The following is a 106651-nucleotide window of genomic DNA, read 5'->3' as shown; positions in this document are numbered from 1 at the left end:
ACAGGACAGAAACCATAACGACAGTGTATCACATTACATTGCACGTAACACTCTACCCTCCTTAACCTCGGCGATCGGCTGCAGCCAATATATGAGAGTTTACAGCTGTAAACGTCTTTAGGAACATTTAAAGGTTTTCTGCTGCTCTAAGCAAGGTGGCAAGTTGTGCTGCTTTACACGTGATATTCTGCCCTGATAGCTGTTTTTAAAATGGGATTTAACAACGTAATCAGTCCTCCTCTTTCCCCCTTCCTACATTGCAGCCGTATCTTTTCTGAGGGGGTCGATGACTCCCGTCATCTGCCCTCGGTTGACTTCAAACGTCTCACCCCATAAAAAAGACGCCTTCTCTCAAGCTGAATGTCGAGATTTTGGGTTACATTTATTATATCAATTAGATTCGAAAAAGCCTTCAAATAATGCAGCTTGAATATGCATACTGCATTAACAGACCATTGGAAAATGGAAAGGCTGTCAGGCACATGTTAAAATGTCCCTATTTCATCAGGACTGTAGGCACCAGCAGAATTTAAATAGGATGTGCTTCTTGAGCTAAATTGATTTTCTTTTGATTAGTAACATTTATACTGATCTGCAAATAGCTCTTCAATGAGACTGAAAGCACGTTAAAAGATATATAAGTTAACATCGAATTCACTGCAGTTCATCACAATGCTAACGTCCTTGATATATATATATATATATATATATATATATATATATAGAGAGAGAGAGAGAGAGAGAGAGAGAGAGAGAAATACCATGCTACAAAATAAGAAACAAATAACGCGAAAGTGCTTTAAATTAGATATATTAGGGGTGTTCTTTTTTTCTTTCAAAGTGGGAGTTAATTTGTTTAGAGCAAATGAGCCTAAATTAATGCATGCACATTGACATCAGGGCTCGCATTTGGAAACATTAACACATTACAGCAACACGTTATACAGAAGTGATTAGTGTCAAGTGACGGAAAGGAATGTCACCTACAGCTTAGCAGGTCATGATCTCGCTCACATTACGTAAATGCAACGTTCAAGTGTGTAGAAGCTCACGCATTTGCCCATTGGTAAACACACAGAGCCTTATTGACGGGAAGCGCATGCTGGTCGGCAAAGGCAATTCTCTTTACCTTTCAGCTTCAACCGCGAGGCGAGACAAACCCTAAAGAACCTTTTCAGCGTGTACACGTGAACTTGTGTAATATGACTCTTCAAACAAATAGTCTGCTTGCTGCATTACTAAACACACTGTACAAGTTAGTGGCTGATACTGTTACCCTGTGAAGACGTATGAGGGGAAAAAAAAACACGAACGAGACAGATTTGTTGAAGTGGGCTGTGAGTGGGCGTTTGGAACTTGTTAGTTTATTTACGTTTCTCAAGGAGTGCAGTTAAGATTAATTAAACTCTATGAGCTGGTGCTCTGTCCACTGCATGTGGTGCTGAAGATCAAGTCCCTGGAAAATCTGGAAAAAAAGTCATATTGCCTGTCAAAGGAACTGCAGAAAGGTTAAGCACCTAGAAGACTTAAAACAAACCTGAAACTTTCAGTCAAGCGGCTCGATACGATGTCTAGATGAGAGTCTATATAAAAGAAGCCGACCATCTCCGAAGCAAAGGTTGCAGCGTGAGGCTGTGGATCTTTGTTCAACCCAGAGGCTGTTGTCAGCAGACATGCACAGCAACCTTACCGTTACCTCTAACTACACAGAACAGCTACCGGACAGTCATTACATCTTCCCCGCTCTGGTCTTCGGTATATTGCTAATAGTTGTTATAATTTGTGGTAACCTGCTGGTGTGCCTTAGTGTGTGGACAGAAAAAGCTTTAAAAACTACAACCAACTACTTCATAGTCAGTCTGGCAGTGGCAGACCTGCTCCTAGCTGTACTGGTTTTGCCACTTTTCGTTTACTCGGAGGTGAGTAAGTGCATAGCTCCACTCCTCCTAGGTTTTGTGGTAAAAATGAAATACCAAATCATGTTGGCCGACCTGTAAATTAGAGGTTCGTTAAAATAATGCCTGCTTTATCATGTTGGTTCTATGTAACACGTTTTAAAAGCTAACTCACCAATAGTAGTACACTGCGAGTTATCTAATGCTATGTATAGATTGTTTTCATAGATTGACCTACTTTTTGGTTCTTTTCCTAAATTGCTTTTTTTCTAATATAATATATATTTTTATTTATGTATTAACTTTTTAAGAACCTTTTTAAGTATGCACATCTACATGGTACTGTCGCGCAATGGCAATTTTTAAAAACAATGCTTTTGTTTATTACCCAGTTATATATCTCCGTTATATTTCAGTGGTAAAATAACAATGTGGATTATAAAGCCGTTCAGCTCACAATTTACATTTCGTTTTTAAAACCTGTTTAAAAAATAAAATGACCATAGTATATTGTAACGAAGATACATTGTACCAAAAATGTTTGACAAAAAAATATATGATGAGATTAACGCTTTCTTTAAAACACGCAATACAAATCTCTTTCTGGCACTGGGCAACTTGCCATTTTGGGATCTTGCTAACATTCTGTTATAAATATCACAATCTTCCCCAAAGGGGAGATCAGTGTTTGAATCTATCTCATGTAAAATTAGTTTGCTAGTCTTAACTTAGCCCCCAGTGGACAGCACACAACATTCAGCTGCCCCTGCCTGACAGAGGCTCTGGACTAAAGGGGTATTCAGGTAAACATTCAGGTGTGCTCTAACAAACCATGTTGACCTTGTGGTTCATCTTGTAAATTTGCACAGTAGGTTTTCAGTTTACTATGCTTATTCTATGCAACTGTTGTTAATCATGTTTGTTCTTTTACCATGCTTAATAATATTTCCAGTATGGGTTTACTATGCTTTAGCAGACTTTGCTATGCTTTTGCCATGTATACCCCAGTAACCTGAGGGTTTACCCAGCTTAAGTGTCCTTCACTTTCATTTTTAAAAAGACTGTGACAATGTGGGTAAGTGTGTGCAGGTGGATATAATGCAGCAGTGCAGAATAAAACAGACTGACAATAATATTTAGGTGCAAGGGGGTTTATTGATGAACACTGTCCAGAGCTTTATGGCAAACACCTGTAAATAATAATTGTTGTAAAGTGATACAGCAGTGTGTCTCACTTTATTTGTAATCCCTGGGTTTGACTCGCAACCAAAAAGTCCCGTTCTTTATACACCCACATGAAACACAAAACACAGTTAACAGTGAGTGGTTATTAGTGCTTGTGGTGCAAAGACAGTTCTCTGTGAACAAAGGGAACTTACTGGTGTCTGGGTTTGATGCTGGCTGAGTAGTGACAGCTCCGGATCAAGCTAGCAGTCTAAAATAACAAACAGACAGTTTTTACTTTGACAAACAAAACACAACACTCACGTTCTTTTTGATTTTACAGGCTTTTGATTCATTCTAGGTTTTTGCTCTAACCATTTACAAAGGAACAGATCACTTTCACTACGTCCTCTATTTATACCCTCCCTCACGACCCCTTGGTTAACGAGCGCATCCGCTCCTCCAATCCGCAGATGCCACGCCGTTTCCCGTCCGGGTCATTGAGTTTGGGTATCGTAGTTTAGCCCCTTTTCTAGATGGTCGACTTCCACCTAACCCTGGGAATAAACTGTCACGCCATTTAGCCCAGGGTACTCTGTTCCCTTTACACAGCGCCCTCGCAGGTCGGGAGGGAGATCTAACACCAAGAATCATTCGATCTCTGTCACAAAGACACAATGTGCAATTTATTGAGAAGACATCTCTTTAACCAGAGTATCCTAGTATATATTATGACAATGACAGGGGAATTAGAGCAGGGAGGGAAGCAATGGTGATATCAGGGACACCAGGCACAGCAAGGACCACTGGGATGAAATCAGCTCACCTCGGTGGCAGGTTGAATCCAGGTATTAATGGTTCACACCACAAGCTTTGATGGCATGTTTAAACATGTTTAAAACTCCTTGTCTGCCCTTTTGGAACAATCTTCTTTAGGCTGGTCTTGTCAGGGAACAATATTATCCTATTAGCTAATCCACTGTCAGACATGCTACTAAAGGTTATTTTAGGTGTCTGCTTAGAGACCCAGAGACTCACTTACCTGACAAAAAGTAAAACAAAAACAAAACAGAGAAAAATCACAGGCAAAACTAGATGAAGCATGCTATTGAATGATGTTTGTTATGTGTGTGTGTGTGTTTATGTGTCTTATCTTCTTCTAAGGTCTTCAAAGAGCTTACATTAATTAAGACTTCTACAGTAGAAAGTAACAGTGCTCCATTTGAATGTCACTTTTTGTGTTGCACTAGTATCCTTTTTTTCAAAGAGAGAGATAGTTGTGTAATTGTGAAAAGTTAATCTATTCATTGATGTTTTTGCTGATGCAAATATCTACTGTAAAGATTTGTGTTGAAAAATGTGTCAGGATGTTGTACCAGAGCAAGAGCCTATCTGTGAATGGGAGTCTGCACAATATAGGGAGTCCGAACGAAAACACATTCAATTTACTTGAAGTGCACCAAGAAACAAAATAAGAGAAGAGACTGTCTGCAACACAAAACTAGCACATCTCAAAAATGACCAATACCTTTCTTTGCTGAGCAGTTATCATTAACCGATACAGAGATTTAGACAATCATGGACTTCTTTTGTTAGCTTTAGCCAGTTAACACGTCAGGGAATCTTTTCTAACACCAGTATTAATGTGTCCATGACAAACCCATCACAATTTCTCCATACCTCCTGATTTAAAATTACATTACATTTCACAGCAAGTTCCCAGATCTCAATCTCACCAGATAGGGGTCATATGCTTCACAAAGATGGGAGTATTGGTTACCCTCTGAGAAAAATGGATTCATCATGGATCCTACAGCTGTGCAGAAAGCCGCTAAGATAGAGAGCCCTGTGACTTTTTTTTATCCCAGGGGAAATCAGTGCATTACAGTTTACAAAGGTAAGTATTGCCTCTTCATTCTCTGATTGGGTGATTATCCATCATGAGGGGCTATACATTCTTCTGGAGAGGTTGCATGCCGGTCACTTACGAGAAAATAAAAATCAGGAGCTTGTTAATTGATAAATCAAAATGTGCATTATCAAAGCTGTTATCATTTGCATAGATGGATGTTTTCTGAAGGGAATCTTAATGTTTCTCTTAAAAAGAAATCCAAAGACTCTGCAAATCTACATACAGTACATTATAAAGCCACTCCATAGCCTTAAATAAGATAACATATAATTATCTGATCAAATTGGTTATTTAGTTTGGTATTTGTTTTTTACAGGTCTTCAACTCCAGGCAGTTGTTGTTCAAATAAACAAATGCCCTGCCTGGTTCAGTTGAAAATAAAAAGCCTATTTGAGAAACAATACCATTTTCCCTGAAATCAGAAGAGATTTTCTTTGTGTGTGTGTTAGCTTTTTGGGGTTTAATAGTTGGATCTCTCAGCCTTGTCTTGGTTCCCATCAGTGACACCTTCATGAACTCCTAGTTGACTCAGGAAGGCTCAGTAATTCTATTTTGCCCCAAGGAACAAACATGTTGTTGCTTTAAAGTTCAACAGCAGCAATTACTGCTGAAACAGCCTGATGTTTTTTTTCCCCTTAATCGCTGCAGAAAGAATGGAGAAGAGGTTGACCTTTTCACCACAGGAACAGAAGAACTTCATAAGAAAGGATAATAATGCCTTAGGTCACAATAATATTATATGATCTTGACCTCATCCATACCTTAGTTCAAGGTTGGTGTTAAGGCAAGGTTTAGAATAATATAGTAATAGGGGTTCAAAATAATATCTGATACCAGTATATTGAAACATCTAACTTGACTCCAACTTGAACCTCCAATAACCACTATGTTAAAGAACTAAGAACAGCAATCACACCATTTTCTAAAAGTGGAGAATATACCAGATCTTATAGTTCTTATAACTGGGCCATTTCAATACTGCTATGATACTATTTCTAAGTGTGTGATTATGCCTTACTCTGTATTAAGCATTAACATCTGATGCATTACCTGCTAGATAACTGATCACAGTGACTGATCTCAGTTAGCTGTCCTTAGGCAAAGGCATTGGCATATAACGAAAGACAAAGTCAGTTATATAAAGGTAATGAGCACTACCAAGGATATTGATGCTATTGCAGTATAAAGCAAACTAATACTTCTGTGTATGAAGACACTTTTTTATTGGGCTGCATAGCATTGGCTGCTGTTCAAAGCGAGTTTCCAAATTTGGAAGTCCTGTTAGCTTTTATAAAGCATTTATAAACTTTGTATGGGACTCCTTTGTTCCGGTGTAGCAGAATTTCGACAGTCTAAACATCCCTACGGCAATAATCTGTTCAACCCCAGCCCTTAACCTGAAGCCGTGACAAACAGGTTTTAGAGGATCTGCTAGTCTGGATTCAACAGATTTAGCAAACAGAAAAAAGACTAGATTTTCTTTTCATATTCCTTTTACCCACAGGAATCTGAAAGCGAAATGTTGCATCTACAGCTTCACAATTATATTTGAGACAATACTGCCACTATTTAGACCCTTTAAATATCTTTAGTGTTGAAAATCAAACCTCTAAATGGATATGTGAGTCTCTTTAGTGTATTGTTCAGTAAAAATATGTAAAATAGCAGGTAGGATCATATTGTAATGCTTTAAATGACAACAGTTTTTATATTTGCCTGCATTTAAGATTTAAGATGTCAGAGGAAAAATAGCTCTTGCCCTCAACAAAAAAAGCAATGTGCATTTGGGTTTCAAGCCATCTAATGGAGCAGATTTATTCATTTGATTAGAAAAGGGTTGTCCATTATGGCATGTATAATATAAAAATCCAATGGCTTTCAGCCATTAAGGTAAATAGAGAATGTTAATAAACTCTTAGATTGTGAAGCAGCCAATGGTGACTCTAGCAGTCATTAGTCAGATAACTATTGCACTCTGATGCCACTCAGCTGTAAATAGTCAACAAACTATTGCCCTCTGACGTTGCAGGTTTAAATAAACAGGTACTAATGGCATATGTCAAAGCAGACAGGACTGGGTTTTTTTCTGCAGTGACTGGATGACCTTATTATCACTTTGTACTTGCCTGAGAAACATTAAAACCTGTTCTTTCTTTTCATAGTTCCACGGAGGAGTTTGGACCTTAAACACAGTGTTTTGCGATGCGCTGATGACAATGGATGTGATGCTGTGCACTGCCTCAATTTTCAACCTCTGCGCAATAAGTGTCGACCGGTTTGTACTCTTGTTATTTCTCCTGCCTGTATTTTGTTTGCCTTACACTGTATATGTACATCATCGTATATGCCAGTTATGTCACAGTGTAGCTGTGTGTAGTGGATAGGTATCTTGTTCTCATGTGTGGATGATTTTGAATGCATGCTATCTTTTATCAGGCTCCCTGTGCCGACAGAGACCTTATTTTAGGTCCTTGTTGAGCAGCTACAATTTGGAAACCTGTTTTTGCAAAACTGTCTTTTGTGACGCCAGGCATATGTTGATGCCTTCTTTCACCACAGCTGCATTTTGATAATTTACGCACAGGGCAGGCTGCCAAATTATGTTAATGTTGTAAAACGTTAAGTAGCAATACACATAATGCAAGTACAAACTATGCAGTGGAGTTTTTAAAAAAAATAAACTAACTAAATTGAACCAATTGTTTTCGTTTTATCACAAGGGACCTACTATTTATGAGCTCTTCTGTATCAGCATTGTGTGATGATGTCATGTGCAGAAATGACAGTGGGCAAGCCTCTGTTTTTGATGTTTCAATGAAGCAAACTTTTGATCAAACTATCTGAGACGGTGCTTTAGGGTGTCCTATAGGATGTGACGTGCTCCATCACTGTTCACTGAAAACTTTATAAGTGCCTGAATGTCAGGCTGGCGTTTGATTCTTTACGATTCTTTGAAGTCTTTAACTGGCAGGGCAGGGCCGGAAGACTGCTCAGTCTGAAATGTTTAGTAGATCTCCATGCTTTACATGTAAAGGTGACCTCCTTTTTCCATTTTAATTACTGAAATGGAAAATAAACAAACCAGTCAAACTATTGAATCCACCAAATCCAAAGACAACCAATTTTACTGCAGGTGCTGCTTACTTGTCAAACTTTATTACTGGGGAAGGTCCTCATCTCATCATGTAGCCACAAAGGGAAATGTGCATTGATACACCTGTGGAGGTCTGAATCTAATGCTTGGTACAGTGCTTCATCAAATCCAGTAAGTCTAGGGGGTTGCATTTTCAAATATGTTTAACTCAACATATTTGTCTTCCATAATGTCAAGTAGCTGTTATACTGTACCAAGGATACTTTCTTAATCAACCTGCTTAACCCTGTTTCCTATATATATATCTATATATAGATATATATATATATATAATTTTTTTTATCTGAAAATTATTTTTAAAAAAAAAGAAAACTTATAATATTTAAGAGGTACCTAATTAAAGTAGTTTGTCTTCCTACTTTAAAATGAATAGAAAAATATGTCTTGATAGTGATTTACAGATAAAATGAGTACATCTACAATCTCCCAATCTAAATTAATTATGACTCAGCTGTACATGGTCTTTGGGGATTTTGGAACATGAGTAAAATTCATTTCAATGACACTTTAGCACAGAACAGATTTTAATATAAGGCATACCTTTAAAACAAGAGAAGTAGCCTGTTCTTAGCCTTATAATTTCAACTCTAGAGTATAGTGAGGACATTGGAATATAATGCTTTATCTTTGATTTTGTCAGGTAAATCTTTTTTGGTTTTAGAAATGTCTTTTATTTATTGAATAACTGGCTTACTCATTTAAACACTTTGTAGATTTGCCACTAGCCACCAAGTTTGTAATTTGCTTAAGAGGTGTTGATTCCCTTTTCCTAATCCAGGCAGAGTTCTTTCTTGGAGACTGCTTGGTTTATCTTCAATGGCAGTGCTGTGGTTCTGTATTGATGGCACTGGTAGTGCAAAAGTAGCTGATTACTGTTTCCAAGGGTATTTTATAGCAATGTGTGAACGAATACACACAGGTAACCCATTGCAGTACCTACCACTGTACCATTACACATTATGTGCACAGATAGATAGTATATTATTATAAAACAGAAGTTTTAACAAATGCACTGAGCAGAGCTAACATCCAGTAGATTCCTTACGGAGTGGATTCCTTACGGAGTGGATTCCTTACAGAGAGCATCTAGAATCACCTGCTTCTGTAGTTGATCCGGTTTCGAGAAGCAGCTACACTGCTATGTTGGGTAACCCCTTGTGTCCACACAGACACCTTTATGCTGTAAGTCTTCCACAGCACCTATATTGGAGTAAAAAGAAGAATGCAAACGGGGCTATTGTATCAAGGCCACTACATTACAAGCTTCTACAAGTCAGTTAAATGTTTGACAAAACACTGTACATTGTCCAACGACATCACACCCTACAGAAGTACTAGTAGTGAGCAGCTTTAAGGAATAAATCCACACCTACATTTTCTGCTTGCATGACTTTCTAAAACATCTCTCTTTTGCAGGTTCATTGCCGTGTCCATTCCTCTAAACTATAACAGAAAGCACATCGACCAGAGACAAATAATTCTGCTCTCCACCACCTGGATTTTTGCATTAGCCGTGGCTTCCCCTGTGATCTTTGGGATAAACCATGTTCCTGACAGGGACCCGACCTTGTGTAAGCTGGAGGACAATAATTACATCATTTATTCCTCGGTTTGTTCCTTCTTCATTCCCTGCCCCATCATGCTGCTCCTGTACTGCCTGATGTTCCGGGGTTTAAAGAAGTGGGAGGAGGCACGCAAAACCAAGCTGAAGAACAGCATGCACGCCTCCATGAAGTTTCAAAGCGGACACTCCCTGCCTCAGTGCCCCCCTCCAGCTATCGAGAGGGATCCGGCTGATGTCAAACTGAAGGAACTCAATCGCTATTCTCATCCAGACTGCACATTTCCTAAGGAGTATAAGGATGGCCACACACAGACGATAGCATTACCAAAGCTGAAGTGTGTCCAGGCACCCTCTAAGAAGAAGCGAGCCAAAATCAACGGGCGGGAGAGGAAGGCAATGAAGGTGCTCCCGGTAGTTGTTGGTGAGTGTCCTGAGCTTTATCAGGAGTGCTCTTACTTACTCTTACTGTTTGTTTGGTTGCTTTCATGTATGCTTGAAAAGTTGTCGGACTGCTTGGTTAAGCGGCATGTTCCTGTGTTTTGAAAAGGGAATTCAGGCAGGAAATGATGTCAGAGTGCCATTACTCGTTATCATACTCGTATTAATCATACCATACCATACCATACCATACATATTTAATTTATATAGCATCCTTCATATGGAAGCATCTCAGGTCATTTTACAAAAATAAACAACAAGACAAAAGAGCTACAAACTGCTCGCTCGTGAAAGGCCGAATCCAAGAAATATGTTTTGAGCTTAATTTAAAAATAGTGACATTCTCAGCATTCAGGATACAATCTGAAAGTGTTCCAAAGTGAAGGAGCTCGAACACTATCATAAGGTTATTGGACCGACACTAGTAGAAGTGAATGGGCAGAAGATGGAATCTAACCCAGACACATTTAATATATCAGTCACAAAGTCCAGCTATAATTTTTCTCATCAAAATAATCCTTTGTTAACGCCATTGGGATAGTCATTGAAAAGAGGAAAATAGTGGATGACGAGAATAGTGGCTGTGATGTGGCACATTGTGATGTCACCATTTAGAATTGACTTTGCAGTTAAAGGGAATTCCAAGAGGTGCCTCAGGTCTGATTTATTGAAAGCAGGTGGCATCAGCCATACCGATTTTGAGAATGGCTGAAAGATCATCAGCAGTTGATGAAACAGTATTGGGTGGAAATATTAACAACAAATTTTAAAAATAATTATATATTATTTATAGCAGACTGCAGTACCTCATGTGGCCAAATACATATTTTAACAGTGTTGATATTTAAACTTAGCACATCCTGAATGGGACAAGGTAAAAGCACATCTAAATTTGAGCACCTTTAAAGCAGACAGGCAGACAGACATACATACAGAGCAAATGATACACAGGGACACAATATAAACCTGTTTCTGATCCTTAGTTTAATTCTCATTCTGGTAAAAATTCAAGGGATCATCTTTTGAAGATTCAAGGTATGAAAGAACCTAACAAGGAAATGACAAGACTCTGAAATTTAAAAAAAAAAAAATCAATGCTTAAGATTTATATAAATGATGTGCAAGGCATGCAACCTTATCCTCCTATGATCCCTGTATCATCTCCTGCATTAAAAACATTTTTGTTGCTTGATCCAGGTTTGAGTCTGAGATTAATTCCACCGAGCAGCGCCAGAGAAATTACATTGCAGCAGCACATTTTATTTTAAAAGCCCATCTCACGAAGCCTGGAAGCCTGACAGAATTAGTTTTACTTTAGTTTACAGTAGTTTCCATTCCTGTGCTTATTATACCTTGTTATGCTTTTACATTCATGCAGCACTTTTATAAGGATAAGAATAGACTAACAGCACCCAGACATATACTGTACTTATCAAATCAGGCTGCAATGTCTAACACTGAAGTAGATGCGGCTCCAGAAAAGCATTAAAACAAGTTGTCTGCAGGATTACGAATATCACAGCATCTAATAATCAACAGCTCCTGATATTAATGGCTGTGAGTTACTCATTGAAATCCTACTGATCTGCTTCTTCTGGACCTTAAACATTAGAAATGTTGTTCTCAGCTTGTAAGCTTAATCATTAACCCTTACTTGTATGGAACAGTACTGTCATAAAATAGCCTGCCCATTGACTTATTGCTCAGTATGATATTGAATATCTGTGTACATTTTAACATACAATATACTCCCCTAGAGAAGAGCTGTCAAACACAAGGCCCAGGGGCTCAGTCAAATTCAGACCCCGAAGGAGTTTGAGGCCTCTGGGTTAATAGGTTTTAAATTTTTCTTACTTAAAATGTATGATGCAGCAGGTGTACTACATACAGGGACCTGACAAATGTATTGACTTTTTCCAGCTTGCTTGCATCGTTGGTATTGCATCATTTAAAATCTAATTACAAGTCCCTTCCACCCTTTGAAAATATATTTCAGTTAGGCAGATGGATTTCAGTTTAATATTTTACATGATAGCTATATTTTATGGGTTTTTTTGTTCTTATTTAATCATCCAACAACAATTAACATTCCTCTAAAACATTCCAAATTAATAAAAGCAAGTCACTTTTTTTTTCTAGATGGGAATCAAATGTCAAATTACAATGCGGTCGTTGATACATTTTTAGATAACCCTCTTTCGAGAGTTTGAAAACGCTTGATCTCTGAGCTTGTCTTGTCTCCACAGTCACAGAAATCGAAACATATGCACAGTGTGATTTTTCTCTCTGTGGTGTACCGTGGCAAAGCATGGTGAAAGGTAAAACATAAAAGAAACCTGATTGGGGATAGCCCCAGGGGAAGGAGTCCCTCTGCAGACAGTTCATATTTAACATAACAAATATAACAGCACACTTTGCATTTAATTGCTTACAGAAATGTTTGGACAGTGAAGAGTTAGACTGCACATAACAATGTATACGCTATGTTAAAATTATAGCTGTGGAATACCAGATAAAGTGCTTTTAGAGTTCCAGTACATTAGTTAGCCCATTTGGAGATGGATGTCTGTTTCTGTTGTGTTGCTGTGATTCATTTGCAGTATATTACGTAAACTTAGTACAGCCAATTATTGCATAACAGACATGGGTTACCCATAACGCCACTGTGTGTTGCTCACGCTTTGCTTTGCTTTTACTGTGGCATACCTCTCCATTATACATCTGTTGTAGCTACACCTTGGCTTAACTTATTTAACTACACTAAACTTCCAGAAGGATAATATTAGCTACACAATGAAGTGTAGTCCCTTTACTTTGCTTATTATGTGGTGCATTTTAAACTTTTCTTATTAAAATAAAAAAATCACTTTCAAAACTGTCAGAAAGTTTCGAATTTAGGGCAGCCTTCACCTCTGTTATTCAATCACTGTAGAATAATCCCCCTTTTAGTCTTCTGAGATCAAATCCTTTAAGCACAGAAATCTTCAAGGAATGCATGAGCATTGGCTGGTTATACTTAGGTCTTTTAGTTAAGCCGGTTATGTCAATTGCAATTGGCCAGGATTGGGAAGAAACTAATTATCAAGCAAACCGTGCATCTTTGCAATCCCAGCAGAAAGAGGTTCATAAGTGGAGAAATATTTTTCGGCTGCGATGCAGTGCCAATTAGTTTGAAGAAGAAACTCTTACATACAGTTTATCTGCAAAAAAAATACACCAAACAGACAGTTACCTCCAGTCAGACCCCAGGAGTTAACCATCACAATATCTCAATTTATTGTAAGTCATATTTGCCATGAATGAACTGTTAAAGGAGTTTATAATAGTTGGACTGATTTTAATACATGCCATTTTACACCACAACTCAGATGCAAAGCAAGAATCTAAATCAGTAAATTAACTGCAAACATGCTCTGCCACACTTTTCAGCAATTTTCAACAACAAAAAAAGAATATTAGTGTTAAAAAGTGACAAAGAACAAAACTATTGACGAGACCTCCAAAGTCTCCTAATGCCACTTAAAATGTCAGTTCTTTCTATAAAACACGAGGCAGAGGAGCTGTCTATGCAGCTAATCCATAGCTCTTCTTTCTGAGATCATCTATAAATAGAAATAGATTACACCAGTGTAAGACTTCCAATTCGATTGCTTAGTCAAAACCCACTACTGGTTCAAGTGAAACTTTTCCATTCCACTTTTTAATACTTGATCCTTCTTGCTGCAGATCGTTCATACATACAGCAGTTTAGTCATTTTAATTTAAGTTTCAGAACAAATATTAGTTCAAGAAATTAGATTAGGTAAAACATATAAGAAATGTTGACTGGTGTCTTCATCAGTACATTTGATACATTTCAAAATACAGGTACTTTAAGTGTGGTATCCATTTGTTAATATTATGTCTGTGCAGGCTAGTACATTTAAAAACATTGTATATATTGGGCTTAAAACCTGCTAGATGCAGTAAGTTCCTCTTCAACGCAGACCACAATGAAGTATTTGAAATATAATTCAGCACATGTCATAAAAATGTTCAAGTGAATGGTAAAACTCTTTGCTGGTCATGTAAACCTAGTTCAGAAATATGCTTTATGCCATTTTAAATGACTTGCAGCAGTCTTGTGTTTTATAAGTTATAGCTTGTTTATAACTGAACCAATACTAATTCTGATCCAGTCTAACAAAGAGATGTATCCAGAGAGCCGCTCATTAAGATCAGCAGTTCAGCATCTCAATCCTGGAGCCGAGATTGCATGGTCATGGTCATTTTGAAAGATCAGATTGAAAGAATGTTGATACCCATTACTTTGGACCGATGTGTATGTTTAAAACAAAAGCTGTCAAAGCCTCCTAGGTCCGTTTGGCAGTGAAAAGTGGTTTTACTGTAAGACCTAAGCGTTGTCCTTACTGCAGGGGCTCCTGGCGGTTTGAGCCATCAACCCTGTCTGCTGTTCTGTACAGCTCAGTTATCACAGCCCCAGGCACTCCCCCACTGCACACTCAGTACCGTATCCGGATATCCAGACTGCTTGCACTGTTACTACTTTAAGCATCTAATTAACAATTCTTAAAGGCAAACAAAAAAAAAAGGTAAAAACCCACTGCAGAGGTATTAACTTTTTGGCTAGCCAGAAGTTCGGAGACCATACATGTAACAATAAGTAACAGATTTTTAATTTGAAATATGTTGGAAATATGGAATACATGGATTCAGAGTTTCCTGTTTTCTTGTGTATTTCAGGTGTGTTTCTTCTCTGCTGGACTCCGTTTTTTGTGGTGCACATCACAAGAGCACTGTGCGAGTCCTGTGACATCTCCCCAGAGCTCATGAGCATCGTAACCTGGCTGGGGTACGTGAACAGTGCGTTGAACCCCATCATCTACACCGTCTTCAACACCGAATTTAGGAACTTTTTCGGCAAATTTTTGCGCAGTTGCTGTTAACAAGCAATCTGATATGTACTGTAAGAAAGAGCGTAATGAAACTGCATTGTATAGTATATTAAAATATATTTCTTGTCACAATAACTTTGTTTTGTACTCTTATTTTGTCGAGTTGTTTACGGTGCTGTAATATTTTTATATAGCTTGCATAGAAAAAGCAGGAGTTGGTTTGTTTGTTCCAGTGCAATGTGAAAGCTTACAGCTCAGTAAAGAAATCTGCATGTGAACTTTTTTTTTTTTTTTTTTGCACTGGAGTGTGATTTGAATTAAAAAATAACTGACTCCATATGGGAAAATGCCCTAAGAGTCATAACTGCTGTGGAAAAAAACCCAAAGAAACTTGCCAGAGGGAACCATATGATGTACAACAAAACCAATGTCATCCGCATGGACACTCTGAACTGTATGAATGATTGAGATACAGAGTAACTGAGACCAAGAATTCCACAGCCACCATACCACTTACTGATAATATAGATCAAAAGTTCTTAGGAATCTAAGTTGTGCTGTTTTTGCTTACATTAAATACAAGCTGTATTTTAGAATGGGGTGTATTTTTTTTATACTAAACATAACAGTAACAGTAGATTGTAAAAAGTATTTTATAGTTAAGCAGGTATGGATTCCAATGAAAACAATCATTTTAAAGGTCTGGTGTCACAGGGGCTTAATCGCATACAGAATTAGCACATACAGAATGTCTAATGGGAAGGAAAATCTTGATCTATTAATATATGCACATTCAGAATTCTTTAGGAGCTTTTAACCAAAGATGGTTATGTCATTAGTTACAATCAAACTCATCAATCTGGTCACCTGCCAACTGAAGAACTTTTTTAAAAAAAAGATCCAGACTCCAGCCTTACATTCATGATGCATAATTCATGATGTGTATTGAAATGAACAATCTTGGAGTTATCATATCTTAGTTGGGCCTTGTCAGGACTTGATGGGGGACCTTAGTAGGGGCACAGCACTGTGCTGTAGAAGGTGCCATACCTTTGCTTAAACCAAGGTCCTGTCTAGTGTAGGGGCCTGTCCTGTGCACTAGAGCGGCCATTTTTAAAATAACTTTGAAACAGACTTTAAAGTCATAAGTGTAAAAAGTTGTCAGGATGTTAGCAATGAAAAGAGAAATTCCAGGTACATTATTTAAACAGTTGTAGCAACACTTGGGGACATATAATGCTATATTTGTCGGAACCCTGCTACCTCCTATTTAATGCCCACTGTATGTACTAGTACTGGTACGAGTTTTGTACCAGTGGTCCCCGTATGCTATTTTATCACTCTGTGTAACTTCATTTCCAGCAGTAGCAAACTGAAATTAGAAAGCTTTTTAATCCTCAATGTTTTTTAGTAGGGGTCCCCCAGTAGAGTGTGGGTGAGTCAAGCATTCTGAAACTTGCTGGTTCAAACCCTGTTCACACCCGATTGCAGATCTTGACTTCTTTGCAGATACATTAGGAATAGAGATTGGATGTTTAAATTAAGTCCTCCTGAATCAATATAAGGGTTGTAGGGTGGCTTTCAAATTGGGTGCTTGAATTTATATGGGTGAAATAGGCTTACCTGACTGGACACTTTACATTTGATTTCCATTACATGAGAGAAGGTGTTAAAACTTCATGCTGATATTGGACTCAGCTCTCGCCATGATAAGCACCAACTAAGACATAGCTTATTTTTCTGTAAACTAATGTGATCCATCTGTGTTCCCTTTCATCTGATGATGTAGATCTCCTTCTGTCTGGTGTTGATGGCTGAAGTGTAATGCTGGCTCCAGGGATCAGCCTGTTTTGCCTCCCTGGCGCATCAGCACACACAACGGCTGCAATGCTGGCTCCAGGGATCAACCACAGTGTGGCCTCCTTAGCACTAGCCCACGACACCTTACAAGGGCTCGACAGTGATTCTGGGGTCCCAGCATCACCCCGCTCCATCCCCCACTCAGCTAAGTCCCGCTTACTTACCTTCCTGTCCATCAACGTTGCTTTCTTTCTACTGTGCTTGAGGTCTCCAACCAGAATCTTTTCGTCTCAACCAGAGCCAGTTGCTGCTCCTCTCTGCTGCTTCAGATAAGTTCTTCACTATGCGTCGCAACTCTTGACCATTGAATCTGATGTCTCTGAGAAACCGGGTTGTGGAGTGTGCCACAAATCCTCGACAACCCACCTCCACTGGGTTTTGCATTTTATAGGAATCACGTATATACCGATAATTGTAAATGTAACAGCTTTGTATAATCAAGTTTTAAAACTATATGGGACACTAAACCTTGAAACAGATTGAGGATGCCTTGTCTAAAGATATCAGCCAAGTTTCTACTGTAGTCAAATTGGGTTGATTAGGCAGGGCAAGGTCACATGGCAGTCATACATTAATAATAGGAGCTCCTGTTCTCTTACACTGATCCATTAAATCAAGTGTACTATTGTGTGCTGCTTAATTTCATTTATATATTTATTTATACAGCACAGCTCTGCTTTATTTCTCAGTTATTATTATATATGATACACTGTAGGTTGGTTATCTGAATATGACTTTTGCCTAGAACCAAAGCTGGGTTAATATCCTTAGGATAATTAAATCCACAAAGTAGAAACAGCATTTTGACACACAGCAGAACAACAAAGAAACTACTGACAGACAAAATGTAGCATTTCAAATTAAAACATTATTTAAAAATAAATAAATAAAATGGATTTTTTTTTTTAACTCAATAAAACCAATCACAACAACCACTAGTCTTTTTTTTTCTTTTAATAGACAAAAAAATGAAATCAGACTCCAATCCCTTCTGTGATCTGATTAGACTGGTTGTTTGATTAGAGTTTCTGACTCAGCAGCACAATAGCTGCTTTATATCAAGCCTGCTTTGAGGGCATGCTTATGACAGATCATAGGGATTAGCATCAAGGTTAGACATTTGTTGAGTAGTGTACTCAGCTTATCTGTGGGATGGGGGTTACAGAAAAAGTCACGCAAATTCATTAGGGAAGGAAATGAATACAACCAACAACAGCAAGAGACAGGAAACCGCACATGCTGGCCCAGTTCTGAGGAAAAGAAAAAATACAGGAAGGTGTAACAGTGAAATTGTACCCATATGAACATCCCTTATGCAGTAAGACTACTTTTAACATCTTTACATTTTCTACTGAAGATATATATATTTTAAAGGATAAATTAAATACAGTCAATTCACATATCTGGGACAACTACTTCCCAAAGGGAAGCCCAGGAAACCCTTATAAAAGTTTACCACAGCAAATTCACATGGTAATTTAACCCATGGTTATACTATGCATTGATCATAGTTTACCTTTCTGGGCTTTACAATGCTTACCTATGTTATTTTACTAGTGGTAAGAGGTGGTGGAGAACACGCAGGGTTACATGTACAAGCTATTTGGGTTGAGCTCTTAAAAGGTTAACTAGAATCCATACAAGGAGGTTGTTTGCCTGTGGAACTAATTTGCATATTGTTAATAAAATGTGTTGGAAAAGATGAAACACCCTTCTGGCACTTCTGGCAGATGGAAAAAAATCCTAACACTGAAGCATACATTTTCTCTATTATGGAATGCATCAACATATGTCATGAATGTATCGAGTTTTAACAATTTGTGCCCTGCACTTTTTTTTTAAGACCAAAATTGTTTCCCTTAGAAGATTCTCAAGAGACATCGCTCCAGGCATGGCATTATATAGATGGAATTATCAATTTTGTAGACATACACTTAGCATGCTTTTTTCATCCAAAAATCTAAATAATTTATTATTAGGAGAGGAGTAATTTGATTTATAGCGCTATGAATTATTTAGATACACACGTGAATCCTTTATCTGATTCTCATTTAGTAAACCCTGAATATTAATGCAAAGGACTGGCTGGATGTCTGACAAGCAAGGGGGAGCCATGATGTCTTTCTGTTCAGTGCTCAACCTGCTCACAATTTCAATTTGCCTGTGGTCACCACTGAAAAACTGTACATAGATTTCTTAAAGGAATTCTTAATGACATTGTTTAAAGTGGTTTACCCCCCCCACCCCTCTGTAGGACCCCCATCATGAGTGTTATATTCAATATTCAATATTCAAATATTATTACTATTTACCTTTTTACAACAATTGCAATAATTATGAGTGGTTCAGGGTTATGTTGCTCCAGCACTTTACTTTGAGCTTTCCAGGAGTGTGTTTGATCAGTCTTTCTCAATTTTCCAGATTTAAAGTTACTCCTGTGAATAAAGCACACAATTTCCACGTATCCTATCTTGCCGGGGGGGGGGGTTAGCTTCATTTAAAGAGTGATTTCCAGAAGGTGGACGTGAAAATTTGATAATGTATTTGAAACCTTTGAGGATGGAATCCTGTCATTGACAAAATGATGAATGAACCATTGATCTTAATAACCTTTAAAACCTAGAGTTAATTCCCGTGTTCCAAAACACATTGTAACCTTTAAACAGGATCGAAGATTCGTGTCCTGGCTGTGGGGAGTTGCAGATCTTCGATGGGGATTCCACATTGACTCTGGCGTTGCTGCGGGTTAGGGAAATCAAATCCTCAGGAACTGTTTCTCATCACTGCGCTGTAGCGTACTCGAACGGCCAGGTGTCTGGTGAGCTCAAAGTGTAAGAAACTCAACCCAAAGTTCAATCTACCAGGAAAAAAAAAAAAAACACAACTCTCACTACCACAGACCCAATACAAATTCCACAGCCTTCCAATAATACCCAGAGGATATTAATAATCCTATTACTGGTTAAATAAGGTCAAGTACACATCACACAGGATTTTCATTGCTGCTTATTCTGCTTATTTCACAGATCATGTTGTGTAGAACTTGGAGGGCCAAATGACAAAATAAAAATAAAAATGATATTCTTACAAATTTGTAACCATTTGAAGTTACTACAAAACATTCCCCTAGTCCTCTCCAACTCTCATTGATGCAATGTATAAAACTGTACAAATTCAGCGGCTATAATCTTGTTAGATAATAGCTTGTTACGTTCAGTGCTCACATTGCCTCGTTTATTAATACATTAACTGCTCGGTAAAGCACCACACTTGTGCACACAGGGTAGTGTTCATGTTAAGATAAGCCAGTAGGACTGCCTCTACAGAACTTAGTAAGTAATATTGTTGTGGGAAAGGGGAAGAGTCCATCTACCGTAAAATCTCACATGAGCAGAAAATGAAGTTTGGCTTCATATTTATGCATCTGTCAGACTACGATTGAAGATGAGTGCAAACGGATTTGTAACAGATTCTCCTTATAAAGTGTAATTTTCCCTACAGTTAACCTACAGTTATTTTTGACCAAAAAGTAAAAAAAAACACAAATGAACACCAGTTGCAAACTTATCTTAAACACTTTATGCTTTTTAAAGATTTCAACAGGTTCAATTATTTTTTAAATGTTGTCAAAATTAAACACAAAATACATACAATGCTCCAAATAATATTAAAACAAAAAAAAAAGAAAATACAAAAGTTTAAAAAAAAACTAATAAATAAATTTAAAAAAGCACATAAAACATAATGTGCAATAAATCCAGAGAGAGAAAAAGCCTCCGATGCATGCTGAGCAGTGGAGCAGGGAGCTCCACAATGTTTGAAATCAGGCAGTCCCCATTTCTTTTGTTCAAGGGCTCAACAAGTTGCCTTTTAGACTTTGACTTTCTCAATGTCCATTTCTGCTAAGTGAACCTCTTCTCCCTGGACAGCCACTGTTGTTGTTGCTGTTGTTGTATGCTGGCAGCAAATATGCTGGTGATCCTTCCAGTCCTATTGGCAACGAAAAGGAGACATCATTTCAGAAAGGAGACGTCTACAAGTAATTGAATGCACTATTTATTAGATGCTGCCATACTGTCACGTGGCATGGATACATTACTGCATTATGACCCAGTGAATAAGCACAGTTGCTGCCTCTCATAAATTATTTTACACGCCAATCACAGCATTTCTATGCAACAGAAACATTGTATAGAGGTGCTGCATCACGATATTGTAGACTCTGAATAAATGTCACTGCAGCAGAGTAAAAGTACTGTGAAACAGCATCTGAATTATACTAGACTAGTCAGAAGGCTATTGTGTGTGAAAACTGTATTACATCTGGCAATACACAGAACAGAGACAGCACTGTAAAACCCACTAGAATTACAGACACTGATAAATAAAGGAATGAACAAAGGTTGAAAATGTAAAAAGAAGTTTGGATTTTGAGGGTACTTATATAAAAAAAAAAACCTAGATTAGTAGAATCTCAGAAAAGAACAACCTTGTTTATTACGTTTATTTATTTAAAAAAAAAAGTTTAAAGGTTATGTGTACTGAAACTGCTTGGTGTTGCCAACGACCCAAGAGTCAGATAATGAGACTATTGTGCTGGAATTTCATATGTAAGAAAACACAGATACTACATCAAACTCACTGAAGCAATGTTTAAGATATGGAGTATTCAAAGCAATTCATTTTGGGTGTGTATGTACAGAACAGTATTGTGCAGATTGGGCTGTAGTTAATATTGCTTTACAAATGTGGTATTTAGGTGTTCACATAATTATTAGAATAATTGAATTTATTACAATATATAGACCTTTTATTATTATTATTATTATTATTATTATTCATTTCTTAGCAGACGCCCTTATCCAGGGTGACTTACAATTGTTACAAGATATCACATTATTTCACATTATACAGTTATCACATTATTTTTACATACAATTGCCCCTTTATACAGTTGGGTTTTTACTGGAGCAATCTAGGTAAAGTACCTTGCTCAAGGGTACAACAGCAGTGTCCCCCACTGGGGATTGAACCCACAACCCTCCGGTCAAGAGTCCAGTGCCCTAACCACTACTCCACACTTTTCTCGACATTGCTCTCTGAAAACAACACCAGATTTATATTACATAATTTCTTTAGCTACTTGTTTTGAGGTCACAGATCATGTTTGTTATGCAGAGTGAATGATTTACCAGGAATTCATTTAACATACAATCACACTATACTTCCAGGAATAATATGAAACAAATACACAGCCAACATTACACTAGAATAATATTACGATAGAACAAAGGCATTCGGTAAATATTTATCTAATTTATTCTTTAATTTAGATGATGAGATGAAAATATTCCTAAATATGCAGTTTTCTTTCTCGTATTATTTATGGAAAAGTCTTTGCATGTTCTGTTAATTAGTTGTTTTGAGTTTCTTTTCCTTTGATCATCAGGCATGAAGTACCAGTTGCTGATCTTCAGCGTCTGTTCTAGTGGAGGTGTTGGCATGAGATAGCGATCAACAGACTATGCATCTCTCTCTCAGCATGAGGGCTCTTATTTATTTATTTTTCTATTAGTTAAAATATATAGAGGTGTACAAATACAAGTATTTTTGCTAAATAAAGCTGTATGATGTACAAGGCTGTCTTTGAGAAGCAATTAAGAATCAAAAGCCAATACCCACATGTGGCAGGATCGGGGGATGTGCATGTGTTTATTTTTGTAAATGGTTTGAGAGCCAGGCGAAAGGTAGTTAAAGACATCATCCACACAGTCTGTATGCAATGATTGCATACTGAAACCTCACAAAGGCTGCAATTTATTCACCCATTATGTGGACTAACACAGGCCAAAATCACCCATGATTGTTTCCCCAGCTACATATCCTGGCTTTTCCCTGTAATTAACCAATATCAGCGAATCTGCATTCGGAATGTAAAACTTGCCACTTTTAGAAAAAAATCATTTAAATTCATATGGTCACCTTAAAGATATATATTTTTTATTATATATAAACGAGAGGAAACCTGATTGAGGTTTACAAATGCATGAAATAAGAACAGGTAATTTCAGTCGAAAGCGAAATACGATAAGTACCACTTATCCGTATCAAACAAAAAATATATAACAAAAGTGAAACATCATTTTGGAAAGAAAATCTGTTCCCTAGTTTCAGACAGCACAGGGTAAAAAATACCTTTCAATAGAAAATCAAAACCCAGGCTCCTTTTTTCTGTTGAAATTGAGGTTATTCATGGTGACCCCATCATAACACAAATCCTACTGCATGATACCAAACAGAGTTCAACCTTGTTCTTCCGAACAGTGCTACAGTACAGGGCCAACTTGGGCACAACGTTCCATTTCAGTACAGCAACAGAACCAAGCTGCACTACAATGTGTCACTCTACACACAGTACAAGTGTGTCATCCGGAATAGAAATACTTTATACACTCGTCACGCTTCAGAGTTCAACTAAATCCTTTAATTTAAATAAAACATAATTTGTGGATATTCTGTTGCCTTGTGTATGGCGATCACAAGCCCCAAAAAACGAGGCGAGTTAACAAGCAGAAGTAGAATCTGTAATTACCTTGCGCTGGCAAAAAGTTGAGCAGTAATTGACCTTGTGGCAGCCGGTACACTCGTTCATTGCTTCTCGACCACAGTTAACACACATTTGCTGCAGGAACAATTAGCAGAAAGAACACCATTTGTTAAAAACAGCAGCGGGGAGACCACAGGTTAGAGCTATACTTCCTGTATTAGTCTCGGAGGACCTGGAGTTTAACTGCAATTACAGTTACACTTCATTATTTCATGATTCAATAATTCATTTAATCCTGTTAATTTAAGGTTTGGCTGTGTTGACAGTAAATTGTACCTGGACTATCCTTTACTGCGTAAGAACCCTTCACTAATTCACTGCCCTTAATATTTCACTTTTTTTAGGTGCAAGGAAATATGGTACTTTTCTAGATAGCATCTACCTTGCAAAAGGTTTATTAACCCACCTACAGTAGCTGGATGAACGACCATGCACCTATACTGGATTGCCACCCTCCTAACAGTATCCAAGCTATACAAGTATACAAGCTATCCAACACCCATTAGGTTACTATCGGAAAATCGTGCAATTAGGCAGATGGGTTTATACGTCGTGTGACAGGATGGCTGGGCGGTGACGTCAGACACAGAAGCAGGAACTAAAAACACTGACGATTTCAAACAAAAAGACGCGGCGCGCTGTTTTATTTTTAAATAACAAAAATAAATAAAAGGTTTAAACAAAAAGAAACTCCTGCTCACAGAGCGAAATAAAAAGGTTAAACAAAACAAAATCACGAACACAAAAACAACACAGGTCAGGCTGGGCTGTAGCCTTCACTGATCCTCTATTTAATTTTTCCTTTCAGTTTCGTTTTCTCTCTCCGCTCCTCTCATACACCCAGCGCGAGGCCAGAGAGCTGCAGGCTTTATGCAGGTGACCATCTCCCGATTAGCAACAAAATTAATCACTTAATTCGGGAGATGGCCACCTTCTGCACGGGTTTATTAATTACTGTATGGATGGGGCTTCCCATCCACGGTACTTAATACAAACAAATGCGGCTACGCCGTCATTTAAACAAAACAATAACAAAACATACGGCGCTCGCCGTCATTTACACAACAATATACAAATAAATAATACACCAAAAGACACGGCTTTCGCTGTCATTTAAATACAATAAAATAAATCATAACAAATACAACAAAACAAATACAAAATACTGAAGGACGGCACCTCGCTCGTCCTCTATAATAAAACAAACAAATACAAAGTAACACAGGGGCGGAGGGGGAGACCCCGTTCTAAAAATTAATACATACATAATTAATACAGGGCTTTCTTCCGCCCTGCTACACGTGGGTATACATTGTTATCTGTGGAAATGTATACAGCCATGCTCTTATCTCAGCACAGTAAGTTGTGAGAGTGAAACTGATAAAATACCATATTAAAGCCGGGTGGGTGTATTTCTAATATAGTCTCATTTTTTTTCTTTCTCTTCAACACGTTTCAAAAACAGTTCCGAACACAAGAGACTGCAGATCGCAAATCATTTCATTAAGAAACCAAAATGAAATCAACATGTACGCATTGTTCCTTTGATTTAATATTATGTGCCAAAACAAGACATTTACCACCCCCACCCCAGGTGTCTTGCTCAAGAGAATCTGTTCTCATACACAAACCCTGGAACAAACAACCTGCTAAGAAACTAGCCAGACACTGCACATGACCCTCACGTGCAGCACATTAGGAGCAATTCTCCTGTCAATTAGGAACAAATGAATGACAGCAGTGTGGGAGTTCACTGTTTTGAAGCCAGACAATATTTGTTAAAGATGCAGTGCCCCTCACTCTTGTATTGTATTCAATAGTGTTTGAGACACTTGTGCTGCGACCTTGAACAGTAGCAATGACAAGACATTGATAAAGACACTGAAACACTTGTTAAAGATTTTTTTCTAATCAGTACTCCTAGCTACAAACCTGGATAGTCAGTTAAATGTGATCTATTTGGATTATTTCTAGTGTTGTACTCAGCATTCATACCACCTAAAATGCTGGCAAGGTTAAACCCCCTTTAAACGCTGTGTTGATGAACCCAGAATTCTATAGTACAATTGTTTATGTCTATGAACAGTATTTGACTTGTGTGCAATTGCCATTGACATACATCCCCCATCACAAATACAAAATAAGAGATATCAGTAAGATGAACAAATGAAATAGACCACCACCTACATCCACTGTATGTAGTTGCAACAATGCAAGTTTGACATACAGGCACCTCCATATACCCCCAAATGCTGATGCACTCAATCATGTGCTACAGAATGCCCTTACCAAGTTTCATCCCAATTGCACAAGCATGTATGGCTGCCTGCTCTATACCCCCTGTCTCAGGAATATGCATCTCTGGTGGGGGATCATGTGTTTTTATGCACTTACATGCTCACTGCAATGCAGAAGTTCAATGCTGAGGAGATGACAGCGCTTCTAGTTACATCAGCCCTGTATCTTCATTTCCTGTACTCTATCTTCACATCTCCTTGAGCAGACACTGCTATCATGGATGGCAATTTAATGTATTCTTGCTACAGTCAAAGATAACAGCTACTATTTTTCCTGCATCACCCGACAATAAAGAAAAAGCAATCCCACAGCTAACTATTCTCTTAACACAGTATCTATTAGGGACAACATTTATCCACCATTAATGCCTCATGAGCAAATCACAGTTAGAATGACTCCTTATGGAGAATTTCTACAACCAAGAAGGTATACCTCCATAACTTCAAGAACACTGACTTACTTAAGGCATGACTTACTCAATTGAAGCAAGTTAAAAAAAAATAAATGAAACTATAAATCACATTTTCTGCAATTACACCTGAATTACATTTTCCTTTTACTGCTTCATTTATTTCCATAGAGCATGAATTAAAAAGAACAGGCATTTTCAACACAAGTTAATAAGGGAAAGTGGAAAATCCAAGCCATTATTACCATAAAGTTGTGTAAGGTTTTGCAACTGGTCAGTTTTTTTGCTATGTGACCTTCCCACATTTCATTCTAGTACTGCTGTATTAAGTACGGCATTCTTTGTGCACCGAATATCATATACAGCTATTGCCAAAAGTTTGGCATCACCCAGAATTTTACAATTGAGATATAATTAAATTAATAAATAAATAAATAAATAAATAAACATAATTTACATATTTTATTTAACATCATGTAATCAAACAAACTACAAAATGATATCGCAAAAGTCTACTGGAAGCCATAATAGTAGCACAATATTTCATGTTAGATTTTGAAATGTCACATTTTTAAGTTAAGTATATGGAAAAATACAAAGCGGTACGTAATTTAACATGTTAACCTAACATTATTCAGCAGGTTTCATTCGACTTCATGAAGCAAAATGAGTTAATTCTATAGGGGGATGGAAAACCTTTGGCCACAGCTGTAGATTGAACACATAGAGAGACCTTTGTCTTCACATATTTTTTTATAAGAGCTTGCTGCCTACTTGCCTTAATAATGATTTCCGTTTTCCCATCTGCATCTTCTGTGTGTTGAAATGAGATTTGATTCTGGTAGGGCTGCAATGAGAAGAGCCAGGTAAAGGAAGGAGTTAATGGACAAATCCACACATCTTAAGCACTTATAGAAATCAAAACAGTAGAAACCAATTAGATGGCAATGGCTATTTTTAAAAAAGTAGTAAAGTGGGTTTATCTGCTATTTGAACCAATTTTAAAATGAAATCCAATTTAGAGCTTACAGCTCACTCAGATCCAGGCTTAAACATCTGGTGTCAAGCCCTGCTTTTCCTGTAAACCTGCATCATTAAAAGGAGCACTGAATCATGCAGTGTAATCCTTCTGAATGGGATAAGCTAACTCTCAATGAAAGCAGCTAGGCTATATTTTCTTTCCATTTCCCTATTAGCTATCTGGTAAAAAGCCATCTTGATTTTAGTAATCAATAACAACAACTAAAACTTCAGTTTGTATTGGGCCTTGTATACCATGGAACTCCACAGCAGAACTTTACAAAACAATTCAAAACGCAATAATCATGAAAATAACATTATTCAAAAGTAAGCAAATCATTGTCAGCATTTTAAAAAAAGGCGATCACCGGGTTTCTAACAGACTGGTCCCATCAGGTTGACAAAAAATAGCAACACATTCCATCTGTAGCACACATTTCTCTTGAAATGGAATCCCTTTACATGCAATATATAAAAGCTGTATCTCCCTGTTGCCAGTGTCCCTACACTATCGACAATTATACGGAGGGTGTTTCTATGATGAAGGCACCATTCAAATAGTTGGTCTACATGTAGGTTTTACCAAAGAATGTGATTGAGTGTTTATGAAGTCTTGTATTGCTATATATATGTAAGAATAGCCTGACCAGAGGTCAAGTGCTGAACTCTTGAAATACCTCCTTCTATCCTCACAAAGGGAATGGTAAAGCCAAGCTCAGCTACAGCAAAGTGAATGGCCCTTCTCACTAAATCCTGATCTTGCAATTTAAGATTAAAGCCGGAACTGCAACATGAAAGTAACAAAAAAAGAGGAGTGTCTAAAATCATAAACACTTCCAAAGTATGAAGTTCCAGTAAATTTCATAAAAAATAATCCTGCTGCTTAAATCACCTTCACAAACAGCCACCTTAAAATAAAACATAATTAATAGATATTTAATAGGGCTTGACCACATTGTTTGCTGCTCCATTATCAAAACAAATGAATAGAAATACAGGGTTGCACCATTGGGGTGCATAGCTGTCAGTTGATGGCCTCTGAGACAATTTAAAGTGGCCAGACACAGTAGAAGGCTCTATTATAATCTGCCCTCACTTTCCAAAACCAGCACAGGACAGCTTGCCAGAATGACATGCCTACAGGTGGGTTCCTATTAAGCACAGAAAAAGGCCTCTCCTGTGTAATAGGAGATAGGGGCACTTAGCACCAAATAGCACAGATGCTTGATAAGCCCAATTGCCACCTTTGGAACCAGTATTTAAAGGGAAAAAAATCTCTAGGACACAACTTTTTAAAATGTGTTTGATTCGCGGAATATTGCACTCTGCCCAATTAATCATTGAGAAACCTCCCATTCATCACTGCACAAGTGGTCTCCAGATGTCCTTAATCAAAGAAGCCATCTCAATACAGATCCCAGCTAAAAATATATGAAATCCCAAGAGTTGTTCCCCCCAATTCCTTTTTACCAACTATATTAAACAGAAAATCACCACATTGTTCTAGTTTCCTCTCCTAACTGTGACTTAGTTAATGTGTGGCTTTTAGAAAATGTGATTAATGTGAAGTAAAAGCATTAATTTATATTTTATATTGTATATAGCAATTTTCCAAAGGACTAAAACAGGGTAATGATTTAAACCAGATACAGTAGACTAACATTTTGCAGTGCAAAATAAATACGGAAGACTGCATAACGCATGTTTTTTTGTCATGGATCAGGCAATACAATTTAATGGAAATGGAGAATTCTAAATATTAAGGAAAGGGATCCATTATTGTATCATCCATTAATGCATCTTACATGAACAGTATTGTAAATTTGGAGAGCTATCAAAGTCACATCTGAATCTTTCCACTCCGCTTATGCAGAGGTATGGAATAACTGATGAGGGCATCAGCCTAAACATTCATCTTCATAACTTATTATAGTTTTATAGCGGAGTACCAAATGCACCCCAAGAGCACTTCATAAATTGGTCTTCATAAGTACAATGAAGCAGGACCATTTTTTTTTTTAAATCTTCTGTTTAAACATCTTTGCAACAGCATCAGGTTAGTAGTAAACCTGATGGTACCAGACTAAAAAGGATTACACGCTCTCTAATATCCCATATCCCAAGTGACACTGCAGCCAGTGACTGCACTCTTACACCAACAGAGCGGAACAGAATCATTAGATTGTATGAATATGCAGATGGCTTGCAGTGCTAAATTCAACATGCTTCATCCAATAGCTAATTTCCCTTTATTATTATTATTTTTTAAGCAGTATGATATTTGTAATGTGTATATAACATCTTTGACGTTAAGTCATAATGCTACTATTCAAAAAAACATATTTAATTACATTAATGCTAACATTGTATATTGTATTTGTTTTCTTTCATAACTTGAAATACTCAATCTTAAATTTGTATAATCTTGTATTGTGGTAAAATATGTTTAATTTACTGGCTAGTTATGTTTAGTTCTGTAACTATATTAAATATTCCCGCAGCAGCCATGCTTTTAAAAAATATATATATTTTTTAAATTTCATCTACTGAATCACAGATTTGCCTTGAAGTGAAAGAGGGAAGAACAAATGATCATACTTCATTGTATTATAATCTAGTGTACTTTTAACACAGCCTTTATTGTATATATAAAAAATAAAAAAGCAAGACAGACAACAGCTGCTTCAGTAAAGAGCACTGTTATTAAGTACTGCAGACATTTCAGGTACCTACAGTCTTCACATAGACTGACATTGAGTGAGCAAGTACATCTCCCTTGTACTTCTATTGAGATCAGCACTGAAGCATGCTGCTTTGTGGGGAAGCCCTGCCATATGCCTCATTGAGCTCGGTCTGCTCTTTTGGGGGTAGGAAATGTGTTTCATCCTTAGGGTTTCCCATCTTTCCTTAAGCAAACTTGTGTTTGATGGAATCAGACATGCAAAATGAACAGAGTTATAAAAACAGTAAGCGTCAGCACAGAGCAGAGCGAACACCAGGTCACAGTTCAGGAAGTACGGTACAGAGTTGCCATTTTATATTGCTGCACTTAAGTGTTAGGTAATGGAAGATTTTTTTTTTTTTTTTTTTTTTGCTTTCTCAGTTAAAATGACCATCGCTGTCAGTAAAACTGCTTCTTAAGTGGCTGGCAATCTAGGGCTGACTGCAGTGCTGTCAGCTTACACAAGCGCAGCATTGATCACTAACAACAAACTAATGGACTAAAAATACCATACATTATTTATACCATCAGTAATGGACAGTTATCCCAAACTGATCCACCATCAATTGTGGTATTCAAACCCTGGGTTCTAAAAGATTAATTCTCTAAAATATTGTAAAAGGGTGCATATCCATTACCTGTTTTTTTTAAACCTTGAACCACTAACTGTGTAATATTCAAGAGGGGCATTCAAATGTTGTTGGTTACCATTTTTAAAATATGCATCAAGTAAAAAAAAAAAAAAAAAAGAAAAAAACATAATATCAATTTTGGGCATAAATTTGTATAAATGCTTAATCTCGGAGGATACATTAGTTATGCTGTCCTCTGGTCTGCCTCGGTTTAATGAATGGGAGGTATAAGGACTGCATTCTCCTGGAAGCAAGATTTGTATTTGCATGCCTCCCTAATTCATTTTCTTACATCTTTCCTTTCTGAATCGCACTTGGCCTGCATGAGAGCAGCCTCCCGGGACGCCAGGCTGGATTGCTTGGCTTGTTCAATGAGAGTCTTGAGCTGCTGGGCCGTGTTGATCAGGGTGTTGGCCATCTCTTCCAGATACAGCCAGTTTCTCTGCTCAGTCACTTCCAGCCCATTCACTAAGCTGGGTGACACTACCTTGGTTGGAATAGAAGGATTCACTGCCAGAGCCGGAAGAGATGTCAGCACTGAAATAAAACAAAATAACACAGTAAGATCTCATTAAAGAAACAATTTTCCAAAACCTTATTTAAAAAAAAAAATAAAATAAAATACTTTAAGTTTTACCAAAGATGCCCATTTTTTTTTTTAAATAAATCATTGAATTTACATAAAATGTCTGTCTTTAAAAAAAAAATGGTTTAATCTTTATATAATATAAAAACTAAAAATAAACATGCTGTCCCCCTTTATCAGTGTCCTTAATTGTTAAAAACAGCACCTTAAAACATTTGATACTGTCGCAGGACAGCGACCCCCTCCCTCCTTCGTCTTCAAGGTCACCTGTCCCCCTGCTCTTTTGGAGCGTGTCTCAGAAATATGCTGACCTCTGGGACAATTCTGCCCACTTTCTCCGCTCTCAGACAGCTGTGCCCTGTCACAGCACTTCATGTCTCATTAAATATGTAAACAAATACCAGCACTTCAATTCGATGGGAGGGACCTGAAGCAGCTCAAATGCGATACACCTGGAGCACGACTGGAAAGCAATTAGAGGAATTGCAAAAAATCAACACCTGGTAACTCAGCTGCAGTGATATTACTGGCTTCCATACTTGCTTATTTTCAAAACCTGCTTTTATTTTATAATGTTTCGCCAGGAAAGCCATTTTGAGATGGAACTTCATGGTTTTAAGAAGTTCCAGGAGGAGGAATAGAAGGTAATGTAGAGGCACACAGTCAATCATATCATAAAATGTTACCTTCAACTGGTAAGGAATAAATTATCCCAACCCCAACATGGGGTCTGTTTGCAGAACTATAGAACTGAATATATTATATTAAGCCCTGAGCAATGCTTAAGTATTGTTGCCACAAATATACGCCAAACTAATCTGCCTTCTTTTGTCTCTGTGCTGAAATACCAGGGACTCACGATTCACGTGGCTTGCTGTTCCTTCAAAGGTATTTTACACAAATAACCTACATGGTATATGTCATTAATCTTGGAATCAGGCAGGATCAGGTAATGCAGTATAGTGTGCTCATGTCAGTTCTCTTCAATTGACACTGATAAAACTGCAGTGGGCAGATTAACATTTAAACAGTGCAGCAGTAAAGAGAGGCTCATAATGCAAGCTAGTCTGCCTCCCTACTTTTGTTTATTCGCTTTAAAATGGACTGTGGGAGATGACAATCTGTCGCTGGGGATATTAATCTCCAGGGGTGGACAAAAAGGGACCAGCAAAATGTTAAAAGGTTTCGCCCAGCACAAAGGCCACTGCAGCAATGAAAACCACTCTGTAACCTCTGCTAATGCTCTCTGTGAATGGATATCATTACAATTATACATCAATAAAAATACTGAACTTGCTCGTTGTGTCGTGTGATGTTGTCTCTTACAACCATTTTTAGACAATAAGTTTTCTGGCCATTGACACCGACTAATTATAGTAAAATGTTGATCTGTTTATTTCCCATATCTACATACTGCACTATTTTTGAAGAGGGGCAATAAACTATTCAGAAAACTAAAAAAATAGGCAAAACGGGCAACAAATGTCCCATCCCACAACAATTTACCTTCTAGTTTATATTAGAACTTTCAAGATTGCTACCTTCCAGAGCAGACTTCAAAGCCCTAAAAACATTTCTACATCATGGTATTTAAAAATAAAACTCTGCAATATAATATCTTATGCATTGAAAGAGTGCCATTAATAGCAAGCAACACAAAGAGTAAATAGCACTATTAAACACTATCAGTGCTCTTCTTCGAATCTTGTTCAATAATTCTAATATTATCGGCTACTATTTTGTCCTTCTCATGCCCTCTAAAAAGTTATATGCCAAGTTTTATATAGATAGATAGACAAATCTATCTATAGATCTATCTATCTAAAGTGTTAGAACTTAATTACAAACCTGCAAACAAAATTCGCAGATAGAAATTGCTGAGAAAACCATGTGGATTGAGCCCTGCTGACTCTGTGACTCAATTAAAAAGGTGTTCATTTCTCATTTAAAATGTGAAAAATGAAGTGGCAAAATTAAGCATTGAGACAGATTACTTCAAAAGGTATATTGTGATAAGAATAATTAAGTTCCAGAGCTATCTGAGGACTGCTGCTGTGAAAATGAGAAGTTTGTGAAAGTCTTTCTTCCTTTAGAACAGAAGCAATCAGTTTGTGGAGCAATAGCTTTAAAATAATAATAATAATAATAATAATAAAATAATAATAATGTTTTAAAATAATGTTTTAAAAAGCAAAAGAGGAATACACTGGGGAAGAAAAATCAATAATGTATTACATTTAAAATGGGATGACAATCTTCTTGACAGACTACATTATTAAAATGTGTGTGAGTGTGTTATGGCATATTACACTTGGTTAAAATACAAAAACAGAAAGTATGCATCTGATCCTAAAAAGAATCCCATGGTGGCTAATTCATTTTTGGCATTCTCTTTTAATTAATACTCAGAGTTCTTTACCAGTATCTGAATTCCCAACACTCCCCAACATTCTGTTCCACCAAGATATAGATAGCTATTTTTTGCCAGACAGAATCAGGGGTTATGAGGTAATGCCGTTGTGATTTCAATTTAATTCAGTGACACAATACATACATTGACAGACTATTACTGGCTGACCACTTTGTTGTTGTCCTTGTTATGGCAGTCTTGAAATGGATTGGTGCGCCAGTGCCTGTCAATGCCAAGTTCAGGGTTTGACTTTGCTTCATTTATCAGTCACAAGTATTGAATGAAAAAAGCATGACAGGAAATCAACAGCAGCTTAATTGACCCTTCTTTCTCTGGCTTACGCATATGAATTCTGGAGAGGGTTACATCAGTCGAAGTTTTCACAAAGTTTATAAAACAGTTGTAAGGACTGCAGGTCTATGTTCATAACGTTCCTGAATGTGTTGCTTTTTCAGGAATTATTTAGCAGAAGGGGAAAGGGGGCAGTCACAACTAATTTATTTAAAAATCACTATGTGTGCTGGGTACTGCAACCAAACATCTACTGTAACATCTCCATAAACACACATATTGATAGGCATTATATAGATAGGCACATATTGATAGGCATTATATAGATAGACAAACACATTCATGAACATAGAACCAACTCACTGTTATTGATTAAAGAACTACAGCTACAGTACTGAATCTCTAGTCCCCAGAAGGGACCATTATACTGTATCACCTGATATATGAAATGCATTATTCCCACAAAGGACAAAAGTGTCTATATTTGGAAGCCAGGAGCTGAATTTAAGTGATTGATCCCAGTGTTCTTTTCTTGCAATAAATAACTTGATTTGGGGCTGGAGACTGATAGAATCTACACTGGTCTTGTATAATGAACTGGTAAATAATTCAGAATCCTTGCACAGTAAGTAAACAACCGGGATTATATTACATCCATGCAGTCAACTTTTTAAACAAGCTATTTTGGCAAGGAGGAATAATATAAATGCTATGATTGTTTTTGGACTATTCATAAACCCGTAACGCTGTTACAAGAAAATGGGCTTTACGGCTAGGAAATATGCAACACCATGAAAATGTGTGCAATTTCTATACTGTATATCAAATTGTTTTTTATTCACACATTTTAATTATTGTTGGAACTCAACATACCCACTTTTCACTTCTAATTTGCCTTTAAAACATTTTTGAAGCAGAAAGTGTAAAGGTAACGGCACATTTTCTGAGACGAATCATGCAAAGTGATATAAACCCAGCAAGACAACTTGATTGCATGAAATTATTTTACTGAGTTTTATACCATGCTATTGCACTCTGAAAATATGCTTTTGCCTTTGACTGAAAATAGAACCCAATAAGATAAAAGTCAATGCTAGAGATATTACCGATGAATGTCAGGGGATACTAATCATAAACAGCTGCATTTATTTCTGCCTAAGCCCAACTAAGGCAAAAAAGGAGGAATAATATTATATTCAGTTCTCTTTGTTTTTTGGCTTATTTCAAAATCCACGCTTACCCAACCTGTATATGAATATATTATTCTGTTTGCGATAGCCTCTGTTCCCATAATCCCTTTCACACCTTCTGTGTATTTCTGCACAAACCACACAATGAGTAAATTAAGATGACGTGCAATACTGAGCATGAAGTGAGTTTTTTACTCAAGGAAACTAGCAGTTCTCTGAAATCCAGAAATCCAGTCCCCACATACAATTACAATATACTCAATAACTTGAGTTACTGAACGTCTTTGGCAAGTTTCATCAGGACTGGGTTTCTTTAGATAGGTGTAAATAATGTCAGACAGGTAGCCCCTGAAAGGAAGTGCATGACAGGTATGATGTTTACAAATCCCATTCATTCCTGAAGGTAACACCTGACAACTGTTTAAGCACTTGACCAATAAAATCATTCTTGTTTGCTTTACTATATTTCACAAGGATTTGGCTATGGTTTTTCAAGCGCAGGTTTACAGGGACCTCTAGTGGCTGATACTCAAAAGTTACTGAGCACAAACTACACCAGTAACATTGCTATCAGTCATCTGGGCTTTTACAGTAGTAGGTTCAATAAGAATTGTTTTTGCATTTGCTTTATAAAATAATTAGTTATTTGTGAAGAGGGCCCAGAATTATTTGTTTTCAGGGTTGAGGTAAATTCCTGGTTTTCAATTCCAATTCCCTTTTAAATCAATTCCAACACATCATTGACCATAATTGCAATTAGCAGTATTCTTTTAAAATCAACAAAATACTCAAATACTAATTTTAAAAAACAAAACGAAATCTCTCTCAGCTTACCAGTTGTTCCAGTGAAAACACCCGTCTGTGCTGGACTCTCAGAAAGGATGGTAGTGGTTTCACCCGTCGACGAACGATTGAAGGTCAAGGTGCCGGAGGTAGTGATTTGCCCAGATGGTGATACTGTAACTAAGAAAAAAAAAAAAAAAACAGAAATCATTACCTGCACTGTAATTGTGCTCTGCAAAATGTTATTACAGCTTATACATCCATCACACTATTGCTAGGGTTTGTCCCCGGAATATCAATCTACAGTAAATAGAGACTCTGTTATCCAGCCCAAGGTAATTTACACTGTAATTGTATACAAAGTATGTGAGTCTAAATGTATTTTTTATAATGAATGTACAATAACCACCAGCACACCCTTAAAGATGAAGTTTCCACACTCATTCACACTTGATTACAATTCCACCATGTAAGGTTAGGCTAGTGTGGTCCGCTAATAACTAAACTAAAGTATATCAAACAAGGGAAAGAAAATCTAAATCTAAATAACCTGCTACTGTGCCACCTGGAGGTGGTTAAGAACTTCCAGACTAAATTGGAGGTTGCCCTATTTATAGTGATGCAGCTACATAGCTCTCTGGGTACAGTAGTTCCTGTTGGTCTAACAGGGCTTGTCTTTGAATAACTAATATGAAGATAGGCGAGCATTGCCAACTGGACTCCGAACAAGGCATTGCGCATTTTTGTTTTGTCAACACAGATCTGCCAACTCAAGGAACTTTCCAGAATGCCATCGATTAAGGAAATGAAAGTGCGGAATGTCGTGTAAACATTTAATCTGTAATCGAAATAGAACTGAAATCGACTTGTTAAGCGAGTCGTGGATGAACAGGAAAACCAGGACCGTTAGCGGTCCAAGACGACTGGGTTTGAGAATCCAAGCTCTCAAGCACCACCAAGGACATGGTTACACAGGTTGTGTTTTCGTTTGTCTCGGAAGGCCTTAGACTTTGATTCAAAGCAGACACTGTAATCAGAGGCATAATTCATCATAACGGAAAGCCAGCAGACCTTTTCCCTTAACTGTTCACTTCAATGTACCGTGATAACACTGGTATGTCAAAACACAAGTATGAAAATATTATACTGCCTGGCCTTCAAGCACTAAGTTCAAATTGTTGTCACGTCATGCTGTCTTCGTATCTATAGGATAAAGCGGGGTCTATTCAATTGATCCAGCCACTCTGCTGGATTCCTCCTTCTCCTTCACTCCTTCGACTTCTGTCTCTCTCCGTCCCCTCCTACCCACAAAGCTGGCCGTCAACTGGACCTCACCTTCTCCAGGGCCTGCTGCCCCTCCAACCTCTCTGTCACCCCCCTGGACCTCTCTGATCACTATTTCATCTCTTTTTCTCTGTCTCTCCCCCCTCTCCCTGCTCCTCCTACCCCCACTGTCACCTCTCGCCGTAACCTCCGCTCTCTCTCCCCCTCTGTCCTTGCCTCCACTGCTCTCTCTCACCTCCCTCCTATCGACTCCTTTTCACAACTCTCCGTAGACTCTGCTACCTCCACCCTCTTCTCCTCACTCACCTCCTCCCTCGACTCCCTCTGTCCCCTCACCTCCCGACCCGCTCGCCCCTCCCCTCCCCATCCCTGGCTCTCCTCTGTGCTCCGCTCGGCAAGAATCACACTGCGATCTGCTGAAAAGAAATGGAAGAGAACCAAACTCCCTGCTGCCCTAGACCTTTACCGCACTCTTCTCTCCTCCTTCTCCTCTACTCTCTCCTCTGCTAAATGTGCTTATTTCCAATCTGTAATCCAAGCCTCCACTAACAACCCACGTAAACTATTCTCTACCTTCTCCTCCCTCCTAAACCCTCCCCCCCCTCCTCCTCCCTCCTCTATCTCCCCTGACGACTTTGCCTCCTTCTTCTCTTCTAAAATCTCAGATATCCGCAAACTCTTTAACACCTCTCCCTCCCCCGCACCCCCTCCTGCTCCAACCCCTACACCCACTACATCCCCTACTAACTCGCCCTCCCTCTCCACCTTCTTGCCCCTCTCAGACTCTGACCTCTCCTCCCTGCTCCAGGGTCACAAACCCACCACGTGTGCCTTGGACCCCCTCCCCACTCACCTCTTTCAAACTGCTGCTCCTGCTCTACTCCCCTTCATCTCCTCCCTCCTCAACACCTCTCTACTTTCTGGCATCTTCCCCTCTGCCTTCAAAAAAGCCTCTATCACTCCCCTCCTCAAAAAACCTACCCTCGACCCCACCTCCCTCCAGAGCTACCGTCCTGTCTCCCTCCTACCCTTCCTCTCCAAAACCCTCGAGCGGACTGTACACCGCCAGCTCTCTGCTTTCCTGTCCAACCACTCTCTGCTTGACCCTCTCCAATCTGGCTTCCGCTCTGCTCACTCCACTGAAACCGCCCTTCTCTCTGTCACCAACTCACTTAAGTGTGCCCGAGCTGCCTCTCTCTCCTCTGTCCTAATTCTCCTCGACCTCTCTGCTGCCTTTGACACTGTTGATCACTCTATTCTACTATCATCTCTTGCTGACCTGGGGATCTCTGGCACTGCTCTGGCCTGGTTCTCCTCCTACCTCTCCAACCGCACTTACCAGGTAACCTGGCGTGGAGCAACCTCCACACCTCACCCTCTCTTGACTGGAGTCCCCCAAGGGTCAGTCTTGGGTCCTCTCCTGTTCTCTCTCTACACCCGCTCCCTGGGCCCCCTCATCGCATCCTATGGTTTCTCATACCATTTCTATGCTGATGATGCTCAGATTTTCCTCTCCTTCCCCACCTCTGACTCCACCATCTCCTCCCGTATCTCTACCTGTCTGTCTGCTATTTCCTCCTGGATGCACTCGCATCACCTCAAACTCAACCTCTCTAAATCTGACCTCCTTTTCTTTCCCTCCTCCTCCCCCTCCTCTGATCTCTCTATCTCTGTTCCTCTGGAATCTACCACACTCTCTCCCTCTTCCTCAGCTAAAAACCTTGGAGTCACCCTGGACCCCTGCCTCTCTTATTCCCAGCACATCTCCACTCTGGCACGCACTTGCAGATTCTTCCTGAGCAACATCCGAAGAATCCGACCCTTCCTCACCAACTATGCTACCCAGCTCCTGGTCCAGGCCCTGGTACTCTCCCGCCTAGACTACTGCAACTCCCTCCTGGCTGGCCTCCCTGCGTCCGCCACCCGTCCGCTCCAGCTCATCCAGAACTCTGCTGCTCGCCTGGTGTTCTCTCTACCTCGCTTCGCCCACGCTACTCCACTACTCCGCTCGCTCCACTGGCTCCCGATCACCGCTCGCATCCAGTTCAAGACTCTTGTACTAGCCTACAGATGCCTTGATCAGACTGCACCCAGCTACCTCCAGACCCTCATCTCTCCCTACACCCCCACTCGACCTCTCCGCTCCGCCTGCACTAGAAGACTGGCTCTACCTCCGCTACGCTCCCCTGCCTCCCGAGCCCGCTCCTTCTCCACCCTTGCTCCGCAGTGGTGGAACGACCTTCCTACAGATGTCAGGACTGCCCAGTCCCTGACCACATTCCGGCGCCTCCTTAAGACTCACCTCTTCAAACAGCACCTGTAGAACTCCTCTGTTGTATCCTGGGACACTATCACCCTTCATTTAAATATGCTTTATTTTGCTCTTATCTGCCCCCTATTTTACTGCATTTAATCCTGTACCTCAGAATATTGTAATCTCCCAAGTGTTTAATCTGTAGTATTTTGTACTTAATCATATCCTGATGTAACTATCACTACTTAATCATATCCTGATGTAACTTTCACTATTATCTGCTGTATTATTGAATTGTGGTTTGTCACACTTGAGAATTATTGTATTTCTTGTTCTTATTGTATGACTTATATTGTAACACTTGAATGTATTTGTATTTGCTTGCGATTGTAAGTCGCCCTGGATAAGGGCGTCTGCTAAGAAATAAATAATAATAATAATAATAATAATAATAACCACCATCCATTAAATCTTTAATCGTAATCATATAAATAATATTTTTATATATCATATTAAATATTTCCAAAGAGGAAGCAGGTTCTTAAAATTACAAACACAATTTCAATCTGAGCGGTATTTCATTCAATAAATCAGTGCAAAGCACCAGGCACATCTGTTAAGAGCTGAAGGGTGCCAAGCACTATTTCAAACTCCCTTGCTGTCTCCTGTGCCTTTGCCAGTGTCAGCTAACCAGTCATCTTGAGAGCAGATCACTTGCTATTATGAGCTGTCTAAGGACAGGAAATTAGGCACAAACAACCTGTGAGATACTGATGGAAATGTTGATACCGCCTGGGACAAATCTGTCCCTAAAAGTCAAATTTGTAGTGAGGTACTATAATTGAGGGCTGAAAAAATATCACATACAGTACTGTCTTTGTAAAACAAAAGTATAAGTAATAGCTACAACACTATGTACGGAGAGTAGGGTGTGTTTTTAGGGGTAATGTCATAAGTGGGTAATCTGTAGAGAAGCAACAATTAATTGTTTCATCGATTATTGATCGCCATGGCATATTCCCTGAGTCTCAATTAAACATGCATTGATTGATTGCCCTGGTGTCCTATTTAGAGCCTAATGTATATATTATATATTGATCACATGCATGTTTTCAGTTGTATTAAGGCTTTCATGAGGAGTCTATATTAATCTGCTTGTTACTTTTTAAAAACAAAGTTCTCTCAATGTATATAATATATGTAATGCTATATATAATATGCAAATGCATGTTGCTATATTTGAAGACTTTTAGGAATAATTTACACATTTGTTTTGAATAATAAAATGTTTTCAATGCATTATTGTCAATTGCTAGCTGTATAATACTTGATTAGGAAATTGGTTGCTTATGGGCACCATATGAAAATGTGATAAGTCATTTAGTAGAAATGATCCCACAAGGCTGAAATGAAACATCATGCTAGACCAGAGATCATGTCAACGTACTTACAGGTTGTCCCGCCTGTGGCAGGTAGCAGTGTGATGTTTTTGGGTGACTGAGAGCCCTTCTTCTCTGGCGTAGTGGGCTGTTCGTTATCCTTCTTGCGTCTTTTATAGGGCACGAAAAGCCTTACCGGGCCAGTCTAAGGTAAAAATATATATAGACTGGGTAAGTATGCCATTGTACTCTCTCCCTCAGAGCAATACATTGGAGCACATCCGCAGCTTCATCATGTATCAATTCATGTGACACTAAACAGTTATTTTAGTTAAATATCTGTATAGCTCTTAAAGTAAGCCTTGTAGAAGGGTCTAGATCAACCCCAATATAGATATACATTAATCCTATAGACTAAAGATGCTTTCAAAAGATTGCACTGTGTACAGCTGTGTGGGAATTTACATGCAACCTGTTGCAAGAGTCTTATCTTCAAGTGTGGGAGGGTTAAGTCATTTTGCCCCTATAAATGTTATTTTTCTTTTGTATGTTTGTCTTTTTCTTTGAAAAGCACATATAATCCAATTACCAGATGTATGTTCTCCCCTCTGACAGATGCCCCGTCCCCATTTTTGTGGCACTGAAAAAATATTAAACAAGGCAAATAAGGGGAAAAAGTGACTTGCAAATTTAAATCCACACATTAGTTTCTAAAATATGAAAATCTAAACCTCACTTAGTTGTATAAAGATGTCAGAAACCAAAAAGGATCCCTAAAACAAGCAAGCCTATTGTATACATACCTAAGCTGTTTAGTTACTAAATGTTTTCTACAAACCATGCTGGAACTCGCTTCTATACACCAGTATGATGTCGTATCAATCAATCAATCAGTCTTTATTTTATATAGCGCCTTTCATAGTGGACCACTCATAGAACGACGTTGGGAGCACAATATACGATGAAGTAGCGTTTCTATATAACATTGCTCACACAACCTGGTCGTTTTACCTGTCTATTCCACCAACACCAATTTACCTGCCATATAATTACAACAAGAGGACCACAGTCATTTCCCTCACTGAACTTTGAGAAACATGCCTGCTCTAATTTATGCTGTGCATTTAAGACACAGGCTGAGACAATTACAGCGACAGAGGGCTTCGGAAGATGTGTGCGCAGCATCTTTGACATGGCTTCTGATCAAGAAATTATAGTGAACCTGGGTGAGGAGGAGTGGGGGAGGGGTGTGATTCTGGTAGGGTCAAGCTGCTATAATCTGTCCACTTTTTTTTTTAACTTGATCCCGTGTTATGGCCCGCTAGCAGCATTTACACTATAATGTTTTCTTTTTGTTGCTGTTTCGGTAGATGCCATTACTGATTTTCCTGTCCGGTTTGTCTCCTAAAATAACCCACAACTTCCTTTAATAATTAGACTCACTAGATTTTGTTTTTTTAAATGTATTGCATGTATTCTAAAATATTTAGTTAAATATTAAATTATACTTATTGAATAACTCTTTATTAGTATGTAACACAATGCTGTGTTTATGGTGCAGTTCCAAACTTGTACATTACAAGGGAATATATAAAATTACATATACAGCACAAATTAGATAGAAAATGGGGTGTTAGGTCACTTAAACCTATATTTTCTGTCTTGTATAGGACTAATGACTATGCAAATGTGATTTCTAAGGCTTTAAAAATGCATTTCTTGTGTTGCATGGTTATTGTATTTTCAGACATGGGGGGTACAATTTGCTAGCCCACCTGTCATATTTAAAGACGACACCAGCTACGATTCGACTGGAATACAGAAACAGGTGATAACTGATTGAAATAGCATCCCAAAATCATAGAACAGCTACATTGCAATTTAAAAGACAGACATCCCTTATAAAAGTTTCCCCCGGTAAATTTGCACAGTATTTTTGCAATTTTCCCATGCTTATACTATTCATATAGTTTGTCACCATTTGAGGCATGCCTACAGTTCTACTTACCAATGACAGGTCATCACAGCAGGCTGCGCATGTACAGGAGGCAGCATGGGGGTTTAGGATGCCTTCCTGCAAAAGCAATAGAATCGTCAGTTGTCTGAACAGTAAAACATACACATTTTCTATTATAACCCATGCTAACAACCAAGTCTTTTGGCTTTGCTCTGCTGCAGATCAGAGAGACGGACCAGTCAGTGGTGGAAAACAGACTCGCCCAGTTATGCTAAATCCCTTTTGTTTGTAAAATGTTCTCCTTAAATATATACATTCAGAAAAACTGTTGCTATGCAAGCCCAGACTTCCCACTCGGCTCTCTCCCATACCTGGATCAGACACTGTACTGGTCTCCCAGCATATCGGATGCTCCTTTTCCAGTCCTTGCTACTGGCTCGCCCTGACATGCCTTCAAACTCGGTGGGGGTGTACCAGTTACAGCCATGCTTAATACATCGTCCTTTCCCACCTGCATTCAATAAAACGAAAAACATTTGTACAATACATAGGCAATGCGCCTGTGTTTATTCATCCCACTAGATGGCAGTATAATGTAAAAATAATGACCTTTCGAAAGCCAATGCTCCCTTGTGTGCTCAGGTATAAAGAAACTCCACCATATAAATACAAAATAAAATAAGCATGTCGTATGCTTTTTACAAGTTATATACAAAACAGAGATACATTCTCAAATGCAAAGGGAGTATGCTTGGAGGAACCATCCCTGTTACCAGTCAATGATCCAAAAAGAAAACAAACAAAAAAAACTTACCAGAGCCAAGTCTGTTTTTATACAGCATCCCACTGGTGTTTCTGCAGCGGATAGGCAGTTCATTATCATACACAGAAGGGTCCCAGTTGTACTTGGTTCCATCTTTGTCTGGACCAGGAGTTAATGGAGTTGACGACCTCTGTGGACCTGTAAAAATACATTTACAGGGCTATGATATGGCAAATGATCAACAGTTGAAAGAGATCCTTGCATGATCTGTGTAAGTAGAGCACTGGATCACTTATTTCTGCAGTACCAAAGCACCCCCTATAGCACTTACTGAAAAGTTTCTATGCTGCTGTAATATTGATAATGAAATTTGGAACTATACAACACTTACCTTTCCCCTGGGGCTATCACCTCAAAATAAATAAAGGTTTCTAAAGCACCAAACTCTCTATTACCCACATGCAAAAGCGCACTGGATTCCATCAATAGCTCATTCAGCAGCGCATTCATTTTTGCATGCCAAGAAACAGACTTGTATACCTGGGGTAATTGGTGTGTCATGCCCCTTTAGCCCTGTAGTGTCCACAATGCTGCCATCTGTGTGCACCACAATCAGAGTCGCCTTCTGGGTGTTCAAGCTGTCTCCGATCTGAAGGGTGGTTCTTCCAGTCTGAAAAAGGCAAAGGACCCTATATTGAACTGGTAGGCTTGTTAAGGCAGTGGGTTACATCAGAATGCCTTATCTGTTTTAGGTAGGTCATAAGAATCTCAAGAATCTCAATATTGCTGCCTTAAACCTCGGAAACTGTCTGCTGCTGCCTTCCCCCACTGTACGAAGCCTTGGTTTACTTCTGGACAGTAACCTCTCCTTTGATGCCCAAATCTCCTCTGTAGTCAAATCCTCCTTCTACCACCTCCGAAACATCTCAAAGGTCCGTCCCTACCTTTCCCTCCCAGATGCAGAGATACTCTGCCATGCATTCATCTCCTCTCAGCTCGACTACTGCAACTCTCTCTATGGTGGTCTTCCGTCACGTGCCATAAACCGATTGCAGCTGGTTCAAAATGCCACTGCTAGGATCCTTACCAGATGTAAAAAACAGGATCACATTACCCCCTGTCTTGCCCAGCTGCACTGACTACCTGTAAAGTTCAGGATTACTTTCAAAATTCTCCTGCTTGCCTACAAGGCCCTTCATCACACAGGTCCAGAGTCTCTTGTGTCCCGGCACACAAGCTGAGGTCCTCTGACTCTGGCTTGCTTGTCATACCCAAGCAAAAGTGCACCACACTCGGAGATCGCTCTTTTAGCTTCATTATGTATTATTATTTATTTTTTAACAGACGCCCTTATCCAGGGCGACGTACAATTGTTACAAGATCTCACATTATTTTTACATACAATTACATTATTTTGTACACATTATTTTTACATACAATTACCCATTTATACAGTAGGGTTTTTACTGGAGCAATCTAGGTAAAAGTACCTTGCTCAAGGGTACAGCAGCAGTGTCCCCCACCTGGGATTGAACCCACGACCCTCCGGTCAAGAGTCCAGAGCCCTAACCACTACTCCACACTGCTGCCCCGACTCTCGGGAACTCTCAAGACCCACTTGTTCTCTCTTGCTTTCAATGCTCTAGCTTATATCTGTTATTAGCTGCTGTCTAAATTGCTATCTCAGGGTTTTCACGCCATCTTACTTGTATGATTCTGCTTGACACACGCATCCACAATGTTTAAAGTTCACATCCTAGCCTTGTATTTAATGTATTATGCCTGTATTTAATGTATTTGCATTGATTTTTACTGCTTGTATTTAATGTACTATGCCCTGAATTTCACTGTATTTAATGTATTATGCATTGTTCCTCACTATCTTTTAAAGCACTTTGTGATGGTGGTCCACTATGAAAGGCGCTATATAAAATTAATATTGATTGACTGATTGATTGATAAGGAATAAATACCACTGAAGAGTTGTTTGGCACAATTGTCACTGGGCACCTATGCAGCCAAGGATAGATGAGGCTTTCAGACCAAAGTGCTAAAGTGGAGGGAAGGGGTGGGCCGTCCCAGACAAGACTGAAAAAAATAAATATTACTCACAAGGACATGTTCTGAAATGGATGCAGCATTGGCGACAGACGTTGTAAATACACTGTCTTCAGTCCCTGGCACATTTGCGACAGTCACTGTAGTCACTTCTGCACAACAAACAAGGACAACATAAAAGTGATCATTATGATAAATAACTTAGCAATTAATACAATCTTCTCAATCCATGAGCATACCATTGAGCATAAATGTCCCCATCTCAGTTTTAAATTGCTGACTCAGGAGTGCACTGTAACACAAAGCACTGAAAACTCATTGAAGAGTGTGGGGAGATGGCTTGATTAGGGCAGGGTTCCATCATTTAACACCAGTAGGCTCTCTGGTGCTAATCTTTCAAAACAGGTTTAGCACCAACTTTCAAAACGATTTGCACCCCTGAAAAAGGTCCAAAACATCTCAAGTAGATTGTTATAAAATAAAAGAATGCGATGTCAGTAAACGTGAACACACAGTATTTAAAAAGGTAAAGCACATTATTTTTTTTGAAGTCTTTCTCCGAAAAGAAAATTGTAACAGAATGCATTTTATTTGAGTTTTCTCAAATCTCATTCATAATTTGGATGTTCTGAGTCTGACCTTGGCAACTCTTATAACTGTACTTTGTCCTGTAAAGTTAATGGCAAAGCTTGATTCAACTCGCCGCACACACGCTGCAGTCGTAATGGTTACGCGTTGTTACATATAGCATAGTTAATTGAAACCAGAAAGTGCTACAAGAAAATATTTCCCAGTTTTGTACGGGAGATACAAGTGGGGGAAAAAAAAACATACAGCGCCGTTTTGGCGCACAAATACATTTCAGAATTGTTTATTTTCATGCTTAAAATTAAAATCCAAACATAGGTATTTTTCTTACAGTGACCTAAATTCAAGTCAAAATGCAATATTATTATTATTATTATTATTATTATTATTATTATTAACAACATATCTATTGTATCGAAAATGAAACAATGGGGAGTGTTTTAATTTAAAAGTGCAAATCCACTTATTTTTAACGTATTTCCCATGTTATTAGCATAGTTCAAGAACTTGCCTGCGAATGCAGTTTCGTCTGGGTTCGGCATGGACTCGGTTGCAATGTCGATGTGCTCCGGTTCCCCCATTACCGTCACCGTTGTAACTTCGGCCTCCGACTCGGTATCCGAGTCCTCCCCCTCCCCCGGCACAACAGCAGCTGAATCGGACGCCTCCTCCAAGCCGAGTCCCTTCGTTGCCGATTCAGACTCATCCATTTTTTCGTCCAGAGCCGGGATAGGCCGAACGTGTCCGAGCGAATCCGGCCGGTGTAGTCCGATCGTCCCAACACCACCAGGATGGTCGGAACCTTATCTTGCAAACCCGCTGTGTTTCTGAAAAGCTGAAGCTAAATCCAAATGATTAAGAAAAAAAAAAACCCGATCGGAAAATGGCTCTCTTTCACAACCAAAACACAGGGAGGTCACCAAGCGGAAAAAAACGGAAAAAAACGAGTGTATACGATTGGGCTCTTCCGAAGGAGGATTTAATGAGAACCGAATTCGAAGTACCTAAAATACTGTTGTGTTGCAAAAAACTAATTACAAAAAGATGTCAAATAAATACGATTTACTACTAAAAGTATTTTATACTACACTGATTTTTCTGATAACAGAACATATCATTTTATATCAATAACTATTATATTAAATACACATTTTGCAGAAATTGTCATCATTTTTTAAGTACAATTACCAAAACAATTACAGTATTTTTTAAATTAATAATGATGCATTTGACAACATATTTTTAATAGGAACAATTAATGTCAGTTATAAGGAAAAAAAGGGTTATTTTTATCATCTACATTTTTCTAATACTATTTTAATTTCTTATGAGTTCAATACCCCACAATTCTCTATCGTTGTTTCTGTAGAGATCATTCTGTGCAATGCTTTACTGTTATTTGTTCATTTTATTTTTTATTAAACATTATGTTAGTGTGTTGTCAGATACTTTTAATATCATGTTACCCTGTGCCAATGTTACATTTACTGTTAACATTTACCAAGTAAGGTGGTAAATGTTAACAGTTACCGGTAAAACTTTACCAGATTCAAACTTTTACCATAATATATACCAGTACCTACAGCTACCATCCCTATCCCACAGGAATTAAGAAATAAAAGACATTGCTGAATGTTGTACAGCCCCTATTTTTTGTTTCAGCATCCACAGTAAGAATAAAAACAGAGACAAAATCAAGATTGAAAAAGGAGTTCGTCCAGGAGATACAATTTCCCTAAAGGTCTTCACAGCCACCCTAGAAGACATTTTCAAAACACTGGATTGGGAAAATAAGGGGCTGAAGATCAATGGGGCCTACTTGAATCACCTATGATTTGCTGATGACATCTTCATATTTATAACTTGCCCAGAAAAATTACAAAACAAGGATACAAAAACTACATGAGGCTAGCATCAAAGCAGGTTTGAAAATGAACCTGAAGACTCAAGTCATGTTCAACAAATACCACTCCACAGGCAAATGAAGTCAATGGGATCAAGCTTGAAGAAGTCAATAACTACCTATACTTAGGACAGTTAGTTTCGGCAACGGAGAACCAAATGTGCAAAATCAACAGAAGAGCAAAAATGGGCTGGAGTTCCTTTGGAAGATTAAGCATGGTTCTGAAAGGGAAACTACCCTTATGCCTCAAGAGGAAAGTCTTCGACCAATGCATGCTGCCAGTGCTAACTTACTGATGCGAAACCTGGACCTTCAATGCAAAAATGACTCAAAACTTACAAATGACTCAACGGAGTATGGAAAGATGCATGCTGGGAATAATAAGAAGAGACAAGAATAGGAAGAAATGGATAAGAGTGCAAACAAAGTATGCAATGTTATTATAAGAGTGAAAAAACTGGAATGGCAGTGGGCCGGACATGTAGCAAGAACAACAGACCATCGCTGGACCAAGAAGATACTAGACTGGATCCCAAGAGATATAAAGTGACCAAGAAGAAGACCTCCAGGAATATGGCAAGATGAAATTAGGAAACACGCTGGAGCAACATGGATGAGACTTCAATTAAACGCCTCCAGCATTTATTTACAGTATTTGCCAGCAGACCCGGCGCTTATTGGAGCCTGGCGATTATTAAAGATCAGCGTTTATATTAATTAGATCACTAGCTTCACATGCAACCCTGTAGCAACATCATAACTCAATTTAAACACTCCAGCAACTTTGTTAAAAAGTTGTGTGTCAGTGGGAACTAAGTAACAGTTTTGTTTTATAACAAAATTACATTGTTTTGTACACCCTCAAATATAAAGCGAAAGTATTATTGCGGTCTTTTTGTATGCACTGGCTAACGAGGATACGGTATTCAAAACGTTGGAAAATGAATAAACAGTATATGAATTTGTAGTTAAAAACGGAATTAGATCTACCATTGTTAATAATAATAATAATAATAATAATAATAATAATAATAATAATAATAATAATAATAATATAAACTTCTAAATTGCTTTTAAAAATGAACAATAAAAGCAATACGTATCATTATCAAAAATAATGTATTGTTTAATCTCAAACTTGTTAATACAACGAACTCGTTAAAATACACCAAGAGGTTTGTATCTGGCCTACTTAGGCACGCTTAAAATTATCAAAATTTTTAATAACATAATAACTGCATTTAACAAATATGCATTACATGTAGGCCTGCATTAAATTACGCTTTCTGTTATTATTATTTATTAATCCTGATAGTCACTTCAATCGCTGTCACTTATTAGCAGTTCATTACGCTCAAGCTCCTCCTCATCTTCCTCAGCTTCAATGGCAATGACAGAGACCCGGCGTTTAATAGAGAACCGGCAATTATTTGACGTTTTACTGCATATATATATAAAAGACCATCGCTGGACCAAGAAGATACTAGACTGGATCCCAAGAGATATAAAGTGACCAAGAAGAAGACCTCCAGGAATATGGCAAGATGAAATTAGGAAACACGCTGGAGCAACATGGATGAGACTTCAAACACAGGCTCCCTTGAGAAAGATATGTACAACATATCGAAACGTTGGGCAGCTGGCTCTTTGAGCTAAAATATATATATATATATATATATATATATATACACACACACACACACACTCTTATTATTTTCTCATTGTATTTATCTTTCACTATTATTTGTTTCCCTATATTAGTATCTCCTTCACTTTGACTATCACCTCTGGACTAATACGGCTATCATTTCATCTATCAGTCCATGGTATTAGAAGGGTGTGACATCACTAGTTTCATCATAATTGGAAGAACGTGTTCCAGCTTAGTTACATACTGATCACCATTTTGTCATTCAGGCAACATTTTAGTGGCAGGTTGGCTAACAAACTGAAAACCTAAATTGAAATTTGAAATTTGAACTGTTAAAAGTTATAATGTATATGCAGTAAATAGACATTTTGTGTTACCATTTTGTGTCATTGTTCAATGTATTTGGATAATTTTGAGAAGGAAAACATATTGGTATTTCAGTTTTGTCAGGTTACTAGAACGCTCTGAATAATAGTGTTTTGTTCCCATGGTGATGAAAGTTCCATCCCTCCTGCTCAAGAGACCTAGCATGCCTCTAAATAGATGTCTCAACACAAGGCACCCCTAGTTTGAACCTCACATATCAAGAAATTACACTGCAGGAGGAACATCAGGAGACATCAGGAGAACACCTATTGGTATCAGTATGATATTTATTTTCTTATTACTACAATAATGTAATATATTGTTGTTCAGTTTTTTCCAAACTCAAATAATATTTCTAGTTCTTAAGCTTTTACACTGTAAATGTTCTTTAAGTCAACATATATTTGTGTTTCATTTATTTATCACAATTATTGTTGAGTTGTCCCTATTAAACAGTACAGTGTATCTGTAGCTCACTTAAATGTATTATACTATATAGATAGATAGGTAGGTAGATGGATAGAAACACACTTTGAAATGTGTTTTAGTGTAAAACCTGAATTGCCAGTCACCATAGGGACTGCTTAAGTTAAGTGGCTGTTTATCCTGGTCATTCCCAAAAATGAAATTAGCTCTGGGGTTTACTGGCTAGTAACAGCAGGTTGACGGTTAGTTTAGGGGACTTGACATGTATAACTATATGGTACTGTGCATGTACATTCTAATGCAATGGTTATACTGAACGTAAATGCACTTAATAATTAAAACTTTATTATGATTCCCCAAAGAACACCATCACAAATCAATAGATGTTCCTATTTTGGGGTGAACTGGGTTTTGATTGTATTTGATCTCTGGCACACAGACGACTGACTGCATAAGTTCTGTTCCTATGAAGGTTTTGTATCCAGAGCTGATCATGACTACTGATCCATGGGTGGGAACCTGGAGGCCTCAAAAGTCTAGAAGACCCATTGGAGCACAGTACTCTGGTCCAGGACCAAAGTATGGACTGCCTTCTGCAACAGGTCAGTCTGCAGTGTTGATATTCATGAGACTATGTAATATTGTAATAAACCAATGCACCCCACTGGTTACAGTGCAGGGGCAAGTACAATAGGTGTGATGCCACCACCTTTGATAACCAGGAAGATCTGGTAATAAGTCCCTAAACAGAGTTACACAGAAACAACCAGAGTGGGGTGGAAGAAAATTGACTCCAGAGCAGTTAGAAAATAGCAGGGCTAGAAGTTAACTTTCTAAGGCAGTAGTGAGGATTTGCTACCTGCCTGGAAAGTATGTAGCAAAATTGTCTTATTCGGTAGTGGTTTATTTGACTAATTATATATGAAAATAATAATAAATAAATAAATAAATAAATAAATAAATCCCCACCTACCTACTGTTTTAAATAAACTGAATATCCCAAACTCACATAGTAAGCCTATATTTAAAATCAGAAAGTATTTCTTGAAACCACCTTGTACTCAACTAAGTAATGGAACTAATGCAATTCCTTGTTGAAATGTATTTTGTTTTGTATTATTGTTTTATCCTTACCATAAGTTCTACAAGATTGCAACCATATCTGTCATCTAAGCACTTGATATGCCATCAATTTGGTTAAACAGGGGCAGGTTTTTCAAAATTTACTCTAGATCAAAGTGATCCAGGTTTTGTAATCCTATATTTAGTGATGAGATTACTTTTATCTGGTTAATTTTGATCCGGTTTTTCAGAAAATGTCACTGCTGGATTACATTTATCCAGACAACAAATAATTATGATTACAAAATCCATTTTTTTTAAGTAGGCTAGGGTTTTTTATTTATTTATTTTTTTAAAGGCCTTATTTGATAACCTAATTTAACAAAATAAATAAGATTGTGATAATATTGATTAATACACAACTTTTAAAATATATTATTTTTAACAAAATTTAAATTATTTTTAATGTCAGTAGTAAGAATAATGTACCTGATAACTTTAGTTAATTAAATGTTTTCCTTCATGATTCACAAAAACTGTTGAAAAAAGTTGATAAATTTAATTCTCTGCAGGAGTTTAAATATTGTTACATTTTCTTTGCACACGTCCTCCTCCATACGAAGCTATAGAGTTATAAGGTTTGCAGTAAAAACACAAAACCGTTATTTTCTTTTTAGGAACCATCAAGCATGACCCAACAAAAAACAAAGCCCCTGCTTATTCTTTCGGTATTCAGCATGTCAGATATAACACCGACAGTTCTCCGGGTCCAAAGTACTTTGTGTCATGCAAGATGACAAGAATGGGCAAGGATGCGTTCCCCGCCTATTCCATGTGTTTCCGGAGCAAGGAGCCCAAGAAAACAAAAGCACCTGGTCCAGGTAACTGTGCTTCTGTAGCAAAGCAGATATGTAACAGTATTGTTGAATTAAAAAAGAGCAAGAAAAATGACTTCAAGTTGAATTTAATCATTAAGCCTGTGGGTGGTACATAGGGTAACATCTAAAAATGCTAATTATGGTGAAAGCTTTGTAAAAGTTGGTAGATGTATACTATATTCTGGGGTTGCCAGTGGTACATCCACTTCTTTTCGCCTAGTTATTTCTACATTATTTTTCCTACAGCAACCTATTTTCCAGAAAAAGCTACAAAGTGTTCCTATAATACACCACCTGCTTACACCATGGGCAGCAAGACAAAACACTTTAAAATGGACAGTGTGCCAGGTAAATTACTGAGGTTTTCATGCTGGGATTTTGTATTCCTCTGTGCAGTAATGTTTTAGATTCTGAGATGGAATATAATCTGCTTCCAAAGCCAAAAAATACCTAAATGAACTTGGCTATTTTCTACCCTAACAACTTTCAAGTTTGAGTTAATTTACAGGAATTAAATGTGCTATTCATTTGGATTCAGTGCATTTGCTTTATACCTGCCAGGTCCAGAACAGGTATAACTAATACAATGAGAACATTATTTATAGTCTATTCAAGATTCACCAGCCCTTGAAGGTGCACAGTTAGTTGAGCTAGGGGAGCTAGAAGTGTCTCAAGAATATCAAACTTGTGACACAATACAGTTATTACAAAAGTTACATATATTTGTCTTAAACCAACATTAAGGATAATTGCTGATTTCATAGTGGGTCATTTGTATCCATATTAAAATCGTGTAGTGTCTGTTGCATGAGGTAAAACATACCATAAATACTGTGTCTTGTTTTCTGAATGACAGGGCCAGCTGATTACAAAATACCTACAACGCTGGGAAGACATTCACCAGTCAAGTCCTCAGCACCCTGTTATTCATTGAGAATTAAAAGCAATTTAAATGTTCTGCACAAGGTAGTATCTCTATGAATAAAGTACTGGTTCAAAAACCCTGCACAGGACATTAAGGTTGTTACACTTTCACAAAATTGGGTCTCATCCTCTGTAAAAATGTAAAATTCAATAATTATAATTCATTACTTTACATACTGAATAGTTTTAATCTATATTAAATATTTTAAATGAACCAATTCAGTTACATTAGCTTCAACCTTTTATAGATAACCTGTTATAGGAGACTAGCTTCAATTCCAAACTTCAGAGTGATAGTCTAGAACCTTTTTGACAATTGTATTTGCTTTACAATTTTATACCACAAGATGTCAGCATGGGTCAAGAGACACTGATAAGTCTAAAAATGTCGGCATGCTTTTCTCTCTGCAGAGATTATAAATGATTACTTATTTCTGGAAGTAAGTTACATCTTTATAACTAATGCATGGTGGCATCAGTAAATATTTACCTAATTCAACTGCATCCGTAACTGTATTCAGGTTTTTATTTTATTTTGATATAGTGCAGGAGGTTTAACTTTTAGAAAGAGAACATTCAACCAATTGTGAGCATGCTTATGGTGTTCTACCATCAAATTCCAATTATATATTTGGATGAAACAATTATGTCAGACAACTATGTTGCTTCTTAAAACTGCAAGACACTATCCAAACAATATAAAAGCTTTTTTTTTCATTTCTTCCCAGGGTCCATCACCTAACACTTATAAGACTACAAACCTTAATGTCTATAAGTGCACCGCCCCTCAGTACAGCATGTCAAGCAAAGCTGGGATGCCTAGTGGTTCAGGAAATACACCTGGACCCGCTGACTACAAAACAGAAAAGGCAAGCTGCTTTTGAGGAGTACAGTGAATAATACTGCTCAAATTACTACTGCGACTACTACTACTAATAATAATAATACTAATAATAATAATGATGTATATTTGTATCTATAATGCAAATGTTTTACACTTGCGATAAGTTTCTGATCTTTGCCTTGTTTTGTTTCCTTTCCTAGGTGACCTGCAATAAGTATACTCATCCTGCATTTACATTTGGTGTTAAACACTCAGAATATATGGCACCATTAGTTATTGCTGCCTGAACCTGTAAATGTGTTTACACTGTACAGGATATTTTGTTACAAGAGATTATTAAATACCATGTTATAAATGTGTTAAACTGTGTTCCTAATGAATTTTCATTGTGAAGGGTTTAAACTGTAATTGTAACCCTGAGTTACACATTAAATATGTTATGATTTGTCCGGTATAACTTTATTGTGTTAAAATACACAGACTTTCTGTGAACAGTATGTATAATATAATAAAGGTGATCAATACTAGTATCTCAAGTATGATGATTACCACACACATTTTAAGTAAGCAGAAATACATTCACAATTGCTGCAGATGTACTATCATTAAATAAATAAGTCTATTTAATATGCCTGCATTATTACAGCATTGTGTTTATTGTACACAATTAAAAGCAAAGGCAGATAAACACATTTAAAAAAAATATTCAACATTATTTATTTTTATTAAATCTGTTTATTTGTTGGTGCAAAATCCAATGAAAATGAATACCCCAAACCTTGTTACTGTATTAAACCATAAATACCATATTCAGTTTCACTGCTTTTACACATTCTATGCTATGGCATAGTATTTTGGTCAGATGCAAAAACAATATTTAAAGAAAATATTTACATATTGAAAAAAAAAAAAAAACCTTCAGAAAAATCTTTGCAATGCAAAAATGTTTATATTTATATTCATTATAGAATTACTAATTTGTGTTTAGTTTCATATTTACACATCATAACTAATAATAGTGTACACAGAGTACTTCATTATGCTCATGAAAAGTTATGGAAATATACTAAAGAGCCATCTTTATCAATAAGAATTCAAGAAGTACAATCCCCAGAACTCAAAGTAACTGGAATGAAATATTGGCATCTAAGGATCTATTTCATTGATGAACAGGATCTTTCAATCGTAAAAAAGACCTTACAGTCTTTTCTCTATTTTGTGATGTTTATATGAGAAGTAAAAACAATAATGTGATGAATATATAGTTAAAGAATGGCATTATTTCTATTCATTATTGTTTACAAAATTACTACCCCATCGCACCAATACAGCTGAGCTGTAAAACTGCACTTTTTTTCTGAACTGAAACACATAATTAGTGCACATCATCTAAAAGTAATTTACCAAAGTTCTCTTTGTTTAAGTGTGTCAGTTGTTTAATACATTAAGAATGTATGACCAGGTTTACCATAACCCACCCCTCCACTAAGCTATTGATTCTTCAGGCACCACTACACAAACGCCAGGGAGAAGCAAAACCAGCGTGGTTTCCTGTGTGTGTTTCTGTCCAACCTCCGCAGTGCGGAACACAGTAAAGCATTCTGAATCCTCCAGAAGTGCCATTCTTCTATTTGGTAACATGGTTTATAAGAACCTCTCAAGAATTATTGAATATTAAGTCTTACCAGGAGAAAACGGTCGCTCGGTGCAGAACAGCTGTGGCGTTTTAATATACCGAGTCACTATTATTCAAAATCTCCCTCTGCATCTGTGTTTCCCAAAATGGCTATAAAAACTTTGTTTGCTTCACAGGGATGGCTGTTTAATATGTCTCATTTAATCAAGCAATTGAAAGTGATCTATTTGCCTTTAAAATATATCTTTAAAAAAGGAGAAGAAAAAAAAATCCTAACTCTGCACCCTGGTGACAAGGTAGTAAAGCAGAAAGAAAATTAAGACCAGTCCAATTGAAACATAGCACAGCAGCTTCCGATTGTCCCTGCCAGACCGCACCATGGTGGAAAACCTTTTTACACTCCCCGTCAATAGACCTGTGGCACTCATAAAGTTGGAGTCCTAAGGAAGACAATGACAAAAAAGTATAATATATATATATATATATGAAATGCATAACAAATATTTTCATATATATCTCCAGTTTCCCAGTCTACAAATACATCTAAAAATTAATGGTTTGCCTAGACTGTATATTTCTACACGTAATAAACTTGAGAATGAGGTTGCCCCTAACATTCACTTTTCTGTCCTCAAAACTGTTTTTATTATCTTGGTTTACACTTACCATGCTGTCAAGATATGAATTTTGGTCCACTACATCTTGGTCTATGTCCAGTGCCAACTGTTAAAGTACAATAATGACACAAGTATGTTACAGGGATTTCTAAATGTGTATATTTTTAGCCACCAGAAACTTTTACCAATTAATATAAGGTGAGATGGGAACGCATATTAGCATTACAAAAGCTTCAGTGTACAAAACAATGCTTTCCCAATTCACTTCTTCACAATCAGCCTATACTCAGAATAGATAATCGTGGTAATTGTTAATCAAAGCTTAAACAATAGACTCATGCAGAATTAAACATTTAACAGGCAAGAAATTAAACATTAGATAAAAGTAGATTATATAAATTCCCAAACAAATAAATGAACCTGCCATTATTAACAGTTGTAAAAGTTAATTAAATGTTACTTTAACAATCTCTGAGGGTTTTGGGCACAAAAAAAAAACAAAAAAAAACTGCCAACCGATTTTAATCTGGAGACTTTACTGGACAGATTTTCGGCCAAACGTTTGTTTTCTGCATCCAACATGTCATCCACTGCACCATGTCCTGCAACAATAAAGATGCCATACAATGTTGAGCGATATTTTTTTTAGAAATACAAAGATATCAAAAGGTACACAAGTAAAGGGCAGACCTACCAAAAAAGGAAGACTCATGTACAGCAGTCTGTAAATCCAAATGCTGCAGTGAAGATCTATCATTTTTTTGGACTACGGTATTTCTGAGACTATTTGTTGTACTAACTTGAATCTCGAAAGGTGCAACCACCCTTATGAAATAGGTGCCTGGTAACCATCTTGGTGTTTTTACCAGAATGGATTTGCTTTAAATAAGTGCTTACTCTTATAAAGGTGTTTTTTTCCCCCAGCTTCTATTTTTTGAAAGGTACCGGTATATATTTATTTATACACTGATCCAAGACATAAAAAAATGTTAAACAATTTTAATTGAATGCCAATAGAAAAATGCGTTCTAATAAAAATAAAATAGATCACGTCACATACATCTAAACAGGGCTTCTCAAACTCGATCCTGGGGACCCCGTGTCTGCTGGTTTTCATTCCAACCGAGCTCTCAATTACTTAACTAGACCCTTAATTGAACCGATAATTTGCTTTATTAGACCTTTTTGCTTGTTTTCAGCTCTGAAACAGTTGCAGTTCAAGTTACTTATCAAATGTTACGGCTAACTTGAAACCTGCAACTATTCAGAGCTGAAAACAAGTAAAAAAAGGTTTAATTAAGCAAATTATCAGTTCAATTAAGGGTATAGTTAAGTAATTGAGAGCTCGGTTGGAATGAAAACCAGCAGACACAGGGGGTCCCCAAGACCGAGTTGAGAAGCCCTGATCTACAACAAGTTATTAAGACGTGTCAAGTTTACTTAAGCGCCATAGCAAAACAATTACCGGTACAATTAGTGTTACGTCAACAAGATGGAAATGTTGTGTTCGTTTGTTTAAAGCACACACTCTCCTCACAAGTCATAATGTCACGATAACAAATACATTTAAAAAATAACTTGCTGTACAATGTGTAAGTATACAAGTACTAGTAGCGTTTAAACAGTCAGTGTTGTCACAAACAGAATTCGAGTCAACTGTATTTATTTATCAGAAAACAAACAAAACAGTATACATTCTTTACAATGGGAGTTGTTTAAAGACAAGAAAGACCCTTCACATTCCCAAAATAAAGGCAGTTATTTAAAAATATCTGATGTGGCTACGTGTCCATTTCATGTACCTCTGTTCCAGTCAGCCATCTTTCTTCTTTGTTGACTTCCTGTTAGTCACAAGGTCAAAGGTCAAACCTTTATCGCACAGCTGACGTCAGCTTCTATCTGCTGCAGATGGACGCGTTCATGCAACAGCGGTGCATGTTGGTTTTTTAAGGGTGTTACCCATGCATGCCATAGACAGAGATATTTAAATTTGTCAAATTCCTCGTGATTAATTTGTATTACATTGAACTAAATAAACCCCCTCGACGTTGGGACTGTGAGGCTGAACCATGGCAGTTATGTAATGCATTTATTGGAGAAGACAGTAAACCCTACATTGTATTACTACAGCATATGTAACAAAAATAGTAGAAATATAAAATAAAAAAAAAATGCAAACAACCGAATTTAGTCTAGTTTCCTCATTCAGGCAAACTCCAGGCGGACCAAATTGAGTACGGTGCAGTGTTGCTTAATTTGCAAGTACGTACCTGTATCTAAGTATCGAATTTTCCTTCTGTTTCCCAACTGTTCAATCACTTGCTTTGTGATGCGTCCCCTTCGGATGTTGCACGTCCATATATTACCAGCTAAAGATCATTTTTAACCTCTTAATAAAAGATGAGGTATATTTATATTAGTTTTTCAGACCTATTTTGAAAGGGTGACAGCTGTTTTTGATTGAAACATTTGACCTTAAAAATATGCCTTAGCCTATGTAATTCAATATGACTGAAATAAAAAAAAACAATATATGTGTGTGCGTTTGCGTGTCCGTTTGTGTGTAACCACACAGTTTTAAAATTAAATCAAACATTAATATTCACGTGTTGTTTGTTGTTTTGGTTTCAAGAATAGATTAATGGTTATTTAAAAGAATATTCTATGCATGAGGAAATGTGGAAATAAATTGATCAATTCTACCTCTTTAAGAGGGCGTGCTTACATATGTAAATTTTAGTACAATGCAAACCTCAGGGTGTTTTTTTTTTCTTTCGTTTCTTCCACCAGGCACTAAAGCAATTATTTTAACAAAATAAAACTACAACTCCCACAAGCAGGCGGCAGGCGAGTCTTCGGTACTCTTATCATCCCGTGGTTTTTGATCCCCAGTGATCAGAGTTGAAAGTGGGATTGAAGCCGTGAATCATATCAGTAAATTACAATCCAGCGCGGACTGTGTACGGTTGTCAGGTTCACTGTACAAAGCACTGCATTCCTAGTAACAGAGCAATGAAAATGGATCTGAACGCAGTCATTGAAACTGTCGAAGCGGGGTACCAGGATGCTGCTATGATGGCACTGCAAGCGTTCAATAAAGAGGCGAGTAAACGTCCGATTTTATTTGTATTTACCTTGCTGATGTTTTGTTTATTTTGTATGTATTTCCTAATAAAAGTGAAGGTCTATATGTGATAACACGTTGTTTTTCAGATACTGTGGATTGTGTGGAAATGCAGGATACATTTGACCCGTGTCTGTTTCTATTACGATGAGCTTTGTATTATTGTTTTCTGTACAACAAATACGGGTGATCGACCTGATGATGATGTGAACACCCAAAGCTAAATGGTCTTTAATGGCATTGATGCGGTCAGGAATAAGGTGGGGGATGGGCATGCACATCTGTTCTGCCATTAGCATTTTAATGCTTATGCAACTCTGTGCATCAAAACTAGAAAGATCTGAATATGTAAATGTAGTTGTATATATGTGTTATTATTAATAATAATATTTAATACTAATGCTTCTTTGCACGTTTACTGTTAATTTAAATACTTTGCTGCACTATTGTGACAGTTCCAGGTTTGCACTGTGTTATAATAATAATAATAATAATAATAATAATAATAATAATAATAATAATCATCATTTCAGTAATAAATACACTTTGCTATTACTGTAATATTGCTTGTTATGCATGAATAACCATAATAATAATAATAATAATAATAATAATAATAATAATAATAAATTGCAGACATGCTGATTGTCTGGCAACTTTTATTTTGAATGGAAATTGTAGTATAGATATTGGTAATAATATCGATTAATATAACATCTAATGCTTAGCAAAAGTCATTTTTATTAGTCAACAATTAGATATCCTATGCGGTATGGAACAGAGAGAACAGAAAATAGAGAATACTATTTAGTTTAGTTAAGTTTAGTTTATTCACTTTGTACAGATTTTTTTGGTAAATAAATAAGTCTGATTTCCATTTAACTATTCTGTTTAAGAGCAAACATCTTATGCATGCAGCAACATAAACAAGTTAAAAACATTCCCTTCTCTTTCTGTTTCTGACAAACAAGTAGATGAATAGGGGGTATAATCATGTTTTTTTACTGGATCACTCCCTGGTGCAATCTGTATTTATAGTGATGAAATCTGTTTTGAAAGCGAGGGCTTACATTTTTTTATTTTTTTGCAGAAGCTTAGAAGGGCATTAAGTGCATTAAAAAGACTATTTTTTTTAGACCAGAATCAATGCATTGATTAACAAATTGTTTTAATAATACAGGTACCCATATTTAAAATCATTACACTATATCTCCCAGGTATATTAGAATAATAAAATATTAGTATTTTTTTTTCACTTTTCAGTAAAGAGTACAACTGTAAACCAGACCATGTCAGTAAAGTAACAGTAAGAAATGAACAATAAAGATATTTTCTTCAATAGCAAGATTTAACCAAGCAGGCAACAAACTAGATTAGAAGAGCCCATCTTTTTTTTCCAGGAAGCTGTCTGACTTGTGCAGTATCCTTCAGTATCTTCACAATTGGATTAAGTAATTCAGGTCGTTGAATAGACGTCAGCGAAGCCAAGCCTTTCCATTACGTCCCTGTAAATTACATGGTGTGTCCCAAAGGTCACATTGGCTAAATACTCTCTCTGTATTCCCATTTGACATTTGACTTCTGGGTGGGGAACTTAACAACACTGTTGCCGGCACCCATCGTCTCTTCAGTAGAGTAGAAGCTGCTATTTCTCCCAATAACTTGAAAGATTTTAAGGGTGTTAAGCACTGAAAAGGGCATACTGTTTTTATAACCAGAATGTACACACTTACCTACAAGCTAATTCCCTTATAAACCTATTCACATAGCCTATGCAACAGCTTTTCTATGCCTTTTGTGCCAGGCTCCAGTAGAGCTTTCAGGCACCAATCTGCATGTGTCCCATACTGTAGTGGTTGTGTCTGTGTGGCTCTTCCTCTCTGTAATGCATCACCTCATTTAACATGTGTATGTTCTTTTTTTTTATTAAGAAATGCCAGTGTTTCACTTTTGATGGTGATGGAAGAGTAGAAAGGCAGGTAAGTGACTACATTTGTCATTTTATTTAAAAGTCTTCCCACACATTTTGTTAATGGAATACAATAAACAAATCTGAGTGCCTTTACCTTTGGATATGTACCACCCCAGAAAAAAAAAAACAACAGGCCTCTGCTCCTACTCCCACTTGGCAGGTTACCATGGAAACCAGGGTTGCTGTCCTATTAGTAACTACTGTGTATAGGTTTACCAAAATCCAGACCTGGATACCATAGAGTATTTAAATTAAACAAATGTATACTTTTTCAAAAGTGACAAGATGTAAATGTCTCTATGCTGAAGTATATCTTCCAGAAGAAGGTATAGGTACTAACTTTTGTTTCTTTTTTGCATGCTTTTGTATTAGGAAGATACATTAAAACAGGTATTGTAGTTCATAAACTAAGTGTTTCTGAAAACAAGAGTTATTTGTGAAAAAATACCTGCAATAGCCAAATACTTGGGCCAAGTAAAAATAAACAAGTAAGCATATCAAATTAGTCCGCTAGCAATTTTGTAGATCTCAGTTCATTCACTTTTCTAATAGTATTTTACCTTAACTTGAAAGCGTTGATGAATTGTAGATATGCATCTAGAAGCCTGCAGAAAGTATCTGCCAAGTCAAAAGGTAATGGCTTTTGAGTCTCAATCTAAGAATATCCATTTAAAAATGAAATTTTAAAGACCCAGGCCCAAATTTATAAAAGGATTGTAATTCTGGGGTGTTTCTGAACGAAACCGCTCAAATTGGGATATTTAATGTCTATTAAATATTCCGTCTAATTTATTAAAGCTGCCGGTAATTGCGGGCCTCGTATTTGCGTGATCATTTTAAGAATTCTGAAAAGCAGGTGTTAATTTGCCGCGGTCAGACAGTAGGCTATATAAAAGGCAAGGTGATGTGGAAGACTTGTCTGCAGCAAGGAGACATCATTTTCAAGGACAAAAAAACACTTCGTAACATTTTGCAAAGAGCTCAGTTTTTAACCCTTCTGATCAAGTCAGTTTGTAAATTACGGTTTATAATGCCGGTACCGTATTGTTTTGCAAACTCCAATTTTCAATACATGTTTCATAGCTTACATGACAAAACAGAAAGTCTGCAAATAGAGACTATAGAATCCATGTAAAAAAGTTTCTTAGAAGCACCTAAAAAGGTCTCCCCACAGTGGCAAAGCAAGGTTCTAACGAGAGCCTTTACTTCTTAGAGTGTAGGCATTATTAAAAGAACGGTGGAGGAGATTAAGAAAAGATGGAACGATATTCTGAGGCGCACGAAAGAAAAAGTCTCATATACAATGAGGGCTCATCCTCCACCGTTATTTTAGTAATGCCTACGGAATGTATTTTTTTGTAATATGGCGTTCTGATATTTAACAATCCTGCTTCAGGCAGTATTGTTAAATTCGAGTTGGAAAGAAAACAGTAAAAAAAAAAAAAGGATAGAGGGACAGATGACGCAGTTAGTTTGTAGCTAGAGCAAGTACAGTTTTTCGACCATACCATACAGATATGCTTTAAAATCATGCATAGAGTAAGAAATACAGACAAACATAAGAAATAAGAGAGTTGTAACTGCATAAGACTTTAAGAAGATATAAGTCGTAGTTAAACTGAAGACTGTTCGTATGCAACTGTATTGTTGCTGAACATATTGCTGTAGAACAATGGAAGGATTATCCACCCGTTTGACTGCCATGGATGTAAGTAAATAAAACGTATTGTTTCTGAAGTTTGAAAAGTCTATACGCCTGGAATTATTCTATACAAAATAAGAAGTTGAACTAATATGCGAAGCACAGTAATTGGATGATGCGTCGTAATGTATAAGCAACCTAGACTACAAACTCTGAAGTGGTACATTTGTTTATTAAGAAGCCACCACACATTCCATATTTTATTCCTTTGTCCTGGTGATATATTTCGAGCTTGTAACACATCTTCATGTGTTACAAGTACTGCTTGTACCAGAATCTCCACTTCCATATTGGTAAATTTCAGTTTTCGCTTCCGAGCATCCTCATCACCATGGCTAGTACCAGGCTGAGGTGTGTGCCATTCATTTTCTTTTGGAATGTGTAGCCTACACACGCAGGGTTGACCCAAACCTGCTATTTTATTGTGAGAGGTGTGTAATTTTCCACCGCTAATTGCGGTGAGGGGTATTTAAATTGGTTGATTGCAGAATCGCCTGCTTTACAAAATAGTTTGTTATTTTGACGATGAGTGCGGCCGTACTGAACACGCACATTAAGTGGCTTTTTGCTGTCGGTTTTTCCCCCTTTATAAATTTGGGCCTCTGTTCAATTCTCTATGATCAGTTGGTAAGAATGAGTTTAGGAGTCTAGATTGTTCCATCTGTCTGGTACATAACATCATAACATGACAAAGAGTGTTCATTTCAGTAGACTTCCTTGCCATGTAGGCATTAATCAGTATTGCAGTGGCATTTGGCTATTGGTTAAATAAGCTGTGGTACAGTATTATGCTTCCCAAAAAGGTTTGTCAGTCAGTCAGTTGATCAATATAAAAAACCTGACATTGTTTTTCTTTTTACTGTAATTAACACAACACCTTCAAACAGAATATGACAGTTTTATTTATTTGGAATTTTACATAGTAAATAGGTACCCTGAGTAATCTTAAAGTTCTGGACACAGCCAGTATACACACCCATTTTTAGATAGGTGACTGACTGACTGGTACAAGCTGTTGTCCAAATTGCCCTGAAGCCTCTGTAGAACTCTTAAGTAGTTTTGTGCATTAAGGCCTTGTGTTAATAATAGATTTAATTAAGCCACAGCATTAGTTGACACCTTAAATCCCCTTTTTGCTTTTGTTTTAGGCTTTAAGGCAACATTAGATGAGTGCTGTCAAGGTTGCAGTGTGTGTATGGTATGGCAGTGTGTTCATTAGTAGTGTTAGTCTGATTATACTTTGTCATTTGGGATTTATCCAAAACCTTTGATGTTTAGTGATCAAAAACATTTAGTAAAAAAACAATCAAACAATGAAAATAAAAGTAAATACAAGTTTCCATAGAAACTCCATTTGCAATTTCTCCAGCTGGACGCGCTTTGTCACTCTGTCTGCTTTGGGAATGTGACAGCTCCTGCAACTCTTGGCCAAGTCTTTTCCAGAAGGCCTTGCAGCCTCCATAACAGGAATGCTGTAGTGGGTAACACTTTGTAAACATTGAGGTATGCTCAAAAGCAACCTTTATGAATATCTTGACCCAATGTGTTAAATTCCCTGATTTCAATATGAGTCAGTTAAATCTGTTATTCCACATTTTCAAACGGTCCATTTGGTCAAGATACTCTGTCGTTGATGAGAAACTAACTTTTGAACTGATTCAGTAATCATTCTCATTGCTTCTTCCTCCTTCACACCACCAGTGTAGATTTTAACATGGGATACTGCACAAGGAATAAACCAGTGCTTGTAGGCATAGGATAATGCCAGGTACCTCGTAGATGCTGTAATGTCTACTGAATTGTGTTCCCAGCAGATACTGTGTCACTTGGAAGACAGTGCAACGCATTATCCGCTTTCGTTAGGCTGGAACACAGATGTGTCTGCATATGTGTGAATCCGAGGGTCAGCATTGTAAACAGTTAGTTATACAGCCTCAGTGAGGTGACAGGCTTGCCTGCTTATGTGTTTTGTCTTTTTCGGAAGCTTGCTGTGCTCAGTGGCATGCCATTAACATGGGTGCGCAACGGACCCCAATTTGCCGACCTGTTAACCAATGTCCCATGCTGTGTGGCCTGGGTTCATTAGAAAGATCTGTACAGACAAAACCGCAGACTCATCCCCCTGGTAGTTGTTAAACCTTTGATATATATCACACAGCCAATCTGCAACTAGAAGATGCTGTTGTGAATTGTCCAGAGTTGTACCTGTACTTGATGCTGAATTTATCATTTAAAGCTTCATTTGTATTATATGCGCAGACACTTTAAGAAATCTTAGGAAACCCGAGGTCTGTTTTTTTTTATCTTTTAGCCTTCATCAGGTCCCTTCGTGTCCCATGCATTTTAAGCATTGACAATTTCCTACATTGTATCTGAAACAATTACAGTAGACATATCCAACTTAATTGGCTCCATCGGATATGTGAAAATATTGTATCTCTGAGGGAGTCGTCATACTACAATGTAGTTGCGTTATTATCCAATACGAAGTAATCTGACAGTTTTTTTTTGTTTGTTTTTTGCACCGCAAGTACGTGTTAACGCAGAAATGGTGTTTAAAACAACAACAACAACAAAGCACAGAGCTTTGGAGGTTGTGAAAAAAAATGTGTTTCAGCTTTGTAATGGTACAGTAATTATATTAATCACTTGCTTTCTTATTTTCTTTTATTGAACATAGTTAAACTGGGCCGCTTGTTATAAAGAAAACTCAATTCCCAAAAGCTCCTTTTTTAAATTATATTTTTTTACTGAATCCATTCTGTCCTGCTAAGAACAGAATTGACTCTTTTAGACTAATAAAATGTGCATTGATCAGTTTCCATCCATACCGTTCAGTTGGTAGCAGCATGTGTAAATGATACTTGCCAGCGGTCCATTGGTTAATAGAGGGCTATCTTACAGGATCAGATATGATAGATTCTACTGTAGTCTGTTTTTGTGTCCCTTTTTTAATGCTGAATAAATGTGTGTTCTTCACTTGATTTCTCAAACTGGCTACTGGCTGTGTTGTGCTCATTTGCATTTAGAATTAGCAATACTAATATGGGGTAACAGTGTACCCCAAGAGACAAACAGCATGAGCTTTACCATCAGGTATGGTGAAGATTTACATACAGAACTGTATATTAGAGGTATTTTTAAAAGGTGAACTGCGTTTTTAGGTTTACCAAATTCTTCTCTTGGCTGCGTTTTATTAAAATGTTTGGAAGGAATTGAAAGATAATTGGGGAATGAACGACACAAAGTCTCTGGCTTGTACAAATCATTATGCTAATCCATGTATAACTCCCTGCTAAGATTCACTTAGCTGGCAGGCACTGTAAGGTATTAGAAGGTTTTCCACAATAGAATAGAAAGAAGTGGAAGGAAAGAATGACTGTTTTTGTTTAACTGTTTTTATTCTGATGATAAATCTGATGCATTGTGAGGTAATCCTTTAAGACTAAGTAGCTTAAAATAAAACGTTTTTTTTTTTTTTTTACATTTTTCTGATGTTAGCCATCAATGAAATTACTAAAAGATTGTGATTTTTATTTTATTTTATTTTTTGATGGTGTGTTAAGCTGCTTTGACTAGGAGTTCAGGAGCTCCTCTTAACCTACTAGTTGCCTGCCATAGACATATGTTGCCTAGATCAGCCAAAATGTCTGAGTAAGCACCAGCACCATCTTGTACACAGATATGTATTGCCAGCATGTCGCTGATTCTTCAGAAAAGACTGGCTGGTCAAGCCTTTGCTACATATATCTATGGCATGCAGCTAGTATTTAAACTCAGAATGATTACAAACACCAGTAAGGAGACAGAAAAAATATGTATCTTTTTTTAATGGAGCAGGTGTATAACGTGCAAGACACAGGGTACGGACATTTCCAAGTACTGAATTCTGTCTCGGCTATTTGTGTTTGTTTAAATTTGAATCCGTGTATAGGAGCTCACAATATAACAGTTTAAATCAATTTCAATTATAAAATGTCCTGTATTTTCAGAGGCTTGTATTATTCATCTTCTCTGCAGTGCTTTGCCATCTGGTGCTGAGTGGAGGATCAGACCTCTGATGAAGGAGGGAGAGCAGTAACGCGATTGGGGGCTTACAAATACAATTTCTATGCAAAAGACTGCACTGGCTGTTTGTTTTTCAAGGGCAGGGTATATTACAAAACCTTCAGTGTTACTGTTTGTAGACAATTTGGCATATCAGATTAAACACAATGGAAAAATGAGAGCATGGCTAGTTATATTTAAAACAATTGTGGGGGATAAAAGTTCTGTAACACATACATATTATATTAAACACTGCAGGAAGAGAGATTATAGTCTTGTCTCCACCAGTTTTCATAACTGTATCTAATTGTGCTTATGTAGTATTACTGTATGTTAAATGTATCGAAACAATCATAAATATTGAACTTTGAGGCTGATGCATGGTCAGTTGTTGTGAGATATTATTTTTAATGTTCAGACAAACAGACATGTTCATAAAGAATTTGCATTCCATGAAATGTCTAGGATATTTAAGCATTTACTGGGACTCTATTCGTAGGCTTTATGAATGTGTACCGCAATGTTGAAAACCATTTGGGGCCGGTATTAATAAAATTAAAAAATGAAGCCAACTTACATTTGTTTCTTAAAACTGCGAAGCTCTAGCAAGGTAGAAAATGCATTATCTCATGTAGGTCTGGTGGAAAATCCGCAGCTTCTGTGCGCCCACACTATATCATATTCAACCAGCTCCAGTAGTCTCAAATGATACTGCTCCTTCTACTACAGTCATAAAGATTTGCAGTTCATTCCTAAACTTTTCCCACCTTTGATTGATGAAGAAGTAGTCAAGATTACTTTTGATTTTGGTTCCAATCTGGATTTTAGTTCCGTGTACAAGGACATCATTTGAAATACCAGGAGATACCATCCTAAATCAACATTACAGGACACTTTTGTTACAAAAAGAGCTCAACAAATCAGTGCCCTTGAAAACCATTAAAACAAACTGACAAGTATATATTATTCAAGGTATTGAGCAGTATGATATAAAGTAGTACTAAATGCCTTGGTGATAGCCCCTGGAAGTATACAGTACTGAAAAAATTGGCACTCTAGAAACCTTACTGGCAGTGTGCTATAGTCGAAGTTACCCCAAATAATAATGCATGTAATGTGTTCTCAAGGACTAAACTTAATGATCAAAGTACAGAAGATTGCATGTGGACAATAACATTGAGCAATCAGAAAGGGAATAAAACTTTATTATTATTGTTATTGTTATTTTTTGGCATTTATTATGTACTATTATATAGATCACTATAGCCAGACAGTAGCAGGTTCTGATTTAACAGTCATTTCACTCCAGCCTTACCATTCAGATACCATCATGGGATATCAGAAGCTAAGCAGAGCTGGTCCAGGAGAGCCAACCTCAATGAAACACCATTAAACTGTTCTTGTTAAAACTGCCAGCACTGTTCTTGTTAAAACTGCCAGCATTGCTAAACGGTTTAAAAGTATTTTATTCTCTGACGGATCCCTGGACACAGTTCTGTCGATTGATCCTGAATAAATAGACCTGACACATAATACAAACGTCTGAGTATCATTAAAAGCCCTTTTACATCTATGGATTTGATACCTACTTAAAACGAACCCTTCCAATGATCCCATTAGACTGTGAGTAAAGAGGGTAATTGACAGTGTCTACCAAGTGTTTACAGCATCCCTTTCTTCTGTGAGCAGCCTGCACCCTTCCTAGAGGGAATTCCAGAACAGGTATTTGCATTCCTTACCCATTCGGATACACTGACTGGACAAAAAATTATACAATTGCCTTAATAGTGGGTAGGATAGTGTAGTCCCTGGTGCATCGCTCAAGTAGAAACAGACGTGTCTCATTCAGCATTGATTTTCTGTAATTCGGGCAAAGCAAAGCACTGAGGGAGAGGGAGAAGCATACATTTGCAAACTAGTTTTTTTCTGATTTTACAATTATAAGTCAGGTAGACAAACCTGAAGCCTTCTTTAGTATACAGCACATCGTTTATAGAAGGAACCAGCTGAAACAATTGTCTTCTTGACATTTTTATAGCTGTACCTAGAATTCTGTTTTGAAGTTGTGGATAGCTTTACAGTGTTTTGGTTTCTGATCCCTAGCGGTTGGGGAAGCTGGTGATCCGGTTTCTGGAGAGGGACCTGCAGCCGTCCTGCCAGCTAGCCTGCCTGGAAACCATCCGGATTCTGTCCCGAGACAAGAACTGCTTGGAGCCGTTCGCCACCCCGCAGGCCATTCAGACCCTGGGCCGGCACGCAGGCATCGAGCACAGCGAGGGCGTCACCTCTGAGATCCCGGACGTGGAGGTGATCGTGGAGGCCCTCAAGTGCCTGTGCAACATCGTCTTCAACAGCCCGAGCGCGCAGGAGGTGGGGGCCGAGCTGCGGCTCATCGTGGGCCTCACCGAGCGGCTCAAGCTCTGCAAAGACCGGAACTGGAGCCACGAGGTGCGCTTCTTCGACCTGCGGCTGACCTTCCTGTTCACGGCGCTGAGGGTGGACGTGCGCGGGCAGCTGGCTCACGAGCTGCGGGGGGTCAGTCTGCTGTCCGACGCCCTGGAGAGCACCCTGGGCCTGCGCTGGCTCGACACCTTCGAGGTGGCACGAGCAGACAAAGGAGACGAGGGCCTGCCCCTGCCTCGCCAGGAGACCGAGCGCACCATGGAGATCCTCAAGATCCTCTTTAACATCACCTTCGACACCAGCCGCCGCGACGTGGACGAGGTGAGGAGAGGGTAGTGATGGGTAAGGTCGGGTATGCTAAAGCATATTACTTGCGTGATCAACTGGAAATTTGCCATGGAAAACTCCTTGTTGGTTGAATAAATAACTAACTGAAACTTCCCTTTTTATTTGCAGGAAGAAGCTGCTCTTTACAGGCATCTCTGTGCCATCCTGCGCTTCTGCCTAATGAGCAAAGCAGATGGAGAAGATAGGACAGAGGAGTTCCACAGGTAAGACGTTTGAACTGAAATGAAACTGCACTGTATAATTCCCTTCACTGTTAAGTCTCTGATACATTCAAGCAAATGTCAAAATAATTTGTAATTTAAAATTGCATCGCTCTGTCTGTATGAAGTATTAAAGTACATGTCCTAAGAAACATTTGTGTTTTTGCTTGCTGCACAACGTTGAATGTACAAAGCTATCTGAATGCATTCATCATTTCTAAACTTGTATAACCTGTCTACAGGTCTAGGAAAGATGACTCCTCTCAAACCTGCACACTGCTATTGTAGTACAGGAAAGGCAAGTCCACTTAAAAACACAAGCCAGCGCACTGATTTTTTGTGTGCCCATAGAAAAAAAACAGTCAGATTAAGTCAGATTATGGAAATTATGAGAAAACATTTGAGAAAGCCTCTTAGAACTCCTGCCCCTGTTGTATGTTGGAAATGAGAAGCCAGGCGTGTGCCTTTGCTGTTTCAGTCACACGGTGAACTTGCTGGGGAACCTGCCCCTGATGTGTCTGGATGTGCTCCTCACTCCGAAGGTCCAGCAGGGCTCTATCGAGTACATGGGGGTGAATATGGACGCAGTCAGCATGCTGCTAGACTTCATGGACCGGAGACTCGACCGGGTGAGTGCCATCTCTGAGCAAATCAAAATGGAAATTAGATATAATGGTATACCATTGATTATTGTATAGTATGGTATGGTATACACCTAGTAACAATGAATGGTTGAATATTGTATTTCATTTATACCACTGAAATCCATTACTATAACCTGCCATTACTGACCATTCATGGCACACAGAAATGTAATAAAACAAATAGTATTGTGTACTTTCTTGTGAGGTCTGTTTGGCCAAAATAACACTGCATTTATGGGGCATTTATAAAAGCCAGTGCTGCAGCTGAATTTGCTTAGTTTCTTCAGGCTGCTGGGGAATCAACCCTTTAAACATCAGCATGTTAACTGTTCTATCGTCTGCATGTTCAAGAACATAAGGTTATTGCTAGAAAATGACATGTGTATACATTATACGTGTGTGTATAGTTACCGAGCATCGGCTCCATACATCAGACTGATGCTAGGGAAAATGTCCATGTTTTTTTAACGCTGAAGTCTACAAGGATTTGCATTGTTTATCTATTGTATCTGCTGCAGTTGTTTGTACTGTATGAGGCCGCTTTGGGCTCTGGGATTTTTTTTGAAAAAACAAATAGCAGCTGGCGTTTTTTAATAAAGGCGATGCAAATCTCTGCTGGGTAAATGGGATAATTGAGGAACCAGCGCTATGTTTATTGCTGGATTACTGGCAGTCTAATTGTCTTTGAAGCTAATGTAGCAGTAAAAGACATTACCATGCATGGTTTATTTTAATTTAGGCTAGGCTGGCACTGTATCACACTCTTGCGTTTTATCAAGTATGGATAGGCTCAGGTGTCCAGCCAAAGCCTTTACTGCCCTTAATAAATGAGCTTGAAATAGGTTCTCGCCGCAGGTGATAAACCACTGCTTAGTGCTGTTTAGTGATGATAAACTACATGCATTCCTTTTGTGAATCCCAGGAGCACAAGCTGAAAGAGACTCTGACTCCCTCCCTGAACCTGCTGACTGAGAGTGCCCGGGTCCACAGGGAGACCAGGAAGTTCCTGCGGATGAAGGTGACTCTTCTTTCATAGGACTGACAGATACATGTGTGTAATTACAGCCACGGAGGGAGATATATCTAACTAACATACTTATTCAATATCAGCCCTAGGGACAATTACAATTGAAACTGTGCAATTCGGAAATAAATTGCAATGACAATGACATTGTAATAGTGGTTGAACCTTGGCACACCTGCGTAATTGGAATTGGAGTTATAGCATATCATTGATCCATTACAGTTCCATTACAGTTTCAGCAAACAATTCTGAAACAACTGGAACTCGTGTCAAAGATGCAGGGTCCCTGTCTATGACCTGGGGCCCTGGTGCAGTTCACATTGGCTTTGTGTTCTTTCAGATCCTTCCGCCTCTGCGGGACGTAAAGAATCGCCCTGAAGTAGGGAACTCCCTGCGGAACAAGCTAGTGCGCCTCATGACTCACATCGACACAGACGTCAAGCACTGCGCTGCCGAGCTGCTCTTTGTCCTCTGCAAGGAGAGCGGTGAGTGGAGCCCCATGCAAAGATGGACATTTTTTTTAGTATCGAAATACTAGTTTGACAATACATGCCTTTCTAAGTTTACATTTTCCAACGATCAACAAGTCACAGTGCAAGTTTAGTCGTATTCCCAAAGACAGTAATAAGTATGCCACTGTGCAGAGCCTAAATTGTGAGGCCACCTACTGTATTCCCAGCTATTGCCAGAGGAAAATAACCACAGGAGTCACAACAACATGCCATTTTATTAATGTGGTTGTTTTTATGTAAGTGCCATGTAGTGTTATCTGAAATGAAGCCATGGATTAAGTTCAGCAGTTTGAAGGAGCTGTTGCGCTGGGTGGCTGGTGAGCAGTGTGTGAAGTTCTCTGTCTGTCTGTCTGTCTCTCCGTCACACCCAGTTTCCAGGTTTGTGAAGTACACCGGCTACGGAAACGCAGCAGGCCTGCTGGCGGCGAGGGGCCTCATGTGCGGCGGGAGAGGGAAGGGCAGGTACTCGGAGGACGAGGACACAGACACAGAGGAGTACAGAGAAGCCAAACCAAAGTAAGCGGCCACCGATCCCTTTCACTGGACAGCTAAAAAACTAGGCCTGGGTGTGCAGGATTGCATTAGCATGATCAACGTTTTCTCAAATGTTTCCCCACAAAAATAATACTTTTGATGTATTTATAAAGCATTCACATATCAAAATTCAACATATCTTAGCAATAATACCCTACGCTTACAGGACTGATTTATGGACCAATAATGTCTGTAATTTGTGATAATTCTCATTGTATCTGTATTTTAACATATATCATAATTAATATTGCTGTATAATGCCTTTTATATAAAGCATTGTAATGTATTTTATTAAATATGATATATAACTCTTAATATATTATTTATAAATAATTGTGTATAGTGGGAGGTGCCTGATTTGTTTTGGTTATTCCCAAAAAGGATGGCCAACAATTGAAAACTTTGCTTTAGGGAAAGAACATTTCTGGTATCGGGGAACATTGAGCAACCTTAAACAGCAAGGCTGTGATATGTCAAGAGATCATGTTTTTGCATATAGCCTAAGTTCGCTCTTCTGTATCAAAATGGGTGGTGGTGGCCTGGAGTAGGATTCTGGGTTGAAAATGGCTGTTATATTGTACACATTCTTTTAACAATAAGAGGAGCTTCTGAAGAAGGCTATACAGTCTGAACTGTTACTCAGCGTGGAATAAACCTATTTGTGTTTCTTTCGCAGTTTGCACACTGATGCAGCAGCACACCTAGTAAAATGTAACGTTGTGCATGATGTCAAAACATTTGTCTGCTGGAAGAAGTAGTTTCTTTTCAGCTGTATGTGTGTTGCTGCATGGACTGATACACGTACTGTACAGAAAGAACTGTACACATATAGCTACAGATATGTACATAGTTAGAGATATACTGGACAGCTGGTTGAGCTGTTGTCGTTAGTGCTGCATGGTGTTTTTGCAAGTTTATTTCCCCGAACAGATTTACAATTGTTTATTTATGTCCGTGGATTGAAAACAATCTGATTAAAGCAGATTGTTAATCCTGGGTAATCTGCATGAGACCAGAGCACCAAGATCTGGAAGAAATGTCCCTGTGCAATGCAAGAAGAATTTCCCCACAGCCTAAGAGTACAACAAATAAAAAAGCAAAAATAGATCATGCATCTGGTAATTCCCTTTGCATCTATATTTCAACATATATCATATTAGAGATTGCCTTTACCTTATTTTTTTCAGTCATTTATATTTGTGTTGACATAACATTTTCCTGTTGCCTTTGTAGCATTAACCCTGTAACAGGGCGTGTGGAGGAGAAGCTGCCTAATCCAATGGAGGGGATGACAGAAGAACAGAAGGAGAACGAAGCTATGAAGTTAGTGAATATGTTCGACAAAATGTCCAGGTAGGTGGCAGCACTTATTATTGTGTTGTTGTAGTGCTAAAATGACAGCAGGTGGGTAAATGGGGTCCAACTTAATGATCTGAAATGAGGTTCCGCAAAATGTATAAATGTTGAGATCCTCCCCACTTTATATGATTAAAAAAGACTCAAAATCAACTTCTAGATATATGGTTTTCATGTTTGCAGTCTTTTGTTACTGATTTCTGCTGTTCAAGTAGTGAGATTTTTCTCTGTACTGTTGCTCTCCTAACAAGCAGTCTGTTGTTGACTCCTGATCCGTTCCTAGCTAAAAAATAAAGACCGTGCAAAGAATTCTTTGAAAAGGTTTGTGATTAGTCTGAGGTGAAGATGCTATGAAGCTCAGTGTGTGGTCAGCAGTCCCCAGGCTTGCTCTGACGGCTGTGTGTTTGAGTGTGTCTATAAATGTGAACCACTGCTCTGGTGTTCCCTGCCAATTCCAGCTCATTGCAGGTCTCCGCTTACTGCCAGGCTCCACTTCAGTGGAGGCGGGACTAGCAAGAACAATCCATCTATCGACGTATCTCTTGTCACCTTAGAAACACACGCCATTGGTTACCCATACTGTAGGCCCCAGCTAAGCAGACTGACTGGATGTTAGTTTTTTAAACTATTATGCTAACAGTTGTGCTGTAGTTACTCAGTACAGTATAACACACTTTAGTAGTATTTTTGTGGTGCTGATGAAAGCTGTTGAATTCAAAGAGCAGGAATAACAAAAGTGGAATAACAAATGTGAACTTCTCCATATTGTCCCCAAGGCCTCAAGCCTGCCCAATAGGGACTACTGTTTCTGTTAAGAAACATGTAAGACTTTTGAGCAAAGGTGCCAGCAAAAATGCCTAGTGCCAAGACTGAATTGTGTTTTTGTGGCTATGGACTGCTCAGGGCTACTGTCACCAAGCACCCTCTCTTGAGATTTAATCATTTTAATATTAATGTTTCCCAGCATGGGTAGAGTTCAACTGAGAGATAGCCATCAGCTTGTATTTGACAGCATGTGTGAAAGATAGGGAGCGCTGGTTGCTTAGAGCTCTTGAAGCTCTCAGCTGGTTATAATCCCCCTGCTGTCCCAGCCTAATACATCATTAATGTTAAAGCTGCAGGGTGGAAATTAGCTTGGGGGGAGGGGGAGGGGGAGGGGGAGGGGGAGGATGCTTTCACTTTTATATGCCTCTTTGAAACTAACAGAAGGCTTCATGGCATAACCAATTTGTTGACACATTGCAACGGAAGACCTTTGAGCACAGTTTGTTTATTCATGGGCTAAATTTCTTTCTGATCTCCAGACGGGTCACCACTAAAGAGTGCCCAACCCCGTTGTGAAATGGTTGTGAATAGCGAGGCTTCCTGAATCCCAATAGGGATTCGCCATATGGCAGCTCCCTGAAATTCTTCAAACAGGTGGCATGTTTTTACATGGATATGCGTTCACTAAACTGGAACAGAGCTGTGGGAATCACCTGCAGTAACTGGTTACCACAGGACTGATGAATGCAGCCCATTTTACACAAGTGTGTATCTTAGGTGTTTCTGTTTATTTGTCATCCTTAGCCAACCGATCATATCAAACCCATATGTATCCTCAATGGAAAACTGTAGTTCTGCAGGTTTTCAATTGTATCATACAGAAACAAATATGCAAAGAATTGTACCGTTCTCTCCTATTGGTTGATAATTTTTTTTGCCTGATGAGTCTACCTGGTCCTTCAGTAACCCGTTTCCATTTCTCATTATAGGGATCAAGTGATTCAGCCCATGGCAGTGGGCCCTGATGGGAAACTAGCGAGTTTGGAATCAGCCGTGCAAAGACTTTCAGAACAGAGGTCGTCTTCTGGCTCTGACTCGGACGCTGACTAAAGAACGGCAAGAGTGTTTAGTTTGTTTCTATTTAGTAAGGGTGCTGTGTACAGTTGATAGAGGTTGCACGAAGACTCTTTTCTCAATTAGTTTACTTGCTGTTTTGTCTGGTTCAATCTCTGCACAGCTGTACAGTGTGGAAACCATTCCAGCAAGATTTTTTTAAGGCAACTTTCTTCCTCTACACCGCAAGGCTTTAATAACTGGAAATCCAACTCTTTTTGGTAGTTAATCATCCTGACCATCTTTAGTGGACTGCATGTAAAATAAATCAATTCCCAACTCATCCTCCCAGCAAGGGCTTCAGCTGTAAGGGAGTTGCTAGCTGCTAGAGTGTCCACAGTTTTGACTAGTTGAGCTGCATGCCATTTCTTTTTTTTGTGTTTTTGCAAGTTTCAGTGAAATTTTTTCACTATGTTGCACATTTGTAGTGGTTTATCTGAATGTTGCCAAGTACAGAACTGTAGTACAGTGCGCTCAAGGAACCTTGCAAGACTGGTGGAGAGACTGACCAACCTAAAGTGTGAACTCCCAGGCTGCTAGAATCAGGCAGTAGTCTCATTTCTGCAGCGAGCTATAGCTGGGGGAAGTCGTTGGCAACCAATTGCTTTTGTCATAGGGACTGTGGCATTATTCATATGTAAAAACAATATATATCGTCATTTCATTTATTATTAATATTCATTTTAATTCAGTTATACTCTTAATGTTTAATGTGATCCTATTATTATTATTATTAATATTATTATTATTATTATTATTATTATTATTATTATTATTATTATTATTATTATTATTATTATTAATAATAAATATTTTAAAATCACTTTGAACTTGTTTTCCTGCTTTTTCATGTTATTGTACAGACTGCTTTTTTTTAATGCTCTTTACTTTAGTTTCACATAATCAGTTTTATATTATGGGCCCATTTTCATGCAGAATTAAATGCAGCGAGATGCATGAGATAAGGGTCACTAGGTTAATAGAACTAAATTAAAAAGACTCTGCAAATGTATTCATAGGGTAAAAAAACATTTGCACAAGGCACTGGATTTACAGCCTTCAGTTTTCCAGGAAAAATTAAAGTCACATACTAGTACATTATATATAGGGGCCTCTGTTTTTTGGCTTTTATTAATTACATTTTTCTGTGCTTATTTTTAGCTATCTTTTTTTTCTGGGGCTTTTGCTTTTTGTATACTGTATGAAATTACTGTTTTTGGTTACTTTCCAAAATGCTTGGCCTTTTTTTTCTGCCACTATGTATAGTAACTTGGCAGTACTTGCACACTTAAGTTGTACCTTTTTCCTTTGCTGTCTTCTTCAACTAAATCCTTATGGTCACTGGAACATTCTTCTGGGTTTTTTGTGTCTTTCTTTTACATTTCATCACAATTTGCAATTTTGTTTTAAATCCTCCCTATATAACTGTAATGTAGCTTTAAATCCCACGAACAAGTCTCCTCTCCTAATCGTAATCTAATTTTAAATCTCGCAAGTGGAGTCTCCAATAGAAATGTAGGAATTTGCTGCCACTCACTAGTTGAGGCGGGTTTAAAGTATTCAGAACGAATCAATGGTAGATAAGTCAGGATCGAGGGACATTGCCCAACTGCACTGGGAAAGATAGGGTCTTTTGTAGTAGTAGTTTTTTTTTTTTAATGGGAAAGGGGTGAAATTAATGTTGGCTATACACCCGTATTTTTTTTTTTGTATCAGGTGTTTTATGATTTTTATCGGTTAAAACTGAAAATCAGAAGCCCTAATTATATAGTATAAAATACTGTTTCTCTAAAGGTCTACCAGTTGGGGTCGGATTAGCCTGGTTATGCAGCGACAGCTACGATTCACATTGTTACAAGTCTGGATGATGCTGGAAAGTGACATTAATGAAGGCACCATCATTTAAAGATATCATCGGTTGTATCTTATTTAAATAACAAGCCTCCTCTATTTTAAGGAGTAAAAGCAAGAAGATACAATAGCCTGGTCTACTTTTAAAATGTTACTCCATGAAGTAACATTTATTTACAAAAGGCTTGGAAACCATTCTTGGAAATCATCGTCATTCTTGGACTTCTGAAACACCCTGGATTTTCATCTTAAAAATGATGCCCTATTGTTTTTAGTTCCCATAGTGTAGTTTGACATTTCATTGATTTCTGCATGTTAGAATTGTGCATAACTTTCAAACATTCATTACAATGTGTATAGGCAGCTTGTAGGGCAAAACGTTTGAGCCCAAACTTCTCATCTAACTAAACTTGCAAAAACATCATGCTTTAAAACCAGGCTTTACAGACAACCCTGATCTGTTAGCCTAAACACATTTTAATAACAATACCACAGATAAGACTAGGCTGCTGAAATTGGAAAGGGCCACTGGCAATCATGTAACTATTTACAGTCACACCATGAAACTATCTTGCTTTAATAATAATCATTCAATCAAAGTATTTATTTATGTATTTATTTATTTATAGGTTTATTAAATTAATGTATTTTTAATTCTTAATTAAAAATATAATCTTACAGCTTATCAAACTGGCTCCAAACAGTTGCTACACAGGTGTTTGATACGTGTATTTAGTTGGTATCTCCTGATTTACTTCAGTATTAATCCAGGTGAGTTTTGGGGTATTTTCTTATGACATAAAAATCCAAACATTTCCCATATACCAAATATTTACTATGCAGAAAATGTGTTAGTCTTCATTCTTCCTTCTTATTAATCTTCAGCTGTAAAAGAAAGCAGCATTCAAAGCCACTGAACAGCCAAAATGCCTGAATATTTCTGCATTCATGTATGAATGACATAGTCTGGTGATACTATTATTATTATTATTATTTATTTCTTAGCAGACGCCCTTATCCAGGGCGACTTACAATCGTAAGCAAATACATTTCAAGTGTTACTACTGGGTCCCACAATGTACTGCCTAATATTACGTTTGTTTGATAAGGAAAGAGCAACACAATCTGAAAGCTGTGACATAACCATACCTTTCCAGTTTCCACTGCAATGAGTTTGTTCAGCTCCTCTTTCCAGCCCAGTTTATCAGCAAACCTCTCCACTCCACTCACCACATCCCCTAGCTCCAACACATCGTTGTGTCTGGGGGCTCGATAGACAAAGGGTCCCACCAGGTCTCGATTGATGAGAACCCGGGGCACGGAGTTCCGCACAGCGCCTGCCAAGCTGGCAAAGGGTTCAACCTGAACAAAAAAGGAACCTGGACATTTTATAACACCTCTGCTCGACACCAATCAACAGTTTAAACATGAACTACCCCGACTGAAGCCAGACACTGTAACACCTTCATCTTTAGGTCATTAACTTACAATATAGCAGTGATATAACATTAACTACAGTTGTTATTGTATTGAATTACTTCCTCTGAAAGAGAGCACATAACTTATTGGGATCGCTAATACTTGTGGACCAGTATGGCGGAGAGATCTATTTGAACCTGGCTATGAAAAAGGAAAAGCTGATTAAAGGGTAGGTGAATTCATTTTAAAACCTTGGTTACTAAAACTACTTGCCCTGCCAGTACATCTAGTAAATCATGCTCTTCCCTAGACCCCTTACCTCCAGGGAGGTTCCCATGACGACAAGCAGGTCAGCCACAGGGAAGTCTGTTAGATACAGGAAGAAGCACTGTGGGAGCTCCTCTCCAAAGAACACAATATCTGGTTTGATGACACCTTTACAGGTGGGGCATTTGGGGACTTTACTCTCAAGTATATCAGCCTGCAGAAGAAAAAAAATACAGTATGAAGTCAAGAACGGGCACTGGGCTATATTCACAAAACCCAACATAAAAGAAATGCACAGTTTTGTTTTATTTTTCTTTACTATAATACATAGCAGCTGACACATTTTGGTTCTTTTGAGAGATTTTACTTGCTAACAGATTGTCCACTGGTTCCGACAGAGGTTTGTGAATTTCTCTAGTTTAGCTGACTCTAGGTTAATGTCGCTCTTTTTTTAAATGTGAAATCTGACATCCCTTTTGTTTAATTTTATTTTTTATTTTTGACAATCTTTATTCTGGTGAAAAACTACGAGTTTACAGCCTCTACTATAATCTGTCTTAGATAGCAAACAATAATAAAACTGTTACAGACTGTTACCTTGATATTCAAATAAGAGTTTACCATATATTATAATAATAATAAGAATAATAATAATAATTATAATTACTTTATTGCAGTAAGGAATCACATGTTGACAAATCACCTACTCTTAAGTCTTCTCCGGGGTATGATGTTCGGCACACGGTACAGGTCGCTGTAGCAAACGTTCCATGGGCCTCCACAAGTTTAGTGGAAGGAATACCTGCCACTTCAAAAAAAGAGCATTTTACAAGGTATTCAAATATAAGAGGCTTGGTGGGCCAGTGGTTAAAGAAGGAGCTTGTTACCTGGAGGTTCCAGGGTTCAATCCGAACTCAGCCACTATCTCACTGTGTGTAACTGAGCAAGTTACTTAACCTTCTTGTGCTCCGTCCTTCGGATGAGACGTAAAACCAAGGTTCTATTGTTCTATTGCAGTAGTGATGCAGAGTTCACCCCCTAGTCTCTGTAAGTCGCTTTGGATACAAGCATCTGCTAAATGACTAATTAATAATAATAATAATATAGGCAATAAAAAGATTGACATTCTCTTTCTGACCTTGGAATACATTGATCTGTTCATGTAGAAATATTGGTGGTATTTTGCATTCCAGAAAAACTCTTCACATGAAGTACATATTCAGCTGACCCTATTAACAAATATCACCAAAATAAACTTTGATATACTCTACTTCTCGAATGTGGACTGACATGTCTTACCCTAGTCTTAAAATTCCTCTGAAATACTACTGGGGTTATACATTGGATTCGTGGTGGAAAAGGGTCTATGACAGGAATGAGAATTAACACAGGTCTGAATTTACTCTGGGTCAAATTCGGTGGATGGTATTTGACATTTACAGTATCCAAGTCTATATTAACCAAAGACCAATTAACACTCTCTTCCACAAGTGAATGCAGAATGCTTACATCTCTCCAGTCCGTCAATGTTCTGGGTGTAGATGCGGTGCAGCAGCCCCTTGTCGTGCAGGAGTCGAATGAAGTAGTGGGTGTAATTGGGTTTGTAATTGCCAGGGTAAAGCTCTTTAGCCAGGGCGAAAAATGGCTTTGGGTTATGGTGGAAATAGTTGATCTCAAATATGGCTTCAGGATAGGGGATATCATACTGCTGGAGGTTATCATATAAACCACTTCCAGGTGACCTATGTAAACAAAAACAACATGATTAAAGCAGTCTTAACACATAAATAACTGCATTGCATGCATTTATTGGTTATTGGAGCTCTTAACAGCCTGTACTACTTGTCTGATCGTTCATATTCTGCTTTAATACAAAAGCGCCCCCCTACTGACCCGCCTACACAACTTTCTACAACACCTGGTTTGCTTTGAGGTCTCCCAGCTAAGTGCTGTCCTGACAGCTCGCAATGTTGAATTCCAAGCAAGGCGGCCTGTGCAGTTTTACCTGAAATCAGGGATTCCACTGGGTGTGCTTATTCCAGCCCCAGCCATCACTACAATCCTCCTGTATTCATTGTGTTTTATCAGCCTGGCGACATCCTCCAATGTCTGCTGCTTCTTGTCACCATCTTTCCCTCCTACTGAGTGGCTGGTGGAAAAGCATCTTCTGAGAGAAGACAAATCATAAGAATGAATTAGTTCAGACAAAAAGAATATCCTCCAGCAGTGTGCTGTGAGTTTTGAAAAAGAATAATGTAACAAGTGCAGGTCACTTTTAGAAACACCCCCTTTTTTATTATTTAGCCACAATGTGTACAGTACATGCACATACAATGTTTCCATAGGCAAATATATTCGTAATTTCTTGATCCACGTAACAAAGATGTCAAGGAAGTCACATCAAAAAGTGCCAGGAAGAAACCTACTTACCTGTGCCATAACTTCAGTCCCAGGCCTACATATTCCTCTTTACCTTGCTGGAGGAAGTCTGGGCCTTTTGGTGTGACATAGGCAACTTCAGAATACAATGGAGCATTACAAACTGAAGAAAATAAAACATTTTACACAATTTTACATTTCTGTTTATACCATTCAACTTAATGCATTTTCAATACAGTTGTCCTCTTTGTGTGAATCAAATTAAAAGTTGACTTCCGACTGAATAACAGGGTCTAGTAACAGCCATACAAAGTAGGTACAGTAATTGGATAGTAGTATTATTTCCACTGCACATGACATGGTTTAAATATAGAGTAGCTGAGTTTACATTATTTCAACTGCACGCTAACGAACGATTTATTTCTTCCATACGTTGTTCTGTGGCCCTGGTTCAATCAGATTATTTGCATACATTCTGCTTGACGACACACTATTTGTCTGATACGTAACTGGATCAACACACTGCATGTAAGAAATATCAACAACAACAAAATGCATTGCTTCAAGGCATGGAAAAAATTAATCATATATACATAAAAAAAACACTACCTTTTAATTTTCTTACACTTAATAATTTTGTAGTTGATTTAAATTTATGATGGAGTAGCATTCGAAACTGGTCAGATATTACAGAGGTCATCATCTTCACTCATAATAATACATACATACATACATACAAAGTTATAAGTGACGCTCTCTACAACTTGTCTTATTTGCCAAGCTGAAAACAACGAAATAACCTATGTATGTTTTATATACAGCATCGCTGACAAACTAGTAGTACAGCTAGCATTTTTTTTCAGCGCGTAGATGTCAACATACAGACAGAAAACAAATCTGTTTTACCGTAAACCCCACAGTATCTGCGTATTTTAACTGGCGAAGTATTTACAGCGAAAGCGTCAGTCTTTTCTAATTAAACGTTTTGGAATGTATCCCTAAAATAAACCGTACATAAATTTCCCGAGGGGGATTTTCCAAATTAAATTAAAAAAAAATCTATAATCTATATTTATAGATAGCTAGATAGATATATTTGTTATTATTACTTACTGTATGGAAATTTCGACAGTATTAGAAGAATACGGGAGAAATGGCTGTCAGGTCAGTTCCCAGCAAGCTTTGCTTCAGCAGTGTGTGTTTGATGATACAATTCTCTTGTACGTTTCATACAGTTAGTAACATTGTCACGAATCCCGTGGTCTCACAATGAAGGATGTTATAGGATTTCTCAAACAGCAGCAGAGTAAAAGCAGCAGTCCTGAACTGGCTACAGAATGGCACACGTTGGAGGAACTTTACTGCAAGAAGTAAGGAAGAGAAAAGATGCAGAAAATGTATTCTAGTTAGAAGTAGACTTGCGCTGAGTCATGTAGCCGGTGGAAAGAGAGTCGAATAGGCCCTGTGTTTTAGAGCCCAACGTAGAAGGACATGCTCTTGTTAATAATAAAATATAGGTATATTTGTGAGACATCATTATGAACGCTGTTTTATAATAAAGAAGTCACTCGTTCAGTTTCAGTTTACAAAAGTTACATTTGGGGTTTTGAATGGAGTATGCATTGTAATCTCTAGGAGTTCCGCTGGGTCCTAAAAACATAGTTGGCTTGACTTATCTAACATAATAATAGCGCAAGTACCTTGTTGTCTAATATGTTGTGTTTGTCCTTTAAAATGTTTGTGTGTTTTATTTTTCAAAGGAGAAAGTAAACATTTAAATTTACATGTCATTTACAAATTCACTGTTGGATATGGTCACAGGGTATATATATATATATATATATATATATATATATATATATATATATATATACACACACACACACATATAAAACACAATTTTTGGAAAATCAGATGCTATAACTTCTGTTTTCTCCCTGTGCTATTTGTGTGCTTTTATGTTTTAAGGCACAATGAATCTTGTGTCCCTGCAAGTAAAACCAATGTAAACATACTGAACTGGCAACAGAGTATACAGTAGGGCACAGAACAGAGTATACAGTAGGGCACAGAAGAAAGCTAATCTGTGGGGGAATGTAGCACATAGACACCAAATAATGATATTGTTGGTTTAGTAATCAGATGGTAAAAGAAAAAAGTCTGACCCACTTGTATTTCTCTGCTTTCACATTGCTAGGCTGTGGCACCAGCTGACCCTCAAACTCACAGATTTTGTCCAGAACCCCTGTTTTGCTGCAGGAGAAGGCCTAATCAAGGTGAGACTTTACTAACATAACTGCTTATGGACATAATTTCACAATTATACAAATGTACCATTACTCAGATGATACAGTTAATGTCCAAGTTAAATATAGCACTGTATACTGCTACCGAAACTTCAAATGAGCCACCCAAATTAATGTAATTTAGGGAGCACCCAAAGGAATTAGGGCATTGGTCTCTGCAGAAGACCTACCCAGGTAGTTTACTGTTCATGAACTGACATCGCTCTCCCAGAAACAGAATCTAAATATTAGGGCTTAAAACTCGCACTAGTCCTGTACCCAGCCATCGGTTTCAGAACCCCTTGTTGATATGTTACTGAAATGACCAGGTGCCAGGTGTTTAAACAAGAATCTCCATGCTTAATCAGTTCTAAACTAATCACAGCATGAATAAGTCAAACCCGAGTCTAGGTTAATAAATAGGAGTTGTTCAAGCATGTGTAAATAATATACTTAATTGAAGATTATTTTTAAACCTAGCATTGGGTGCAGGGCTAGTGCAAGTACAAAGCTCAAAAATAAGTTCTAGCTTTTAGAATTGGATTGACTTGTATCTATAATTCTAATTGTATTGTGAAATACACTGAGTGTATGATTGCTTGTTGTGCTCTGTAATTTTAATGTCCTGGTTTGCGTGTTACAGATAATTGGTTGTGACAGGTTCATTTTTATTTTATTTTTTCTTGCAGCTTTATGAAAACTTTCTTAGTGACTTTGAGCACAGGTAAGGAATTTCGTTTCAAGTTCTTTTATCGTGCACAAGACATCTGCTTTGATAGCTTTCTGGATGGGTGTGCTTGTGCTGGAGGCTGCTGCTCCTTCACTGGTGTATAATGATTTGCTTTGTTCTTCTAGAATCAATCCACTGTCCCTTATGGAAATTATTCTCCATGTAGCAAGACAAATGACAGGTGAGAACATCTTCAAATAATTCTTTACAGATTGTAGACAGTGTTCAGAAGTCATGAGGGGGGAAATATTATCAGCTCAAATAATAAACTAGATGCTCCATACAATGTAACTGCATACAGTTGTGAATAACATTATGAAAATGCACCTACACCATTATCAGGAGTAGTGTGGGCTTGCTGCATTAAAGTGCCATTAATAGGAATCTACTGTTCTTACTACTTAAGTTTATTTAACCAAGTATTATTATTATTATTTTTTATAAAGATCCAAATGTTGCCATATCATTTCTTGAAAAGACCAGGGAAAAGGTAAATACATTTAAATATACATTCTATGACTTGTTTCCATTTCTTGTAATGGGGGGCTGGGGGGCTGGGGGTATTGGCAGTATATAAACCTTCTTGATCACTAGTTATTTGCTTTGTGTCACTGCCATTGCCTCAAGGTTTGCAGACAGAATATCTAAACCCCTGTATGACCAGTGCTGTACACAGTGTTACCAGATGTTCCCAAGTTTGTGTCAGGGCACTAATAATGTGTAATACAGGGCATTTTATTTGTTTTTAAAACCCAGAAAACTTGCTTAGTGTCCGTAAGACACAGATTATTGCATTTATTAATTTTAAAATATGATAGTAAATCAAAAATGTTAAATAATGGTACATTCAGCTGTTGTATTTTCTTAGCATTTCAAATATGTGACTTGTTTCAGGTCAAGAGCAGTGATGAAGCAGTGATTCTCTGCAAGACTACCATTGGCAGTCTGAAGTTGGAAATAAACGATCTGCCGGCAACAAAGGTGAAAGCACAACTACATTTTGATTAAGTGCAGTTTGAGAATTAGTTTATACATTTCATATAATATTGTTGGGTAGGAGGTTTCCTTCTCAGTTGAGTTAATTTCCTAAACTATGCCGAAACTTCTAGTTATCATTATTCATCTCCCACTGCATCAAACAGCTGCAACTTTTACAATTTGTTCCTAGTTCCATAGTTCCGAGTGCAGTAAACTTGACTATTATTTATATATATGAAATTCGAATATATACAGCTCTGGAAAAAATTAAGAGACCACTGCAAATTTTTCTTAAATCAGCATCTCTACATGTATGGCAGCCATTCCATTCCAGTGTCTGTTGAATTCCAACACAGGCACACCTCATTTTACTGAATGAGGTACTGATTAGGGGATCACCTGAACCAAATCTTATTTAACGAGGAAAAGTATAAAAACCACTCCTGTGGTCATCACTATCCTCTTGCAATAGAACCAGCTGGATGGCAAAACAGTGCTAGTAGTACCTCAAAAGTAATTGGAATAAAAAAATTATTGACCATGCCCAAAGAGTTGAAAAGGAAAATTTTGAGTGAGGAAAAGAAGGGTTCAATTCTGGCTTTACTGGCAGAGGGATACAGTGAGTGTCGGGTTGCTTCCATCCTTAAAATTTCAAAGACAGCGGTTCATAAGAACCAGGTCAAGCAGCACACATTGGGGACAACAAAGCTACAGACGGGATGACCGCCAACTCATTCGAATGTCACTCAGCAACCGTAGGATGACATCAAGTGACCTACAAAAAGAATGGCAAACGGCAGCTGGGGTGAAGTGCACGGCGAGGACGGTTCGAAACAGGCTCCTAGCGGCAGGGCTGAAGTCGTGCAAAGCTAGAAAAAAGCCCTTCATCAATGAGAAGCAAAGAAGAGCCAGGCTGAGGTTTGCAAAAGATCATAAGGATTGGACCATAGAGGACTGGAGTAAGGTCATCTTCTCTGATGAGTCCAATTTTCAGCTTTGCCCAACACCTGGTCATCTAATGGTTAGACGGAGACCTGGAGAGGCCTACAAGCCACTGTGTCTCGCACCCACTGTGAAATGTGGTGGAGGATCGGTGATGATCTGGGGGTGCTTCAGCAAGGCTGGAATCGGGCAGATTTGTCTTTGTGAAGGACGCATGAATCAAGCCAAGTACAAGGTTGTCCTGGAAGAAAACTTGCTTCCTTCTGCTCTGACAATGTTCCCCAACTCTGAGGATTGGTTTTTCCAGCAGGACAATGCTCCGTGCCACACAGCCAGGTCAATCAAGGTGTGGATGGAGGACCACCAGATCAAGACCCTGTCATGGCCAGCCCAATCTCCAGACCTGAACCCCATTGAAAACCTCTGGAATGTGATCAAGAGGAAGATGGATGGTCACAAGCCATCAAACAAAGCCGAGCTGCTTGAATTTTTGCGCCAGAAGTGGCATGAAGTCACCCAACATCAATGTGAAAGACTGGTGGAGAGCATGCCAAGACGCATGAAAGCTGTGATTGAAAATCAGGGTTATTCCACCAAATATTGATTTCTGAACTCTTCCTAAGTTAAAACATTAGTATTGTGTTGTTTAAAAATGAATATGAACTTATTTTCTTTGCATTATTCGAGGTCTGACAACACTGCATCTTTTTTGTTATTTTGACCAGTTGTCATTTTCTGGAAATAAATGCTCTAAATGACAATATTTTTATTTGGAATTTGGGAGAAATATTGTCAGTAGTTTATAGAATAAAACAAAAATGTTCATTTTACCCAAACACATACCTATAAATAGTAAAACCAGAGAAACTGATAATTTTGCAGTGGTCTCTTAATTTTTTCCAGAGCTGTATATCAGGGGCCGGTTGTACTAAACGGATCCGATCCTGGACCCAGGCTCCGATCTTGATCCTATGACGTATTGGGTTGCACTAAAAGGATCACAGCTGATCTTGAGCTCGGTTTCGGCTCAAAATGTGATCCTATTTCGATCTTGCTTCAGACCAAGATCAGAGCTTCATTGAACGTTTTATAAATGGAGAAAATAAATGTTTTTAGTTTTGAACAAAGGAATAAACAAAATAATGTAATTCCTCCATTTAAAACTCAGCTCTGATCCCAATCTGATCCTGCTCTACGGTTGATGTTTGCGAATTAAATGAATGAAACTGTAATATATAATAAACAACGGTGTTTGAAATACTCCATCATAATCCGTAAAGGAAACTCCTTTCCAATTGCTAAAGTAATCTTTAAATAAGCACACTGTATTTAGATAATTGATCAACATAACGGTAACTTAATAAACTTCAAATATTAGCAGGATTTCACAAAAATATTTCCCTCAGATTATTATATCAAAACAGAGATACTTTAACGTTTTAGAAAACATTAACGTTATCTAAGTAACGGTGCATTTAAAAGTAGCCATAAATACTATCGCTGTATAGAAAACACTCAGTCAGGTCTATAATATATCATGGCCTAATACAGTAGACCTGACGAAGTGACGAAGCCTCATAACTAAATTTTATTATACAAGTTTTGTATGTTAAAGTCATACTGCCATTATCATTTTATCGATTTACAATTATATCAGTGGTTTAATCAGATTGAACACGGTCAGGTGTGTTTTTTTTTTTTTTATGTTTTGGTCAATTCCCTTTTTTTTCTTAATGAGCTTACCTTCTCTGACAGCCTTGATCTCCTCCTGTCTGCAACATTTTTCTATTGGCAGATATCAACCCTTGATTCAATTTGCTCAAAATGTGTTGATAATTTGCCCTGAACCGATGCTTCAGCTTTCTGTTTGTGTGTTTGGTGGCTAACTTACTGCTGTAAAGAATACAGCATTGTGAGCGTATCCGTCAGCAAATACACACAACCGTGAACGGTAACATTTATTATAAACTTTTTTAGAAGTTAAAAAAAACAACAACTAGATATTAACATACTCAATCTGTTCATGGAAGCGTTGGATTTTTAAATTCTAAATGTAGTAGTTGCTTCTAATAGGTTCCAGTATGGACAGGATTAAAAAAATAAAAATATGGACGGGATTTATGCTGTTTTAAATTAAATGTACTTGAAGTTCTGACATTCAGAATCTTTAAACGCTGCGCCATGAATATTCGCTTCTCATTGGTCAGTTTCCCTAGTTACGGCATGCGCAGCGCCAGAATCGGATCAGAAATTTGGATCAGTGGAGCCTGCTTATGATCCGTTTAGTTCTCCATTGAACCCGGATCCGATCCTGTTTTTTTTTATCTCATTATTACAACTGGCCCCAGATGTGACAAAATGACAAATAATGCCAATAAAATGTCATGTAGGAACCATCACAGCCCATGAAAGGTCCTAATCACATTCAAGAAAGCCATTAAAAAATGATATGCTGCAAGAACAGTGCTCCATATTTAGTATTGGTAAATGTTAACTTTTCATCAAATAAAAGCAAGAAATACAGTATCTCTTTTTAAAATTGTTCTCTACTGCCATTAAATATGTACAGCTGTGGGCTGTTGTAGTGAGTGCTCTTGTTTGTTTGAATATAGAAATTGATTGAAGAGGTTGAGGAGATGCTCAATAACCTTCCTGGGGTGACGTCAGTCCACGGGAGATTCTATGATCTCTCCAGCAAATATTACCGCATCATAGGAAACCACGCCTCCTACTACAAAGATGCTTTGCGCTACCTGGGCTGTGTGGATGCAAAAGACATACCAGGTAACACGTGCCTATCGTTTTTCTTGTTGACTTATTTGACAAGAGCAGCATAGCAGTTTGACTCCCTTAGCATCAAATAGAGATTGGTAGCATAATATAACACTTTAAAACAGCAGTGTTGTTAATCTTTCATGTGTTTTAAATGTGTTCTTTACCCCCTAATTGGGTATAATTGATATTTCAATTAATTGACCATTCTGGGGGGGGGGGGGGGGGGGGGGGGTATTTTTCTAATCACAAAGAAACTAAGGTTCATATTTAAAGAATTGAAACTTGCGTGAACTCCCACTCAGATTCTTGCTAACAGTACTGTTAGGGGAAGGAAGTCCTGCTGTTTGTTAATAACACTACAAGCTGCTGACCTTGACAATCCAATATCCTCTCTTCCAGAGGCAGAGCAGCAGGAAAGAGCCTTCACTCTGGGACTGGCTGGCCTGTTAGGGGAGGGCGTTTACAATTTTGGAGAGCTTGTAAGTTATTTTCATATCTGAATTTTCTTTTTTTTTTTGTATGCGTTGATTTGAGGAGTTACTCACTGAGACTGGGTCACAGACTAGAATACATTTACTTAATGTTATCTTAGGTAAGGTATCATAAGATTAGTACCAATTAGTGCAGTGGTGGGCAACCCGCAGCCCGCTGGGGGTACAGTAATGACCTTCGCCACCTTGCCATACCTACTGTATAACGAAACTGAGCATTGGAATTCTAATATAGAGCCGTGGAACAGATCTGTGCAGTAAAACAAGCTGTTGATGGTAAGCAGGAATTAAACATTATAACCTTTCAGTAGAAGAAAATTCTCCTGTTCACGTGTAGTCCCAGGATCATTTATGCAGCAGAGGAAAGGTCTCTTTTTATCTATTTGATTTCAGGAAGTCTGGCTTTATTATACCAAAGTAGTGTAAAAAAAATAAAGTAATGTATTCAAGATTTTAAAACCAGCTTGTCAGCACACAGAGCATATTATGAACAGCTGTAACTTGAAATTATAAAAACATAACTACAAGAGCATCACTCCTGCAATATGCTTTTTAAATAAGCACGCACATTAACACCAAAAATATCCTAGACTGACGATACGTTTTCTTAACTTTTTTTGGTGGAAATGAATTTACGATATTCTGCTTTCTTATCAATCAGTGTAAGTACCGGTCAGATTATTAAATCCTTAATATTATCTTATTTTACAAAGCATTTCAAACAATTATCACTAAAATGTGATTTCAACTATATTTTGTAAATATTTATTACTTGTTGTTAAAATTAATTAAAAAAAAACAATGATTTTGTAAGAAGGTTGAAGATATTGTATTTTTAGCGATAGCAAAGAAATTTACATTTGTGACGAATAAGCAAAAAATGAGCAAAAGATTTTTTTGGAAATCTCTCTGCGAAGCTACCCAGTCTTCAAAAAGCTGGTGGAAACTATGGTCTCCCAAAAGTCACATTAATTATATTTGTTGTTCAAAATGGTAACATTGCTTATATTTTAGTCTGTGAATGTATTTGAGTTCATTTGCTATCAGATATATTGGTTATTCCTTTATATCTGAATCGGGGTGCAGTGAACCCCACGGATCCTCGGAGGGTTAAAACAACCACACACTACCTATAACATGTGAGCATGTTCTTGAACCAAAGTCAGGCCCCTCCTAGCCCCTCAGAATTTGTATTGATGTAATATTGCACTTTGCTGAAATGTGTTTTGTATTTCCATTCTGCTGTCGTCTGACCTGCTGCTGTTGTATTTATTCCTTGTGCAGTTAATGCATCCCGTGTTGGAATCCCTGAGGAGCACAGATAAACAATGGTTAATAGACACTCTTTATGCTTTCAATAGTGGAAACGTGGAAACGTTTCAGTCTTTCAAGACTGCATGGGGACAACAGGTAAGACACTTTTAAACCATATTCACTTAAGTTAAAGACACAATAGACATTGGGATAATGTCTGGGTGGTGTTTTTTTTTTTCCTTTAACAGCCTGACCTTGCAGCCAAAGAATCAAGTCTGATGCAAAAGATCCAACTTCTCTGTCTCATGGAGGTAAGGGCTATAGTTTCCATACAATCATACTATAAGGCCAGATTTATAACAGGATAACTTTGCTAACAAAATACAGGCAAGAGTGTGGCTTTGTTGTCACCAGGTGTAGTACTGGAATTTGTTATAATGCAATGTTGAATGCATAAGAGAAACTGTTTATTTCTTTATTTTATTTCTTTATTTTTTTCATTAATATTATTAGATGACTTTTACTCGTCCAGCCAACCACAGGCAGCTGACCTTTCAAGAAATTGCCTTGAGTGCTAAGGTTCCAGTAAGTGAGGTGAGTTTTTGCTGTTACATGCTATACAAGTGAGAGTTCAGATTCATGGAGCCTTTCACAAAAGCGATTTGCGATGATTCGCAATTCGAAGCACCTCGCAAATAAAAAAATTGGGTTTCATAAAACTTTCGTAGGGCTGCGACATTGCCGATTTTCACCAGAAACCTGCGGCAGCCAGACAGCAGCCGCAAGTAGCAATTTTCATTGCCGATCCTGCTTTAGGACATACCATGGCTCTCATACTACTAGCTCACTGTGGAACTGTACGCTTTATTGAACAGATTTCTCACGTAAAACATTCTGATGACAATATGAACTTGTCTGTAACTTGTAACCCCCCCCCCCCACACCCACCCACACACACACACACATATATAGGAAACAAAAAGCACTTTCCGTCTCTACAGTTCACCACACCAATAACAAAACTTTGTTGCAGCAGCCACCTCCCATGTTATTACCTGCCCCACATGTTTAAATAATGAGGCTAAATGCAGCTTGATCAGGCATGCCCCCTAATAAAGACTAATAAGTGCCAAGGTAGCGAGTGTGCTCAGCTAGTTACATACGTTTCAGCCAAAAGCCCCTTTTCAGCGGTGTAGAAAGAAAAGTAAACACAGTTCAGTAAACGTTTTCTTTAAATATGTTTGCTGCACAGCTTTGACTTTTTCTACACAGAGCTTTCCTTATTTATGTATGTATAGAACTTAAAGTACAGCCTGTCACTTCTATACAGCTCCAGATCGCTGTCGACAGTGAGGTATTTTGATTTTCCTCAATCAACTTCAAAACTTTTTCATCTCCCTTCTTTTTTCCTCCTTTTAATTTTGTTTTGCTCGCTAGATCTATCAATGTATTTCTTATTCCGGCTACTGTTCTTTGTTCCTCCCCAACAGTGTTTACTGCTTCAGTGATCATCTGCAACTTTTGTTTTCTTTGTGACAAAAACGTCCAGTAAACTTGCCAAGTAGAACGGATTTGTGTCAACCAGCAATTTCAGTAATTGTAACATTTTTTTCTTAAAGAAAAAAGAAACCGCTTTCCTTTGCAATCCTGCCATTGTGTATTTACCTAGTCGGTCACTGTGCCTTAAAATGAATTACCGAGTTAGTGATTTTACTCATCACAGATCGCAAAAGAGTGAGCGCAAGCGACAGCACTTGCGAACTGCTTTATGAAACGCACGCAGCGCCGACCTCTGCGTCCTTGCGTCCTTGCAGTCTCATCGCAGTCGCAGACTTTTATGAAACGGGCCCCTGAACACCAGTACATTGGTTGATACTACATGCTTAATCTTTCTTGTTTTGTCAATGGAGACACCGATGATGATCTCTTTTCAAGATGTTTGTTGTGGCGTGACCATAACCTGGCTCCTCTCTTGAAATTCATCACTTTAGAATTGTTTGAAATGCAGTTTATGCAGTAAACCCATCGAAACTCAGTCCATGTGTCCTTTGTGTTTGCAGGTGGAGTTGCTGGTGATGAAGGCCCTGTCTGTTGGTCTGATAAAGGGCAACATTGATGAGGTAGACCAGAGAGTTCACATGACCTGGGTACAGCCAAGAGTACTGGATCTACAACAGGTAAGTCTACTTCTTGTCTTGCTCTGTGTCATTTATTGTATTATTCCACCTTATTTCTTTGTTCTATTAAATCATTTTTAGTTTAACAAAGCACCCTTGCATTAAAGACAGACTGCTGATATAACATAACAGATCCTGTTAAAAAAAAAAAAAAAAAAAAAAAACTAAATTCAAGTGTAATATGGATTGGTATACATGAAACCTTCCTTTTCTGTAGTTTTCTTTTAATTATTTTGTGTTTGCATTGTTAAACAGTTCATATGGATGCAGACAAACAAGTATGCATATTCAGTGCAAACCCTGCAGGCCCTGACACATAGAAACTATAGTCCTATCTAATGCATGTTTTTAAATGAGTGTATTCATTATCTGAAGCAGTGTACTATTGCCTTCTGGTTTCAGATTAAGGGAATGAATGACCGCTTGGACCTCTGGTGTGGAGATGTTAAAAATACAGCCATGCTGGTGGAACATCAAGCACATGACATCCTGACATAAGCCTGCTGTCAGCTCTGTAGAAATCTATGGTGTTATTGTTAACACAGAGTGTTGCATAGTGGAACTTGGGGGATGTTTTTAAACTATCTGAAATTGTAATACTGGTGAACAGTGACTGTAAAACACACACGACAGTAGCACTCGACATGATGAAATAATGGAAATTCTTCCTTTTTTATATATACACTTGGGGTGCCATATGTTTTTATGGCTGTTTTTAAAATATGTTTTCAATTTCAGCAGTTTTTTTTTTTTTTTTTTTTTTTTTTTTAGTTACCAGCTTCTATTTATTTTTTTGTATAAAGCATATTTCCAGTAATACTGTACTTTGCTGATGCTAGTCAAGCACAATGCCAAAACTAAAGTAAGAGTTGGAATGTTCTAATAAACAGGTAGCCCAAAATAAGGGATATTCAGAAATGGTCTTAATGTTTCTGCACCATGTGGACTAAAGCTAGCTTAGACTTTTTTCAATAAAATAAGCCCTTTTAATATATATATATATATATATATATATATATATATATATATATATATATATATATATACACACACTAAACAGTATGGTACCTAATTTATTTTATCAGGCTGGGTTTTGTTCAACCCTGAAATGAGACTAGCTTTATTGCAAACTATAAGATTTTTATAAACAAAATGATATGTTTGTATGACAGCCGATTTGTTTTCAGCCCCATTGAAAGCATTGATTCCAGTGTTGTTTCTTTGAGCTGTCTCATACATGTCTACAGTGTAGAGATCTTCCTACAGAAGCAGTTTGTTTGGAAAAATGTCTTTGGGGGGTGCACACGTTGTTCAGAAATGGCAGGAGGAAAAAAAAATATTTTTTACTGTCTTTTTTTTTTTTTTTTTTTTTAAATCTAGAAATCGGCCATTGGCGATATAACAAGCCTTTCTTCCATGCTGTAGTAGAATACATTTTAATCTTTTTTTATGGTTTTAAATGTAAGCAACAAACACAATGAAACGGTCAGATACTGGTCTTCTGATGTTAGCTGCTTTTCTTTTTCTCTTGCCGATATCTTGACAAGTGCTGCCAGTGGTTTGACGGAAACAGGTGTGTGACTATTATGTGTGCAACCTTTCTGTCTGGCCAACAAACTGTCACCCTCAAGAAACGCTTTTGAAATGCAAATAAAAGACACGAGTGTGTTGGTAGGCTCTGTGTATTTTACTTTTGTTCAATCTGGATTTGGGAGCTTAGTTTCCAGGAGCAGCTATACAGCAGTAGCTGTGCTGTCTGTATTTAAATCCACTCACTGCAGCTATTAACAAGTAGATGTGCGTCTGTGCTAAAAATCATTTGAAATTGGGATTGGGGAAATATGAACTATTACTGTAATACAGCTATAACTTAACACTCAAATCAAAAATAGTGCCGAAACATTTGTCTGCTTAAAAGTTTATTGTAGTCTACTCCCCATTTATAAAGCTCTCATCGGGAGCCATACGATAGTTAGTGTGTGTGCTCTTTGGCTTCCACCTTACAAATAGAATAGTGGCATTGGAATGGCATTACTGGGCAAATGGAAGCCACAGCCATTACAAAACTATGCCAAATTAATTTACCCTTAAATTAACTTACTTTAATGTTGAAAAAATCAATGTATTTTGTAATACAATAATACAAACTTATTACAGGCTTCAGCATAACCAATGCACCAAAGATCTTAACTGTTGGCTGTTCTTATTTTACAAAAATGTTAACTATGTTTTCTTCTGCCAAACAACAACAGCTGTATACAAAGGGTTGTGATAAATAGGCTACTCTCCCCAGAAACCAAAACTGTATTAATGCACCTGTTGTCAATTTGTAATGGAACGACATTTTAAACTGGAGCAAAATGAAGACTGTAACTTTGAAAACTAAATGAAATTACAATTTTGGAACTGGTTTGATAAAAGGGGTTGCGATTTGTTCCGCCACTTCATTTCATAATATTGCATGGATTGCACTCAATGGAGTTATAATAATAATATTAATAATAATAATAAAACATTTATAACAATACAAGTTTCTTGCAGAATGTTGTCAAATAAAACGACAAACAAGCATCTAAGTTTGGTTACATTTTAATGATAAAAGAGTATTGAGAAAGCAGATACATTCACGTCTCGGTGGACTTGCTTTCAGTTTGGGAAATGCTGAGACACGGTCGCTGTGGGTTGCTAACGGCCTCGATCTTCAGCTTGGTTTCTTGATCAGGGTCTGCGTTTGTAATCCTCCAGGTGAGACAGGACCCAGCCCGCGGGAAGCAAGATGGTCACGAACATCGTACCCATGGCGAATGCTTGTTGCTGGAATGTACAAAGTCGTTATATTCACATACCGCTGAAACAAGACATTCTAACTACATATTGATCCGAATCTGGTTTCGGGGGTTAGGTGTTTAGCTTTACTGACACTCAATTACATGACGTTTTGCGTCATTACCTTCGTTAAATGTTAAAATGGGATAATATAATATAGACTATTATTTTTAGTAACAAGGTGGTGACACTAATGTATGAGATGGTTTCACTGTAATTTTACGAACTATGGCTGGCTTCACAGGCTCTCGCTCGCTCTCTCTCTCTTTCTGCTGTTTTCTTTCTTAGCTGCTTTCCCTCAAGTGCATGGTGTTCTATATTAAGTAATTTTTATTTTAAACAGTAGCTGATGTTTCTTTGTGTTAATTGCTACGGTATTATGCAAAGAAGACAACAAATGTCGTTTTAGGGAAACAAGAAGAAAAAGTTTTCATACTTTATACTAGGCTACTGTATAACATTAAAATATAGAATAATGTTACAGTACTTTTAGATGCAACAAACCACAATTCGGACAATACCCATTTTATTAACTAATGTTATATTAATTTGATGTGTGTATTTAATTAACTGCGACACGCAATAAAAACGCGCGTTCCTGGCTACATGCTACTGAGAATTTATTTCAAAGCAGTAACGACGCGAAACTGAATCTATTTACAACACATTTGAGGTGACCTTTTCCCTTGAGCAGTCGGCTACGTGAACTAACTTTAATGAACAATGGCGTATATAGCATGGGTTATAAAGTTGGATTTAATACAGCTTACAAGGCATGTGCAAACGAAAAGGTTTAACCACAAAAACTACAACATCAAGAACACATGAAAACCGTTACTTTATTCTGTAAATTAGTATTCTGCATACTATACATTTAGGCTACATTAATTAAACAGCCAAATGAAAGTGACAATGGAAACAAAATCTCCAGATTATACTGAACTATTTAACCCTTACAGATGTATACGCAACGCAAAACAGCTTCCACTTACAAACAGCCACACATTTATATATCTCCACACACCATTTATTAATAATAGACAACATTACGCACTTAGCCTATGCACCTGTTGTCGATCAGTTGTCAGCACCAGATGCTGTATAAGTGTATTTTCTTCAATAACAATAAATCATGTAATTAATTCTTAACAAAGAAATACTTACAGCCGGGGTGATAACGTCTTTTGCAGGTTTGGCGGTAATGCCTGCTTTTGAAATAATCTGCTGTCTCAAGGAGGCATTGAGAAGCCGAAAGGTGCGAGAGAACCCCGACATATCGTAATCGTTGCTTGCTTTGGTCTTGAAAAGTGAAAATTAGTTTTTAATAAGTTTTTTTTTTAAGGCCAGTCTCCCCGTAGTTGAGGCTGGTCGGAAAGTTTTTGAATGCCCTTCAACAGTAAACCGTTTGCAAGTTTTTGTTATTTTGCCAAATGTAATATAAGGTGGTGATAAAACGTGTATGAATATTCATTCCCCTCGACTAATATGGGCTTACTGCATTCTGATTGGTTGGCAGTTTCTGGGCTAGATAAAACTTTAAACAAGGACGTGAATCCACTCTTCTGCCATTCCTGCTGTTTATTCGCTTCGAGATAGCAATGTAGACTTGTTTTAATCAATCTTTATTTTTTTAATATAGGCTAAATGACCGACATGTTCCGCCAGAAAGTATTTTTATTTTTGTTATTACTTTTTGCTGTCTTAGAACTTTGAAATCAATTAGACAATACAGATGAAATGTTTTTATTATATTACCCCTATATGCGACCACAGGCTACAAGAGTGGCGTGTTCACGTTGAGGTCTCTCACCTCTGAAGCTGTTTTGTCAAGTACTGCAGAGTTTAAAAAAGGAAATCGGCAGTACTCTGGACTTCCTGGCCACTTGCCAAATCACAAGATTGCTAGTGCAATTCATCATTCGGACTGCTGTTATGAGTTCTGAGAAAGTCAACACAAATGTTGGGCCTGATGTTTAATGTTTTTTTTCCCCCAGTTCAGATTGTGTGCCATTTGTTTCTAAAAAAAATGTGTAAATAAAAAAAAATGTAGAGCAAAACTAGAAATAAAATGGATGAAGATTCTGTATTTTAATGTACTGTATTTAATACTATTTTGCAGTGTTTTCGACCTAAACATAGCACAGTGGACTACAGTGCAGTACCTTCTTGGGTTGTCACACTGAAGTAACTATTTTGTGCTTGTCATGATTGCATGCAACTTCATGACTGGTGACATGAATCACACATGTGACATGACCCTTATCGTATGTGGTTCTCAGTAAATTGGATATTGTCTGATTATCCATATCAGAGGCGTAGCTAGGAATAGATTTTTACTGAGGCACACTGTGTCGAGAGGAGACAAATGCAAAGTACCTCCGCATCTGGGAGGGAAAGTAGAGACGGACTTTGGAGATATTTCGAAGAAGGTAGAAGGAAGTTTTGACCACGGAGGAGATGTGGGCATCAAAGGAGAGGTTGCTGTCAAGAAGTACACCAAGGCTTCGTACTGTTCGGGAAGGCAGCAGCAGACAGTTTCCAAGGTTCAGGGCAGCTATATTGAGATTCTTAAGTTGAGTTTTAGATCCTACTAGGAGTAGTTCAGATTTGCTAGTGTTCAGCTGCAGAAAATTGGCAGACATCCAGGCCTCGATGTCTTGCATGCAAGCCGAGAGCCGGACCATGGCAGAGGGGCTTCCAGGGTCGAGTTTTAAGTAGAGCTGGGTGTCATCAGCATAGGAGTGAAACATGAGGCTGTGTTGGCGGATGAGGTGACCCATGTTGAAGAGAAGGGGCCCAAGAACAGATCCTTGGGGGACACCACAAGTGACTGGGTTTGCAACACCACTACGTCCAGCATAGAAAACAGACTACATGCATCCGGATAGGTAAGAGGACATCCAGGAGAGACAGGTTCCAGAGATTCCAGCATACTTCTGAAGGCGGCAAACAGTGAATTTATAAATAGAATTACCTCCAGTTCTTCAGCCCATTGCATCAAATACAATACAAGAAAAGTACTACTGTAGTAAAAACTAACATGAATCGTTATATTGGGAGAGGGTGAAGGCCTTGCCATTTAGCAAGAAAAACACCGATTTATGAAAATGTATCGCAGCTAAACATCACATCGCACAGGTCTGTCATTAGAAAAACAATATCAATATAAGAAATACAATCACTAAACAGTCGTACCCAGAGTTGGCTATTTCCGAAAGAAATGCGTTACAGATTGTTTTTTTCGTTTCATCTACAGTACCGAACCATCCAGTTAATAACATACGAGACTACCCGCTGCTCCAGGGGCTGGTTGCACTAACGTGAACAAAAAAAATTGGATCGAATCCGGATTTACTGGTGTCGGATCATTAACAGATGTTGGATCCAATTCTGGAACTACACGCGGCGTAACTAGGGAACCTGACCAATGAGAACGAGAGCGAACATGCTGTTTGGCGCGAGGTTTCAATACCCCGGATGTCAAATTTATATACAGCCTAAGATCACAATAATGTTATGAAGAAATGGCAAATAAAAAATAATAATAATATGAAAACATGTCGATTATATTATATGCCAGTCTTAAAAATGTAAGTGGGCACTTTTTTTTTTTTTTTAAATGTATATTTATTTTTATTTTTTATATTTTTGTACTTTTTTTTTCTTTTTTTTTTTCTATGCCCCTGCATATAAAGTGCCTGTGTCATTATGATTAAGTTTGTGGGTAATTTGCATACAAGATAAGGTGGGTGTTAGTTTGCGGTTGTGTAGTTAAAAAAAAAAAAAAATGGGTTGGTAGCAGTTGAGTTGCAGGGTTTGTGACCCAACTGTATACAGATACAAGCAACATGTCAGTTCAACTGGGAACAACTTATATACACGAGACCCCTCTGCATATAGGGTGACCAGATAGCAAGAATGAAAAATCAGGACACTTTCTGTTGGTGAGGGGAGGAAAGAAACCTTGTGAACTACTGCACAACGCAAGCTATGTATCTTTCTTCTGTAGATAGGCTTTTTTAATTACTTCGCCTTCCTGTGTGCATTGCACTTAGGCAAAAACAAAAACTTAGAGAAATATAATTTTAAAAAAAAAATACTCCAAAGCGGTTAACTTTCTTGTTTACTGTTCAGATGGCATGGTACAGTTGTATTATGGAAACCTCCATTAGAAAAAAGGCATAAGCCCACAAAATGCTCTATATTACTAATTTAATGTGAGTATAGCTTAATACACAATGCACACTTCATGTTTTCTCCCTTATTTAGCTAGTTACTTTTGATGCGTTTGTCTAGAATACACATATCATACAACAGCTACTACCAAACACAGTTACTGTAATTCAATAATACAAATAAGAATGCCCAAATAAATACTAAACCTAAATAATCTTTTACTCAGACATTTTAAAAGGCATTACACAACCTCTGAAGCAAAAAAAAAATGCATTATGCAGATAATGCAGGGAAATGCACATAGGTTTATACAGTATGAATACAAAACAGTAATTTGTTTCATGATGAAAACGTGGTTGGTAAGGCGTACAAAGACCACATTATTGTTGCTGCACAAACAATAAGTGTGCTTCTTCACTTCTGAACAAGAAAACTGAAGACCAGTCCTTATTGTTTTGCTATTCCAGGTATGGCATCTCTATATTTTCAGCTATTAACATTCTTCTGATGTTTCTGAATTCCATTGCTCTTGATTTTTGGTATCCTGAATAGAAAAATATGATGATCCATCATTTAATCATTGTTATGCTGCTGGAACATAAGGGGCTTACACGCAGGCTAGATCCCACCCTATCAATTGCAGGTAAATAAAGACTATCTTCATCTCAGTGTTGGTTCTGTGCACCACATTGAGTCCCTGTAGAAATGCTTTCCAATCAAGATATGTGCTGCACTTTTCTACAGTCTTTCTTATGCAAAAGTGTTTATCAGAAAAGGAGCGTTTGCAATATATACGATGCACACAAGCAGCATGGACATGACAATAGGGTTCATTACACAAGGTAGTGGTGGAGGGTGTGATCGCAATTCAATTTTCAATTTATGGAAACTAAAAAGTTAACATTGAGCATGGTGCAGAGTTACTAAAAGTATACTTTACCATCTGAGTTGTATTTAGATGTAATTTGCCCTGTTTAATATCCTATTGTTTGTGTTCTCTGACATGTTCTATTGTTGCTGTTGCGTAGGATTACACAGTCATGTCATTTTCAACCAGTTGGTCTGCTTCTGAAAAGACTGCATCCCTGGATGCCTGATTTGAGGTACAATTTCTGACTAGGGGTGTGCTGCGTGAATTTCAGTAACCTCTGGGTTTTGAAATCCCCAGCACTAATCGGAACACACACTTTGGGGGTTCCTTTTTGGACATCATAAACTAATGGTTGTACAAGAGTATTGTAAATGTAAATGTTTTCTTAAACCAAACATAACCAGTTCTTGAACCAGGAAAAGGATGTGGAAAGAGAATCACAGAGAAGTGTTGTAAAGTACAATCAGTGCATAGATGTGGTTAAATGATTGCAATAATGTTAGGCTTCTGTGCAAACTGAATATCAATCCAAGAGAAACACAGATATATTGTAGTACCTTAACCATTATAATACATGTACATGCATGCATGCATGCATACATACATACATACATGCATACATACATGCATACATACCAGTAGACTTTCCAGAATTTTAACTGATGATTAAAATATTGTAATCAGAAAATACCTTTGAGAAGCATATTCAAGTTATTCGCGTCAAATTTGTAAAGCTGATCCTCTTCATCATAATCTGAGGCATATCTCCTGCCGTCTGTAAGAAATAAAACTACTGTTTCAGTGGAAAAAACCACAAGAAGAAACAGCAAAACACCGCCTATGAATAGGTTAGTTTCAGTTGGAAAAAAAAATAAGTTTTCGTTATCATTCTCCCCTTAATTTTCATGTCGTATTTACCCATAATGCTCATTTTTTTCCTACTAATTACATTAAGTATTGTTTACAGTAAGTTGTCCGTGTCCCTATATCATATAGCATTAAACATATATAAAACTGTGCATCTAAATACTGTACAATGTCCAATAAAACGCTAATGGAGTAATGAATTAAATCTGTATTCAGAAATCTAAGTTTATTAGGTTAATGTTCCAAGAATTAATGTTCTTAGTTTTTAAACTCACATCGTCCTTTAAGGTACATCATTGCTTGTGGACCCCAGTTTCTTGCGTTGACTCTGCTCTACGGGATACAAAAAGTTAGTTAAGTACACTGTTACCGGAAAAAAACAAAAAAAAACGTTTAAATAAAAGCGATGTATAAAAAAGAGTAGGCTTACTTTTGAAGCACACCTTGTTTCAACCACAAGAAATAGTAAAACAACTGTACATGTGCACATAAAAGTGGTTCTGTTGTTCTGCAAACAAATAAAAAAAATAACAGCATGTTTTTTTTTTTTTTTTTTTAAATATTAAAATACAACAGAATAGTTTATTACTCTTACCATTTCTGCAAAAATGGGTGAATTTCCTTAGTAGCTGTGAGAGAACCGCTGTGCCCACCCAGCAACACTTGTAGCAAACCCAAACAACTCGGAGCTCTGATTCAATACCGCCTTTCCGCCAGTCGCATCTCCAAGCAAGTAGTTTGCGATAGGGGTGTATAAAAGGAATTTATATGAACCTGAATAGGAGTGATTACGTCACGCCTTTTCCAACACTAATAGCTGTAATTAAAATAAATAGGTCATCGATGTGGAATGAACACTAGCACGTTATATTTAGTTTTCTTCTTTTTAATTGTTTTCCTAATTAAGTTTTTCATATCCCATAGTTTAACATTCTGGGCATTGTATTTTGTTATAAAACAGAACTTGTTGACAATCCATGTTGTTTACATTCTCTAAAGGTAGCTTTAACTACAAGCCTGTCAACTCTCCCATATTCACCTGGAGTCTCCCGTATTTTGGACCCATCCCCGGGACAGATTTTCTCACGTATTCTACTGTTAAACCCCATTATGTCAGCAAAACTTTAATGTCTACAAAATTCATGGCCGGTGTGTGATTACTGCAATCCCCGCCTGTACTTAGCAGGGTTTAGAACCCAGGGGAGTCCTGTCGCACGCATTCATTCAGTGCGCGAGGCAAGATCATACTAATACTTGTTGATGACTGGCAAGGAAGCAGCAATTCAGATCTCTACTTTTACATAGATATGCATTTAACAATGCTTCACATCTGCTTTCACAAAAAAAAATAACTCTTTAGAATCTCATGTGCTAAACCATTGGATTGGATTGCATCGGCAGAAAGATCCATAATTGGCGTGATCCAGGTACAGTACTGAGAGTCAACAGTTACAAGTCATGTTAAAATACGCTAATGGGACTTTCTGTGGTGTTTACACAAAATTGTAGCAGGTAGTTCTGCTCTTCACTGTAGCCATGGTGACGATGTGAATTACTTAAAGTAATTTTCTTCCTCTGTCACTATAATTTAACATAATCTTTAGTTATTAATATGGTCCCATTGTTATTAATACTACCCCACTGTATTCCCAATGGTGATTTAACAATGAGAAATGAAAGAGGTCCTGCTAAATACATTAATTATATTAATTTAGATTATATGGAGGTAACAAGCAATTACTAAGATAATTATCTCAACAAAAACAGAAAATGAGCCTAATGCTAATATGTACGTATGTGCATAGAGTAGGTTTATCACTTATTCTTTTATTGTCAAATTTACAACTGGAGGATGCTAATTTGTCCAAATGCCTGCAAAAGTACAAGTATTAATGGGTTTTATGAATATTCTTTTCGTTCTGACCTTTAAATACAGTACTCCTAAAGTACAAGCTTTGATAAAAAATAAAAAATAAATAATCCAGCAAGGGGCTTTAAGTTTGTGGCTGTATCCAGCCAACCTTACTAGCTATAAGGTTGTCAAAATCTTGTGAATCAGTAAACTGTTCTAGCTCAGTGTCTATAGAAAACTGTGAACTTAAAGCATGAATCTATGAAATGGAATTGACTTTTTATAGTATTATAGTGCAGGGGTTGCCAACTCTGGTCCTGGAGAGCCCCAATCCTGCAGGTTTTCTAGGTGTCTTTTTACATCATCAGTGGCTGAAGATCTGGAACATGTGTTAATCTTGACTAATTAAGCCAATGATTGGTTCATTTAAGTAACTGAGAGCTTGGTTGAAATGAAAACCAGAAGACCCTGCAACTCTCTAGGACCAGGGTTGGAGACCCCTGATATAGTGCTAGAGCAGCAGATCAAAATACAGCTCTCGCTTAGGTAATTAAAATAGGGCTTCATACACCAAGGTTATATAAAGGATTAAAAGCATCACTTCTAATGGCGTTATCAACAATTATGAATTAAGCTTATTACATGTGTTCTAAAGTTAAATTATACAAAACTCAAACAAGTAGACATTTTCTTATCAGTTTAACCATGGAATTCTGATTGAACATTTTGAAGTTATGGATCAATACATGTTGATCGTGCATTATTTTTGGGTAGTAGGAATAGAGTTATTAGTGTATTTATATCTTTTGAATATCTGTAAAAACACTACAGAACCTGAAGAGAAGACTTTGGAGCAGGGCTACTCAACCCTGGTCCTGGAGGGCCACTGTCCCTCCTGGTTTTTGTTCCAACTGTACCCTAAATTACTTAATTGGACCAATGAAGTGCTTATTAGAAGCTTAATTGGTCAAATTAATCAATTTAGTGTAGTTAGAACAAAAACCAGGAGGGACAGCGGCACTCCAGGACCAGGGTTGAGTAGCCCTGTTTTGGAGGATTGTGTCAGTCATGTTGTGCATGTACACCCAACCAAATTAATTTAATATCCTGCACTGTAGGTGACCCAGGGGTTCCCAAACCTTTTTACCTGAGGCCCACCTGTTCAGCTGCATGAAGCACTGTGGGCCACTATTAGCACTTCTTAGGAAAAATGACAAATGACAAACATTTTTAAACCTGTGACACTGCTCAGTGTATATAGAAAACTGTATACTTAAAGGGTAAATCTATGAAATGGAATTGACTTCTTATAGTATTATATTGTTTACTGTAAATAAACACACTCTATATTGTTCTTTTTTCAATTCAGTTTGGGAACCCCTGCTAACCCACTCATTACCTACTCTTCAATTAAAAGCACTTTATAGCAGCTGTATCACTTTCTTCATGTGTTCTGTTGGTGGGCTGGTTTAGAACCGAGTCATTGTTTGTTGACTGTACGCTTATAAATGCAACTGAGTGGTGTTTCATGAATGATAATTTAATGAACCCTGTAGTCATTTTCTGTAGGTCTGTTTTTTAAGAGTAAAGTATGAACTCAAGTGTCAAATAAATGTCAAGGAGGTATTGCTATGTAAATGAATGCAGAAAGACAGTATGACCACTTTGAAGTTCTATAAAGGAAGTGAATGTGGAATAAAAAGCACAAAGAACACAGGTGTTTGACATCTTCACCTGATTACATAACCTGCATCAGGGTCAGCTAATATATTCTAACGAATTGCTAGTGCATGTTTTAAGTCCCCCTGAGTTTTGCCCTATACAGGTGTTATTGTCACCGAAGAACAGATGAATCATTTGAATGCATAAAATAATTGTTGTAACAGTTCTGGTGGTAATATCTGTGTCATTTCTGCAGGTATTCTGAGGGATTCCTATTGCATTTACTCAAATACTATATATATATATATATATATATTTAAAATTATTTTTGATAAGTCTGTGTTAATGTGCTTTGACTATGGGTTCAGGTGCTGCTCTTCAGTTTTACCATAGACATGTGTAATGCAAGCTAGTGTCTTTATATTAGAAAGTGCCAGTACCATCTAGTACATAGCAGTGTATTGCCAGCAAAACAATAAGAAACTTGAGCCAAAGTTTCTTGAAACTTGGGAGGTCCTAGCCTATGTTACATCTATTGCAGGCAGCTGTTACTATCCATTATAAACCTTACCCTGTAATTTATTATGAAAGGCAATCGTTTATAGCTGCCATTGACTAGCATGGTCACCATTATTACTTAGTAAGGCCCATCTCCATAATGTTATGTACAATTGGTGAAGGTCTC

The 106651-nt window shown here is 37.7% G+C and overlaps 9 protein-coding genes across 20 annotated transcripts; 4 read left to right on the top strand and 5 right to left on the bottom strand.

Moving 5' to 3' along the window:
- Window positions 1-1057: 1057 nt before the first annotated feature.
- On the top strand, window positions 1058-15594 carry LOC117432453 (D(4) dopamine receptor-like). 2 transcript variants are annotated; one of them, XM_034054390.3, is made up of 4 exons: window positions 1058-1919; window positions 7134-7246; window positions 9542-10110; window positions 14871-15594. In XM_034054390.3, the coding sequence occupies exons 1-4, from the start codon at window positions 1674-1676 to the stop codon at window positions 15071-15073; spliced, it is 1131 nt and encodes a 376-aa protein (XP_033910281.1). In that variant the 5' UTR covers window positions 1058-1673; the 3' UTR covers window positions 15074-15594. The 2 variants fall into 2 exon arrangements, with proteins under 2 accessions (XP_033910281.1, XP_058858407.1); XM_059002424.1 differs by lacking the exon at window positions 1058-1919 and adding an exon at window positions 1948-5743 and having other exon boundaries at window positions 14871-15593.
- A 4844-nt stretch (window positions 15595-20438) lies between these two features.
- LOC117432204 (deformed epidermal autoregulatory factor 1 homolog) lies at window positions 20439-47032 on the bottom strand. Of its 3 annotated transcripts, XM_034053774.3 has the most exons (13): window positions 46625-47032; window positions 45580-45677; window positions 44008-44137; window positions 43519-43665; window positions 43076-43215; window positions 42756-42821; window positions 41337-41387; window positions 40820-40952; window positions 35882-36010; window positions 30863-31107; window positions 26975-27043; window positions 23475-23564; window positions 20439-20872 (listed from the first exon to the last, which is right to left on the bottom strand). In XM_034053774.3, the coding sequence occupies exons 1-13, from the start codon at window positions 46821-46823 to the stop codon at window positions 20753-20755; spliced, it is 1617 nt and encodes a 538-aa protein (XP_033909665.3). In that variant the 5' UTR covers window positions 46824-47032; the 3' UTR covers window positions 20439-20752. The 3 variants fall into 3 exon arrangements, with proteins under 3 accessions (XP_033909665.3, XP_033909667.2, XP_033909666.3); XM_034053776.3 differs by lacking the exon at window positions 23475-23564; XM_034053775.3 differs by lacking the exon at window positions 41337-41387.
- A 2763-nt stretch (window positions 47033-49795) lies between these two features.
- LOC117432001 (outer dense fiber protein 3-like) lies at window positions 49796-54207 on the top strand. The gene is made up of 6 exons (XM_034053367.3): window positions 49796-50305; window positions 50932-51061; window positions 52199-52402; window positions 52646-52747; window positions 53256-53365; window positions 54052-54207. Exons 2-6 carry the CDS (start codon window positions 50953-50955, stop codon window positions 54205-54207), a joined length of 681 nt encoding a protein of 226 aa, XP_033909258.1. The 5' UTR covers window positions 49796-50305; window positions 50932-50952.
- LOC117432144 (BET1-like protein) lies at window positions 53836-58349 on the bottom strand. Its single transcript, XM_034053662.3, has 4 exons — window positions 58223-58349; window positions 56937-57022; window positions 56470-56526; window positions 53836-56243 (listed from the first exon to the last, which is right to left on the bottom strand). The coding sequence occupies exons 1-4, from the start codon at window positions 58239-58241 to the stop codon at window positions 56076-56078; spliced, it is 330 nt and encodes a 109-aa protein (XP_033909553.1). The 5' UTR covers window positions 58242-58349; the 3' UTR covers window positions 53836-56075.
- A 167-nt stretch (window positions 58350-58516) lies between these two features.
- ric8a (RIC8 guanine nucleotide exchange factor A) lies at window positions 58517-77516 on the top strand. 5 transcript variants are annotated; one of them, XM_059002431.1, is made up of 13 exons: window positions 58517-58682; window positions 59211-59522; window positions 61476-61523; window positions 61889-61906; window positions 68955-68987; window positions 69369-69989; window positions 70125-70219; window positions 70695-70845; window positions 71783-71878; window positions 72225-72369; window positions 72768-72912; window positions 74164-74283; window positions 76041-77516. In XM_059002431.1, the coding sequence occupies exons 2-13, from the start codon at window positions 59433-59435 to the stop codon at window positions 76159-76161; spliced, it is 1683 nt and encodes a 560-aa protein (XP_058858414.1). In that variant the 5' UTR covers window positions 58517-58682; window positions 59211-59432; the 3' UTR covers window positions 76162-77516. The 5 variants fall into 5 exon arrangements, with proteins under 5 accessions (XP_058858414.1, XP_058858416.1, XP_058858418.1 ...); XM_059002433.1 differs by lacking the exon at window positions 61889-61906; XM_059002435.1 differs by lacking the exon at window positions 68955-68987 and having other exon boundaries at window positions 58518-58682.
- Window positions 77517-78615: 1099 nt separating this feature from the next.
- On the bottom strand, window positions 78616-83266 carry LOC117432270 (NAD-dependent protein deacetylase sirtuin-3, mitochondrial-like). 4 transcript variants are annotated; one of them, XR_009309079.1, is made up of 8 exons: window positions 82690-82964; window positions 82132-82243; window positions 81707-81868; window positions 81211-81443; window positions 80409-80509; window positions 79754-79915; window positions 79165-79394; window positions 78616-78900 (listed from the first exon to the last, which is right to left on the bottom strand). XR_009309079.1 is itself a non-coding variant. In XM_034053944.3 (8 exons), exons 3-8 carry the CDS (start codon window positions 81751-81753, stop codon window positions 78874-78876), a joined length of 783 nt encoding a protein of 260 aa, XP_033909835.1. In that variant the 5' UTR covers window positions 81754-81868; window positions 82132-82243; window positions 83194-83266; the 3' UTR covers window positions 78616-78873. The 4 variants fall into 4 exon arrangements, 3 of the variants coding, with proteins under 3 accessions (XP_033909835.1, XP_033909834.3, XP_058858419.1); XM_034053944.3 differs by lacking the exon at window positions 82690-82964 and adding an exon at window positions 83194-83266 and having other exon boundaries at window positions 79165-79377; XM_034053943.3 differs by having other exon boundaries at window positions 79165-79377.
- A 45-nt stretch (window positions 83267-83311) lies between these two features.
- LOC117432269 (26S proteasome non-ATPase regulatory subunit 13-like) lies at window positions 83312-95386 on the top strand. The gene is made up of 13 exons (XM_034053942.3): window positions 83312-83450; window positions 84278-84356; window positions 85055-85089; window positions 85221-85276; window positions 85542-85585; window positions 85990-86076; window positions 89628-89799; window positions 90190-90269; window positions 91566-91691; window positions 91784-91846; window positions 92049-92129; window positions 93596-93712; window positions 94115-95386. Exons 1-13 carry the CDS (start codon window positions 83350-83352, stop codon window positions 94208-94210), a joined length of 1137 nt encoding a protein of 378 aa, XP_033909833.1. The 5' UTR covers window positions 83312-83349; the 3' UTR covers window positions 94211-95386.
- An 899-nt stretch (window positions 95387-96285) lies between these two features.
- LOC117432271 (cytochrome c oxidase subunit 8B, mitochondrial) lies at window positions 96286-97970 on the bottom strand. Its single transcript, XM_034053945.3, has 2 exons — window positions 97703-97970; window positions 96286-96526 (listed from the first exon to the last, which is right to left on the bottom strand). Exons 1-2 carry the CDS (start codon window positions 97811-97813, stop codon window positions 96431-96433), a joined length of 207 nt encoding a protein of 68 aa, XP_033909836.1. The 5' UTR covers window positions 97814-97970; the 3' UTR covers window positions 96286-96430.
- Window positions 97971-100508: 2538 nt separating this feature from the next.
- LOC131701870 (spexin-like) lies at window positions 100509-103169 on the bottom strand. 2 transcript variants are annotated; one of them, XM_059002429.1, is made up of 5 exons: window positions 103048-103169; window positions 102883-102960; window positions 102728-102785; window positions 102277-102360; window positions 100509-101258 (listed from the first exon to the last, which is right to left on the bottom strand). In XM_059002429.1, exons 1-5 carry the CDS (start codon window positions 103048-103050, stop codon window positions 101173-101175), a joined length of 309 nt encoding a protein of 102 aa, XP_058858412.1. In that variant the 5' UTR covers window positions 103051-103169; the 3' UTR covers window positions 100509-101172. The 2 variants fall into 2 exon arrangements, with proteins under 2 accessions (XP_058858412.1, XP_058858413.1); XM_059002430.1 differs by lacking the exon at window positions 102883-102960.
- Window positions 103170-106651: the final 3482 nt, after the last annotated feature.

Source organism: Acipenser ruthenus, chromosome 27, assembly GCF_902713425.1.
Source record: "Acipenser ruthenus chromosome 27, fAciRut3.2 maternal haplotype, whole genome shotgun sequence".
Taxonomy (NCBI): Eukaryota; Metazoa; Chordata; class Actinopteri; order Acipenseriformes; family Acipenseridae; genus Acipenser; species Acipenser ruthenus.
This window is presented reverse-complemented; position numbering and strand designations above follow the sequence as displayed.

Bases quoted from the DNA above. Each gene is read 5' to 3' on its own strand.
- LOC117432453 (XM_034054390.3), top strand. From the start codon at position 1,674: ATGCACAGCAACCTTACCGTTACCTCTAACTACACAGAACAGCTACCG. The intron at 1,920-7,133 runs GTGAGTAAGTGC...TTCTTTTCATAG, and splicing joins CACTTTTCGTTTACTCGGAG to TTCCACGGAGGAGTTTGGAC. The intron at 10,111-14,870 runs GTGAGTGTCCTG...TGTGTATTTCAG, and splicing joins GGTGCTCCCGGTAGTTGTTG to GTGTGTTTCTTCTCTGCTGG.
- LOC117432204 (XM_034053774.3), bottom strand. From the start codon at position 46,823: ATGGATGAGTCTGAATCGGCAACGAAGGGACTCGGCTTGGAGGAGGCG. The intron at 42,822-43,075 runs GTATGGGAGAGA...TTGCTTTTGCAG, and splicing joins CAGTACAGTGTCTGATCCAG to GAAGGCATCCTAAACCCCCA. The intron at 27,044-30,862 runs GTAAGAAAATGA...TTCTCATTGCAG, and splicing joins GCGATTCAGAAAGGAAAGAT to CCCTACCAGAATCAAATCTC.
- LOC117432001 (XM_034053367.3), top strand. From the start codon at position 50,953: ATGACTACTGATCCATGGGTGGGAACCTGGAGGCCTCAAAAGTCTAGA. The intron at 52,403-52,645 runs GTAACTGTGCTT...TTTTTCCTACAG, and splicing joins AACAAAAGCACCTGGTCCAG to CAACCTATTTTCCAGAAAAA. The intron at 53,366-54,051 runs GTAGTATCTCTA...ATTTCTTCCCAG, and splicing joins ATTTAAATGTTCTGCACAAG to GGTCCATCACCTAACACTTA.
- LOC117432144 (XM_034053662.3), bottom strand. The intron at 56,527-56,936 runs GTTGGCAGTTTT...GTACTTTAACAG, and splicing joins AAGTCTCCAGATTAAAATCG to TTGGCACTGGACATAGACCA. The intron at 56,244-56,469 runs GTAAGTGTAAAC...TGTCTTCCTTAG, and splicing joins ATTCATATCTTGACAGCATG to GACTCCAACTTTATGAGTGC.
- ric8a (XM_059002431.1), top strand. From the start codon at position 59,433: ATGAAAATGGATCTGAACGCAGTCATTGAAACTGTCGAAGCGGGGTAC. The intron at 59,523-61,475 runs GCGAGTAAACGT...TTTTTTATTAAG, and splicing joins TGCAAGCGTTCAATAAAGAG to AAATGCCAGTGTTTCACTTT. The intron at 71,879-72,224 runs GTGACTCTTCTT...GTGTTCTTTCAG, and splicing joins GGAAGTTCCTGCGGATGAAG to ATCCTTCCGCCTCTGCGGGA.
- LOC117432270 (XM_034053943.3), bottom strand. From the start codon at position 82,783: ATGATGACCTCTGTAATATCTGACCAGTTTCGAATGCTACTCCATCAT. The intron at 80,510-81,210 runs GTAAGCATTCTG...CTTTTTTTGAAG, and splicing joins CATTGACGGACTGGAGAGAT to TGGCAGGTATTCCTTCCACT. The intron at 79,378-79,753 runs GTAAGGGGTCTA...TTTTTTGTTCAG, and splicing joins TCATGGGAACCTCCCTGGAG to GTTGAACCCTTTGCCAGCTT.
- LOC117432269 (XM_034053942.3), top strand. From the start codon at position 83,350: ATGAAGGATGTTATAGGATTTCTCAAACAGCAGCAGAGTAAAAGCAGC. The intron at 83,451-84,277 runs GTAAGGAAGAGA...TCACATTGCTAG, and splicing joins GAGGAACTTTACTGCAAGAA to GCTGTGGCACCAGCTGACCC. The intron at 92,130-93,595 runs GTGAGTTTTTGC...TTGTGTTTGCAG, and splicing joins CTAAGGTTCCAGTAAGTGAG to GTGGAGTTGCTGGTGATGAA.
- LOC117432271 (XM_034053945.3), bottom strand. From the start codon at position 97,813: ATGTCGGGGTTCTCTCGCACCTTTCGGCTTCTCAATGCCTCCTTGAGA. The intron at 96,527-97,702 runs GTAAGTATTTCT...TGTACATTCCAG, and splicing joins AAGACGTTATCACCCCGGCT to CAACAAGCATTCGCCATGGG.
- LOC131701870 (XM_059002429.1), bottom strand. The intron at 102,361-102,727 runs GTGAGTTTAAAA...TATTTCTTACAG, and splicing joins GATGTACCTTAAAGGACGAT to ACGGCAGGAGATATGCCTCA. The intron at 101,259-102,276 runs GTATTTTCTGAT...TTTTCTATTCAG, and splicing joins CTTGAATATGCTTCTCAAAG to GATACCAAAAATCAAGAGCA.